The sequence below is a fragment of the Delphinapterus leucas genome, chromosome X, assembly GCF_059928025.1.
Source record: "Delphinapterus leucas isolate spDelLeu-1000000601 "Yukka" chromosome X, BTC_Dleu_Yukka2, whole genome shotgun sequence".
NCBI lineage: Eukaryota > Metazoa > Chordata > Mammalia > Artiodactyla > Monodontidae > Delphinapterus > Delphinapterus leucas.
The window spans coordinates 43,282,868-43,427,046 of NC_143150.1; the positions used below are offsets into that span (position 1 = coordinate 43,282,868).

Here is a 144,179-nt window from a genome sequence, read left to right on the forward strand (position 1 = left end):
TTCTTGGGCACCTGCCATGAAATATACACTAAGCTAGGCCCTTTTACATACCTTATATACACTAAATCAGCACTGTCCCATAAAACTTTCTGATGGTGGGAATGTTCTATATTTGTTGATATCTAATTTGGTACTAACACTAGCCATAAGTAGCTACTGAGCCCTTGAAATGTGGTTAGTGCAACTGAGGAACTAAATTTTTAATTTTACTTAAATTTAACTAATTCAAATTTAAATACCTATGTGTCTAGTGGTTACTGTATTGGATACTGCAGCTCTAAGATTATGAAGCAGGAATATTTGTTCCCATTTACTATATGTTGAAACTGAGGCTCAGAAAAATTAAAGAACTTGCTGAAAGTCACATAAAATAGTAAATAACTAAATCAGATTCAAAACAAGGAGTAGAAAGTTTAGCAGGGCAGTACTGTCAGATACACCAGGAATTACCTAGGCTCTACTACTTACAAGTTACATAACCAAAGAGAAATAATTATAGTCTCTAGAACTCACTTTCATCATCTATAAAATAAGGATAATTATCACCTAATTTATAGGCTTATTGTTGAGATTAATGGGTTAGAGCTGTATAGAGTGTGGCTTTCAACAACTGTCTTTCCTCACCATCCTTTTTCCTCCCCCACACATAGAAGAGGTTTAGACATAAACTAAAAAAGATAACTGTAGGGTAGAGAGCACTTGGGAAATATAAAAGCAAGAAAGGAAACACTTATGAGCTTTCATGTGATATTTTATTATAGAATGGAGATGAGGGAAGGTATGAAATCATCAAAATACTTCCATTTATTTGGTTTGCTTCCCTGCCCTCTTCTTGATGCTCTAGTCAACTTTAGCCAAGGCAGGGAACAAGGTGTCTGTGATGCATTTTGAGGCCCAGAAAGACAAGCTACTGTGGCTGAACAACATAGTACTGTCAAATGCTTGGGCTCAAAGGACAGGTAAAGTTCAATTCTGGTTCCCAAACTTTTGTATGCACTGAGAAAATAAAAGGCACCTCTTCACAATAGTTTTTAATCTGTGAAACGGGACAGATAACACGCAGTGTGTCTCAATAAAACATATACAGCATTTATTATTTTGCTTTACATTCTGTAGTACCCTCTAGTGGAGTGTACAAAAATAAGCATTGTATTTCTGCCCTCCAAAGCAGTGCTTTTAACTTCAGTGTGCATTGGGATCAACGTAACAGTTTGTTATAACAGACAGCCAAACCCTACCTACTCCTAGAATTTCTGATTAATTAGGTTGGAGGTGAGAATCTAAATTTCTGACAACTTCCCAAAAGGTGATAATGATGCTATTGGTGTGTCTGGGAAACACTTTGAGGACTTCTGCTCTAAATCCTGCCCTTTCCGGGTGTGTGCTTGTGTGTGTGTGTGTTCATGAGCACACACATGCATGCATGCACACATGTGTAAGATCTATAACTGAAAGAGGTATAACTTTTGTTGTTTGAGGTTCATTTATTAGTATGCATCTAATAAGGATTTTGTGAAGAATAAAAGAATATCCATGTGAATGATATGACACACCATCTAAAATATAGAAAGCATGAAAAAAACTGAGGATCACAGAACATTAATCCCAGGTTCTCAGAACTAGTAAGTGTGGAATGGGGTTTAAAATTAGGCCTCTGGGCTTCCCTGGTGGCGCAGTGGTTGACAGTCCGCCTGCCGATGCAGGGCACACGGGCTTGTGCCCCGGTCCGGGAGGATCCCACGTGCCGCGGAGTGGCTGGGCCAGTGAGCCATGGCCGCTGAGCCTGCGCGTCCGGAGCCTGTGCTCCGCAACAGGAGAGGCCACAACAGTGAGAGGCCCGCGTACCGCAAAACAAATACAAAAACAAAAACAAAAAAATAAAATTAGGCCTCTGACTCCAAAAACATAATAGTTTAACAGGACCACTACAGAAAATAGGGTGAAAACACACATATCTAATCGTAATTTCAAAAGTAAAAAGATCACTTTTCAATACCAGGGTCCAAGTCCAATAAAGAGAAACATCTTTACTGACAAAACAGCCATCTATATTTTCCCTTTGTTGGGGGGCAGCATTTGAAGAGAAGATCTTAACCCCACAGAAAGGGTTAGAATCTCATCAGCATTAGTGCCTGGGGTCATTTATCACTTCTGATCCCCCCCCACCAACAAAAGGCAAGTAGGAAAGAAGAGAGAGATGGGGGGAGGATTTTTTTAAGGAGGAAAGAAGGAAAGAAATGAGGTAAAACGTTTGAATCAAGGGCCATAGCCCCCTGCCTTGTAGGGCTAGTAACAGAAGTTAATTTGATTTTTCCCTAGCAATGAAAGATATAGACGAGCTCTATAGATTGGAGAGTTCAACAAATCAGAAAAGGGGGGGATCCCATAATTCCAGGGACCAAACAGCCAATCCTTTGCTGGAATTTGGCGGCATCTAGTGGCAAACTCAAAAGGTATAAACCTCACCCAGAGAACTTTCTGGAAAATTAAGAGTGCGTACTTGCCTGAAGAGCACTCTGCGTGGAGAGCAGGACAAAAAGGTAAGAGAACCTCACCCCCACAGAAATTCGGAGTCCCTAGTGGAGGGGAAGTCTGTCGTATATAGATATTCTCAGCAGAAAATTGTGCCAGGAGAATTGGAAGCAACTTGAAGAGGGGAGGGCGGAGGGAGCGGGGGTTGGGGGGAAAGGCTATTAGGGAACAGCAAAGAAGCTGCTTCTTGTAATTGCTAATATGAGAATGGGAGGGTTTGGCTCTTCACCGCTGGAGGGCTACGGTTTAGAACAGGATGTTCACGTGGAGAAAGACGTGGGAAGAAAGTGTATTTTTAGGATCTAAAATTAAATCGACTGGGGACACCGAAATATTTCTAGCTAAGACCCTTTATCTCAGTTACGGTCGCCTTGCCTTAATTACTTAATTCTCCTTTTCCTGAGAATAATTTTCAAACATACACAAAAGTAGAAAACGATCCGTTGAGCGCGCGCACCTACGCGCGCACACACGCACATGCACCCGCTTCGGGACACACACCGGCCCCAACGCTAGGGGCGCACGCCTGCGCACACAAGCTACCTCCAGCGCCACGAGGCCTGGCGTTCACACACACGCCAAGCCCAAGGCCACGTGGGCTCGCCTGCGCGCAGACGCCCTGACACTGCGCGCCCGCAGAGCCCCCCCGCACCCCAACTCGCACACACATCAAAACCCCCACTCTACCTTATTTTTTTTCCTCCAAGAGTTGTGCAACAGGTTCGGGGGCGTGGCCCCAGATTTGACCTAGCGCTTCCCCACTCGCGGGAACCTTAGCTCATTTCCGCCCATCCTGTTTCCGCAGGCCACGTAGACACTTCCTTTCCCAGTGGAAAAAAAAACCCATAATGCCTCCCTGCAGGAAAAAAAAAACAAAAAAAACCCCTCTGGTCTGGGGAACTCTGGGTCGTGAAAGTAGGCCACGTGAACACCCTGCCCTATAGACTTATGACCCAACTCCTGTCGCGCTTTTGGAGGGCGGGCTAAGGACCTAAGAGGGCGAACGTCATTGGCCAGAGTCCGCACTAAAGGAGGAAGGTGACTGGTTTGCTTCAAGCCTTACCCGTGAAGAAGCAGGCTGCTAGCACCCGCCTTTACTGCGGCGAAGTGTCATTGTTGACGTGGTGGGCTTCGTCCAATCATTTGGTTATAGAACATTCTAAAACTTAGACAAGACGATTGTGACTGGCTGGAGGGCATAAACCCGCCTCCAGGGTGACGTGTCTGCCTATGGATATCAGTTGCCAGAGAAACCTGGCTTTACTATGGCGGTTGGAGGGTCGGCAGTGATCACACGTCGGCTGCTGGAAAGAGCTGGATTCTCGTTTCAGGTTTCGGGGTGGGGGTGGGGAGAAAGGGTTGACGATTTCCTCTTATCGTCGCGTATATAGACAAGATTAACTAATGGCTTTACAATCTGGCAGAGCTAGATTCAAATTCCTACTCGCCAACGCCCAGCTTGGGCTGGCTGCTGTTCTTTCTGCGTCTCGGTTTCCATGTTTGTAAAGTGGTGATAATAATAGTATCTACCTCAGAGACGTGTGCCTCCGAGGCGTGTGCTGTATATTAGTGCGTGTAATATACGAAAGCGAGGTAATATAGTACGTATAATAACTTAATACGAAGCCTGGCTCCGGAAGATAGTAGCTATTATTGTGGAGAGAAAAACCCGGGTAATAGAATGAGAAAAAACATAAAATTATGTAAAGTCGTTCATTACAGTGCTTTTCCTGCCCATCACCCCCTTCCCTAGAAGAAATTCGAGATATAAGAGAGACGTATCAATCTTTACCGATGAAATAATTTATTTGGGAATTACCTCAAAATAGCGGGGATTGGAATTTTCCATATTGAAAAGTTTAAAAAAAAAAGCGGCTTGGGGGTGGGGAGAGATGGAGAATGAGAGCGAGCTGGAGGTGAACCGCATGCGAGGAGTAGGCCTTGTTTGGATCCTGATTCGGACACACCAACTATAAAAAAATAAATGTTTAACACGCATCGGGAAATTTTGAAGACGGATTCGATATTTGATGTTTTTTAAGGAATTAATGACGATGTTTTAGACGTTGTAATGGTATTGTGGTTATGTTTTCAAATTGTCTTTAGCTTGTAGAGATAATATACGAAAATATGGATTAAATAATAAAATGTCTCGGATTGGCTTCAAAATACGTTGATATCTAGGATTTGCTTCAAAATAAGATCAGCGGTAGGGGGAAGTGGGGAGGGGTATAGATGAAACAAAATTGGCCCTAAGTTAATCGTTTAAGCTGAGTGATGGCCATATGGGATTCCTTATATTATTCTGTCTACCTTGGTATATGTTTGAAAATTTCCATAATAAAATACAGAAAGTCAGCTCTTCAGTGAGCTTGAAAAAAACGGAGTGGGGGGGAGCAGTGGGTGGGGTTATAGATAAAACAAGATGGCCTTCAGTTGGTAATTGTTGAAGCTGGATTATACATTCGCATAGGTTTATAATATTATTCCCCCTACATTTTTATCCATTTGAAATTATCCTTAATAAAAAGTACTTTAAAAAAGCAAAAACAAATTACTTTATCAAAAATCAGGGTAAATGTACAATAAGGTAAATTTGAAAATGTAACCACAAGAAAGGAAAAAAACACTTGTACATTATTTATCAGCTTTGGTGTCCTTTGTGTGTGATAAAATGCATTGATGGAAAAGAAAACGTTCATCTCATATCTTTTTATTTTATGTCCTTTCCTGTCCCCTTGTTTGACCTTCTAGGCTACCATCAGAAAAACTAAGTTTGCTGAATAGTGAGGATCAGAAGATCTGATCCTGATTGCAGAACATCCCTAATTACAGAGTCTTGGGTAAGTGCCTCCCTTCTCCTGGCCTCAGTTTGCAAACAAGATAATTCCACATAACCTTCCTAACTGTCCAGGAATATTTTGAGGATTAATAAGCGCCTGTCTAGGAAAGCACTCTACATTTATAAGAAGGGAAGGATGGAGCTAAGTCCATTTGTGCTTCCAATATAGAAAGTGCCTAAACAACAGAGGGCTGTATAATTTTACATTCCTTGATAAAAGATACTGTAATTGATCCCCTCTAGTTAGCTCCATACATCTTTTTTTTTTTTTTTTTTTTTTTACTTTGTGGCATCCCATATGCAGCATAATTTAGTGGTTAAGAGCAAATACTGACTTCCTGAATATAAATCCTGTCTCTGCCACTTATTGTGTGATCCTGGGCAAGATACTTACTCACTTTGTCTCTAAATTTCCTCATATGTAAAATAAAGATAATAACAGTTCCTACTTCATTGGATTGTTGAGGGAATTACATGTAAAATTACAGGACATTGTTTGGCACATATAAGTGTTTGATTTAATAATTATGACTCTTAGTCCTTCTGCTTCATCCTGTTTTACACACACGTGCACATGTGCACACACATGTTAATAAAAGCAGTGGATACCTTTTTGGAGTTGTAAAAAATAATAATAATGATATTGTTGGTTTCTCTCCTGATTTTCCAGAAGCAGCAGTTACTACTAGAACTGAATTCTGAAATTATAACTTCTGACTTACCCTAACAATATAGAAAGATATTGAGTATGTTGATCGTATTTATTTATAAGGGAATTTCCAGGAGCTATAATTTTAACTAGCAAATCATAACCATATTCAGTCTGCTAACAACTTTTATATCATTCCTCTTTTGTCTCAGACTCAAAAAATATCTGTTAAACATAAAGGAAGTATTCCAAGATCCAGAATTGATGTAAATGTAACTGACTGGTGTATATGCATTTAAAGGTTTATTCCAACAAACTGTTGGAGATACTGTTCACACTCACTTGTGACACATTCATACACAAAAATGTCAGCATTTGGAGTCTGTATTCCTGAATGGCCCATCACTTGCATGAGGAGATGAAGGAAGGTTTTTCAGTCTCTTGACAGCTTTATTTTCCCATGGAGTCACGATATTTTCCTTTTTACTTTTTGTTCTTCTGAAAGCTAGGTTGCAGAGAAGGGCACTTTCCTGGTGGGAAAGATGCAACAGATGGGTAGGCACAGAACCCCTTTACGGGAGGCCATTTGGAGAATGATTAAAGGTGAAAGGGAGGGAGGTGTACTGTTAGGCCAGTAGCAGCTCAGAGAAGACAAGGGTCAAGGTAGCCTGAAATGGAGAAAGCCTCAAGGAGGAAAAGGACCTTGACCAGGGCCTCTGAGGATGGGCAGAACCTAGAAGGGGGGAAGGAAACCAGTTCAAATGGAATGCCTACAAAGTATACGACATACAATGATAATTAACTGAAAAGTCTAGCTGTGTGTTAGAACCATGGATAAGAATACATCAGAAAATCATTATGAATTTTAAATATGTGTATTTTAGTATAAATCTTTAGTCACATAATTGATCATGTGAATCAGTCTCCTTGTAACGTAAAAAGCTAAAATATTACAGAGTAGGCCCAGGTCTCCTTTTCTCATACCTCCAATTCTGTTACTCTCCCCAGAGTTAACCACTATTATCAGTTCTATTTCCTTCGAGATCTCTAATTATGTACCTGTTTTAAAAATGTATATGGATACATATAAAATATTGTTTTGTGTTTTCTTTTACATAAATATGGTGTCACATTATAGGTATTGTTTTGCAACTTATTTTTATTCAACAAATTGTCTTGGATGTCTTCACGTCCATTCATAGAGTTCTGATTCCATTCACAGTGGCATTCCTTTAACTAGCATTATAGTCCATGTAATGGATAAACCACGTTTTGTTTTGCCAAATCACTATTGATAGTCCTCTAGGTTGACTCCAGTGTTTTGCTGTTTCAAATTATACTGCATCAAACATCCTTGGTACCCATGTACAAGTGTTATTCCAGGGCAATATTTATGTCTTTAAACTATAATGATTAAACCAGTGTTGATACTGGTGTGAGAACAGACATCACTGTGACAGAACAGATGACCTAGAAACAGTGATACCTTTAAAAATTGAATAATCAAAAATCATTGGGAAGAGAGTACCTTAAAAGACCCGTAGAACTCTAGGAATTTAGAATGTTATAAATAAGCAATTCAAATCAGTGGGGAAAGGATAGGCTCTAATAATTAATACTAGGAAAAATTAGCTGTATATTTGGAAGAAACTATAAAAATACTGAGAAATAATATAGGAAATCATTTAGAATACTGATTTGGGAGCATTTTCCCCCGGCATGACATGCCAAAGTTCACAAAGGAAAAGGTTGTTGACACATTTGTGTTTCTTATACACACAGAGAGACCCACTTAGAAGAAAAATGACAGTTTGGAAAAAATATTTCCAACATACCAAAAAACCTTAGTATTTAATTATTAGAAGTCAATAAAAGAGGCAAAACAACCTAGTAGAAATGAGGATAAATATTTACATAAGAAAAAGATACATATGAATGTCTGAAGGTATGCTCCGTATCACACAAATGCAAATAAAAACCTCTTACTACATACTAGATTTGACCCCCCAATTTTTTTCCCAAAAAGATGTTTATCCAGTGTTACTGAAGGTGTGGGTGAATGAACTTTAACGTTTTTGCTGGAAGTACAAATTAAAACATCTCTTTACAAATTAATTTGCCTCTATGTCATCAAAGTTGTAAATAAGCAGATCCTTTGAGCAGTTCCACTGCTGAGAATGTCCTGAATAATTACCTAACATGCTAATATGTCTGTACACTGATGTCTGTTACACCATTTCTATAGTAATGAAGTATTGGAAACAACCTAAATGTTCATTTATATGGGGCTGGTTAAATTACATTATGTGGAGATTATAGAATGATGCAGATATTAAAAAGAATGAGCTAGGTATGTGTGGATATAGATGGCCGTGATAAAGTGAGAAAAGGTGGGGAGCAATATGTATCTCACATTTGTCAAGACAAATCAAGTAAATGCATGATACATATTCACAATATGAACAGACACATTTAGTTTTAAAGGTAGGTTTTTGTGTGAATGTGTACATAAAAAGATTTGAAAGCATACGCACTCATTCTGGGATTGAGGTGGGGAGGGGAGGTGGTAAGGGGAGAATGCCCACATCTTTATATATTCTGGTATTTATAATTACGTAAAGGAACTATTACTCAAATACTACAACAAAATTAATTACTCAGGCAGGAGGAATATAGATTTTCAGTTCACAATTTAAATAATTTCTGGGTGGATTAAGGAATTAAAATATGAACAAATCCATTAAAATGTCATCTTAATCTTTAAGCTTAATGGAAGGAAAAACCACATATTTCATCATACAAATCTTAATCTTATCAGACACTAAACTAGGGGAAATATTTGCCCAATATGACAATTGATAAACAACTGTAAATGTTAAACTCATTAAGAACCAACTCAAAATGAATGGGTAGAGGACAAGTAAAATATAACTGGCCAGGGAACACATTTTTTAAATGTCAAAACCACTAATAAATACAAGCTGAGTAGATGCACCCATTTTCCTTATCAGATTTACAGTGCTGGATAGCCGGTGCCGACCAGAGTTGTGAGGTTGAAAATTGGTACAACTTGTGGGGAAAGTAATTTGGCAACATATTACCTCTTAACCTACTAAATCTGCATCTGGGAATCTTAAAGGAATAATGAGGGCAAAAGATACTTTACTTACAGGATAGATTGAGGGGGAGGGTCACTTTCCAGAAAGGGGGTGGCTAAGTAAGTTAAAGTATGCCCATTTGGTGGATCTCCTACAGCTCTCAAGATGTATGTATATTATAACCTTACTAACGTGGGGAAATGATCCGTTGTAATAGCAAGTTTTTTTAAGTGAAAATCTGATTTAATACCAGGATGAGGTTACCTCGGAGTATTTACACAGAAATTGAAGATAGAAAACTAAGGCAAACATACGGATGTGTTTTCTCAATATCTGGCATACCCTAGAGCTGACCTGTAGGGAACAAGTGGAAAAATATTTGATGACTGTCGTCCCTAATTTGTGCTTCCATTTTCCCCATGTGTTGAATCACCTCCTCACCGATTCACTAATGTATACCATACCCACCAGGGACCTAAGTGCTACTGCAAAAAGCACAAGATACATATTACACAAGGCCTGTGGCAAATGGAGGTTAATGATGTAGTTCCATAAGCAAAACTAACACATGAAACATTTAAATACTAAGCTGTGGAGTACTAACATGATACTGGCGATGGGAGTGAAAGGTGGGCTAGAGTAGTTAGGAAACTTAAAGAGGAAATGGGACTTTCGTGATATTTAGATGAGGGAGATGAAGGGAGGAAGCATGACTGGAGTTAAGAGTGGGTATACAAAGGCAGTAAACGATGTTAATAAAGGCAAAAACTGGCAGATTTGAAGTTTAAAACAGCTCAAAGCAATATATAGTGCTAACGTTTTTAATGAATATGCACAGCACGTCTGCCACCAAGCCATGGAATAATGTAAGCTAGGAAGGGAGGTACAAAGTACAGTGACCTAATGAAACCATAAATTTGTATTACAAGTAGGAGCCAGACATCAAAAGGATGGGTCTTCCCTCCGTTTGATATTTGGCTTCCTACTCCAGGTAGTAATAGTTGCTTGATCTGTAGGATACTCAGATGAAAATAAAGGTACTGAGACAATTCTCAGAAAGGCTGCTTCCCTGGCTTTATTAGGTCTGGGCAAAAATCTTGACTCATGTGGGTATTTTTCTGTACCATGTCAGGTAATTCGTTCAACTTGGGACTTTATATGAAAAATAGAATTTGTAGAGAAAGATGAAACTCCCCCACTTAATGAGAGCCAGGTAGAATTCCTTGTTGTAATTTTCTCGTGCATCAATATATGTAATCAATGCCAAGGATATACAGTAGGTTCAGGGATCATTCTCAAGTTCCTCACTAAGGAATTGCTGATGACCAGTGTGACTTCCAAAAGAGTTCCTATGCAGCCTGGCTCTACTTCTGTGTGTTTTACAGTCTGGCTGGCACTGGGTCATCCTGCTTTCTTTAGTTGCTATTTTAACTATACCCTTGTTTTGTGGAAGGTCTGCCCATTATTAGCCCCCAGGTAGGTTTTCTGGATTTCACCTATATAACTTAACTAAATTCTCTGATATCCTCACATACTGCGTCCCATCTGTCCCAGTCACAAATTTTTTTTTAGAAACACTTTGTAAGCTTGGTAGCTTACAATATAACGCCATGAAACACCAGCCACTCTCTGATCCTTCACAGGATGTGTCTATATATCCCTCTCAGCCAGAAAGTTTCTGATTCCCAGAGGGTCAGTGTCTGTATTCACAGATCTTGATGCTCTCTGAGGAGCACCTTTGCTCTGATTTCTGCTGAGAGCTTTGTGTTCTGTCAGAGGATATCATTTGCTTAGTGATAGAACCCAGGCCTCTCTGCCAATAACTGACTTCCCTGATTCACAGCTCTAGTTTTCTGGCATTTCTCACCTCATCTCTTCAGGGATTCCCTGACACCAGCCCACATAATCTTAGGGGCTAGCAATTGGCAAAAGGGCTTTTTTTCTGTGGGTTAAAATTGTTACCAGAGAAACCTGGTTTAAGGCTTGTCTACCATCATATCTCTTTCTTTCCCCGAGGTTACCCTGGCTTTAATGGTGTGTTTATTCATCTAGTTACTTTCCTGTGTATTTTTTTAATATTTATTTGTTTATTTGGCTGCACTGGGTCTTAGTTGCAGCGTGCGGGATCTTTTTAGTTGCGGCATGCAGGCTCTTAGTTGGGGCATGTGGGATCTAGTTCACTGACCAGGGATCGAACCCGGGCCCCTTGCATTGCAAGCGCGGAGTCTTAACCACTGGACCACCAGGGAATTCCCAACTTTCCTATGTATTTTTATACACATCAGTGTAAAACATAGAAATTGGACCTCACTGTTCATAAAAACTTTCTAAAATATTGTTATTTCTCCACTTGTGCTATCTCTGGGATCCTCTTATACACATTATTATGCAACTTGCCTATTTACCTAATAGTGTATAATTGAACATCTTTCCATGTCAGTACATGGATCTCTGCTTAATTCATTTGAATGTTCTTCCATGGTGTGCATACATAATAATTTCTATTACCATTTCCCTGTTGAAGAATATTTGTTTCCAGTTCTTTAGTATTACAAACACCACTGCAGTGAACATCCTTGTATCCATGTTCACATATGCAGGTACTCCTGCAAGGTACCGTGCTAGCTTTTCAGCCACATCATATTTATGAAATTCTTAACAAGAACCTGTGAAGGCTAGGGGTAATTTGCTACATTCCATAGATGAAAAAACAGGCTAAGAGAGCTTACATATCTTGCCCAGAGCCTCACAACCCATAAATGGCAGAGCCTTACTGAAGTAGAAGTATGTCTAACAGCAGAACTCATGTATTTTCTTTGATATCACAATTGTAAACCACATGTTTTTAAATTAGATTATTTTCCCCAGTATTTCAGAAAAGTTTATCTTCATTGCTGATGTCTGCTTTCCTTTCTAGGTTGTGTCTCCCACCTCATCTCTCCAGACATCCCAGAAGATCTGTAAGATTCCATCTGGGAAAACACTAGGAGTTTTTGGAAGGGAAAGAAGGAAGAGGATTACGTAAGTCAAAGGACTTGTTTAATCTGTCATACCATAAGAATCACAGAACACTGTTTTTCCATCTTTATCTCACTAACCCTCTCTGCTGCATTTTACAGTGTAGATTATCTCTTTTCCTTCTTGAAACTCTCAACTACTTTGGCTTCCAAAATAACATTCTTCTAATTCTCATATGGCTGCTCTGACCTTTTTGTTTTATTTGTTCTCTCTCTCTCTCTCTCTCTCTCCTCACCCCTTAAATACCATTGTTTCTTAGGTTTTTCCAGAATTCTGTACTTGGTTCAGTTTTTCTTCTACTACCAGCTATATGATGATTACTCTCAAATCTCCATTTCTGGTTTTGACCTCTCACCTAAGCTTTAAAGTCATTTGTTTAACTCCATACCTCACACTTAACTGCATCTAGTACTGAACTTCTTTCCTCTCTAATCCATTTCCTCCTCCTCTAGATGCAGTCTCATTTGGTGATAATACTATGACCTAATCACCCATTCTCAAAACCCTGGCAGTCATCACTGACTTTATCCCTCACCAATTTATTATCTCCTCCAACAAGCTATTGGTGAAAGTGGTATTCGGTAGCATTTCTTGTTTGCTCCGAAAATATTCTGTGCCTATAACTATCACTTTAGTAACCTTGTTGTTTTATAATTGTCACTTTAGATATTCGAATCCCTAGCGCCTAGCATAGTACATGTCCAGAAGCAGATAAGCAGTAATGTATGATGACTAACTGAATGGATGAATTACCCTATTTCCTATTATTTTATGGCTGATTCCAAACTAACCATTAAAAATTAGTGCTTTTATTAATTCATTAATTACTCAGGCTTAAAACTGTGGAGGCACCTTTGACTCCTCCCTCTCCTTCATTTACCAAGTTCTATATTCAGTTTCTCTTGACTCTGTCATCGGCTTAGTTCAGGCCTACTGGACTTACAGAAAAACCTTTGCTGTTACTCATTTTGCCTCCAGCCACCTAAGTTAATCTTTCTTGTTTCTTTCATCTTGTCATTTTCCTGTTCAGAAGTCTTGAGTTTCAGTTCCACTGCCTTTTGTAGTTTAATTCATTTTTTTGCTAAAATTATATTCCTGTCTTTTGAGTGGCATTGAAAAGCTAATTTATGGGCAGGTCTGATGAGTAATTGGGTGGGCTGAGAGTAGTGGGTGGGTGGTAGTGAGGATCAAAGAGAGAGAAGAGGTAGTAAGTCACTTACAGTTAATTCGTTGGCCCTGAAATAGGATTTGAAATCCAAATTCCAAGAGAGTAGCGTGTGTTGTGCTTTGATAGGTTTTTAGGAAGTACGGTGTGTTAAAGGTCACCATAGAAAACAACCAAGTAAAATACTTTATATATTACAGTGGTTGGAATAAAAACAGGGTTGAATGAGTTCCAGAAAGCAGGGTTCTCAAACTCGTGGACAACAATCTGCAGACGAAGACAACTTCAAAAAACCAACTAGAAGCAACATGCAGAGAAGTAAGATGAGAGGGGCCTCCTCGGGAAAGAAGACAGCTGGTCCCCAGCAGAAGAATCTGGAAGCAGCACTCCCAGGCAGATGGGGGGGTCGCTCTGCAGAGAACCCCCCTTCAGGGTCCGTGAGGAAGACAAGAAAGAACAAACAGAAGACCCCTGGGAACGGAGATGGTGGCAGCACCAGCGAAGCACCTCAGCCACCTCGGAAGAAAAGGGCCCGGGCAGACCCCACTGTTGAAAGTGAGGAGGCATTTAAGAATAGAATGGAAGTTAAAGTGAAGATTCCAGAAGAATTAAAACCATGGCTTGTGGAGGACTGGGACTTAGTTACCAGGCAGAAGCAGCTGTTTCAACTCCCTGCTAAGAAAAATGTAGATGCCATTCTGGAAGAGTATGCTAATTGCAAGAAATCACAGGGAAATGTTGATAATAAGGAGTATGCAGTTAATGAAGTTGTGGCAGGAATAAAAGAGTATTTCAATGTGATGTTGGGCACTCAGCTGCTCTACAAATTTGAGAGGCCCCAGTATGCCGAAATCCTCTTGGCTCACCCTGATGCACCGATGTCCCAGGTTTATGGGGCGCCACACCTACTGAGATTATTTGTAAGAATTGGAGCGATGTTGGCATACACGCCCCTTGATGAGAAGAGCCTTGCATTATTGTTGGGCTATTTGCATGATTTCCTAAAGTATCTGGCAAAGAATGCTGCGTCTCTCTTTACTGCCAGTGATTATAAAGTGGCTTCTGCTGAGTACCACCGCAAAGCCCTGTGAGGGTCTACTGACCACTCACTGTTATGTCTGGTATCTGTAAACACTCTTTTTGTTCTTAGTCTTTTTCTTGTATAATTGATGTTCTTTAAAATTGTTAATGTATAACAGGGCTTATGTTTCAGTTTGTTTTCTGTTTTGTTCTAAACAGAAAATAAAAGGAGTGCAAGCTCCTTTTCTCATTTCAAAGTTGCTACCAGTGTACGCAGTAATTAGACAAAGAAGAAACATTCAGTAGAACATTTTATTGCCTAGTTGACAACATTGCTTGAATGCTGGTGGTTCTATCCCTTTGACACTACACAGTTTTCTAATATGTGTTAATGCTACGTGAAAAAAATGCCCTGATTCCTAGTGCCAAAGGTTCAACTTAATGTATATACCCGAAAACCCATGCATTTGTGCTCTTTTTTTTATGGTGCTTGAAGTAAAACAGCCCATCCTCTGCAAGTCCATCTATGTTGTTCCTTAGGCATTCTATCTTTGCTCAAATTGTTGAAGGATGGTGGTTTGTTTCATGGTTTTTGTATTTGAGTCTAATGCACGTTCTAACATGATAGAGGCAATGCATTATTGTGTAGCCACGGTTTTCTGGAGAAGTTGATATTTTAGGAATTGTATTTCAGATCTTAAATAAAATTTGTTTCTAAATTTCAAAGCAAGAAATTTGCAGTGTGCCTTTAATGTTACTGAGGCTGAGAAGTCAGCAGGCTCAGGAAAGATCTAGGTGGTATTAAAGGAGAGAGTTCTGACCCCTAGTGAAAGAATTCCTTTTATTGGGTGGGGCAGCCAGGTGTGTACCCTGTCCGGCCAGTCTCCCTCATCTCCCCTCTGTGTGGCTTCTCAGGGTGGGATTGCTTCCTAGTGCTGCTTGTAAGAGCCACTTTTGCTCCCATGCTGCTTGCCTCTGTGAGTTAGGCTGCTATAATAGGATATTTAATGGGTACTATAACAGCCCCTTATACTTATGCAGACCTTTGCTCTTTCCCACCAGGGGGAGCATGGGCAGCCACCTTCAGTATTGTATCAGAAATACTTGTAGATTTGGGGCCAAGGATGGCAGCTTTCCAGGCTCCAGCATTGATGGCATGTTCCCTATGCTTTTATAATCCCTTGGACATAAAGATTGAGAATCCTAGAGTAGGGTGTCTGTGGAGAAGAGCGATGGTGTTGGACGCCTATGATTATAAATCCATCTTACATGAAAATTCCCTAGTCAAACCAAGTTTTGCTTCATGACAGTGTTTTTTTACTTCTTTAGTGAAAAAATATTCCATGGTTACTGCAGAAATTTTGGAAAATACACTAAGAACAAATATGAGCATAAGAATCACATATAATGCCACTGGATCTGTCAGGGTCCCAGCAGGAAATAAATGGGACCCAAAATGGATGATTTGAGGAGTTTAATAGAGAATTTTTTCCCAAGTTGTCAGCAGAGGAGTCACCCACAGACTGGGTGACTTAAACAACAAAAATTTATTTTCTCATAGTTTCGGAGGCCAGAAGTCTTAAGATCAGGGTGTTGGCAGGGTTGGTTTCTTCTGAGGCCTCTCTCCTTGACTTGTAGATGGCTGCCTCCTCCCTGTGACTTCACATGGTCTTTTCCTCTGTACCTATCTGTGTCCTCCTAATCTCCTCTTATAAGACCAGTCATATTGGATTAGGGCCCACCCTAATGATCTCATTTTAACTTAGTTACCTCTATAAAGACTCTATCTCCAGATACAGTCACATTCTGAGGTACTGGGGGGGAGTGGGTAGGACTTTAACATGAATTTAGAGGTGACTCAATTCAGCCTGTAATGGTGTTACTACATCTAGACAAGGAAGAGTAGGAGAGGAGAGAACAGGGTGAGGGAGGGAGCAGGAGGAGGGAGTGTGGGAGACTGTGGAGTAGGAGCTGGGGAGGAGTGGGAGCAGGGGTGAGAGAAGGAGCAGGGTGAGGGGAGAAAATAGGAGCAGTGGGAGGGGGGAGGGGAGGGGGAATTACTAGAATGGTAGACAGCTGTGTGGAAAGGGCCACCTGATAGCAGCTGGAATCTTCAGGGTGCAATTAGCTCATAGAAACCTCAAAGACGGCAGAATCCAGGAAGAGGGGCTGGGGTGGTATACCTGACCTCACTCTTCCCTGCTTTTTATCTCCTGCTGGGTATTTCCCTTTGGCCATATTGGAAACCAAAGGGCAAAGAAGACCTATGATATATCTATATTGGTAAGCTTGGGGGACACAGCAGGGAGGAAAAGTAGATTGGTGGGGGTAGAGCAAATGAGATTTCTAGCACACACATACCTGAAATAACCATTGTTCACACTTTGCCATATATTCTTAGAATTATTATGTCCTCTTTGGGACCTAGGGCCTTGGCCAACTAGCGGGATTCTTAACAAGGCCATTTATCCATTGAACTGGAGGCCTAGTAAACAAATGGATGTTAGCTCACATGCTTGAACATGTTAGAAATATCACATTTTAAAACATCACATTTCTAAAAATCACATTGCCTCTAAATGAACATAAATATGACCCTGAGATCCAACCGTAGCATGTTGGTGGGATAGCCACTTCAGTTATTATTGAGGATCCCCCATCTTTATTACTTACACAAACATTTTATGGTCGCATCAAAGCCTGAAGAGGTTCCCACTGACATCAGATGTCTGTCCACACTGGTTAGGAATGAGGTGCTCCTTTACTGAATTGGCCTGGTATCTTCAGATCCCTTGTCCCTGCTGCTTCCGTCAACCCTCTGGGTAGGGGGATCTTTAGTAAGGCTAGGTGCCCAGCTTCTCTGAGCCCACCACAGAGTCTTCCTTGGGGCCTAATATGGAAAAACATGTCTCTGCTACTGGAAGGACCCATAAACCCTGACCTCTTTTCTCTTGCTGCCTTCAAATGCCCTCCATTCCCATCTAGGGAAACCATGCTTGATTTTGTCAAGGCATATAGTCCTTTTCAAAATATAAAAGGCACTGGCTTCAAGCAGCTTTCACCTCCAGCTCTGCTATAAACCTCCCTCTCATGGATCTCTGCGGAAAATGGGAGGAGAGAAAAAATATAAGAACACAATACACAAGTTAATATCTCAATGACTAATAATCCAGTATTTTCCAGTTAGGTTCGTAGGTAGTTTCTTTTTATTTTAGCTGATTTCTTCTTGTGTCATTTTTTTAAAGCAACACCTTAGGAATATTCAGGAGAGGCCTAAAGTGCTTTATTAGGACCTAAACCAGGCTATCCTACTGATTAAAAAAAAGAAGGCAATTATAATAAGTATATCCAAATTATTACCCAAATCTCTGTTGATTTAGCAAGTTTCTCTATTCTTAAACTACACAGGTGATGTAGTTTCATCTAGCCATCTAAATGACTAAAGGCTTCCCTTCTGAAACTGAAGGGTGGTTTTGAGAATATATTTACCGCATCAGATTCAGCACCTAGCTAACATGGTGGTTCCATAATAAATGCTGTTATAATTGTTATTTATTATTTTCAGCAATATCATTAACAAGAAAAATAAGTCGTTTTCCATTCAGGAGGATGTATGTAGATTTAACAACGGAAGCAGGTTGTGAAATAACTCTCATGACACCCATAAAACACCTAGAAAGTAAAGAAGGTAGCCATTAAATATAAGCCTTATCTTGCCTAAGAAAATTTTATGGTACAGAATAAACTTTCAAAAATGATAATTCTCTCTCCTCTTTCACTTCCCAAAAGAAAAGGGTGAATAATATATTTCTAAGATCCGTGGTTCTCAACCTGAGCTCCCCAGACTTAAGAGTTTTTAAAGATATCATTAAGAATTGAAGAGCTCTTAGGGCTTCCCTGGTGGCACAGTGGTTGAGAGTCCGCCTGCCGATGCAGGGGACACGGGTTCATGCCCCAGTCCAGGAAGATACCACATGCCGCGGAGCGGCTGGGCCTGTGAGCCATGGCCGCTGAGCCTGCGTGTCTGGAGCCTGTGCCTCGCAACAGGAGAGGCCACAACAGTGAGAGGCCCGCGTGCCGCAAAAAAAAAAAAAAGAATTGAAGAGCTCTTTTCTCTTCAGGTGTTTCCTCTTCTTTCTTTTCTTCCTAATTCATTATGAAGTAACATATAGCTGAGCTTTTACTAGAATCAAAGGAGATAATATATTTTAAAACACATCATGAATTGTGAACTATAATAATAATAATAGTTAACAGTTTGCTTGCTTATAGAAATGCCAGTTATCAGAAGCTGTATATATATATATTTTGAAAGACCTTTCAAAATGTAGAAGTCTAAATAAGGAGGAGCATAGAAGTTGGAGACAGTTTAGATTGTTTAAAAATACAAAGTTAGAATTCCCTGGCAGTCCAGTAGTTGGGACTCTGCAGTTTCGCTGCCAAGGGCCTGGGTTCCATCCCTAGTCGGGGAAAAAAGATCCTGCAAGTCGCGCAGCACAGCCAAAATAAATAAATAAAAATTTAAAAAGTTAGATAATCAATTTAGAAAAATCTTAGGACAAGCACTAAAAGATTAAAAATAGAGGGGCTTCCCTGGTATGCAGTGGTTAAGAATCTGCCTGCCAGTGCAGGGGACACAGGTTTGAGCCCTGGTCTGGGGAAGATCCCACATGCCGCGGAGCAACTAAGCCCGTGTGCCACAACTACTGAGCCTGCGCTCTAGAGCCCATGAGCCACAACTACTGAAGCCTGTGCACCTAGAGCCCGTGCTCTGCAACAGAAGCCACCACAATGAGAAGCTCACGCACCGCAAGGAAGAGTAGCCCCAGCTCGCTGCAGCTAGAGAAAGCCCACGCGCAGTGACAAAGACCCAACGCAGCCAAAAATAAATTAATTTAAAAGAACAGAATGTGTAAATACCAAAATTCCAAAGAAAACTCCATTGGTCCAGCAGAAGGCAGGAAAGGAGAGGAGGGGAAGGATGCATAGAACAAACATTATAGGGCTTCCCTGGTGGCGCAGTGGTTGAGAGTCCGCCTGCCGATGCAGGGCACACAGGTTCGTGCCCCGGTCCGGGAAGATCCTACATGCCACGGAGCAGCTGGGCCCGTGAGCCATGGCCGCTGAGCCTGCGCGTCCGGAACCTGCGCGTCCGGAGCCTGTGCTCCGCAACGGGAGAGGCCACAACAGTGAGAGGCCTGCGTACTGCAAAACAAAAACAAAAACAAACAAAAAAGAACAAACATTATAAACAGAAAACACAAAGTAGGAAGGTAGAAATAAGTGTAGCTACAGTATGCCAATAATCAAAATAAAGATACACGGATTAAACTCAACAGGAATAAAACCTCAGATTGGATTTATTTTCCAGGCACAGAATCCAGTTCCATGCTTTTTCTCAGAGATACTCTTAAAATTATCCAGAAAAATTCAAAATAAAAAGATGGAAAAATATATACCAGGCAAATACTAGTCAAAAGAAAGCTAGTGTAGCAAAAGTTTTTCCCAGGCCCCATAGCTTTGTAGCTCACTCCAAAGAGCTCTACAGTCACTTTAAATCACAACTTGAGCCTCATTTCAGTGATTAGAACCCCTAGTCCCAAATAATAAAGGAGCCTTTGAACTCGATTCAGAGTTAAATCTCTCCTCCCTTAGCTAGCACCAACTTCTGGTGGGGCTCCCACTTTGTGGGGAAGGGATGTGCTGGGTTTCTTCTCTTTCCCTATCCTCCCCATTCTCTAGCCCATCAGATTTCTTATGCTGGAGTCAGATCCCATTTCACTGTGCCTCCAAACTCCAGGAGCTACATATCAAGCTTCAAGGGGTCCAGTTAAAGCCTTGGGGTAAAGGGCAAAGCACCAGAACTCTTCCCCCTTGGAAGCCCACTCCAAAGAAATCCTCAAAAAAATTCTTTCTCCATATCTCCTCTCTCTTAAACCTTTTAATCCTTTTAAGTTTTAGAGCTGCTTGGTTATTTCCTTTGAAAACCTGGTTTTAGAATTTCATATCTATTATATCTTGGTTGCTTATGAGAAAACTCAAATTTAACATGCTGTCATGCAAATTTAAACCAATAAATCCCCCAGTCCTGGAAGGTCACCATCTAACGTTTAAAAAATTTTAAAAGGTAGGGTATGGGCTTTGCGGTATAACAAAACCTAGGTTAGAATATAAACTCTATAATTTACTAGATTAAGGGCCTTGGAAAATACACCTAACCTCTCGGAGTTGTTTCTTCTTCATGTAAGGGAAATACTGCTACCTACCTCACAGGACTGTTATGGGGATTAAAGAGAGAATCAACCCAAAACACCAAACACTGCATCTGGCCCTTAGTGAGCACTCATGAAAGTGTTAGTTCCCTTCCCACTCTGCCTCTTCCCTTCCTTGAAAAATATGCCTGTGACACACTCTACCATAAAGAGTATTTGGTAAATGTAACAACAAGAAGAGGGATCACAGTTATGGTCTTCAGTGCCATTTCTGTATTCCAGAATAAGTTGTCTGATGGATACAATATAGGAAAAGGGACAATATTATCATACCATTCTCACTTTGGGAGTTACTCACCCAATGGAGTTGAAGGTAGGAGTCACAATCATCATGCCATTTAACTGGTTCATGTGTTTTCCTAAACCTTAATTTTAGCTTCTAGGTTAAAAATCAATAAAGCATATGTACTTAGAGCTGTAGAACCTTAAGACTGAGAGTTCCAGACCCAAGCTCATCAATAGCTACAGGACCTGGTAAGATCCTTCCCCTCTTCTGCCTTCATCTACCAAAGATGGTAAAATAGCTGATATTATTTAATATATGTGAGATACTAAGTGGTCTGTATAAAAATCATTCATATAAACCTCACAACAATCCTAACAGGAAGTAATGTGATTATCTCAGTTTTAGAAAGGGGGCACAGAGGCCAAGGACACACAGCTAAAAATAATAGACCTGGGACTTGAACCCAGTTAGTCAGGCTCTTAACTACTATACTACCCTGCCTCTCTGAAAAACAGTACAGCTATTGAGAAATGTGAAACGTGAGCTCTCATCTGTGAAAGTACCCTGAGCCTATGTACCAGTTCAGGCCTTCCTAGAAGCAAATGCCAAGACAAGATTAGGCAACATTAGAGATTTATTGGGGGAGCACTTACGAAAAATAAAAGAGGAAGGACCTGGAAGACATGGGGAAAGCCTTCAGACTGTGATGCACATCTCACACCTGTGAAAGAAGAGAGGGAAGGAAGGCAGACTAGGCAGGAAGAGCCTCAGACTGTGGTGCAATAAGAAAGTCTGGGGACTTCCCTGGTGGCGAAGTGGTTAAGAATCTGCCCACCAATGCAGGGGACACGGGTTCGAGCCCTGATCCGGGAAGATCCCACATGCCGCAGAGCAACTAAGCCCATGTGCCACAACTACTGAGCCTGTGCTCTAGAGCCCATGAGCCACAACTACTGAGCCCACATGCCACAACTACTGAAGCCCATGAGCCTAGAGCCCGTGCTCTACAACAAGAGAAGCCACCGCAACAAGAGAAGCTACTACAATGAGAAGCCCACATGCCACAGCAAATAGGCCCCGTTTGCTGCAACTAGAGAAAGCCCGTGTGCAGCAAGGAAGACCCAACGCAACCATAAATAAATAAATAAATTTATTTTTAAAAAAAGAATGTCTGTACCAGGCCAGTGCGGAGGACAGGCAAAGATTAAGGGAATCCAAAGAGTAGAAACGGCCTGGCTCTGGCTGCCCAACTGAGCTCAGTTAGGCTATGGGAGCAATCTGGGTAAAATGGGGCCTTAGTGTGAATGTCAGGGGAGATCCAAAGGTTCTTTTGAGGAAATATCTGAGCTATGTGACTCCATGGCCACCACAGACCCGGTGACTTTTTCCTGGCAGTCATCCACATACCTTCTGGCACCTGAGTGTTTTGCAAGAACCCTGAACCTGATCCCTCTACCCTGCCTCACCAGAGGGGCTCCCACTCCCAGGCACTGTCTCCCAAGGGCTTGGGCATCCTGCTTAGCAGACAGCTCTCTCCAGGGTCCTGGACCCTCAATGCTTTCTGCTCTGGAGTTGGCCAGGCAAGTAGCTTCTTGGGCATGTGATGGGGATATCAGCCTTCTGCGCGGGCAGGGAAGTGGTGAGGGGGCCAGAGAACCAGGCTCTGGATGTTGCTGACCCTCCAACATCAACGCCTCCAAAACATCTTCATACGAATCCACAGTCTGACTACCCTGACCTCCAAGTCGTGGGCTAGGCCTGCAGTGCATAGGGGTGTTCACACAGGAGGTGCCACCCCTTTTCTCCTGAGCTGTGAGACCACATGCCTTTGAAGCTCCCTTTACCTGGGGGCTCCCGTGCCTCTGGGCCTGGGCTGACGCAGGCATCAGAAGCGCCGCACCAGGCACACACACACCTAAAGTCACCACAGAACCACCCAAACAGGCCAGGGAACATCTGAGGCCCTTCTGGGAATCTGAGCAACGTGAGTGGGAGAGGGATGGGTGAGGTCGTGTCTGAGGTCTAACCCCATTTCAGGGGGGCTACTTCACTGGACTCTGACAGAAGGGCCAGCCCCTTCTGCTTCAGCCCCAAGTTACCTGGTCAGGCCCAGCCAGGTCAGACATCTGTTTGCTCAAAGACTGTTCAGACCAATGTTTCCACTTGGGAATCCTTGGGCTTTATCTCCTCCCCTATAAAAGGTTCCCCAAAAGAGACAGGGAAAAGGAAAGAGAGGCAAAGTGCTCTGACCTGCAATGGGACAGTCGTTGTCCTCCTGGTGTGTATGTCCAGGACAGCCTGGCCATCAACCTAGAAGAAGTCTGGTGCCTGCTCAGACTGGAGAAGAGAAACCAAAGTCAGACCACCCTGGAGAGTGTGCCTTGGGGGAGCCTTTCCACATCCTGCCCCAGTGTCATGCCTCAGAGCACCCAGCGGGCTAGATTCATCCTGTCCTATAGAACTGGCAAGTGAGTTGCTGGAACCCTCATCACTCCAGCCAGAATCCAGCCTAATCAGCATCCATTAGGCTACCATAACCTTAAAGAATGATCTGAAGATTCCCCCAAAATAACACCACTGAGAAAACAAAAAGCCAAGGGTACATTCATTCTTACTTTGCTCCATAGAAACTTAATTATACTTGTCACTTTTTCTTTACAATTTTCAATTTTTTGTTTTAGTGCTTTAAAAAGGCACTCCCCCTGGAATTTCTATGAATATTTTCTTTTAGTTTATTTTTCTCACTTTATAGTATATACTGCCTCTGCACACACAAAACCATGCTTCCTAGTCCCATAGCACCCTCAGCCCCTTGCCATTAGGTGAGGCTACGTTACTAGTTTTGGCCAGTCAGCTGTGCAGAGCAGTGACTTATGTTACTTCTAGACTACAGTGACTTTAGAAGAATAAGCGATTTCTATGACACTCTCCCTTTGCCACAGTGACCAGCGATGTTCCAGGCTGTGGAGCCTCTGTCAGCTGGGGTCCCTGACAGATAGGAAGCAGAGCCCCCTCACCCCTGACCTTCACCAACACTTGTTGGGCACTTATTGCGTGCTAAAACTAAACCTTTACTATGTTAAGCTGCTGAACTTTGAGGGTTGTTACCCCAGCATAGGCTTAGCCTAACCTGACAAACAGCGATGGCTCTCAAAGTTTAGGATGCAATAGAATCACCTGTGAAACGTTAAAATACATATTTTGTGACAAAAATATATTGGGGGACAGACATGGATTAGTGATGATAGGAGAGAACTACTCAATTATCAGCTGATTTGACAAATCCTTTTGAATTTTATACTTTTTAATTTTTTTAACCTTATAATAGTATTTGTTACCCAGGTGCTTGGAAAAACAGAAGACGCAAACAAAAAGGAAAAATTAAAAATCCAGAACTCCACACAGATATTGCTAAACTTCTAGTGTGGCATGTTAGGAATTTTCTTTTGAAAAAAGTCCATGTTTTCCCTACAAGACAGGAATGGAAAAAAGAATGCACAGCACTCCTTTCGAGAGCTCCGTCAACTCCCCTAATCACACACACACACACACGCACGCGCACGCACGCACACGCACACGCACACGCACACACACGTGCGCGCGCGGCAGGGCAAGAGTATGGGGAATACAGTCCTGAAAAGGATTCGCTTCCATGTCTGCCCGCCCCCGCCCCTGAGGGCTACAGGCACCAGCCACTCTCACACCCATCTGCAGGTATCCGGGGTGCTTACCTCTCTCCATCTTTCCCTCGACCCGCCCACATCCTCCGCAATAGGATGCTTGCACCCACGCAGGGTTCCCGCCCACCTCCCCAGCATTCCCATTGCCCACCATTTACTGAATCAAAATGGATAGAAGGCGTGGATGTGGGGTGAAAACTGCAATACGGGGTCCGCTTCCCACTCCACCCCCCACACCCCTTTCCTTTCCAGTGGTTTGCAGGTGGCTCCCACCGGCACTTCCACTTCCAGGGAACCCTGGTGTTTTCCTCCTCCTCCTCTTTTTCTGGGCCAGAGGCCAGCCTGCTTTCAATGCAATAGGGAGCTGGTACTCAAACGTGACCGCCGCCCCCTTCCCAGATCCCTCCCCCAAGCCCACCATTTTTTTTGCCCCAAAATGGACCGGAGCAGGGGCGGGAAAGGAGCATAGGCAATGCAGTCCCGGACCCGCAATGGTGTTCGCTGTCGCCTTCGGATAGCCTCTGCTCTTTCAAACCTGCTCAGATCCCCGGCAGGTGGTAGTCACTTCCTCTGGTCTAGTGTCCAGAAGAGCGCTCGCCTGCCTCCAAGGTAAGAGGGAGATGGTGCTCAGGCGGGGGAAAGAGGACTCAGACTACACAGTGACTGAAGTTCACGTCAGCCCTTTGTCCAGCGAGGCCCATGTTAACAGTGAGTTCAGGTCCCCAATTAACTCTCCCAACAGCACTGCAGCAGGAGCCGGGTTGTTCCTCCCCGCCCCACTTGACAATCTTTTCAGCCTTGGCCAGAAACTGGAAAAGTGTATCATCTCCTTGGAATTTCTATGCGCCTTTCTCAGATTATCAGAGAGGATCAGCCCCTGGCGGTTAGTCGATCTGTGTCTCCTTCCCCCGCCCCCCTGCTCCCTAGATTCTCCACCTCCCCTCCCCCAAGACCCGAAGGTCTACCATTTCCCTTGCAGTCCTGTCCAGGCACTGAAATGGGGTTCAGGAAATAAGGATGGGAGTGAGAGAGAGATTTTTACTAGTTCTTTTTAACATTTGTCAGTTCTGTGCCTTGTAGTTATTATTATCATTACCATTATTACTATCAGCCTATGTCCTGTTTACCATTAGAAAATAGAAAAGAGCTATCTATTGTCATTTGGGAAGCAAGAGGTAGATTCAAGTGTGTGGGGGAATAAGCAAACAACCCAGCCACCTGTTTTCCCTGTTCAGTGTTAATACAAATATAGATCCTTTAGGCAGCTACATTTTTGGAAGTTTGAAATGTACAGAGCAGCTGTAGGCTCCTCTTGGGAGGGGCCCCTGTGTGTGTGTTTGGGGGGCTGGTCCATGAAGTCAGCCTCTGAGGTCACATAATTTCATAATACCAACTTGGAATTTCAGATTTTAAAAGCTGGTCACATGTCATGGTCTTCAAGATTATTATTAATTTAACCTCCACAATTGCTCTGTTTCCTAGTTCTCTACCACATCCACATCCCTATTAACCCTTTCCAATTGCAACCAAAATTTCATACTACTTCTTACCATCTCAGGGACAGATCTAGGTTGTGAGGCCTGAAACTTAAGATTCAGGGGACCCTCTTTAAGTAAAAGTACATTAAAAATTTATGGGCAATGCAGGCAATTAGGTGCCAAAGTTAATATTTATTTATAATGAGAAATCACAAGAAATTATGAAATTTGAACAGCTGGCATATACAAAACATCCCAATTTCCATACAAACAATATTTTTATTAATTACTGCCTGGCACACCTCTATGATATTTTCCCTACAATTTTTTTTATTATAAACTCTTTGATTCTCTCTTCATATGTCTGTGTAATATTTTTCCTAGAGAAAATGTAAAGATAATTCAATCTTTCCTTTGCATGGTTAATCAATTTATTATTTTTATTATTGTTGTTGATAAAAGTTTCAGCTTTACAACTTATTATTAGTGATGGGTGAATTTTTAGTATTATCAAATTTGAGTAAACTGCTGTCTAACTCTGTCAAGCTTCTTTCTTATATGGGCTTACGATTTAAGTTTTCTTGTGCAGATTCTTATCTTAAATAGTCTTAATAATGACACTTACAAACCAGTTTGATGTCAGTGTCCCGAAGAGGAGCAGAACTTGCCACCCCAAAATATGCCTCCTGGGCATAAAGGTTATTTTAGGCTGATTATTTTTAAGAAACCCAGACCTAGTGAAACAGGAGGGAAGGGGGCAGGGCACAACCTTTAAAAGAATGACATAGACACGACATAAATGGTTAGAACCAGCTAGGTCCAAGATGGCAGACGAGACTTCCACTAGACCTTGAGCCTCAGTATACGCTTATTGTAGCACATCAGCATGCTAAATGACACACCCACAGGCGCTATGACAATTCCAAGGCCAACCATAAATGTTAAAAAGTGGGCAGTGGCCCAACTCCTGGAAATCCCTACCTCTTCCCCAAAATACCTGGAATACTCCTCCCACTCATTAGCCTATGAAATTACCAACCCCTATAAAAACCAACAACCCCATACTCTGGGGCCGTTTTTGCCTCTGAGATGGCCCACACTGTCTGTGGAGTGTGTTTCTCTCTAAATAAATCCATTTCTTACTTATCACTTTGTCTCTCACTGAATTCTTTCTGCGATGAGACATCAAGAACCTGAGCTTCATTAAGTCCTGAGACCAGGTGTGTGATCTCAGTTAAAAGACCGTGGGTTCAAGTTCCAATCTGGGTTTTGGCTGGGTTCAAGTCCCAATCTGGGGTTTAGCTGGGTTCAAGTCCCAGCACGTGGGTTCAAGTCCCAATCTGAGATGCACGGTTTCACTAGCAGAAACTCAGAAAACTGGTAAATTACGCTTTTGTAAGAGAGATTTACATTTATAAGGGAAATCTCCATTTGTAGGGGTGTCTCCCTCTCAGTGCCTGGAAGAGAAGGATGACTAAATCTCTAGAAACTCTTATCAATGGAGAAGGCAACGACTCAAATTTGCATAACAACCTTACTCTTGTTTACTGTGCTTTTCCTGGTCACCTCCCATAACTGGCCACCCCCCCACCCCCCCAGCAACATCCTTTGTCTTTAGAAGAAGATGATATTTAAAGTGGTGTCTTGGGCTATTTTGGGGAGTTACTCAGTTTTGCTGGGTCTCTCCTCTGTATACATGTTATTTTTTAAAAATATATGTATTTATTTATTTGGCTGCACCCAGTCTTAGTTACAGCACGCGGGATCTAGATCCCTGACCAGGGATCAAACCCAGGCCCCTTGCATTGGGAGTGCAGAGTCTTAACCACTGCACCACAAGGGAAGTCCCTATATGTGTTATTAAATGTGTTTGTTTTTCTCTTATTAATCTGCTCTTTATTACAGGAGGGTCTCAGCCAAGAACCTAGAAGGGTAGAAGGAAAATTATTTGTCCTCCCCCACAGTCCTCATTGTAGTAGTGATTTTGAGTTTTAAGGTAACTTAGTCAATGTCAGTATTTCATGCCACATCACCAAGAAATTAATATGAACCTGTGTGGATGTGATTGGTCAAAACCATACATGTGGTCGGTGTAGCAAAAGACCAGGAGTGCATTTTTGAGAAATCATATCGTACGTACTTATAGGGCAGCAATGGGAGCCAAGACTAAAAGAAGTATCTTGGAATCAGGTAATGAAGTGGGAAATAGCATCAAATGCTGGCAAGTAGCTGGTGTTAAACCACCATGGTATTAATTTGAGCTGTAAAATTTGTTCATGGTTCCCTAAACATATGAAAGGCAATAGAGTGTAGCATTAGTTCATTAGCATTAGAATCAGACAACCCTAGTTTGAATCCTAGAGCTTCTACTCACTACCCTGTGAAATCTTACTAGTAACTACTTAATCGTACATGGAAGTGACTGAGAAACACATGAACAAATGATCCAATTAAACCCAAACTAAATGTAATTCCAAGTCAGCTTCCCCTTAGCTTGATCCCAGACATGCCCACCTCCATCTCACTGTTGCAGGAAGGGGGATGCCTTCCAGGGCCCAAGAGTGGGCTCTTATCTAACACTCGGAAAAGAATTGTCCGAGGAGACACACGTGCTGACAAAGCAAGAGACTTTTATTGGGAAGGGGCGCCTGGGTGGAGAACAGGAGGGTAAGGGAACCCAGGAGGACTTCTCTGCCACATGGCTCCCAGTCTCGGGTTTTATGGTGATGGGATTAGTTTCCCGGTTGTCTCTGGCCAATCATTCTGACTCAGGGTCCTTCCTGGTGGCGTTTGCATCGCTCAGCCAAGATGGATCCCAGTGCGAACGATTCCGGGAGGACATATGGACTGGCGTCTCCTGTCTCCTTTTGACCTTTCCCGAATTCTTCCAGTTGGTGGTGCCTTGTTAATTCCGTGCTCCTTACCAGGACCTCCTGTTTAAGATAACTCATGCAAGTGGTTACTATTGGGCCTGGCCAGAGCAGGCAGTTTCAGTCAGTGGTTCCCCTAACAACTCCCCCCTGAGAGACTTCATACTCAAGATACTTCTTGGGAATCGGGGTGGAGGTCTCTTTCTTCTGTAACTACTTCCTGCTGAGAGTGGGCGTAGTCCTGCCTAGTAGAGTAGAAGTCTCTCTCCACCTGATCTAAATCGAGGTATTCTGTGCCCAAAACCAGTATTCACCCTCATGGTAACAACAATTTAGCCTGAAACTGTTGAACCCTGTCGGAGATGAAACAGACAGGGGCCAAACAGGAGGTCTAACTGGATGGTCATCACTGGACCCAGAAAAGGAAGGCAAAATCTGCAGGATGTGTGACTTTCTTCTGATTGGTTGGTGGCAAAGTAACAGGACATTGCTCCAGGAATCTTGCACTCAGCTTGAAGTTACCATCCTCCACCTGGGTGGGGGCCTTAGTTCCTGCAGAAGAACTCAAAGGTATTGCTATGCATACTCCTTAGGAGGAGCCAGAAGCCTACCCCAAGGCTGTACCACTACTTGACTCCCCTGTTTCTGTATCCCCTCCCTTCTCTGATTAGCAACTGTTTGAATCTGCCCTTTGGAATTCAGGGATGGTGAAGGAGGCTGAATGAAGTCTAAATCCTACAAACAAGAAACAGGAGACACAGAAAGGATTTGTACTCCAGAGCCCCACAGAGTACTGCTCAGTTTCAATTCAGGGAACTGGATGATGATGGCTCTGGCCACTTCCTGCTAAAATGGGGCATAGTCCTGCCTCAATTTGGAAAATAGACACTGAATCAGAAATATTTCTGAGTTCCGAGTTCTGGATCTGAGTCTTGTATGATTAAAATCTCACTCCCTTGGTCTGCCATTTTAGTGTAACAGACCCAATTAGAAGTAGTTGGAGGAGTGACAACTGGAATTTTTTTTTTTTGCGTTACACGGGCCTCTCACTGTTGTGGCCTCTCCCGTTGTGGAGCACAGGCTCTGGACGCGCAGGCTCAGCAGCCATGGCTCACGGGCCCAGCCACTCCGCGGCATGTGGGATCTTCCGGACCGGGAGCACAAACCCGCGTCCCCTGCATCGGCAGGCGGACTCTCAACCACTGCGCCACCAGGGAAGCCCAGACAACTGGAATTTTAATAGGAAAAATAAATCTCATTTCATTTCAGGAAAATAATCCTGAAATCTAATCTGGACCAGCACTTTGGGGAGACTTGTAGCCAGGTAGCCAGTTGTCTAATTTTATCTAAGCAGGTTTTAACTTTTAATGTGGTATTAACACATAGATAACAGGTGCTATTGGTCATCATACATGTCTCTTCTGTTTGTTAATGTATGATCTAAAGCAATTTCATTGTCTAAAAATGTAATAGTTACAAGATGAGACCTTTAAAAAGTAAGGTTGCAGTTATCAGCTGCCCGCTGACATTGTTTTGAGAATGGCTGGTGGCATCCAATTCTGACACAGCTCAGAAAACTCAAGTTCTTAGCAATACAGGGACTTGTCTGAAATCACACCCATAATGTTACCTAGTTATTTCATTGGGTGTCTAAACCATAGCTACTCCATTTTGACTTTTAATATTCAAAGCAGATGTCACCGTTAATGATGTTAGTGTTTCTCTAGGTATGAGAAGATGAAAGAATTTGGGCTCATAAGATCTTCTCCTGAAAACATCTAACTAGCTAAAGGCCTGTTCTGCCAGGTTTTCTCAGAGCACAGAGTGCCTCATCCTGATCTACACCCTGAATTCCTTTCAGGGGATGTTGAAGGTCAGTGGCTGCAGTGGCCATTGATTTAACCCTTGCAGAGGCAGATGGCAATTTTCAGTTGGCAGAGCCCCTTCAGGGTCATAAATTTGACCATGGTTTGGGGGGTATTTCATGACCATTTCGTCCCGCGGTGCTAGGAATACCTATTCCCAGGTTTGGCGAAGATTTCACTGATAGGCCACTCAGTGTCCTGCTATTATTGGACTAGGCTTCATTAACAGTGCCACTAGTCTCCAGACCACCCGTCTCACTAGTTTCTTATGGTCCAGGAAAATATTCCCTCTTGTTTTCCCATATCTAGAATTACACCATTAAATCATTGCTCTTATATGGAACTATATATCATCATTTTATCAGAGGCTCAGTCACACATTTGGTAATGCACGAAACAACAATTTTGTAAAACAGGCAGTATAAAAAAACAATATAGCTAGCAGATTAGTAAGGTCATAAGCAAGAACATAAGTCAAGAACTTCCATTAGGTGCAGCCCAGTATATCCTAGGTCATCTGACTTAGTCTGTTCTGTACCAATGCTTATCTTTAAGGGAAGTTATATATTGGCATTGTCCATAAGGCACCCAGCCCAGTTTCCTAGTGTTACTAGACTGATTATCCTTAGTATGATTTAATTGTTCCCAACATATAGGAGCCTTAATTACCATAGTCTGGTGTTACATAACTACATAAATCCATCCCATAATTGTGGGAGGTCTTATTCCTTGGCTGAAATTTTGCATGTTGCTCTGATTGAGCCTGAGTAATAGATGAAAACTTATATTTATAGCCAGGGTCAGAGCAGGCATTGTTAATTGGCCAGGTGAGGGGATTCCACCTAGTAATATCAGTAGTGACCTGAACATGACTATAATTTTGCTTTTAAAGTAAACTTCCTCAGAGCCAACCAGTTAGAGCCCTTGAAGTGGAGAAATTCACCAAGGTAACCCAGAAGTACTAGATACATGTAATTGGCCACAAACCGAACAATTGGATTGATTTTTAAAACTAGCATAGGATCGTGCTCAGGATAGGAAAACATTTGATTCATATGCAAGGGTCCAAGAAGTCAAAAAAACATTATAAATGATCGTACGAGTCAGGCTGAGGATCTTGAGCAAGCTGTCTACTTCTGATGTGGTCTTCTTCTCACCCTAGCATGAGTGTAGTTTCTTCTCTGTTTGAGCACTGTTTCAAGGTTATTTTGAGATAAACCGTCCTCTCTACAGGCCAGTCCAGTGCGGGGGCGGGGGGGGGGGCCTTTGTGAGTGGAAATTAATCCAAGAGTCAATTCCCTTCAGTTTCACTGTGCTTGAGCTAGTTAAAGAGCACCTGATAAGGGTCCTTCTGCCCAGGGTAGAGAAAGTCCTTTAAATTATTTGTTTTCCAGCATGCATAATCCCCTAGTTGCAGGTCGTGGGGCATCTGATCTTCATCCAAAGATAGATTATTGAGATAAGCTTCAGAAACAAACTTAGCGTGTCCTTCAATTAAACTTTACCTTAATATAACGTAACAGCAAGGAACTATCTGGGAGGTGAGTCTTAGTAAATACAGACCTCCATAAACAAAACTGGAATTTAATATTCACTGAAATGTAATTTTTCTCTCTAAAATTACCCTCGTTTTTACAAAATATAGCCAAATTAAGACTAGTTAGTTTGCAAAATAACTCTGGTCTTAATCAACTTGGCCTGATGACTTATATAACTATAATTGATCATATAGGCATTTTGCTTGCTGAACTTTTTTTTTTTTTTTTTTTGCAGTACGCGGGCCTCTCACTCTTGTGGCCTCTCCCGTTGCGGAGCACAGGCTCTGGACGCGCAGGCTCAGCAGCCATGGCTCACGGGCCTAGCCGTTCCGCGGCATGTGGGATCTTCCCGGACCGGGGCACGAACCCGTGTCCCCTGCATCGGCAGGCGGACTCTCAACCACTGTGCCACCAGGGAAGCCCTGAAACTTTTATAAGGAGTCTCAGACTGGATTTTTAAAAGACCTCTCAGGGCTAGGAAATTCCCACCAAGAGCTTATCACAGATTTTGCCTAATAGATCTAGGTGAATTCCTCCCTTTTCAAGGTTCCCAAAATACCTTGAGATTTCTGTACCTGTTAGTGAGGTAGCCTTCCTAATTTATCTGATAAAGCTGCTGGGAACCTAAGAGTTTTCAATCTCTGGAGGAAGCAGATAGAGAGACAATATAAATGTTTCAATTCTGCTTACAAAGGTATAATTTACCAAATTATTGTAAGTCATAATTAGTTTAAGGGGAAGGTTTTCTTTATACCTGGAAAACACAGATTTAAACCAGTAATTTTTCAGATAGAAACCATAAAAATTATAACCATATTCACCAGTTCACTCAGCCCTATGTAACTAATCCTTTTTGTTGACAGCTTTATGAAGCCATCAGGTTTCCCATTAGAATTCTTCAATTTCTTACCCAGTTCAGCATTATGGTCTGAAACTCAGAAACTTGTATTTATCCAAAAGTCCTTTCTATAAATCTTCTTGAAGAGGAAGCATTTTTGCAAAGGCATCAGAGTGAAATCATAACTGTCTATAATGACAAAAGACTTAAGAAGGCACGTTTAAATCTGATTACAATGCAATTGACAAAGTAACTTGGTTACTGCTGTGACATACAACACTTTCAGATAATAACTAGAGTTATGACTGATAACATTTTACCAGGACATATCAGATTTTTAGGAACTCCATATAACCTCTAGAATATCTATATTAGTAACATTTACCATACAATATAACCTAATGTTTATTACTTATTTGATAATACTTCCCACGTAACTTAACCTACCAAATGAACCTAATTAGTTTAATATCTCTCATTAGGATGTTTCAGGGGCCCTCTGAAGCATCCCAAAGTTAGCTAGAGGTCAAAGGAACTTCATTAGAATTTGATTTAGGAAGTTTTGTCAAAAAATATCAAAAGGGTTTAGAACACTCAATCAGATAGGATCATAGGTCACTGTGAAACAACAGTTATTCACTTAGCCAAAGTAACAATAAAAGATTTCAAAGGCAAATATAGAACAGATCACTTAAAAGGTAAAGAAACTCAAAATCTGTTATCAAAGGCAGTTCAACATCTTAAGAAAACTTGTCCTCTTAACAGAGAGAAAAGCCAAATTCAAGTTTTGTACCAGCTTACCTTTAAAATTCACTTACTTGGGACTTCCCTGGTGGCACAGTGGTTAAGAATCTGCCTGCCAATGCAGAGGACACAGGTTTGAGCCCTGGTCTGGGAAGATCCCACATGCTGCGCAGCAACTAAGCCCGTGCACCACAGCTACTGAGCCTGTGCTTTAGGGCCTGCGAGCCACAACTACTGAGCCCACGTGCCACAACTACTGAAGCCTATGTGTCCTAGGGCCTGTGCTCCTCAACAAGAGAAGCCACCGCAATGAGAAGCCTGCGCACTGCAACAAAGAGTAGCCCCCGCTCACCGCAACTAGAGAAAGCCCGCGTGCAGCAACGAAGACCCAACGCAGCCAAAAAAGAAAAACAGTTCATTTACTCAATCAAATTTATTTTAAACTCAGTCAGTCCTGACCATGCACAAAGCTCTTCTCAGGATCCACTTTCCACAAACCTTTTCATCACTTTCTGTATCCATCACTTTATTTTTCCATTCAGAAACAGCCAGCCCTAAGTCAAACCTACTTCCTTTTCCCTTAATAAAATGCAACTCCATTCCTCATACCTTCTTTACCGAAAACATACATCCTACTTTCCTATTGTATACTGAAATGTTGTCTTATTTCTATTATCTTTTTTTTAGGCACCAAAATTTTTATTAACCCACCTTCTTGCTCTCTTTTAACATTATAAACCAAATTAATCTCTTTTTGACCCAGAGTTGTGATGGGAACATCAACTTACAATGCACTTTTATGTTTCTCTGGCCCCTCTCAACCTCTGGCTGTCACTTCTCTCGTCCTTTCTTGGCTATCCCTTGACAATATATTCCAACCCCTGTAAAATAGGGACTAAAAGTACCAACCTCATTGTTCTGAGGTTTAAGAGTATGCCAAGCACTAAGCCGGGCTCTCAGGAGCATTTAAACTCCAACAGTTCCTCCACACCCTTTGACATAGCTCCTTCTCATCTGTCATGGGCTGAGGAACCAATGAACCTGTAAACCAAGAACATGGGTATAAAGTCCATAGGCCAAGTGAGGGCCTGGATGGTAAAGTGCATGGGCTTTGTGAACACCACTGCCAACTTCCAGCCTAAGGAAGGACTGACTGACTGAGCAGTTCCAAAACTCCTGAGCTCATGGTTCCCTGTGGGTAACTCCCATGTATCTCTATCATGACCAGGGCTTGAGGAGGGACTTCTCAATTCCCCCTGCCACACTTGGAACAGTATGAGGGATGCAGCAGAGGCCAAAGACTGACTAGCCCCAGGGAGTTGATGGGGAACATTATCAAACCAATCTCAAAGGTGGTGCCATTTGCTCTTGGGGAGGAGAGGTGGGACCCAGGCAAGGACAGCAGCTGGAAGGCAAAGGGCAGGCCTGGTTCTCAATAGCGGTAGTGATCAGGTTTGAAGGGGCCATCACAGTACATGCCCAAGTACTGGCCTGCTTCTCAGTCAGCTTGGTCAGCTTCACATTCAGCTTTCCCAGGTGGGCTTCAGCCACTGCTTCATCCAGCTTCTTGGGCAGGAAGTGGACCCCAATGGGATACTTGTCTGGGTGGGTCCACAGCTCAATCTGCGCCAGCACCTGGTTGGTGAAAGAGTTGCTCATCATGAAGCTGGAGTGGCCCATGGCGCAGCCCAGGTTGACCACCCGGCCCTCAGCCAGAATGATGATGCGGTACCCATTCTTCAACAAGTAGCGGTCCACCTGGGGCTTGATGTTCACCTCCACAGTGTTCTCGTTCAGCCACTTGACGTCAATCTCCATGTCAAAGTGTCCGATGTTACACACAATGGCGTCATCTTTCATCTGTTCAAAGTGCCGGCCGAGGATGATGTCAATACAGCCTGTGGTGGTGACAAAGATGTTGCCCTCCTGACAGGCCTCATCCATGATGGTCACCTCATAGCCCTCCATGGCAGCCTGAAGCGCATTGATGGGGTCGATCTCCGTGATGATGACGCAGGCCCCGAAGCCCCTCAGGGCCTGGGCACAGCCCTTGCCCACGTCGCCGTAGCCCACTACCACTGCCACCTTGCCCGCAATCATCATGTCTGTGGCCCGCTGGATGCCATCTATGAGGGACTCCCGTCAGCCATAGAGGTTGTCAAACTTGCTCTTGGTGACGAGTCATTGATGTTGATGGCAGGCACCTTCAGGATCCCGTTGGCCATCATCTTGTACAGGTTGTGGACCCCTGTTGTGGTCTCTTCGGAGATGCCTCGGATGCCTGACAGGAGCTGTGGGTACTTGGTGTGGATGAGGTTGGTGAGGTCACCACCATCGTCCAGAATCATGTTGAGGGGCCCGTCCTTGAAGTACAGCGTCTGCTCAGTGCACCACAGATACTCCTCGTCCGTTTCACCCTTCCAGGCGTACACTGGAATGCCAGCCTTGACAATGGCAGCTGCTGCATGGTCCTGGGTGGAGAAGATACTGCAGCTGGACCACCGCACCTCAGCACCCAGGGCAGTGAGGGTCTCAGTGAGGACAGCTGTCTCCACGGTCATGTGCAGGCAGCCGGCAGTGAGGGCGCCCTTCAGTGGTTTGGAGGCCGAGTACATCTCCCTCATGCGCATCAGGCCCGGCATCTCATTCTCTGCGAGGTCCAGGGCCTTGTGTCCCCAGGCGGCCAGGCTGATGTCAGCGACTTTGTAAGGCAGCTTGTCCGACATGTCGGCGGCGGTTCCGCACGGAGTGATGGACACAGGCAAAGGGTCCCGAGCTGCGGGCTGGGGACAGGCGCGGGGCTGGCAGCGCCGGGGAGGGCTATTTCTATTATCTTTAATTACATGTTTAAATTAGAATCCTCTGCTCTTAAAACCTTAATTTCTTGTGAAAACTAAGAAGTAAGCAATTATGAACTGTCTTTTACATTAGCATTCTGTAGATTGGTGAACATAAATACCAGTGATAATTTCTTTTTTTTTTTTTGGCTGTGTTGGGTCTTCATTGCTGACCAGTGATAATTTCTAAAAACATTTGCTTTCTTATAGAGAACATCTCAGGGTTGCACCAAACATATTCATTAATAGTCCTAAATACATTTAGTTTCTCTGTTTAGTAACTGATGTCTCAGTATCTTACTTTATTTGGGAAATACCCAGCTATTCAACAAACTCCCATCATTTAACTTAATTTAACTCAACTCTAAAATTTCACATTACCAAATATCTGGAGAGATCATCCTCAAGTAGACATTCCTAAAAGTTCACCCAAAACTCTTTTCTCATTTGCATTTTCTTTCCTTAAAAGTTTCTTCACATCGAGTTACTTTCCTTGCTGACAAATTTGTAACAGATATAAAAAAAAATTTTATTTAGCTTATATTAAACCTAGGCACAGTAAAGATATTACACTTAATGTTGGTGACTCTAAAGACATGTTTATATTAATTAGATCAACAAACTTAAACATTAATACCAGGTATTAATTTAATACTGAATATTTCCCTGTTCACGTGAACCTGAAATTCATTTAGCTTAATCTCTCTTGTATTTAGAATTGTTTGATTTGTAAGTGCTTACTTTTCTTTAAGCCAATTAAATAGAGCTCATTTACAAATTAACCTCAGCAATATTATCCAAAGACAAAGACACATACTGAGACATATATATATATATAGACAGACACAACGAGACATGTAGCTTCATTTTCTAAACTTAGTCATGAATCAGATATCACAATATAAAATTCACTAGTTTATAAATAACAGTTGGAATAAGTACAATTTTTAAAGGCTTCTTCCCATTTGTCCCTCAGTCTCAGGAATTAGAGGTAGTCTAGAGAAGTGTTCCTGCGATCCCTGGTCTTGAAGGCACAGGGAGAGAAAATCAAGTTCTCCTAGTAGGACTTGTTCCCGCAGGGTCAGAATTCTGAAAAGACGTTTGATCAAGCTTGCTTTTACTAACTGTATATGCAAAGAGAACCAGTTTTGGAACCAGTTTTCAAGAGTTTTACCTAAACCAGCTTTCTCTGGAGTCTAAACAATATGGTGGCCACACAATGTTATCCCATTTCACAAGGCAGAATGGCCATCACAAATCATAACACAGAACACAAAGTATAAAACACAGGCCTGGCTGTCCTAATCAGACACTCCCTTAAATACAAGACTGCAGTCTCTCAGAAAACCTCCTACAGAGACACAGAACTTCAGATCTGAGTACTAACAGAGTAAGGGGAAATATCTCAGGTCTTCAAAGATTTCAATGGTAAGAAAGGAGGCCAGGAAAGGGGGAACAAAAGGGGTGGCCTTACGGACGTCTCCTGCCAACTGCAGGCACCCAGGCATTATGGGACTTTTCCCTGTGCTTCCAGGATGGGAGGACAGGAACTCAGCCCTAGCAGAAACCAGAGACCAGAACCAGAATTTGAGTTCTCTGCCCACCGTAGGTGATCAGGCTCCGACCCGCAGATCAGGCTGAGGCCCTTAAGCCAGACTCCTGCGTCCAGGACGGGGACAGAAGAAAAAATAGTAGGATAGGAGGGGTTGAAAAGAGGAAAGAGAGAGGAAAGGGGAAAGAGGTCAATAACATCTCTTGTTCCTTACCCGGTCAGGGCACTCTGGCCAGTCATCCGCATCAGGAGGAGACCAGGAACAAAAGGGTCCCAGTTGCAGCTGCTGGGTCTGGTCCATCACCAGGCAAGCCAGTTCCCGAGTACCCCAAGTGGTGAGAATGTCAGTCGTAGTGAAGAAGAGGCCCCACCAGAGTCGCCATTTGTTGCAGGAGGGGGGACCCCTTCCAGGGCCGAGAGTGGGCTCTTGTCTAACGCTCGGAAATGAATTGCCCAAGGAGACACACGTGCTGACAAAGCAAGAGAATTTATTGGGAAGGGGCAGCTGTGTGGAGAGCAGCAGGGTAAGGGAACCCAGGAGGACTGCTGTGCCACATGTCTCGCAGTGTCGAGTTTTATGATGATGGGGTTAGTTTCCAGGTTGTCTCTGGCCAATCACTCTGACCTGGTGGCCTTCCTGAATTCAGACCAGACTGAAAATTTATAAATCTATATTTATAAATACTATATGGACACAATTTTATAAATCTGCTTTTAATCTCATTTACAGATGAAAAAATAGAGACAGAGAAAGATTAAATATATTGCTAAGTTCATCTAGCAAGCCAAGAAAGAGACTGGCCCTGGAACACACATCTGTGGACTTCCGGTTATTCTTACTAGATTCCTTGACTGGCTTATATGATTCAGGAGGGACTTGCTCCCCACATCTCACCTTCTAGAGGTTTTCAGAATATGTTACAGGGATCTTCCCTTAGTGAAAGCTGCTTACAGAGAAATAGGCTCCAGCGACGTTTACATGCAGCCAGGGTGGGCAGCACAGGGCTTTTCAGGGAACAGGAGCCGAAGGTCCCAGAAGGCAGGCAGGGCAGCCATACAGGAAAAGGGGAAGGCAGTCAGCCCTGGCAGCTGCTGCCATGACAACAGTCTTCAGGGGTGTGGCCTTTCTCTGGGGGATCTGAGGAAGCCCAGGGTGGGTTTCTGGTTCAGGGATTCCTGCTCCCTGGTGAGGCTGTACTTCTGTGGCAGATACAGAGTCCCCCTGCCCTCTGAGCGCCTCTCCAGCACCGCCCCCCAGACCCCATGGAGGTCTGGTTTCCCTTTGCAGGGCCCGTCTGTCTGGACTTGGAGTCGCGGGGTTCTGCCCTCTCCAGCCCAGAGGTTGCCCCTGCTGCTACTGCCTCTGCATTCTTTCCTAATGACACCCATGGCAGTACTTTGGTCTCAAGACTTGCTGCCTGGGACTGCAGCAGGCTCTGTCCAGCCTGGGGCTCTCAGGCTCACCTCCCCCAACCCCACCCTGGGGGAAATAGCCAAGTGGGAAATGCAATGACAAGAGCCCCTCTTTTCTGCTTCTGGCCTCATCCTAACTGAGCCTAGACAGACAGACAGACATGCACACACACATACATACACACACACAAATACACACACACCCTGCATATGCCCAGAGAAACAAGCAAGGGACTCTGAAGAAAGGTGGGGTGGCAACTCAGGCTTCTGGGAAACACTCAGGGACAGGGAAGGCTGGTCCAGACCTTGGCTGAAGGGAGGCAGTACCTGGCTCTGGGCTGGGCAGGACTCAGGCTGTCACTGGCTGGAGGGCTCTAGAGGCTGGGAGCCTTCTACTCCTCTCCATGCCTCTCTTTGTGTCCTCCTCCTTCTCCCTAAAAGGTGGGGTCAGGGGCTGTGGTGAACGAGGTCCCTTGCAGCTCTAGGATGCTCTGACTCCACACTGCCCACCGCGGTGAGGTGAGAAGGGGCTTCTCTTAGGAACACCATTTGGCCTGAGTGGGGGCCTCTCCAGACTGGCTGCTGCTGCCTTTCCCAGAATCCAGATGAGTTCAGAGCACAGAACTCTTCCCTCCTGGGCCCCAGCATACTCAGAGCCTTACTCACTCTTGGCCTCAGGGACTCTCAAAAGGGTCCAAAACGACCCTAGTTGTTGAAGTCGGGGTGATAGAGGTTGGAATAGAGGACACAGAGTCACAATCTTGTATATATGGTCCACCGAACTGTTATTTAATGAGTGTTTGTTCTATCCTGTGTCCTATATAGGCCGACAAATAAGACACGAATGTCCCGAAGTAGATCACTGGTTTATATGGGAGATAGACATCTAAACATAGTTTTAACACATGACGATAATAAAGTCTCATCACCTGGTGATTTAGGGACACCGGGAAAGAACACCTAACTCAGCATGCTCTGATGAATGTCAGGGAAGTCTTCCAGGATTAAGTGATACTTCAGTTGAATTTTAATGATTGAATAGGATTTTGCTTAACAGAGAAGGGGAGGGCAGTCTAGACAGAAGGGGCAGCAGGAGAAAGCTTGAGGCAAAGGCATGGAGGTTTGGCCTCAAAGATCTGACTGGACCAGACCAGTCAAAGTCTAGCAAGAATTCAGATGACAGATGTCCATTACAGAGGCCAGTTTAACAGTATACCCCATGACTCCACAATTCCACTTCTAGTCACCAATCCTAGAGAAATATTTACACACATGCACAAGGAAGCAGGCACAAAAAAGGTAATTGCAGCATGTTTGTAATAGCAAAGCATTGGAAACCACCTAAATCTCTATCATCAAGGAATAAACTATAGTGTATTCACACTGCAATATATGCAGCAGTTACATATGAACTAGATATAGATCTAATGTGTGCTTTTTTCAACACACCAAGCAATTAACAACTCTGACACCGAGGGAGTGTCAGATCCCATGGGTTAAGGGCTCAGTCCCATAAAACTGTGCCCTCCCGCTCTTCAGATGCCAACCTTAAGTCCAGGTTGTCACCTGTGCTTCCGACCGACCAGTTATAGATCAGAGGTTCCCATGACCACCCTCCTCCTCGGGTTCAATGCACTTGCTAGACTGGCTCACAGAACTCAGAGAAACATTTACTTAATGTTTTCCAGTCTATTTTAAAGAAATGAGATGAATAGCCAGATGAAGAGGTACAAAGGGCGAAGTCCCGAAGGGTCCTGAATGCATGAGCTTCTGTTCCCAAGGAAGTGGGGTGTGCCACCCTCCCAGCATGGGGATGCATTCACCAGCCTGGAAGCTCATCAAATCTTGTTTCCCTTCCCAGAGGTCCTTGGGGCTGAAAGTTCCAATTTCTGGTGACTAGCCCCATCTTGAGGCTATCTAGGGGCCCCACCCCCTTAAGCATAAGCTCAAAAGTGTCTGTCTCCTTATGAATGACAAAAGACACTCCTATCATTAAGGAAATTCCAAAGCTTTGAAGACCTCTGTGCAAGGAGCTGGGGACAAAGATCAAACATATTGCTTATTATACCACAGAAGGTAATAACCTAGATAGATTTCCAAGACATGCTGGAATGAAAAAAAATAATCTTTTGTTGAATGAAATGTAGGGTATAACGCCACTTGTGTAATGTCATTCAAATTCTATGAATATGTGTGTTTATATGTGTGTGAATTGTTCCTTCTCGTGTGAATTATTTCTCCATATACTTTGCTCATTTTCTATTGGTGAGTGGAGATTTATATTTTTCAAAGATATCTCAAATCTGTAATATATGTTTTAAATATTTCATCCCAGTTTCTCATGTGCCCGTTAATATTCTTTGAGATTTTTCTAACTTTAAAGATTTTAAAAGAGATAATTCTTTATTAATTTTTCTGACTGCAAAAGCATTCTTGTGGTTAAAAAAAATTTCAAACTTAACAAGAGTGGGGCATAAGATTGGGGTAGGTGTTCACAACTTTTCTGAATTCCAAAAGGTGAATGCCCCTAGACTCAGCAGTAAGACAGAAGGTGTGAAATTTTGGAGCAAGCAAGGCATATGGTTAGGAGGCCTGATTTAAGAGTCAGACAAATTTAAGTTCAAATACAGGTTTCTCCACTTATTGGTTGTGTGACCCTATATAAGTCACCCAAACTTTCTGAGTTTCAGTTTCCTCATCTATAATAAGGATGAATGCCTTCCTCAAAAAGTTGTAAGGATTAAAGATCCCACAGTTAAAGTATCTGGCCCAAAGTAGGTTCTTGCTCGTTTTGAATTCTTTCCCCAACTCCAAACAAAGCTAGTGCTCTTATGCTTTTTGGGGGGACCTGTCCATTCAAGTGGCCTTCAGACATAAGCCTCTGAAATCAGAGAACAATTTTATCTTCATTATAGACATTACTGTCAAGGGGTGTGGTTGATGGAATGCCCATGTGGATGAATGTCAAGGCACATGTGCAAAGAAAAATAAAGGAATAAATAAAATATATGCTATATAAGATATAACGACAAACAGGGATTTCTCTGGTGGTGCAGTGGTTAAGAATCTGCGTGCCAATGCAGGGGACACGGGTTCGAGCCCTGGTCGGGGAAGATCCCACATGCCGTGGAGCAACTAAGCCCGTGCGCCACAACTACTGAGCCTGTGCTCTAGAGCCTGCAAGCCAAAACTACTGAGCCCATGTGCCACAACTACTGAAGCCTGCACGCCTAGAGCCCATGCTCCTCAACAAGAGAAGCCACTGCAATGAGAAGCCCGTGCAGCAACGAAGACCTAATGCAGCCATAAATAAATAAATTTAGATATTAAAAAAGATATAACAAACATATAACTGAATACATAAAGGCATCTGAATGTATAAAGTAATATACATATATACTATATAAAAAAGTAAATGGACAAATTATATAAAAGGAGATATATGTACACATACAACGTAAGTACATGCATGTTGTAGGGGAGGAAAAATAATTTTCCCTCTACCCTTCTAGGGCCTTGGCTGAGACACCCCTCTGTCATAAAAGATTAACAGGAGAAAAGCAAACAGAAGTTTGATACCATGTATACCTCCTGTATACATAAGAGATACCCAGGAAAACTGAGTAACTCCCTGAAATGGCCCAAACCACCGCCTTAAATACCATCTTCAGCTAAAGACAAAAGAAAGTGTTTGGGGGGAGGGGCAGTTATGGGAGGCTATCAAGTAGAATACAAAACCTCAAAGACATTAACAGGACTAGAATCTGAAATCCATACAGGTGCATTATAGTTTCCACTGAAAACATAATTTTACTCTCTACAGACACCCCCATTTCTATCAGAGATAATCAACATAAGACTAATTTGTTTGCAAAATAAGTCTAGTAAGGGAAATCTTTGTAAGAGTGTCTCCCTCTTGGTACCAGGAAGAGGAGGATGACAAAATCTCTAGAAATTCATGGAGAAGGAGCAAACAAAGCTACATAACAACCACGCTCTTGTTTACTGTGCTTTGCCTGATAACGCAACCATGCCCCATAGGGTTAACAGAAGCTGGCGCCTTAACAGAAATCCTTGAGTGTGTCTTACAGAACAGCAGATAAGGGAACAGCTTGTTAAAAAACCCTCCGCTTGTAATCTGCCTGTACTGATTAAGCTTGCTTTAGATATTTTTTTCTCTTTTTTTTCCCCTTCTTTAATTGCATACCCACCAAGCTTAGGTAATATATCATAAGACTTCTTAACCACCCCTACAGATAAAGCCTCTGACATATGGGTCACTATAGTAACGAGACTTAAGTTGTTTTCCAGGAACTTGGAGTAGGTCCTGTCCAGTTCAAGCTGGCTAAAACTGGTTGGGACCACCAATCCTAAAACTAGGCCTGCGCCGGTATCTGATGAAGGACCTTTTAACATCAGAGCGCTGAAAACTCCACCCTTAGATCATGCTAAACACCTCCATTTTTTTTTTTCTCATGAGGCATTCCACCAAGCTTTGTTAAAGGAAAAGCAAGGATGAACATCTCTCTCCAGGTACATTTTATTGGTGTTTGATACCCCTGATGCCATGGTCAACTTTCCACTTTAACCCTTCCTTGACCTAGATTTTCTACTCAGTTCATCTATTTTCAGATTTTTGCCTAGAAGGAAAACATTTCTAGTACATACCATCCTCAGTAAGAAGGTAGAATTCGATATACACTGTTTTCCTTTACAAAATCTTTCAGAAACCCACTGACTTTCTAAGTTTTGGGATATTGCTTTAAAAGTACTTAGGCATTTTGTTTTGGTCTTATTCATCACACTCATATAAAGCTATAGAATCATGCTTGTTAGTGTCATCTGATAATATGAAGATTGATAGAAGTCACGAGGGAAGCTACCTGTCATTTTGTACAGGCTTAGATGGACCATGGCCTGTCCTATTCTGACATAAAACATTCCCAGAGGACTGTCTTTCAGGACCCAGAAGAAAAACTATTTACTATTTATTATTACCCACCAAACTGGGAAAAGCCTTGACTTTTATTTTTTACTTATTTATTTATTTTTAACATCTTTATTGGAGTATTGCTTTACAATTGTGTGTTACTTTCTGCTTTATAACAAAGTGAATCAGCTATACATATACATATATCCCCATATCCCCTCCCTCTTGCATCTCCCTCCCTCCCACCCTCCCTATCCCACCCTTCTAGGTGGTAACAAAGCACCAAGCTGATCTCCCTAGCACCTCCATTTTTTAACATACATCCCATGAAGAAGCACATAACTCAGATATGCCTGCGCAGAACACTAATTACCTAACCTTTTCCCTACCTCCAATCACCTTTCCCCATGCCTAAGACCACCCTGCTTCTTTATCCCATAAATATCTCAAGCCCCTCGACATTGGGAAGGTAGATCTGAGACTTGTTCTCCTGTCTCCTCACATGGCCGCCTTGTGAATAATCCTGTCCTCTGCTATAAAACCTCAGCATCTCATCATTTGGCTTGCTGAACATCAGGCAAACGAACCCGGTTCAGTAACAGTAACTGCCCGAGACTGCCCCACCCCCACCAACATCTTTTGTCTTTAGCTGAAGATAGTATTTAAGGTGATGGCTTGGGCCATTTTGGGGAGCTACTCAGTTTTCCTGGGTATCTCCTATTTATACAGGAGGTATACATGGTATTAAACTTCTGCTTGTTTTTCTCCTGTTAATCTGTCTTTTATTAACAGCAGATCTCAGCCAAGGCCTTAGAAGGGTAGAGTGAATTATTTTTCTTCCCCTACACAGTTAAAGCCTTGTTAATATAACCAATGTTTCTAACTGTGTCCTGTTACAAGAACGGATTCTTATTGAACCAATGCGAACAACTACATTGCCATGAAAACTACCCAGTAAAAACAACAAACAAACAAACAAACAAAAAAACTACCCAGTAAGCTTCCGAACTCTGGAGGAATCAGACAGGGAGAAAAAGTAACTGTTTCACCTTTGTTCATAAGGGTATACTTTACCAACTAGCTGTAAATCATAGATTGCTTAAGAGAAAATAAAAAGACGTTTCCTTAACTTTGGCAAACAAAACGTTAGAGAACCAAGATGTTTCAAAGTCATAAAAAATTATAATCATCCTCGTTAGTTGATTCAATCCCACGTAAATTAACTCTTGTTGATCTTGATCTTTTGTTAGCAGTCTTATGAATCCAGTTGTTTTTTTTTCACACACACACACTGTATTTTATTTTTACAAGAGATAAATAAACTGACACCAAGCATTGTAAATGGATGAACACAACAAAAGCAACAATGATTGCAATTACCAGACACAAAACACACTCATACTAGGTCATAATATTGACAATGAATCCAGTTTTTTCATTCGAGTTCTATAGATTCTTACCCAGTTCAGTGGTATGATGTGAAAGTTATCAGAAATCTGTACTTCTCAGAGTCCTTTTCATGAATCTCCTTGAAGTTGAAGCACTTTTGCAAAATCATCAGAATAAAACAGTAACTATCTATAAATGACAAGAGGCTTAAAAATGGCCATCGTTGGGCTTCCCTGGTGGCGCAGTGGTTGAGAGTCCGCCTGCCGATGCAGGGGACACGGGTTCGTGCCCTGGTCCGGGAGGATCCCACATGCCGCGGAGCGGCTGGGCCCGTGAGCCATAGCCGCTGAGCCTGCGCGTCCGGAGCCTGTGCCCCGCAACGAGAGAGGCCACAACTGTGAGCGGCCCGCGTACCATAAAAAAATAAATAAATAAATAAATGGCCATCGTTAAAGATCTGATGAAAGTACATTATAATTCAATTGATAAGGAAATTCGGTTATTTCTGTGGCACAATATTTTAAGACAATAACTAGCATTATGACTTATAACATTATACCCGGACATATCAGAAGTCTAGAATTTTCATGCAATTTCTGGAACACTTATATTAATAACGTATACAAATATAACCCAAAGAAAGTTTAAAATATCAAATAAGCCTAATTAGTTTAATATCTCATTTTTTTTAAAGGAGAGAGAACAAATCTTTTGAGATTTTCCAGGGCCCCTTTAGAAAATTCCAAAATTAGTTTGAGGTCAAAAAGACTTTAGAATTTGATTTTGGGAAGTTAGTCAAAAATAAGAACGTGGACGCTTGACTAAAAAGGATCACAGATCATTATGAAGCTACTTAATTTCCATCTAACCAAAGTGAAAAAAGATTTTAAAGGAAATATTGAGAAGACTTGGTTTTAAGTAATCAAAGACCTGATGATAAAGACAATATGAAGCATAGGAAACTACCTTGGTAAGACACAAAATCTTTGCTTTCCAGGCAGATTATTTAAAAGGTAAAGAAAAACCTTTCACAATCTCTTATCATGAGCAGACTAATAGTCCATAAAACTTTTTCCTTATACCAGAGAAAAAGAAAATTAAGTTTCAGTTTTACATAAGTACACTATTGATACTAAAGCTTATTTTTTTAAAACCCTTATAATAAATTCATTCAATTTTAGCCAGCTTAACTACACAAGGTAAGATTATCTTCTTCACCAAGCAGTGTGGTTGATAGAATGAATACCCATATGAATGTCATGGCACATGTACAAGGAAAAATAAAGGACTAAAAAAATATATGCTATATAAGATATAAGTACAAATATACATATGAATACATAAAAGTATTTAAATGTATAATATATAAATATATAAAGTAATATACATATATACTATATAAAAAGTAAATTGATGAGTATATAAAAGGAGATATATATACACACAGTGTAAGTACATGCATGTTAATATTAATTATTTTCTCTGGGTAGAGAAACTATAAGTAGTTCATATCTTCTTTTATACTTGTCTACATTTGCAGATATTTTCTAGTAGAAACATGTAACTTCCACAATCAGAGAAAAAGTGAAAATAGTGTAAGATCACTCAGTTTAAACACACACACTTGCACAAACACACTTATCTTGACCTGAGACAGAGAAAAACCATCTAACTATAGGTTGCTTCTTGTGCCACCTCACTCCCAGGAAGAGGCTGATGCTGTGTCAGTCCAGTGTGAGTCAGGATTGAGGTCTTCTCCCCTATCACCCAATAGTTTCTCTCCTTCCGTCTCTCGTTAGCTGTTTTCTGCTCGCAGTCCGGCTAAGGCCACCAGATGGCGCGCTTACCTCTAGTTTCTAAATACTCTTCAAAACGTATTATCCTGGCAGAGGTCTAAAGAAAAAGTTCATTTTCTACACACAGACTATGATTCAGTGAATTCAGTAGAATCGCACTTCTGTTTGAAAAATATATATTTATAGGAAAGGACAGAAGGATATACAATTGGATTCTTGCTTACTATGCACCAGGTAGCACCAACCAAAATCCGTATTTCCATGCCAATCTCTTTTCCGAATTCTAGACACATATCTAACTGCCTACTGGATGGTTCCACCTGGAAAAAGATAATAGTGTGGAAGCTCACCCAAATGCACAAACCAACAAGGATACCATACTTAGCAAGTCTAAATCAATTATTCCCTAAGCCCCAGAAAGCTACAATCTAAATTGGAGGCAGTGTGGCACAGTGGGCAGAACACAGAACTTGATTCAGACAAATCTGAGTTAGAACACAGGGTCTACTTCTTATTTATCTGTATAATCTTATTCATTTGTAAAAATAATTGAGTTTATATTTCTGAATGGGAGAGGGAGGAGTCTCTGGGCATTTTGCAAGGACCCTGGACCCAATCCCTCTACCCTGCCTCACCAGAGGGGCTCCCACTCCCAGGCACTGTCTCCCAAGGGCTTGGGCATCCTGCTTAGCAGACAGCTCTATCCAGGGTCCTGGACCCTCAACGCTTTCTGCTCTGGAGTTGGCCAGGCAAGTAGCTTCTTGGACACGTGATGGGGATATCAGCCTTCTGTGCGGGCAGGGAAGTGGTGAGGGGGCCAGAGAACCAGGCTTTGGATGTTGCTGACCCTCCAACATCAATGCCTCCAAAACATCTTCATACCAATCCACAGTCTGACTACCCTGACCTCCAAGTCGTGAGCTAGGCCTGCAGTGCATAGGGGTGTTCACACAGGAGGTGCCACCCCTTTTCTCCTGAGCTGTGAGACCACATGCCTTTGAAGCTCCCTTTACCTGGGGGCTCCCGTGCCTCTGGGCCTGGGCTGACGCAGGCATCAGAAGCGCCGCACCAGGCACACACACACCTAAAGTCACCACAGAACCACCCAAACAGGCCAGGGCACATCTGAGGCCCTTCTGGGAATCTGAGCAACGTGAGTGGGAGAGGGATGCGTGAGGTCGTGTCTGAGGTCTAACCCCATTTCAAGGGGGCTACTTCACTGGACTCTGACAGAAGGGCCAGCCCCTTCTGCTTCAGCCCCAAGTTACCTGGTCAGGCCCAGCCAGGTCAGACATCTGTTTGCTCAAAGACTGTTCAGACCAATGTTTCCACTTGGGAATCCTTGGGCTTTATCTCCTCCCCTATAAAAGGTTCCCCAAAAGAGACAGGGAAAAGGAAAGAGAAGCAAAGTGCTCTGACCTGCAATGGGACAGTTGTTGTCCTCCTGGTGTGTATGTCCAGGACAGCCTGGCCTTTAGCCTAGAAGAGTCTGGTGCCTGCTGCAAGCTGGTGCAGAGAAACCAATGTCAGACGACCCTGGAGAGGAGTGTGGCTTGGGGGAGCCTTTCCACATCCTGCCCCAGCACCACCCCTCAGTGTCAGGGGGCTGGATTCATTCCATCCTATACAGCTGGCAAGTGAGTTGCTGGACCCTCAACTCACTCCAGCCAGAATCCAACCCAATCAGCATCCATCAGGCTACCATAACCTTGAGGAATGGTCTGGAGACATGAAGATCCCCCCTAATGGCATCACACAGTGAAAAAATTAAAGCAAAAGCAAAATTAAGGGCACAGGACTGGCTTACCATTTTGAGATCTGATTACCAAAGGAGAACTTTGAATTTATTTCTGATGTACCTTACTCATATTGTAAGGAAGCAATGCAAGGCATTACATAATGTCAACCATAGAAAATACATCTTGCTGTTTTGTCATCTCTCTTAGGTTTTTATTCTGTGTATGGTCTTGCTTTGTTGCAAAAAAAATCTAAATTTTATGTAGTAAAGTTGATGAAGTTGTTTCTAATTCCTTATTTAAATATATGGTTGGACAAGCCTTTCACCTCTCTAATTCTGATATAATCATCTGTACTTTCTTCTATTTATGTCATAGTTTATTCTTACTAAAACCAGGAGTATATTGTATATAGATAGCAGTGTCTCTCCACCTTGTGTGCTCATATACAGAAAAGCAGATTTAGTGGGTCTGGGGTAGAGCCCAGGTCTCTGCTTACTTTATAGGAGAAACACTGATAACTGAAATGTTTGAATAATTTTAATGTTGAATTTGGGGAAATTCACCCCTAACGTGATCCCTTTGGAATTGCAATTCACGCTTTCTAGAGATGTGAACACACTGAAGCTAACATAGTCCATCAGACAGGCTGGGTTCAGGACTGGATCATAATTCAAAAATTATTAGCCACTATCTGTGTTTCTAGAATTAACATGATCAATAAAACAAAATCTTAGAAATCATAATATCTGATACAGACACATATATATGTATATGCATATATATTAGTACTTTACTTACAAATCTTAGATTTTTAAAAAGGAGTTTAACAGAAATCATAACACCTGATACAGACACACACACACACACACACACACACACACACACATAGCGCTTTAATGACTTTTGCATGTTTCTTGTTGATGTGGGGTGGGGCAGAAGGGAAATGTCCTAGTTTGAGCTTGTCTTTTTTTAAAATATTTGTTTATTTTGGCTGCGCCAAAATAAACACCTGTGTTAGGTGCCGCACGCGGGATCTTTAGTTTTGGCATATGTGCGGGATCTAGTTCCCCAGCCACGGTTCAAACCCAGGCCCCCTGCATTGGGAGCAAGGGGTCTTACCCAGCGGACCACCAGGGAAGTCCCTGAGCTTAGGTCTTAATTTCCTCTTTAACTTATACATATTGAGTAAGTCAGATGAATTGGTAAGGCAAGCCTGCCAAAAGCCCCTGGGAGAGAACTCACCCTAAGCAAATGTTGGGCAATTAAAACCATAGTTATCCTTGGAGATTATTTGGGAGGGGGTTCCAATTCTGAGCACAAAGCATTGTGTCTGGCTCACATATTCATCTCCGAGCCCAGGTCCCAGTGAACTCATGTTTGCGCTCAATGGAGAAAAGGGGAGGCTTTTGGGAAAAAAATAAATAGGAAAGACTATTCTGCTAAGAATTCTTTAAGACATAGAGGTCTAAGCAGTACTGGGATGGTATCCACCTGGACAGGTGTAATATTAAAGCTAGAGGAGGGGCATCCTTCATATATCTGTTAAGAGACACAGTTCAGCTTTGGCCCAGCGGGGACTCCAGAGCAATCAGTAAAGCTTTGCACCTTGAGGACTCTGGCACCTCAGCTGTGATGGGGGCCATGAAAGGAGCAGGACCCAGGAGAAGGGGCAGCGGTACCCAGCAGACATGGTGGTATCTAAGGGAAGAGAATAGCAGGACAGGAATAGCATGTGGCACTCACCTGGAATTGCACAGGATTTGTGAGTGCAAACGAGACCTCCTTTGGGTACTATCCCCAGTATCTGAAGGGAATCTATAGGGGATGGGGTCCAGCATGTGCAAGTAGGGGGAAAAAGTACAGCTCACATGACCTTTACCTCATTTGGTTCCGCAGCAGCCCTGTAAATTCTCCTATTCCTATTTAAATGGGAAAAGAATGACCCTTAAACAAATATGAGTACAGTACCTGGTTTACATCTCTGCCTAAGAGATTCAGAAAAAAACATGGGATTTAAGTTCTGTCAAGTATTTATTAAGTGCCACATTATCTTTATAAGCTGATTGACATTATTTTTAAATTGCTTTACAATTTTTCTATTATATTGGGGTTTTTTGCAACACATGTAAAATGTGTTCATCTTGAAAAAATGAGAAATTCAGATGCAGCAAAAATGAAAAACAAACAAGTCACCTGTTATCTTACCACAGATAGCCACTGTTAAGCCTTTAAAGTATATACTTTCAGTTTTTTCTTTTCATATTAATATATAAATATACATTTTTTACAAAAAGGGGATACTACATATACTTTCTGAAAATTGCTTTTTTCACTTCACAATATATAATGTACATCTTTTCCATGCAAATGGAGAAGACTTATGATTGAAAGAGGGGGACTTGCAGATGGGGGGGCAATTTTATGCCAGTTACAAGCGAAACACCTCAAATAAAGCGACGCAAAGTTAAGATTAGGAAGACAGGGTAAGGTATATGAGAAAAAGCAAACAAAGGTCAGGTGATAATACTCATACCAGGCAAAACAGAATTAAAGGCCGAACACATTAAATAGGATAAGGACGGTTCCGCCTTGCCTTCCAATGCATGATCATCAATTTGTTTCGTACTCGCTTCATCTCTTCCATCTCCTCTGCTACCTTTATCATCTCCTCATTGCTTAAATTTCTGCCGTGTATGTCCCCTCTAAATTGCGGGCGGGAGCGAGCCAGCCTTTCTTTAAAGCTTCCCTCTTCTAGCTTATGTTTGCCCACTCCGCAAGGAGGCTGCTCCATGGGAGGGCGCTCCTCAAAAAGGTCCTTCCTAGACAGGCGTTCCTGAGGAGGGCGCTCCTCGGACACGAGCATCTCAGGAAGGAGCTCAGGAAGGAGTTCCTCAGGAAAGAACTCCTCCTCCGAGGATTGCTCCTCCGAAGACGGCTCCTCCGGAGACGACTTTTCGGGAGAGTGTTCCACAGGAGGCCGCTCCTCCTCCGCCTTGGGCGAGCTCTGTGGCTGCTCCTCAGGCTCTTGGCAGGCTTTTTCCATGTTCAGGATGGTCTTTTTTAAGCACGGTTATTCACAGGAGACAGGAAAGGCAAAGGCGAGTCAGAATACTCGCTGTCTGGACCAAAACCCCGCCCATGGGTTCCAATACCTGCCTCTTCCCGAGTCTGGGCCCGGGTACTCCAACCTACGCTGGCCGAGGGTCTCTTCGGCCCCCGGGACCCCGCGCGTCTGGTCGTTCCCCCCCCGGCCTCCCCACACCTTGTCCCCCTCTCCTTCCGAAAGCCCACCATTTTCCCGGCAGGCCTTGCCACAGAGGCCTCTCCCGCTGGGGCCGGGGCGGGGCGGGCTGGCAGTGCCGCGGACCCGGCTCCCTCAAGCGCCCTCCCTCTCACCCCATCCCGGCCCGCTGCCCAACCCTACCCCGACCTGGACCTCTCCCGGCGGCTGGCTCCTAGGCATCCTCTCCTCCAGGTGCCCCGCTGTGACCTGCGGAGCTGCAGACGGACAAGACAGGGTAGGGGGCGGGGAGCGGGGATGAGGGAGGGACTGACTCACACGTCCCTTTTACAGGCACCAGCTGCCTCACCCCGTGTTCCCCTCCCCCTCGCCCCATCTCAAAGCTTCGTTCTCCCCCTGACCCCCGCCAACCCCGCAATGCTCGCCATTTGTTTCCAGGCGGGAAGTGAAAGCGAAGGACTACTTAGAAGCTGTTTCTAAGTGTCCGTGTTTCCTTCCCGTGGGGGGGGGGCCCACTCACCTCCCCACCCCACCCCCTAGACCACCATTTTCTGCACCGAAATATGGGCGCGGGAGCGGGGCGGGGCGGGGCACAGGGGAAGGCCTGAACTCTGTGCCATCCCAATCCCAGGGGTTACTGGGCAGCACCGACACTTACACCGATTTAAGAGGGCGGAGGGGACTTACTTCCTTCTGTTTTTCCCCTCGACCAAAGGGCAATAGGAAGATGGTGTCTGGACAGGGAAAAAAGACCACGACGAGAGGGACTTGGGCAGACACAGGCTCTGGTCACGTGATGGCCGCGCGTCACCGCCAAGCTCAGATCCCCAGTTACCACTTTGACCGGCGGCGGTGCTGCCGCAACCAGCCGATATTTCCTGACCCCCTAACACACCATACATCGTCGTCACTCACCTCTCTGTTTATATTTGCCTTTTCCTGGTTACTAGAGGCGGTCAGCATCCAGTCTTGAGGGTTATTGCCTCTTCCTCTCTGCCTCTTCCCCTGATAACACCTCTCTCCCTCATTCTCCTGTCATCAGCTACCAAGGCCCATTATTTCCCCTACAGTTCAGATCCTGTACTGAAATTTGACTGTTTCTCCTTAATGAGTCACTATCATATGCCACCTCTTCCAGGTTTAATCCACATCCATAACTCCATCATGTCCGTTTAGGCTCTATCAACATGGTTTTCATCTCTTGTCACTTTCATGGGAGATAAACTTTCACTTTTCCATGACTTAAGGATTTTTTCTTGAGTCTCCAGACCTAAATCACAAGTAGAAAAGCTCCAGCCTAAATTGGTAATCATTCAGTTCTAGAGCTCTAGAAAGAGTAAAGTTTGTGAAGTATCAATACATAAATCTAAAAAGACTGAGTACTTTGATTTTCATAAATCAAAATACACATTTGTGCATCTATGTACAAATAGTTTGAAAACTTATTTACTATCTGAAATGGGAGCACTTTTGGTGGAGAGCATGGCATTATTATATATATATATATATATGTATGTATGTATTTATATTACATATATACCATATATATACTATTGAGTAATTATTATTTATAATAGAAGAAATAGATTTTGCTGGGGGTCTAAATCTTTAACCAGCAACCTACTGGTGTTGCTGGTTGACGAAATTTATATCAATTCATTAAATGTGCAAATATTTGGGTCCTGGGACTGCTATACCCAAAAAGATAGATTCAGCACAGAGGACATTCATATTAAACTATGTAATAATTCTTTGGAGCACACACAAAGTAGCAGGATTAAAATCATGCTAACACAGTTGTTATTACAAGCATGTACTTTTGGATCTAATGGTGTTTTATGATCTTCGACTTCATGCCTGCATCTCACATCAGCCTGGATGCTACTTTATCATGCAGATGGCCTTTCTTCCAGAGAGCAGAGACTATACCTCTCCTTATAATTTACACTTTCAGGGTAGGTGACCATCAGATCTGTGAGGATCCTGGGCTGTCTAGTAAGTTTCCAAACAGAAATTCATATGTGGAATTTCCCATTTTAAGAGCTTTTTGTCACTTTTCTCCAACATCTAGTTTACTTTGTGTTGAGATAGCAGCAAGACAGATAGATATTAGTTCACCTTTATATATTTTCCATAACTGTTTTACCTTTCAATTTTTCAATGATATGTGTCTTTTAAACCAAGTTTCACTCTACCTTCTTTATTCTTTTCACCAAGGGTTGGCTTCATCATTTGTATGGTTTCTTTCCGAGAGGAGCCCCATTTATTCATTCTTCATTTTTATCCTTTTTTTCCTCACATCCTGTGATGGAGGACTCACTACCTTAAGAGATACTCCAGTGAAATTTCAGACAGTTCTAATCATTCAGTGCTTTTTTTCCCCCTTTGAGCTGAAATCTGCCTCCTTGTAGTTTATGCACACTGGTCCTGGTTCTGCCCTCTGGAGTGTTACAAAACAAGTGTAAAATAACAAAAGTGCCTTTTACCCTTGGCAACCTGACACTGCCAAAGTTAATGTTCTTGTTCTTTCCCCTGCCCACCTGTAAGATACACTGGGCAATATACTTGACCTTTCTGTGACTCTACTTCCCATCTGCAAAATTGGAGACAAAATAGTACCTACCTCATAGGATTGGTAAGAAGAATAAATGAGTCAGTATGTGTAAAGGACCTGGAGTAGTGCTAGTAACAATAATAATAGTATGACAGTACTGATAATACTACTAATTATCATTCTTTTATTATTAACATTAATTGAGCCCGTGTGCCAGGCATTGCACTAAGCACTATCTCATATACTATCTCATTTAATCCTTCAACAGTTATGTTCTCACCAAGACTGTTTTTTTTAGGTTTAACCTCCCCAGTTGTTTCAGCTCCTTCTGACGTGATATATTTGTTCAAAGTCACTCACCATCCTACATGCTCCTGAATTTGTAAATGTCTGAAAATACTGGATATTCTTCCTGGTGTAGCATGGAGTGATCTTACCACACCCTTCATTCTAGAATAGCCACGATACATCTACAGATGCATCCTAAGATCTTAGTAGATTTTGTGGATGCCATATAACACAGTTGAATCCACTTTAAGTTGCAGTCAACTGAGATCCCCAAACCCCTGTTAATGCACTTCTGTAAATCAGTTTACTTTTAACCCAAGTGCAGAAGCTTGTATTTTTCTGGGTTAAATGTTGTCAGTTAGATTCACTCCCTCATTCTTTGTATTCAGATTCTGTCATTCAGTACATTAGCTACAAAATATTAATTTACATCACACCATTAGTACTAAATGGGATGATAAATTCAGCAAGCTCAGGAAAGATCTAGAGGAGATCTTCAGCAAAGAGCTCTGACTCCAAATGAAAAAATTCCTTTTCCCTTTGGGTGTGGCAGCCAGGAGTACGCTCTGCCAGGCCAGCTCCCCTCCTTTCCTTTCTCAGGGTGGAATTACCTTCTGCTGCTGCTGATAGAAGACATAGTTGCCTCTGAAAGCTCCCAAACCAGTATAAATTAACCCTTGATGAGCACTTGGTAAACATGGGGGTCAGACAAGGGAGGTATGAGGAACTAGAACCTGAAAGAAGGAATGAAGACAATATCTTCGTATTGGCTCTAAGTCTCTCCCTGACAATAGCTGATTTGAGATTCCCTTGAGAGAAAGGGCTCTCAAGAGATCATAAGGTGAAGGGGGTTCTGCCACGGTGACAACCATTTGGTACAAAGGGAATGTCAGGGAACAGGAGCCGAAGGTCCCAGAAGGCAGGCAGGGCAGCCATACAGGAAAAGGGGAAGGCAGTCAGCCCTGGCAGCTGCTGCCATGACAACAGTCTTCAGGGGTGTGGCCTTTCTCTGGGGGATCTGAGGAAGCCCAGGGTGGGTTTCTGGTTCAGGGATTCCTGCTCCCTGGTGAGGCTGTACTTCTGTGGCAGATACAGAGTCCCCCTGCCCTCTGAGCGCCTCTCCAGCACCGCCCCCCAGACCCCATGGAGGTCTGGTTTCCCTTTGCAGGGCCCGTCTGTCTGGACTTGGAGTCGCGGGGTTCTGCCCTCTCCAGCCCAGAGGTTGCCCCTGCTGCTACTGCCTCTGCATTCTTTCCTAATGACACCCATGGCAGTACTTTGGTCTCAAGACTTGCTGCCTGGGACTGCAGCAGGCTCTGTCCAGCCTGGGGCTCTCAGGCTCACCTCCCCCAACCCCACCCTGGGGGAAATAGCCAAGTGGGAAATGCAATGACAAGAGCCCCTCTTTTCTGCTTCTGGCCTCATCCTAACTGAGCCTAGACAGACAGACAGACATGCACACATACACACACACAAATACACACACACCCTGCATATGCCCAGAGAAACAAGCAAGGGACTCTGAAGAAAGGTGGGGTGGCAACTCAGGCTTCTGGGAAACACTCAGGGACAGGGAAGGCTGGTCCAGACCTTGGCTGAAGGGAGGCAGTACCTGGCTCTGGGCTGGGCAGGACTCAGGCTGTCACTGGCTGGAGGGCTCTGGAGGCTGGGAGCCTTCTACCCCTCTCCATGCCTCTCTTTGTGTCCTCCTCCTTCTCCCTAAAAGGTGGGGTCAGGGGCTGTGGTGAACGAGGTCCCTTGCAGCTCTAGGATGCTCTGACTCCACACTGCCCACCGTGGTGAGGTGAGAAGGGGCTTCTCTTAGGAACACCATTTGGCCTGAGTGGGGGCTTCTCCAGACTGGCTGCTGCTGCCTTTCCCAGAATCCAGATGAGTTCAGAGCACAGAACTCTTCCCTCCTGGGCCCCAGCATACTCAGAGCCTTACTCACTCTTGGCCTCAGGGACTCTCAAAAGGGTCCAAAACAACACTAATCTGAAGTCTGGCTGACAGAGGTAGGGACAGAGGCAGTGTAGGCTACATAATTTGCGGGGCCCAGTGTAAAATGACAATGCAAAGCCCTTTGTTCAAAAAGCAAGGAAAAAAGTGCTATTAAAGGTACTAACATATAAAGCTTTTCTTTTTTCTGTGTTCTCCCTTTTGACTTTTTTTTTTAGTAGACTTCATTTTTTAGAACAGTTTTTGATTTACAAAGAAACTGAGAAGATATTATAGAGGATTCCCATATACTCCGTACCCCGGAGCATCTTATTAGTATGGTACATTTGTTGTAGTTAATGAACCAGCATTGACACATTGTCATTAACTAAAGTCTACTTTATTCAAATTTCCTTTTTTTTACGTAATGCCCTTTTTCTACTCCTGGATCCTATCCAGAATACCACATATTTTTAGTTGTCATTTCTCCTTAGGCTCCTCTTGGCTGTGACAGTTTCTCAGACTTTTACTGATTTTGATGATCTTTATAATTATGAGTACTAGGCAGGTATTTGTAGAATGCCTGTCCACTGAGATTTGTCTGGTCTTTTTCTCTTTGTTAAACTGGGGTTATGGGTGTGGGGGAGGAAGATCACAGGATAAAGTGCAATTTCATCACATCATATCACGGCTGCATGCTATCAATGTGATTTATGACCACTGATGTTGACCTTGACATGGTGCTTTCTATTTATTATTTAATGTTGTTCTAAGTAAAGGACAGTTGAAAATTTTAACTATTAGCATAAATGATATTGTCCGTCTTTATATTGTACAATGTCAGTTTTAAATGCAAATATAAGAGCATTTGACTCATGTGCAGAAGCACCAAAGTTGCATAATTCATATTTTGTATATGTACTCACTTCTTACCAGAACAGTGAAATGCTGCACAAAACTGACTCAACTGTTTTTATTTTACTTCTTGGTACATGCACACATGAACATTCTGCACACATAGAATGGAACTGGAACTGTGGGTTCTATCTTTTCTTCTTTGTCATCATTTTCAACAGTAAGTGGTTGGCAAATTCAAGGAAGTAATACATGTCAATAAGGATATGATTGGGTTTCTTGGTCATTTGGGGTTCTTGGAATGTGACTATGTGTTGGAAGTAAGTTTTTTTTTAATATTTATTTTTGACTGTGTCGGGTCTCAGTTGTGGTGCGCGGGATCTTCGTTGCAGCGCACGGGCTTCTCTCTAGTTGTGGCATGCGGGCTCAGTTGTTGTGGCGTGCAGGCTCCAGAGCATGTGGACTCTGTAGCTGTGGCATGTGGGTTCTCCACTTGTGGCCTGCGTGCTCAGTAGTTGTGGTGCACAGGCTTAGTTGCCCTGTGGCATGTGGGATCTTAGTTCCCCAACCAGGGATTGAATTTGTGTCCCCTTCATTGGAAGGCAGATTCTCAACCACTGGACCACCAGGGAAGTCCCTGTAAGTAAGTTCTGAGTGGAACCAAAAAGGTGGCCTCTCCTGGCTATCAGCAATCATAGAAGTAAGGACATTGCCATTTTCTTGCTTTGAGTCTTGCTAAGCACCCATTCATCAAGGGTCCACTTGAATTTGGTGCTCATGGGGCACGGGAAATGCAACATGCAAACCGGACAGCAAAAATGGCAGGCACACATACTGTGTATCTTCACTCCCATCCTTTTGCCAATGCTATGCTGTCTTGGTTACTACAGCTTTATAGGAAGGCTCAAAGTCAGTTATTGTCAGTCCTCTGATACTCTTTTTAAAGATTGTTTTGACTGCTACAGATTCTGTGCATTTCCTTACAGATTTTAGGATCAGCCTGTAGATTTTCACACACAAATAAAAGCCAGCTGGGATCTTAATTGGAATTATACTGAGTATTCAGATCTGGGGAGAATTGCCACTTTGACAGTATTGAGTCCTCTGATACATGAACATGGTATACTTTGTCATTTTTCAGGTCTTCCATGATTACTCACAGCAAAATACTGTTAGTTTTCAGTGTATAAGTCTTCAGGTATTTCCTATAATTTACCCCTATTTACTTCACTCATTTTGATGCCATTGCAAATGGCATTTAAATTTTTCATTTTCTAATTGTTTATTTCCAGTACATAAGATATATACTTGATTTTTGTTTTTTGTGTTTATTTTTTGTTGTTGTTTTTTAACATCTTTCTTGGAGTATAATTGCTTTACAATGGTGTGTTAGTTTCTGCTTTATAACAAAGTGAATCAGCTATACATACATAGCTGATTACATATATCCCCATATCTCTTCCCTCTTGCATCTCCCTCCCTCCCAGCTCCCTATCCCACCCCTCTAAGTGGTCACAAAGCACCGAGCTGATCTCCCTGTGCTATGCAGCTGCTTCCCACTAGCTATCGATTTTACATTTGGTAGTCCATGCCACTCTCTCACTTTTTCCCAGATTACCCTTCCCCTCCCCGTGTCCTCAAGTCCATTCTCTACGTTTGCATCTTTATTCCTGTCCTTCCCCTAGGTTCTTCAGAACCTTTTTTTTTTTTAGATTCCATATATATGTGTTAGTATACGGTATTTGTTTTTCTCTTTCTGACTTACTTCACTCTGTATGACAGTCTCTAGGTCCATCCACCTCACTACAAATAACTCAATTTTGTTTCTTTTATGGCTGAGTAATATTCCATTGTACATATGTGCCACATCTTCTTTTTTTTTTTTTTTTTTGGTACGTGGGCCTCTTACCACTGTGGCCCCTCCCGTTGCAGAGCACAGGCTCCAGACACGCAGGCCCAGCAGCCATGGCCCACAGAACCAGCCGCTTCGAGGCATGTGGAATCCTCCTGGACCAGGGCATGAACCCGTGTCCCCTGCACTGGCAGGCAGACTCTCAACCACTGCGCCACCAGGGAAGCCCCCACATCTTCTTTATCCATTCATCTGTCGATGGACACTTAGGTTGCTTCCATGTCCTGGCTATTGTAAATAGAGCAGCAATGAACATTGTGGTACATGACTTTTTGAATTATGGTTTTCTCAGGGTATATGCCCAGTAGTGGGATTGCTGTGTTGTATGGTAGTTCTATTTTTAGTTTTTTAAGGAACCTCCATAATGTTCTCCATAGTGCCTGTATCATATACTTGATTTTTTTAATAAATTTATTTCATTTATTTTATTTTTGGCTGCATTGTGTCTTCACAGCTGCACATGGGCTTTCTCTAGTTGCGGCGAGCAGGGGCTACTCTTCGTTGCGGCGAGTAGGGGCTACTCTTCGTTGCGGCGAGTAGGGGCTACTCTTCGTTGCAGTGCGCAGGTTTCTCACTGCGGTGGCCTCTCCTGTTGTGGAGCACAGGCTTCAGGCACGCGGGCCTCAGTAGTTGTGGCACGTGGACTCAGCGTTTGTGGCTCGCGGGCTCCAGAGCGCAGCCCCCAGCAGCCATGGTGCACGGGCTCAGCCGCTCCGCGGCACGTGGGATCCCCCTGGACCAGGGCCCGAACCCGTGTCCCCCGCACTGGCAGGCGGACTCCCAACCACTGCACCACTAGGGAAGCCCCCATATACTTGATTTTTGTATAGTGACATTTTATCCTGAGATCATGCTAAATTCACTTATCAGTTCTAATAACTTTGTATAGATTCTTAGGGCATTCTATGTACATGCTTGTAATATTCCTGCAAATAAAGATAGTTTTACTTCTTTTCCCATCTGCACACTTTTTTCCCCCTTGCCTTACTGCACTAATTAAGATTTCCAGTACATTGTTGGATAGCAGTGGTGACATCCTTGAATTGTTCCTTTCATAGGAGGAAAGTGTTCAGTCTTTCACTATTAAGTATGATGTCAGCTGTAGTTTTTTCATAGATGCCTTATTTCAGGCTGAGGAACTTCCTTTCTATTCATAATTTCCTAAGAAATTTTATCATAAGTAGGTATTGTCTTTTATCAAATGCCTTTTATGTATCTATTAAAATGGTTATAATTTTTCTCCTTTATCATGTTAGTATGATGAATTATGTTGACTTTTTTTTAAACATTTTTATTGGAGTATAATTTGCTTTACAATTGTGTGTTAGTTTCTGCTTTATAACAAAGTGAATCAGTTATACATATACATATGTTGCCATATCTCTTCCCTCTTGCGTCTCCCTCCCTCCCACCCCTCTAGGTGGTCACAAGCCACCGAGCTGATCTCCCTGTGCTATGCGGCTGCTTCCCACTAGCTATCTATTACATTGACTTTTGAGTGCTCAACCAACTTTTCATTCCTAGGATAAACCTCACTTGGTCATGATATATTTATTATACTTCTTACATATAGATGGATTCAATTTCCCAAAATTTTTAAGAGAATTTTTGCTTTTATGTTCATGAAGTATATTGGTCTTAGAATTCTTGTAATGTTTTTGTTTAGTATCAGAGTAATTCTGGCCTCATTATATAAGAGGAGACCTGTTCCTCTACTTTCTGAAAGAGTCTATTTAAAATTGGTATTATTTCATCCTTGAATGTTCGATAGAATTTACTAGTGAAGACATCTGGGCCTGGGGTTTTCCTGGAAGGTTTTTAATAACAAATTAATTTTCTTTTATAGATAACAGACAGTGTCATGCTGGAGCTGGCTTGTACCAGCTAATGAGAGCTGATTGTTTTCATCTCTTAACAAATCTTCATTCAGTGATGTCGCTTCGATAGCTTGAAATTGGCCATGGTTTACACCATGGAAGTTAGATATGCTTACGAATTAGGGTCCTTATTTTCTTCTAGAGACATGATGGTTAAAAACCATTCTTCTGTTCAGGTTTTCAATTTATTTTTTGAGTGAGTTTGGCAATTTGTATCTTTCAGAGAATTTGACAATTTTATCTATGTTATTGAGTTTATTGATATAACGTTACTCATAATATTCCCATTACTATCCTTTAAATGTTTGGAGTATCTATAATGATGGCTTCTTTCATTCTCTTTTTAAACAGTTTTATTGAGATATTGTTCACATATCATACAGTTTACCCATTGAAAGTGTACATTTCAGTGTTTCGTAGTATATCCTCAAATATGTGCAACCATCACCACAGTCAATATTAGAACTTTTTCATCATCTCAGAACAAAAGCCCATACCCTTTAGCTATCACTCATCATCCCCCCTCATTCTCCCCAACCCAGGGAAACCACTCTTCTACTTCCTGTTTCTATGGATTTGCCTATTGTAGACTTTTCATATAAATAGAATCATGTAATATGTGTCTTTTGTGATTGACTTCTTTCACTCAGCAAAATGTTTTCAAGGTCCATAAATGTTGTAACATGTATCAGTACTTTATTTTTTTATAGCCAAATAATATTCCATCATCTAGATATACCATATTTTAAAATCCATTCATCAGTTAATGGACATTTGGATTGTTTCACCTTTTATCTATTATGAATAATTCTGCTATAAACATTCATATTCAAGTTTTTGTGTGGACATATGTTTTTGTTTCTCTTGGGTATATAACCAGGCGTGGAATTACTATGTCCTATGGTAGCTCTATTTCGAATATTTAGTGTGATCCTGTCAGTTTCTACAGAGATGTTCAAATGGATTCTGATAGGGATTGCATTTAATCTGTAGATCAGTTTGGGATTATTGTCATTTTAACAATATTAAGTCTTCTGATCCATGGACATAAGCTGTTTTTCCTTTTTTAGATCTTTAATTTCTTTCAACAACATTCTTAATTTTTTAATGTACAATTCTTACACTTCTTTTGTTAAATTGATCACCAAGTATTTTCTTTTGTTGATGCTATTGTAAATGGAATTTCTTTCTTAATTTCATTTTTTGGATTGTTCATTGCAAGTATATAGAAATACAATTGATTTTTGTATATTGAAATTTTATCCTGCCACCTTGCTGGACACATGTATTAGTTGTAATAGTTTTTTAGTGGATCCTTCAGGATTTTCCATATAAAATCATGGCACCTGTGAATAAACATAATTTTACTTCTATCCTTTCCAATCTGGATGCCTTTTCTTTCTTTTTCTTGCCTAACTGCCGTGGCTAGAACCTCTAGCACAACGATGAATAGAAATGGAAAGAGCAAACATCCTTGTATTGTTCCTAATCTTAAGGGGAAAACATCCAGTCTTTCACCATTAAGTATGTTAGCTGTGCATTTTTCCTAGATGTCATTTGCCAGGTTGAGGAAGTTGTCTTCTATTTATAGTGTGTTGTGTGTTTTTATCATGAAAAGGTGTTCGATTTTTTAAAATGCTTTTTCTGCACCTTTTCAGATTGTCATGTGGTTTTTGTGTTTTATTCTATTGATATGGTGTTTTACATTGATTGAATTTTGGATGTTAAACCAACCTCACACTCCTGGAATAAATCCCACTTGCTCCTGGTGTATAATTCTTTTTATATGTTGCTGGATTCAGTTTTTAGTATTTTTGTGATGGGTTTTTGCATCCATATTTATACAAGATATTAATCTGTAGTTTTCTTTTCATATGATGTCTTTGTATGGTTTTGGTAACAGGATAATACTGACCTTATAGGATGAGTGAGGAAGTATTCTCTCCTCTTGTATTTTTTAGAAAAACTTGTGAAGAAGTAGTATTAATTCTTCTTTATATGTTTGGCAGAATTCACCAGTGAAGCCATCTGGGCCTGGACTTTTCCTTCTTGGTAGCTTTTTGTTTACTAATTAATTCTCTTATTATAGGTATGTTCATATTTGCCATTTTGTCTGGAGTCAGTTTTGGTAGTTTGTGTCTTTCTAGGAATTTGTTCATTTCATCTAAGTTATCTAATGTATTGGCATACAATTATTCTTAGTATTCCTTCATAATTCTTTTATTTCTGTGAAGTCAGTTGTAATGTCCTCTGTTTCATTTCTGGCTCTAGTAGTTTAAGTTTTCTTTCTTTTCAATCTATAGGTTTGTCCATTTTATTGATATTTACAGAGAATCAGCTTTTAGCTTTATTTTCTCTGTTGTTTTTCTATTCTTTGTTTCATTAGCTTCTGTCTAGTCTTTATTACTTCCTTCCTTCTGTTTGCTTTAGGTTTAGTTTGCTCTGTTTTCTGAGGTCTTATGTTAAAAGGTTAGGTTATTGATTTGAGATCTTTCTTCTTTATTAATATAGGTATTTACAGCAATACATGTCCTTCTAAGCCTTGCTTTAGCTGCCTCTCATAAGTTTTTGTATGTTGTATCTTCAATTTCATTCATCTCAATATAGTTTAATTTCCCTTTTGATTTCTTCTTTGATCTATTGGTTATTTAGGAGCATGTTGTTTAATTTCCATGTATTTGTGATTTTCCCAAATTTCTTTCTGTTTTTGTTCTCTACTTTCATTCCATATGATCGGAAAACATAATATTATTTCTAATCTTTCAAATTTATCATGGTTTGTTTTATTACCTAGCATATGGTCTATCCTGGAGAATGTTCCATGTGTACTTGAGAATAATCCTGTTATTATTGGGTGGAGTATTCTATAGATGTCTATTAGGTCTAGTTGGTTTATAGTGTTGTTCAAGTCTTCTATTCTAACAGACTCAGCAGCCATGGCTCACGGGCCTAGCCGCTTCGCGGCATGTGGGATCTTCCCGGACCAGGGTACGAACCCGTGTCCCCTGCATCGGCAGGCAGACTCTCAACCACTGTGCCACCAGGGAAGCCCCAAGTCTTCTATTTTCTTGTTGATCTTCTGCTTAGTTGTTCTATCCATTATTAATATTGAAAATCTCCAACTATTGTTGTTGAATTGTCTACTTTTCCCTTTATTTTTGTCAATTTTTCTTCATGTATTTTGATGCTTTCTTAGTAGGTGCATATATGTTTATAACTGTTATATCTTCCTGATAGATTGACCCTTTTATCATTATAAAATGTCTATCTTTGTCTTTACTAACATTTTTGTTTTAAAGTCTATTTTGTCTGATATTACTATAGCCACTTCACCTTTCTTGTGGTTGCTGTTTGTATATCTTTTTTATCCTCTTACTTTAAATATATTTGTATCTTTGAATTTGAAGTGTGTCTCTTGTAGATAGCATGTTACTAGACTTTACAACTCTGCCTTTTATTGGATAGTTTAATCTATTCACACTTTCTGTTAATACTGATACAGTTGGATTTACTTCTGCCATTTTACTTTTTGTTTTCTATGTCTCATATATTTTTTGTTCCTCTATTCTTTTGCATTAAATGAATATTTTCTAATGTTGCATTCTAATTTCATTAATGTTTTTGCTATATTTTTAGTTACCATATACATATTAACTTACCAGAGTCAGCTTCAGGTTTATAACTAACTTAATTCTAATGAGATACAGAAAAATTACTCCTGTGTAACTCTATTCCCTTTCCCCCTTTCTGTGATCTTATTGTTATAGTGGGTTGGCCAAAAAGTTTGTTTGGGTCTTTCCATAAGATGTTATGGAAAGACCCGAACAAAACTTTTGGCCAACCCAATATATATATATGACACCCATACATCTTCAAACCCAACAATACACTGTTATAATTATTACTTTATGTAACTTCGGAGAGAAGAAAGGAAAGCTAGTATATGTTCATAGCTTTTGTTATATTAACCTTCTAATGTATCATTTTGTTCCCAGTGAATTTAAGGTTCTTTCTTCATCACGAAGAATTCAGAGATGAAGCAGAGAGGTTAAGAAAGTAAAGTGAGGGCTTCCCTGATGGCGCAGTGGTTGAGAGTCCGCCTGCTGATGCGGGGGACGCGGGTTCATGCCCCGGTCCGGGGGGAATCCCACATGCCGCGGAGTGGCTGGGCCCGTGAGCCATGGCCACTGAGCCCGTACGGAGCCTGTGCTCCGCAGCGGGAGAGGTCACAACAGTGAGGGGCCCGTGTACCGCAAGAAAAAAAAAAAAGAAAGTAAAGTGAGAGTTTATTTAAGCAAGGATAGGCCCTCATAGGGAGAGTGGGCAGACAGGTGAGGAGCTGCTGCCCTGGATTTCTTTGGCAAGCCAGTTATGAGGGGCATACAAATGAAGGGGTGGAATATTCACTGGAGAAGGAGGAGTTTGGAGGTTGTATTCCCTGATTTTTCATCCCAGCTCCATCTTCCCGAGGGGAGGAGGGATTATTGTACTTCTTTAGCTTAGATCAGGAGCATCATGGCGTCGGTGCATGATGGGTACTTCTTAACTGTAAGGCTAATTTTATTGTAATGAGAGCATAATGAGCAACAGGTTACATTCTGATGTAGGAGATTCCCTTCTTTCCTCACCTTTCTTTGTCTGCTACCCGAACACTTATCACCTGAAATGTGTGGTTTCCTGTCAGTCTGGAGGTTCCTGCTTTCCTTTGTCTGCCTATGGACCCCCACTGTTTACAAGGTGCATGATTTCCTGCCACCTGGCCCCTGCCCCCATTTCTCTGCTCATACCTAGCTACTTGCCTGCTGTAATAATTTCTGGATCTCTTCACTTGGCTCCTCTGGATTCGAATTACCATTGGGAGTCATTTCCTTAACCAATACAGCACTTAATAGTGTCGCACATTTCTCTGAGGCTCTGTACATTTTTCTTCAGCCTTCTTTCTCTCTGTTATTCAGATTGATTAATAGCTATCAGTTTATTTTCAAGTTCACTAATTAGTCTGCCAGTTTAAATCCACTGTTGAATTTCTCATTTCAGTCACTGTACTTTTCAATTCCTGAATTTCCATTTGTTCTTTTTTTTTTTTTTCGTTACGCGGGCCTCTCACTGTTGTGGCCTCTCCCATTGTGGAGCACAGGCTCCGGACGTGCAGGCTCAGCGGCCATGGCTCACGGGCCCAGCCGCTCCGCAGCATGCGGGATCTTCCCGGACCGGGGCACGAACCCGTGTCCCCTGCATCGGCAGGTGGACTCTCAACCACTGCGCCACCAGGGAAGCCCTCCATTTGTTCTTTTTTTAAAAAATAATTTCTCTTTATTGGTTTCACATTGTCATCATATCTTCCTTTACCTCTTTAATCATGGTTCCTTTTAGTTCTGTGATTACATGTATAGCAGCTACTTTGAAGTCTTTGTTAAATCTGACATCTGTTCATTCTCATAGGCAATTTCTGTTGCCTGCTTTTACTCTGATATATGTCATACTTTCCTGTTTCTTTGCATGTCTCATAATTTTTTGTTGGAAACTGGACATTTTAGGTAATATATTGTAGCAACTCCCCCTCCCCATCTGGGGCTTGTTATTGTTATTTTCATGTTTATTTGTTTAGTGACTAGCTAGATAATTTTACAGAATTTAGATTATTTTTGATGATCCATCTGGTTTCTAAATAAATAATGCCTGGGCCCACATGCATGAGGTGTGAAACCTCTTGTGTTACTCCTCAGTGGGCACAGCTTTAGGTATGCCCACAGTCACCTTGGAATGACGGTGGTTTTGACAGGGCTCTCTACGTCCCTGACCATACACAGCTGTAAAACGCCACTAATTGCCTGCTGACTGCTCTCTTGTTTTCAACAAGGCCCTGAGGCATAAATTGTTCTGCAGACTGAGATTAATTCTGCCCCCAGGTCTCCTGCTAGCTCTCTCTTTCCCAGTTTCTCTCTGTTAAATGAGCTGACCTACAGTTTAGTCTGTACCTCCAGTGAATCTACCAATGTCCTCTCAATTGCTTTTCACCATGTGTGGTGTTGTCTGACACCATTTCTGTTACCAAAGGCAGTGTGTTTTTCAACACCAACCAATTTTCTGATTCTTCAACTGGGTGTCCTGCAATTCAATTCAGTTCTGACACTAACTCATCACAGGTTAAAGGCTCAGTCCTACAAGAATATCCCCACTTCATACACCAGCCACCAATGGGGCGCCCTGGCTACCTACACTTCTGCCTAGCTGACTACAAATTTGGGGGTTCCCATGACCTCCTCCTCAGTTTCAATAATTTACCGGAACAACTCACAAAACTCAGGAAAATGCTTTAGTTACTAGTATTGGTTTATTTTAAATAATACAACTCAGGAACAGCTAAATGGAAGAGAGGCATAGGGCAAGGTATTGGGGGGAAGTAGAAATGCAGGGTTTCCTTGTCCTCTTTAGGCACACCACTTTCCCAGCACATTCATGTGTTCTCCAACCCAGAAGCTCCCCAAACCCTGTCATTTAGGGTGGTTTATGGATGTTTCATTACATAGGAATGATTGATTAAATCATTGACCAACAGTGATTGAACTCAATCTCCAGCCCTTCTTCCCTCTCCAGAGGTCAGGGAAGAGGGGCAGGGTGTTGACTGAACGTTTTAGCTGTTGATTGAAAAACAATGCACAACCTAAAAGCTGAGAATTGTGTTTTATTCAGTGGCCTTATGGAGGTCTATAGCCCGGGATACAGCCTCTCAGATAGCTCTGAGGAACTGTTCCAAAGAGATAAGGGAGGAGGCAGGATATCTAGGAGTTTCTGCTGAAAAAAACCAAAAATAAACCCATGTACTCGAGCGTCAAAAAGTTATTGCTAATCACAAAAACAGACATCTCAAGTTAATGATTTTAGTGCTTTTCTATATATGGGAAGATGCAAGAGTCTTGGCTCATTGAAATTTTTCCTTTGATATGAATCTTAACTACCTAGGGCCAATGTCCTGTTTTTCTTCATCCTGAATTCCCCTCAGGGTGCACTGTTGGGGGTGGCTGCAGTGGCTGATGGCTTGATAGTGGGCAACATCTTGTTTACCAGAATGGCAAGAAACTTGTTTTCTGTCCACACACCCCTCTAATAATTTATTTGGTCTTTGTGGTGGCCAGCCCCCATCCTGAAACTATCTGGGGCCCCACCATGAGTCACCTAATTAGTATAAACTCAGATGTAATTAAAAGGGGCTCATTATGAATAAAAAAAGACACTCCTATAAGTTAGAGTATCCCAAGAGTTTTAGGAGCTCTATGCCAGGAACTGGAGACAAAGACCCAATGTATATTTTTATTATACCACACAATACAACCTCCACTGTTTTCAGGAGCTCCTTTAGGCTTGATCTTCTTCACACTGTTAAACGAAGTCATTTCCTTTGGGATGAGATTTAGAGCTCTCTGTTTTACAGTCTGCTTCTCCCTCCAGGTAAAATATCTGAGCCATGCCTCTGGAGTTTGCAGTATTTATTTTATATTATTGTAACAGGGAAGAACAAAATCTGACTCCATGTTGGATCTGTTTCTTTTACTTTGACCTTAGCTTTCCATTGCTTTTGTTCTGTCTATAGCTATAGGCATACATGATGGCCTGCCTCGGGGAACCCTGCCCCTCTGCCTGAATGTTAAACTAAAGTACCTTTGTTCAGCTTACAGGGAAACAGCCTAACCCTGCCCACCTGTGAATGGCTGCAGAAAAGAACAAACTAACACATCCCCTCCCTGAGACTGGCCAAAACCAGGAAATATTTTGCAAGACTTATGGCCTTTTTACTTTACTTCCTCACCTCCTCCCCATCTCTGTTCTATAAAAGAAACTAGCATCCAAACCCCGATAAGGACACTAGTCCACCGTCTTCTTGGATACCCAGCTTTCCAAATAAAGTCATATTCGTTGCCTCAACACCTAGTCTCCCGATTTATTGGCCTGTCATGTGGCGAGCAGACCGAGCTTGGACTCAGTAACATTATCACATGGTATCTTCAAATAATATTATATGACTTTGTGGATAATGGAAGAACTTTACACCTGTGTATCCCCCTTCTGATCCTTTTTTCTATTGTTGTCTTACATTTTACTTCTACATGTGTTATAAACCCACAGTGCATTACTATATTTATTATATAATAATTTCTCTTCAACAGTGTTATTGAGTTATAATTTATATTCCATAAAATTCACCCATGTACAGTGTACAAATCAATGGTTTTTAGTATATCCATAGGGTTGGGCAACCATCACACAATCTAATTTTAGAACATTTTTCATAATCCCGAAAAGAGACCTGGTATCCATTACCAATCATACCCACCCTGCTGCCAGCCCCAAGCAACCACTAATCAAATTTCTGTCTCTATAGCTTTCCTGATATGACAATATCTTATAAATTAAGTAATAAAATATGGAGTCTTTTGTGACTTCTTTCACTTAGCATATTGCTTTCAAGGTTCATCCATGTTCTAGCATATATCAGTACTTCTTCCTTTTTATTGCCAAATATATTCTATTATGTGATATACCACATATTATTTATTTGGTTGATAGACATTTGGGGTTTTCTTCCACTTCTTTATTGGCTATTATAAACAATGCTGCTATGACATTTTCCCTCAGGTATATACCAAGGAATGGAATTGCTGGGTCATATGAGAAGTCTATGTTTAACATTTTGAAGTACTGCCAATCTATTTTCCAAGTTGGGTTCAACATTTTAGATTCCCACCAGTAATGTTTGAGGGCTCCAGTTTCTCATTCTCCTCACCAAAACGTGTTATTTTCCATCCTTTTCATTTTAACCATCATACTGTATATGAAGAGTTTTCTCCTTTTGGTTCTGATTTGCATTTCCCCAACAACTAATGATGTTGAGCTTCTTTTCATGTGTCTATTGGTTATCTATATGTCTTTCATAAATACCTATTTAAATCATTTGCCCATTTTTAATTGGGCTATTTGTCTTTTTATAGTTGAATTTCCAGAGTTCTTTATATATTCTGGAAATTAGTTCCTTATTTAATAAACGATTCACAAGTATTTTTTCCCACTCTGTGGGTTGTCTTTTCACTTTCTTTTCTTTCTTTCTTTCTTTATTTTGGCTGTGTTGGGTCTTCATTGCTGCGTGCGGGCTTTCTCTAGTTGCAGCAAGTGGGGGCTACTCTTCATTGCAGTGTGCAGGCTTCTCATTGCGGTGGCTTCTCTTGTGGAGCACAGGTTCTAGGCACGTGGGCTTCAGTAGTTGCAGCACACAGGCTCAGTAGTTGTGGTGCACAGGCTTAGTTGCTCTGCAGCATGTGGGATCTTCCTGGACAAGGAATTGAACCCATGTCTCCTGCACTGGCAGGCAGATTCCTAACCACTGTGCCACCAGTGGTATCATTTGATGCACAAAATTTTTTTATTTTGATAACTTCTAATATATCTTACCTTTTGTCACATATGCTTTCGTTGTCATATCTAAGAAAACATTGTGAAACCTAAGGTCAGGAAGATTTACTCCTATGTTTTCTTCTAAGAGTTTTTATAATTTTAGCTCTTGCATTAATACTTATAATCCATGTTGAGCTAATTTTGGTGTATGGTATGATGTAGTGGTCTAAATGAAATCTTTGGCATCTGGATATCCAATTGTTCTGTCACTATTAGTTTTAAAACAACTCTTTCCCCCTTTGAATTGTCTTGTTACATTTGTCAAAAATTCATTGACCCTAAATGTGAGGGTTTACTTTTGGACTCTTAATTCTTTTCCATTGATCTATATATCTACCCTTATGGCAGTACCACCCTGTCTTTTTTAAATTTATTTTTTATTGAAGTATAGTTGAATTACAATGTTGTGTTAATTACTGCTGTACAGCACAGTGACTCAGTTATACATATATAAATATATTCTTTTTCATATTCTTTTCCGTTATGGTTTATCACAGGATACTGAATATAGTTCCCTCTGCTATACAGTAAGACCTTGTTGTTTATCCATTCTATATATACCAGTTTACATCTGCTAATCCCAAACTCCCAATCCAACGCTCTCCCACCCCCCTCCCCATTGGCAACCACCAGTCTAATCTCTATGTCCCTGATTCTATTTCTTTTTCACAGATAGGTTCATTTGTGTCATATTTTAGATTCCACATATAAGTGATATCATATGGTATTTGTCTTTCTCTTTCTGACTTACTTTGCTTAGTATGATAATCTCTAGTTGCATCCATGTTGCTGCAAATGGCATTATTTCATTCCTTTTTATGGTCGAGTAGTATTCCATTGTATATATGTGCCACATCTTCTTTATCCATTCATCTGTCAGTGGACATTTAGGTTGTTTCCATGTCTTGGCTATTGTGATTAGTGCTGCTATGAACATAGGGGTGCATGTATCTTTTTGAATTATAGTTTTGTTTCCAATGTCTTGATCTTTTACAATATCTGTAAGCATTTTTGAGATGAATAGAGCAGGTTTAGGATTTGGTAAAAAGGATTGGTGAACTTTAAATTGCTTCTAGAGTCACACTTCTGTTCTCTGAAAAACTCAATCTGTAAGACAAGTACAGTTGTTATTAATTCGTCAGAGAATTGGGTTGAAACCTGAGTGATATCAAGAGGCTAACCCACCAATCCAACTACAATACAATTTGCTTCTTTATATCAGGGAGAAGATATCCAACTAAGACGGAAATCAAAAGAGTCCTGTGTCCTAGATTTAGAGCTGTGTATCTTTGGAATGTTTTTTTTTTAATAAATAAATTTATTTATTTATTTATTTATTTATTTATTTATATTTTGTTTTTGGCTGCACTGGGTCTTTGCTGCTGTGCATGGGCTTTCTCTAGTTGTGGCGAGCGGGGGCTACTCTTCGTTGCGGTACGTGGGCTTCTCATTGCAGTGGCTTCTCTTGTTGTGGAGCACAGGCTCTAGGTGCATGGGCTTCAGTAGTTGTGGCACATGGGCTTAGTTGCTCCACTGCATGTGGGATCTTCCTGGACAACCAGGGCTCGAACCCACATGTCCCCTGCATTGGCAGGAGGATTCTTTTATTTATTTATTTATTTTTGGCTGCATTGTGTCTTCGGTGCTGCACACAGGCTTTCTATAGTTGCAGCGAGCAGGGGCTACTCTTTGTTGCAGTACGCAGGCTTCTCATTGTGGTGGCTTCTCTTGTTGCGAAGCATGGGCTCTAGGCATGCGGGCTTCAGTAGTTGCAGCATGCAGGCTCAGTAGTTGTTGTTTGCAGGCTCTAGAGCGCAGGCTCAGCCGTTGTGGCGCATGGGCTTAGTTGCTCTGCAGAATGTGGGATCTTCCCAGACCAGGGCTCGAACCCGTGTCCCCTACATTGGTGGGTGGAAGGGAAGTCCTGGTGTTTTAATAAATCTTTTACTAAATCTGTCTGTTTTAGTAAATCTTTCCACAAAGACTTCAGAATGTTTCATTTTGTTTTTTCCACTCTGGGTACATAGTTCCATTTTAGCTTAGGGGAGAAGGCCTAAAAATGTTCCTGTCAGGCTGTGAATATCAGCTTCCAATTTGGCAAACTTCTGACCAGAGTTCCTTTTAAAGAAAAATTTTCTCAAATATCTTGTAAGGTTTTTAGAAACAGTAAATATTCCTGGCAGTATTGAACTCTTTTTAAATTTATTTTTTCCTTATACCTTTAAGCCAAGTGTATTCCTATCTAGTTACTTCCAACCAAAATCAGTAAGCCTTTTATGGCTTAACTGTGGACACATGAAGCTTCCCCAAAGATGGTGAAAAGATATAGTTCTCCCATGGTCCAGGCCCACTTGCAAAGATAACCAAAAGAAAGAAAGACTTGGACAAGTCCCCTGAGAGCTGGCAACAGTCAGTAGGACACTAGCCATAAATAGAGTGCAACCCACATTTCTGTCTGGTCATATTCTTCGGGGCCCAAACCTGACGGTTGAGCTGCCTGTACATGTAAGCAATGACTTGTGTACCCTAACAGGAAGAAAGCCAAGCCAAGTCCTCAGTACACAAAATGAGAGACAGACAGGAAAGTAATAGTTGTTCCTGGGATGGAAAGGATTGATAACAAATGGGTACCCCAAAACCAAACTCACAGGAGTCCAAATTTAGAAAAAAGGGACACCATGAAATTTTACCTTCCTCTCTTACCTGGACACTACAGACTGAGATCCAGGAGAGCTGACTTTGGTCAGAATTCTTACCTTTCACTGGCTTCTGTCAGTTTTCCTGCGGTCCCATCTATAGGCTCCAGAGCAAGTGAGGTGTCCCAGAGGGTCCCATCTGTGTTATCAGAAATTGTAGGGGAGGAAAAATAATTTTCTCTCTACTCTTCTGAGTACTTGGCTGAGAATCCTTTTTCTTTAGGGCACCTTGTAAATGGATGAGCTCATCTAGGTTAAAAGTTTCTCACTGTGGCCACTGTAATTAAAGATTATCTTTGGTAAGGTTAAACCATTTTTTCAGACAAACACAGGTTCTGGGCCCATAATTTTTATACATATAGTTAGCTGGAATCCCAGATGGAGTAGTCCCTGACTCCTTGGACTCGAATGAACCAATTTTTTCTTTTTTCCTCTTAAAACAAAATTTATTTACCTGAGGCCTCACACTGGCGCAGTCCAGTTTAAGTCAGACCAGTCCAACTGCAGACCCAGTCTGGAAAAATAAATGCTCAAGTAAAGTCAGATCCTCATGATGCAAAAGCTGTAGAGCTTGGATATCCGTGAGGGACTTCTTCACGACCTCCAGACACAGAAAGAAAGCAATGAGCACAATGGGATCAGCAGGTATCTACTCTTGCTCATTTCTCCTTAGGGCCATTGGCGATCTATTTTGGATCCCACTTCTGACACCAGGACAATTAAAAGATCTGAAGAATATTAAAAATTTTAAGAGTTTATCTGAGCAAACATTGATTCAAATTGGGCTATAAACAACCAGAAGTTGTTAAAAGCACTCCACCAACAGGACCTAGGGGCAAGGATTTTATAGAGAAGACACAGAAGCAAAGCAAAAAAGTTATCTGATTTGCTATAGCTTAAGTGGTTTCATTACTTGGGAAAGCCTAGTTGGCTGCTTGTGATTAGTTCTTATTTTAATTTTTGAATTTTATTTTATTTATTTTTTTACACAGCAGGTTCTTATTAGTCATCAGTTTTATACACATCAGTGTATACATGTCAATCCCAATCGCCTAATTCATCACACCACCACCACCACCACCCCGCCGCTTCCTGCTTGGTGTCCATATGTTTGTTCTCTACATCTGTGTTCTTCTTAACCTTGAGAAACTTATAGAAACTGACTCTGCCTTAGGTTTTTATTTGCTTACATAGACTACCAAGTCATTAGAGCCACCTCAGCTTAATGGTCTTGTTTCATTACCATAACAGTATAGATGAGGAAAACTTCCCAATTGATTCTATGAAAGCAGTATCACTCTGATATCATAACAAGACTAGGTACAACAACAACAAAAATACAGACCAATATTTTTTCATGAATATAAATGCAATCCTCAATAAATTACCATCAAGTTGAATCCAGCAATATATAAAAAGGATTATACACAATGACCAAGTAGAATTTACCCCATGAATGCAAGTTTGGTATAACAAAAAATCAGTCAATATAAACAACCATATTAACATAATGAAGGCCCCAAACCACATGAGCATCTCAACAGATACAGAAAAAACATTTGACAAGAATCAGCACTTTTTCATGATAAAAATATTCAACAAACTAGGAATACAAGGAACTTCCTCAACTTGATAGAGGAAACCTACAAAAACATGCAACTGACATCATACATAAGGGTGAAACACTAAAAAATTTCCTTCTAAGAACTGAAACAAGACAAGGATGTCTTCTATTGCCATTTCTAGAGGTTGTACTAGAGGTTCTGGCCAAGGTAATTAGGCAAAAATAAATAAATAAATAGGCATCCAGATAACAAAGGAAGAAGTAAAATGATCTCAATTTGAAGATAACATAACCTTGTACATAGCAAATCCTAAGGAATCCATTATAAAACTATGAGAACTAATACATGAGTGGAACATTGTGGCAGGATACAGTATCAATATACAAAAATCAATTGTATTTCTTTATAATAGAAATTAACAATCTGAAAATGAACTGAAGAAAATGATTCCATTTATGATGACATCAAAAAGAAAAATATTTTTAGGGATATGTTTAACAAAAGAAAGTCCAAGCTTATAAATTGAAAATACAGAATGTTGTTGAAAAAAAATTAAAGAAGACCTAAATAAATGGAAATAAATCCCATGTTCATGGATTGAAAGACAGTATTGTTCTAATGGTAATATTACCTAATTGGTGTACAGATTCAACGCAATCCCTATTAAAATCACATCTGGCTTTTATGTAGAAAATGACAAGGTGATTTCAAAATCAAAGGATCCAGAATAGAGAAAACAATCTTAGTATAGAAAGAATAAAATAGGATGTCCTGTACTTCTTAATTTCAAAACTTACTACAAAACAACAGTAATCAAGGCAGGGTGGTACAGCAACTAGAGATTATCATACTAAGTGAAGTAAGTCAGAAAAAGAAAGACAAATACCATGTGATATCACTTATATGTGGAATCTAAAATATGACACAAATGAACCTATCTATGAAAAAGAAACAGAATCAAGGACATAGAGAATAGACTGGTGGTTGCCAAGGGGGAGGGGGGTGGGAGAGGGTTGGATTGGGAATTTGGGATTAGCAGATACAAACTGGTATATATAGAATGGATAAACAACAAGGTCTTACTGTATAGCAGAGGGAACTATATTCAGTATCCTGTGATAAACCATAATGGAAAAAGAATATGAAAAAGAATGTATATATATGTATAACTGAGTCACTGCTGTACAGCAGTCATTAACACATTGTAACTCAACTATACTTCAATACAAAATAAATTTTAAAAATTTAGTTATAGAATTTCTATTTCATGTTTTTTATAATTTCCAGTTACCTGCTGAAATTTTCAATCATGTCTTTTATCTCCTATTTAGTAAGAAAAATTATTATTATTATTATTTAATTTTTTTGTTTGGCTGTTCCGCAGAGCGTGTGGGATCTTAGTTCCCCAACCAGGGATGGAACCTGCACCCCCTGCAGTGGAAGTGTTGAGTGTTAACCTCTGGACTGCCAGGGAAGTCCCAGAAAATTTATTTTTAAATTGAGTCTTATAATTCCAGTGTCTGGAACTCCTATAGATCTGTATTTGTTGTGTGTTGTTTCTGCTGAGTTTTTTTTTTCATGTTATTTGGGCTCATTTTGTACCTGTCTACCTTTTACTGTGTAGACAGACTGTTGATCAAATTGACTGTAGACTTAGGATGATGTAAACTTGTTGCAGAGAAAATTTACTCTTGTTTATGCCAGATGCCTGTAATCATGGAATTCAGAATCCCCTGAATCTTAATATAGGAATTTGGATAATTAAAAGTTGAGCTGTTGAGCTGTTGATCCAGTTAAAAAAAAAAAAAAAAAAAGGATTCTCTCAGAAATATAGAAACTAGCCCAAAAGTTTTTCAAGTTCATGTGGTCTAGGATAATCTTTGGTAAATAAAAGCTAGTTTAACTTTGTTGGTTTAATTAAAACAGGCATGTCTTCAGAGTTATCAGCCTTAAATATAATGCAGACATACAGCTTTTATTCTAGCCAGGTTTACTAAAAGTCATGTTATTTCTGTTACAGGATTTGTTAGCAAGAAAAATAACTTAAGTTGATGGTTAGCTGTTTAATGCCTCATGAAATTTTCATGAGTAACCTAAACAGATGAATTACATAGCTGTAATTAAAAGTTTATATGTGAATTTTTCAACAGTAATTATATTTTATGGTATGTCTACTTAAAAATAGTTTCAAAAATCTTTTTGATAACTTGAAACCTTTAAGTTACACTAACTAATGATGGATATGCATTGAATATCTAGATCATTTTCAAATAAAATAAAATACTGAAACTACTGAGCATAGGTTTATCTACTTTGGCATCTTTTTATAAAGGAACTGAAGATATTTCTATCTATCAGCAAACATGTGTTGTGCCATACTGGAAATTTTACTATCAGGAAGGATATACTTTTAGAAATTATGAAATATATTTTTAACTTTACTGATCTGTAGAATGGTTGTGTAACAGGCAGTCCACAATTGCTTACTTTTTAGTTTCACTAGAAATTAAGGTTTCTAAGGGTTAAGAAAGCTAATCAATATATGTAATTAAAAATACTAGAAATAATAAGGGTGAAAGGAAACAACTGTGTATGAAAAGTAGGTAAGGAAAATAGGATGTGTGTTTTGGATAAGAAGAGGTATGAAAGACATGTTTTTGTTAAGGGAAAAAGAGTAATTTTGTTCTAAAGTAGAATTACTGGGTGTTCCAGAATGAGAAAGAGGAAAATACAGGGAAGAAAACCTGAGTGGGTAGAACGTTTGAGGAAAAGGAATCTTGGGAAAGGAATTTTATGTGTGGTCAAGCTGTCTAAGATTAGAATGAATTTATTTGTAAATTTTTAAAGAATGAGCCTTAATATCAAAAGTACACTTGTGCAGGGACTTCCCTGGAGGTCCAGTGGTTAAGACTCCGCACTTTCACTGCAGGGGGCACAGGTTCGATCCCTGGTTGGGGAATTAAGATCGCACATGCCACGCAGCGCAGCCAAAAAAGAAAAAAAAAAAAAGGACACTGGTGCAAAATTAGAGTTTGGTTTTCTCTCTGTTAAAAAGAAAAAGTGTTTGGACTATTGGTCTTCTCTTGATAAGAGATTGTGAAATGCTTCTCTTTACCTTTTGGGTAATCTGCCTGGAAGGCAACGATTTTGTCTTACCAAAATAATTTTTTGTGTTTCATATTATCTTTATCAGGTCTTTGATTACATGGGAGAATTGAGTCTTCTCAATGTGAAAAGAGCTATATTTTTTCACAGTTTTGTAACCTTCTGTATTTACCTTAAAAATATTTTATTGTCACTTTGGTTAAATGGTTAAATAGATAATTAAGTATTGTTTCATATTGATCTGTGATACTGTTTAATCAAATGTTCAAACTTTTGGAATTTTTGACAACTTCCCAAAATCAGATTCTAAATGGAGTCTTTTTGACCTCAAGCTATTTTTGAGATTTCCCAGTGGGTACTTAGAAAATCTAAAAAAAATAGTCTCTCACCTTATAAAAGAGATATTAAAACAATTAGGTTTATTTGGTATGTTAAGTTACATGGAAAACATTGTCAAATAAGTATTAAGCCATCTTAGATTATATATGTATGGTTATATGTTATTAGTATAGATATTCCAGACTTATTTGAAGTTCACAGAAATTTGTCAATACCCTCATTGCCCCGTTATTATCTTAAATTGTCATATGGCACAGATTCATGTCATATGCTAATCCAGGATTACCCTTTTTTCCCTAATTTTTTAATGATATCTTAAATTTTATTGTCCACATGTAAATGTTTTATCATTAGCATTTGCCTTTTCCCCTTTCTTAGTAGGAGAAACCTCTGGAGCCTATTAAGTAGATAGTGGCAGAAAGTTAATTTCAAAAATCTTTAAACCACTTCAGAATTAATAAGCAATAATATTTTACTCTGAACCTACAAACTATTCCATATTTTTTTTTTTTTTTTTTTTTTTGCAGTACGCGGGCCTCTCACGGTTGCGGCCTCTCCTGCTGCGGAGCACAGGCTCCGGACGCGCAGGCCCAGCGGCTGTGGCTCACGGACCCAGCCGATCCGCGGCATGCGGGATCCTCCCAGACTGGGGCATGAACCCACGTCCCCTGCATCGGCAGGTGGACTCCCAACCACTGCACCACCAGGGAAGCCCTATTTTTCCTATTTTTAAATGAAGTTTTTATTTTTATTTTATTTTATTTTTCTGGCCACACCACATGGCTTATGGGATTTTAGTTCCCCTGACCAGGGATCAAACCTGGGCCCTTGGCAGTGAGAATGCAGAGTTCTAACCACTAGACCGCCAGGGAATTCGCTAAATGAAGTTTTTATAATTTTGGGTTTCACATTTTGTTCTGTAAGCCATTTTGAATTCATGTTTTGTATTTGGTGTGAGGTAAGGGTACTTTTTTTGTATATTGATGTCTGCTGTAGACTGAATGTTTGTGTAACCCTGAAATTCATCCAATTGGATGGTATTTGGAATTACCAAATAATTGGATGGTAATTGGCAATTAGGCCATGAAGGTGGAGCCCTCATGAATGGGATTAGTTTCATTATAAAAGAGGCCCAGAGAGCTTCCTTGCCCCTTCTGCCATGTGAAGACATCTGGTTATGAACCAGGAATCTGACCCTCACTAGACACCAGATCTGTCAGCATCCTGATCGTGGGCTTCCCAGACTCCAGAACTATGAGAAATTCCAGTCTGTGGTATTTTTGTTATAGCAGCCCAAACTGACCAAGACAACGTTCAATTGTTCCAGCATCATCTCTTGAAAAGTCTCCACTGAATTCCTTTGGGTCCTTTTTAAAAAATGAATTGACCATATATATGTGGGTCTACTTTTGGACTGTGTTTTATTCCATCAATCTATATGTTTGTCCTTATGCAAATACTACATAGTCTTGATTAATGTAGATTTATAGTTAGCCCTGAAATCAGGTAGTGAGTCCTCTAACTTTGTTCCTTTGCTTTTCCATAGAACCTTTAGAATCGCAGTTTGCTGAGATTTCTATTGGGATGGCATTGAATTTATAGATCACTTTTGGAGAGAATTACCATATTAACACATTGAGTTTTCTGATCCATGAACAGTGTATCTTTTTTAACTCAGGGCTCCTGATTCAATCATAATTTATTAAGTATATGTGTCAAGTACAGTGTAAGGGATGTTAGGATGAAAAAAAAGTCTTTGGGGGCTTCCCTGGTGGCGCAGTGGTTGAGAGTCCGCCTGCCGATGCGGGGGACACGGGTTCGTGCCCCGGTCCGGGAGGATCCCACATGCCGCGGAGCGGCTGGGCCCGTGGGCCATGGCTGCTGAGCCTGCGCGTCCGGAGCCTGTGCTCCGCAAACGGGAGAGGCCACAACAGTGAGAGGCCCACATACCGCAAAAAAAAAAAAAAAAAAGTCTTTGGAAAAAGCAACATAGTAGTGGGTTAAATAAAAATGCCTAACACTGACAGTTTTTAATATTTTTAAGAGCACTGTTACACTTCTCAGTTGGAATTGGTTTGGAATGGGAAGGGATATTTTCAGCTTGAAACTCACTTGTGTAACCCTCTCTGATTACAAGTCCTTTGATTTTGTGTAGGAAGCCAACCAGGAGACTTTTTAGAGCGAAAACTCACACTAAGAAAGGTATGTAAATTTACATGTGGCTTCCCTGAGGTACTGTGGTGTGTAGTTCAAATAATCATCCACTGTCTCGTCCACAGATTTGTCTCAGGATACAACCCCTGGTGGACCCAAAATATATGAGTCAAGAGATAAGAAACTACTGTAAGCAAATATAAAATGAACTAAAAATATTAATGACTACTTTAAGAACTATGCAATATAGTGGAACCCAAACAGCCCTGGGGCACTACCACCAGGGTAGGTAGAACTCTGAAGTTGGAAGAGGGGGTTAACCTACATTCCTATAGGAGTCAAATAGGGGCTTTGGCCCTTTGGGAACTATAGGGAATCAGAGGGGCTTTGTCACCATGAGGACTCCATCATATCAGTAGCTGTCAGCAGAGGGTACAGGGCACAACAGGAGTGCCCAACAGATATGGTAGTATCCAGAGAAGAGTGGCAGTCTCTTCTCAGCTACTTGGACTTGTTCCTGGGCATAGATGAGACCTACTCTCAGCCCTCCCCTGAGTGTCTGACAAGGTCCAGGGTCCTACTGCTACAAAGGAGCCCACCCAACACAGGCAAGTTTTATTCCCATTTCACAGATGACAAGACTGACCTTTAGAGCACTGGATCTGTTACAACTGTCAGGTTGATTCCTCTAGCTGAGTCCCAGAGGCAATGTTTTACTTATCATTTTACATTCTGACAACAGGAATTTTAAGTGTCTTCATTGCTCTCATAAGCTCACTGAACATTTCAATTGTTTATCATGTGTTGATTTCTAGATTTTTTATTATGACAAACATAATCCATATCATTTAAGAAAAAGTGGAGATGAGTGAGCAAAGAAAAAAAGAATCATACATGTTGGGAGCCATAGGACGGTAGAGGACCCAGGAGAAGGTGTAGCAGTGCCCACTGACATGGTTACAACTAGGCAAAGACAGGGGATGGGCACACCTTCAGGCGAATGGCATGGAGGTACCATCAGGCGATTGGATTCATTTTTGAGTGCAGGTGAGACCTATTTTCTGGCTACCATGCAGGAAAAAACCATTGCCTCCTTTTTAGTGCAAACATTTTCAGAGTTTTCTCTGTGCACAAATGTATTGTGCAAATGTTTATATTTTTACAAAATTGGGCTGATACTATATATTCGGTTCTGAAAACTGTTTTTTCTTTATTGTTGTTTTACAGTGTACCATGAACATCTCCTCCATGCACGTGGGTGAAAATCCCCTACTGAAACACAGAGAGCACTGTAGTTGGATCAAAAGGCTGCTGGTAACGAGAGTGACACCTAAAGCAAAGAATCAGCTTAAGGTTAAAGCACATAGCCTGGCAAATGCCTGCCAGGGAAAGCAGGGTCAGCGATATTCTCATCAGAGGAGTCAGAATTGAAGGCCAAAGGCATTAAAGATATGGGATATCATGTAAGCGCCTCTGGCCCCTACCTCCGCCCCTCATTCCCCTGACACCCCGTTGGCCCCTTGGGGTGAATGGATCCTGTACATCTCTTTGCATCCAATGAAAGTCACCCATTTTCTGTCTTTTCCTTAGCTCTTCCTGAGCCCTTGACATATCTGCACATTCTGTCATCATCTCCTCACTGCCCAGATGCCTTTCCTGTAAGTTGTTCTGATAGTCCTTGGGGGAATCGTCCGTCCCCCTGTCCGTTTTTCTTTTTGCTTTCCGGGGCACATAGTCTTCAGCGGTGAGCTTTTCGGCAGCCCGCGGCTGACTCTCTGGCTTTGCCTGGGATTCCAGCTTGCCCTCACTGTGTGGTTTTCCCTCAGCTTCGGACTTGTCCTGCTTTTCTCTCTTCCTCTCATCTTCTGGTTGTCCCTGGTCTTCTGGCCGTCCCTCATTCTGGAGCTCTCCCTCGTGTTCTGACTTCCCCTCCACTTCTGGCTTTTCTTCCTCATCTGACTTTCCTTGATTTTCAGGCTTTACTTCATTTTCTGGCTTTCCTTCGCTTTCCAGCTTTCCTTCATTTTCATTGCAGAGTTTTTCCATGTTGAGATGTCCCCTCGTTTTCCTGTCCTGGAGGATGGGATGCGGTGGGGTGGGGAGAGAGAGACAAGAGGAAACAAGGGAGACTGAGGCCTTGGGGGTGGAATGCAGGTCCGGATAGTACTGGCATCTCACCCTTGTCAGCGTTCCCCTGACCTGGCCCAGCCTAGTGTGCCTTCTGGCCACCCTTTACCCCACCATTCCTCCTGCACTGAGAGCCAACCATTTCCCTGGCAGGCCCTGCCACCTTGTACCATCCTTCAGCATGGCAAAAAGTGTGTATATTATATATGGGGGGGATGGGCAGTGGGGCCCTCAAATTCTGCCCAAGCTGTGCCCTCCACACCCGGCCCCCAGCTCTGTGCCTGTCCAGTGCCTCTCCCTCCTTCCGCTGACCTGCAGGGATTCTGGAAAGGTTCCTCCTGCTTTTCTAGCCTTGCAGAGTGCTGAGAACAGACACGCAGACCTGCAGACAGACAGGAGACAGAGAGGGGCTGCACGGTCAGTGGACTGAAGTCACTTTCCTGAATTTGGGCCCTCCTTGTCCAACGTTTCCTCCCCCACCTCCCCTGCATCCAAGCCGCCATTACTTTTCAGGCCTCAGGCACCAGACCAGGATGCTTTCCAAACTATTTTGGATCTCTGGGTCTTCCTCCCGTGCAAGCAACCTGCCCCACCCCCAACCCTTTACGCTGAGGTCAATATTTCCTCCTGGGTGGAGAGTGTGAAAGGGAGTTATTTTCAGAATTTGTCTACGTTTCCCTGTCGCACTGCGGGGGCGCACTCCCCCCCCCATTTCAGGCTAGAAAATGGATGGAGGGCGCAGAGGAGGGGCGTCGAAGAGGCGGCAGGGCCAGTTGAAGGGTCCTTCCTCCCCACCTGCCCACGCCACGCCCCGTGCCCCTCCTCACCCATCTCGGGACCCCTTCCCCTCTCCCCGCTGCTCCCGGATCCTAGTCCCATCCGCTTCCATCCCGACCCCGGGCCGCCAGCAGCACCCACCTTCACACTGACCTGCAGCGCCCGGGTCGGGCCTGCGCCTACTCTGGCTCGCCTAAGCCCGCTTGCCCTTCGCTCGCCACCCGGGCAGCTCCGGAAGCTGGTTCCGCGCGGGCGACAGGACCAGACCTCGGGGCTGTGGGGGTGGGACGCGGGGGCTGCTGCCCACGTTGGCGCCCTGCCGGTCACGTGAGCGTCGCGTCACCCGAGCCCGGTTTCCCCCCGCCCCGCCCCCTCACCTACATCCCGCAGGGACCGGACAGCTGCGGACGGGCTGCGGGGTGGTGTGTGTGGAAAAGGGGGAGTTACCAACAGAGCAGGTGGGGGGAGGCTTCCTGACTGCAGGTGCTTTACCTGGTGCCTCTCAGGTCCTCGCTCAGCATCCCTCTGAGATGCCCTTTATCCCCAGTTATGACAGCTGATCGCAGAGAGGGTACCCGACTTCTCCAGGAGCGCTCCACACAGAGCCCCACAACCCGTTTTCAAGACCAGCTCCGTCTGACTCCAGAGCCCTGGTGGTGGTGCCCGCCAGGTAGCTGCGCTGCCTCCTTGAGTAGCAGCTATGTCCAGAGCCTCTGCTCTCCTCAGTCCATGTGTCCTCGCTCCCTGGCTGGTCTCTGTTCATTTCCCTCTAAACACAGATGATTTCCTAATCTACATATCCAGGTTATTCCCTCCCTTGAGTCTCAGACCCATTTTGCTTTCCCACCAGCAATATAGGAGAGTGCTTATTTCCCCACACCCTTTTCAACATAGTGTGTGACATACTTTTCACTAATATGATAGGTGAGAAGTATTATATCGATGGCATTTCTGTTTAACAACAGTTTAAATATCATTGTGAATTGTCTGTTCATGTCTTTTCCACATTTTTCTATTGGGTTGTTGGTCCTTCACACTTTTCAAGTGTTCTTTACACATTAACTATATTAGGCCTTTATCTGTTATATAAGTTGCAAATATTTACTTCCAGTTTGTTAGTTGCCTTTTGACTTTATGATGTATTTCTGCCATGCATTAAAAAAGTAGTCACATTTAATAGACTTTTCTTTTATTGCATCTAGATTTTGATTCATAGTTAAGAACTTTTTTCCTATATGAGGTGAAAGAATTCACCATGTCTTCTTTTAATACTCATAAGGTTAGCTGTATTTGTCTTGAGGTCATCTGTGGTTAAGGAATAAAGGTTAAGGAATAAACCAGTGTCAAAGTGAGTTGAATATTCAGCAGACTCAAAGCACTAGAGTAACAAAAATCAAAGCCCAAGGCTTATTAAAAGGGGAGGGGTTTCTTAGGAACTTCAAATGTTTCACTTTAAGGGTAACTGTAAACTGAAAATAAACTAGCCCTTACAAAGTTTTTTCGCTTGGCTTTGCAACATCTAGGTGGACTAGTAAAGTTTAAGTTTTGAGTATAGATTGAGGTGGTTTTAGACAGGAAGCATCCTTACAGACCTGACCAATGCAAACAAAATCTCTGGAGGAAGATTCCATCATCCTAGGCCTCAAATTATTTCAACAAACAGTTGTTTAAATACAATGCCCATACACAAAGATAAGCAGCAACACGAAGATAAAACCCATCATAGGTAAAAAGCACCAGAGAGAATAGACAACACAAACAGATCCATTAGCTTTGAATTATTTGAGTTATCAGGTACAGACTACTAAACCACAATGCTTACTGTATTCAGATAAATAAAATCCAATCTTGAAAATTTCAACAGGGAACAAGAAATCAGAAAAAGTAGGAAAAAAAAACCCTCCAAAACTAAAAAGTAACTAAGCTGAAATTAGAAACTCAGTGGATGCCCTTAACAGCATATTAGATGCAGCCCAAGAGAGAATTAAAGAACTAGAAATTCTATTCAGATGAAATTATCCATAAGGCTGCATGGGTAGTCAAAAAGACGGAAAATACAGACAGGAGGGTATGATAAGGTCTGATGCATGTTTAATTGGAGTTCCAGAAGGAAAAGAGAAATGGAATTGTTCAGAGGCAATCTAAAGAATTAATGGCTGAGGATTATTCAAAATTGATGAAAGACATTGATCCATAGGATCCAAGGAGTCCAACAAATCCCAAACAGCATAAATAAAAAGAAACCCACATATAGAATGCATAATAGTGAACTTACAGAGAATTCAAGACAAAGAGAAAAATCAAAAAGGTAGCCAAAAAAAAATAGAGTATGCCTCAAAAGGAACAAAAGTTAGGCTAATTACTAGCTTTGCAACAGCAATGATGAAAGCATGAATATGGTGAAATGACATCTTTAGTATCTTGAAAGAAAATCAATGCCAACCAAGAAATTAATAACCAGCAAAAATACCCTTCAAAAATGAAGGTGAAATAAAAGCTTTACAAATAAAAACAGAGAAGAGTTTCCAGCAGCAGGCATAAACCAAAGTAAGTACTGAATTCTACAGGGCATTTTTCAGATAACAGGAAAATGATCTCAGATGGAAGACTGGGGATGAAGAAAGGAATAAAAAGCAATTAAAAGGCTAAATATCTATATAAATTTAAATCAATATTATATAAAATAATATTATCTTGTTAATTTATATTGACAACATAAGAGTCAAGAGAGCTAGAGTAAAAGTATTTAAAGTTCGGGCATTATCTAGGGAGTGTGTAGAAGTATAAATTAATATTGGTCAAGACTTTAATAAGTCAAGACTGTATGTTATAATTGCCAAATAACTATTAAGGAAGAGTAAGAGTGTAAAACTTCTAAGCTAATAGAGGGGTAAAAATAAGAAAATAACCAATCCTAAAGAAGAAAAAACTAACATAAATCAGGTGGGACATAGAGACAGAACTTGGTACAATGGTTATATCCAGTATTAATATCAGTAAGTATATTAAATGTAAATGGTGTACTTGAAACAATTAAAAAACAAGATTTTCAGACAGGAAAAAACCCAACTATGTACTATTTACAAAAGACTATCTGAAATATAAAGATACATAAGGACTGAAAGTAAAAGTACAGAAAAAAAAACATGAAAACACTAACCAAAAGAAAGACATTATAGTTAAATTAATAACAAAATAGACTTTAAAGCAAAAAGCATTACAAGACATAAGGAGTGTCACCTCATGATATTTAAAATTTGCATGCATTTATTAAATTGACCTCAAAATAAATAAAAGTTGACAGAAATACAGGAGAATAAATAAATCCTCCATTTCAGTGTTAACACTCCTATCTCTCTGTGTAAATAAAGTGTTGAAAGAAAAAAACACTAACTTAAAATTCTATACCCAGTGAAATAATCCTTCAAATGTGGAGGAGAAATAAAATACTTTCTCAGACAACAAAAAGTGATGGGATTCAGCATCAGCAAACCTTTCCTTCAGGAAATGTTAAAAGATTTTCTTCAGGCAGCAGAAAAATGATACAGGCCAACAACTCAGATCTACATAAAGGAAGAGCAATGGAAACACAATAAATGAAAGTAAAATGAATTTTTTTTTCTTTTTTCCCTCTCTTTTTTTTTTTTTGTGGTACGCGGGCCTCTCACTGTTGTGGCCTCTCCCGTTGCGGAGCACAGGCTCCAGGTGTGCAGGTTCAGCGGCCACGGCCCACGGGCCCAGCCGCTCCGCAGCATGTGGGATCTTCCCGGACCAGGGCACGAACCCGTGTCCCCTGCATCGGCAGGCGGACTCTCAACCACTGCGCCACCAGGGAAGCCCTTGTCTTATTCTTAATTGATATAAAAATAACTCTTTATCTAAAGTAATAATGTATTAAGTGACTGTAGCAAATGGATGAATGAAATGAATGAACATTCTGTAATAAGGTATCTGTACTACATATAAGTGAAGCAAAAGAGTGTTATTTGAAAGTGATCTTAGTTAAAAATGTAAACTCGAGGAAAATCATTGAAAATTCTTTTAAAGACATATAACTGATACACTAATAAGACAAGTGGAATCATGTAAAATACTCAATTAAAACTAGAGAAGGCAGGGGGGCTTCACTGGTGGTGTAATGGTTGAGAATCCGCCTACCAATTCAGGGGACACGGGTTTGAGCCCTGGTCCGGAAGATCCCACATGCCGCAGAGCAACTAAGCCCATGCGCCACAACTACTGTGCCTGACCTCTAGAGCCTGCAAGCCACAGCTATTGAAGCCCATGCACCTAGAGCCCGTGCTCCTCAACAAGAGAAGCCACCGTAATGAGAAGCCCATGCACCGCAATGAAGAGTAGCCCCGACTCACCGCAACTAGAGAAAGCCCACGTGCAGCAATGAAGACTCAATGCAGTCAAAGATAAAAATTTAAAAAAAAATGTATTAAAAAAAAAAACTAGAGAAGGCAGAAGAAGCCTCTGGCAACAAACAGAAAACAGTTATAAACATGGTTGATATTAAATCCAAATATATCAAGAATCATTTTAAATGTGAATGGTCTAAATACACCAATTAAAGATAGAAATTATCAGAGTGTATTAAAAAAACCCAACTATATATTGTCTACAAGAAGCCCACTTTAAATTTAAAGAGTGAGAGGTTAAAAGTAAAGCAACAGAGAAAGATCTTCACTAATCAGAAGAAACCTGGACAAAAAAAGAAAGCTGGAGTAGTTACATACATTCAGACAAAGCAGAACAAGGAAAATTATCAGAAATCAGAAGAGGCACTACATAATGATAAAGGGATAAATTCTGAGAAAAACACATAATAATCCTAAACATGTATATGCACCTAACAAAAGTGTCGTAATATATGAGGCAAAAACTGATAGAACTGAAAGGAGAAACTGACAAATCCATTACTAGAGTTGAAGACTTCAATGCCACCATCCAGTAATTGACAGATTAAGCAGGCAGAATATCAATAAGGATATAGTCGAACAGTATTATCAATCAACTTGATTTAATTGACATTTATAGAACATTCCATCCAACATCAGAACATATTTATTTTCAAGCTCATATAGAACATTCACCAAGAGAGGCCTATTCTAGGTCATAAAACACACCTTAACAAATTTAAAAGAATAGAAATCATAAAAGTATGCTCTCAGTAGAATTAAACTAGAAATCAATAGCAGGATAGATGGAAAACCCAAATATTTGGAAATTAAACAACACACTTCTAAATAACACATGAATCCAAGAAGAATTCTCAAGAAAAATGTAAAAATGCTTTGAACTAAATGAAAATACAACATATCAAAATCTTTGGGATGAAGCAACAGTAGTGCTTAAAGGGAAATTTCTAGCTTAAATGCATATATGGAAAAGAAGAAGGTTCTAACATCAATAACCTACACCTTCTCTTCAGGAGACTAAAGAAAGAAGAGTAATTTAAGCCTAGAGCAAACAGGAAAAAAGAAATATTAGAGACAAAATCAAGGAAAGTGGAAACAGGAAAACAACAGAGGAAATCAACAAAACCAAAAGCTGGTTCTTTGAAAAAATAAATAAAACTGTTAAATCTCTTACCAGGGTAACCAAGAAAAAAAGAAAGAAGGCTCATATTAAAATATCAGAAGTGAAAGTGGGGTTATCACTCCTAATTCCATGGACATTATCTTCTTAATGAAGGATACTATTAACAACTCTATGCCTACAAATTTGATAACTTAGATGAAATGGACTAATTACTCAAAAGGTACAAACTACTAAAACTCACACAAGGGGAAAAAGATAACCTGAATAGTTCTGTACCTACTAAAGAAATTGAATCAATAATTAATAACCTTCCAAAGACAGAAATCACTAGGACCAAATTCTACCAAACATTTAAGGATCACCAGTAAACATTTAGAAATTACCAGTGAATTTTACCAAACATTTAAGTTAGAAATAATACCAATTCTCCACAATCCCTTCCATAAAATTGAAGTAGAGAACACTTGACTCATTCTGTGAAACCAATTATTACCCTAATTCCAAAACCAGATAAAATATACTACAAGAAAGCAAAACTAAAGACCAATATTTCTAATGAACGCAGACAGAAAATCCTCAACAAAATATTATGAAATTGAATCCAATAATGTATAAAAAGTTAGGCACCAAACAAGTGAAATTTATTCTAGGTATTCAAGGCTGACTGAACATTTGAAAATCAATCAATATAATCCACCACATATTAACAGACTAAAGAAGAAAAATCATATGATCTTTATTATTTGATGCAGAAAAAGCATTTGACAGAATCCAACACCCAATCATGATAAAAGCTCTCAAACTAGGATTAGAGGGGAACTTCCTCAACTTGATAAAGAATACAAGAAACTAACATTATACTTAGTGGTGAGAAAGTAGACACTTAACCCTAAGGTCAGGAACAGGCCAAGGGTGTCCTTTCTCATTGTTCCTATTAAACATCATACTGGAAGTCCTAGCTAGTGCAGTAAGACAAAAAAGGAAATAAAAAGTATAGATTGGAATGGAGGAAATAAAACTATATTTTCAGATGACATGATGGTCTATGTAGAAAATGCCAAAGCATTGACAAACTCCTGGCCACAAGATCACAGGATGTAAGTTAATATATAAAAGTTACTTGCTGGGACTTCCCTGGTGGCGCAGTGGTTGAGAGTCCGCCTGCCGATGCAGGGGACACGGGTTCGTGCCCCAGTCCGGGAAGATCCCACATGCCGCGGAGCGGCTGGGCCCGTGAGCCATGGCTGCTGAACCTGCGTGTCCGGAGCCTGTGCTCCGCAACAGGAGAGGCCACAACAGTGAGAGGCCCGCGTACCGCAAAAAAAAAAAAAAAGTTACTTGCTTTCCTATATACCAGTAATGAACAATTGGAATTCGATTATTTAAAAGTGCCATTTATAATAGCATTCCCACAACACAGGATGTGACAAAAGACTCTAAGTGTATCACAAATGCATGAAACAACTTCACTGAAAGGGATGGAAAAATTAGGCACTGGCATAGGTAACTTTGGAAATGAGTGGAGTCTGTAAGACTAAAGACAAAATTTTCTCTCTATATATTTTAAAATATATAAAGACACATATATATACACATACATACATATATATGGAGAGAGACAGATGCATATATATGCATGGGTTATTATATACCCATATATCTTCTTTCTCTGTCTACCGAGAGGGCCTATAAACAATGATATCCCAATAGTAACGAGTACACCTAACACCCAAATCTTGGTTTTTAATACCATTCTCCAACCAAAGGTACCAGGGCTCCTTGGAGAAATGGCTGATTCTAGGACTTGGGCAGGAAATATGCAAGGTAAGACTAGAGCATCTTGTAGTGCCAGAAAGAGTTTTTTTAAAAAAGCACACACATACACAATGATGGAAGTATGTCAAATAGATCCAAGAGCCAACTGAAAGAGCTTCCAATGGCCAAAAGTGGAACAATTTGAGCAATGAAAGTATATAAAAGAGTATTAGATTATAGTCCAAAGAATAAAATTAATGAGCCCATACTTATATAAATAAATTGAATACATTAATAAACGGGGGAGAAATCAAATATCCTATGCAGAATTCCAAATAAATGTTGGAGATACTCCATCCTCAAGGCGGTAACTTTGGAAATGAGGTAACTTTGAAATAACACCACATTCTTTAAGTGTGGACTGTGCAGAGTGACTTTCTTCCAGAGTACAGTCTGGAAAGGGAGAAATAAAAGGGTAACTTTACCATGGAGAATCCTGACAAACACTACCTCAGCCAGGTGATCAACGTTAACATCAACAGGAATAATATTGATAGCATATACCCTTTATATGATGCCACTTTACCTGTGTGATCTTCTTCCCAAAAGCACTTAACACCTGTCTAACCACAAGAAAAAAATCAAGCAAACTGATATTGTGGTACATTATACAAAGTACCTGACCAGTACTTCTCAAGAATGTCAAAGCATAAGAAACAGGGCAAGTGTGAGAAACTGTCACAGCCAAGAGGAGCCTAAGGAGACATAATGACTAAATGTAAGGTGGTAACCTGGATAGGATCTTGGAACAGTAAAAGGACATTAGGGAAAAACTGAGGAAATATGAATAAAGTATATACTTTGGTAAATAATAATGTATCAACATTGGTTCATCGTGACAAACACTTCAAACTAAAGTAAGCTGTTAATAATAGGCGATATTAGGTATGGGGTAAACGGAATCTATATATCTTTGCAATAATTCTGTAAATTTACAACTGTCCTAAAATAAAAGTTTATTTAAAGAAACACTATAAGCAAATAAAAGGCTAATGAAGAGCCAGAGGAAAAAAATCACATAGGTAGATGGGTCTGCTGAAATGATAAGCCAGGGCTTAACAGGAATTTCCTAGGGGACAGCTCCTTCTAAGAAGAAAATGTCAGCAGACAAGAGATTAACAGGTGAGAATAGCACAGCATCTGGTCACTCAGATTTTTCTCCTGGCTCAATCTCCTGTATCTAAATCCAGTGGAGAGGGTTGTATGCAAAAACACACACAAACCAACAAAAAACTTGGAAAGGTGTGTTTTATAAGAACTTCATAAATATCAAGGCCCAAGCGACAATTGGGTGCTACCCACCGGAGTTAGGGAAACTCTACTGTAGGTAGAGAATTCTCCACCCTTCTGTTGTGACACTGTGTTGCTTTAGTCCATCATGATCTCCAGCACATCAGCAGCAGTGGGGCCTTAGGAGGGTACAGGACAAACTAGAAGAGGCACAGCACCCAAGAGTCATGGCATTACACAGGGGAGAGTGACACCCACCTCTCAGCTGTCTGGATTTATTCATGGACACATGTGAGAGCTCCCTCAGCCCTCTCCCAAACATTTCATGGGGTTCTGGTCCTGCTAGTGCAGGAGAGAGGGTAGGAGCCAGCCTAACACAGTTCACACACTCAACATCTCATCGGATATTCTCCACAGGCCCGGAAGGCAAGTTTTATCCCCAATTCACTGATGCTAAGACTCTCCCTTACAATAATGGATCTATAATAATTGCCAGGTTGATTCTTCCAGCTTTGAGTCCCAGAGGTAATGTGACTTTTACTTACCATTTCATGTCCTGACAACAGAAATTTTATGTGTCTCCACTGCCTTCGTAAGCCGAACAGTACTTTTGATTGCTTGGTATTGCTTTCCTATATTTTTTATCTTTCATTATTGTTATGATAAAAGTAATGTGTTTTTTAAAGAGAATATAAACAGATGAACAAAAAACAGAAAAAAATCACCCATAGATAACCACTGTTAATCTTTTAGTAGACACAGCTTTCCGAGTTTTTTCTGTACATGAATCACTAGGTATCTTTGTAGTTTTACAAAAATGGACTGATGCCATATATATGGTTCTGAAAACTGGTTTTTTAAACATTTTACAATGCACCATAAACATTTTTCCATGCAATGGATGAAAATCTGCTACTGAAACACACAGGGCTGCAGTTGGATAAAGAGAGTGACACCTAAAGCATAGTATTAGCATAAGGTTAAATAAAGCATAGGGCCTTGCAAATGCCTGCCAGGGGCACTACACAAAAGGAATGTCTTCAAAGCCCCTTTGTGGGGCCCTGCAGCCACCCCTGAGTTCCCTTGGGCCCCTCGGGTGGAAGGGGTCCTGTAAACTTTTTTGCATCCACATAAACCCCCCCAATTTCTGTCTGGTTTTCTTCACCTCATCCTCCACCCTGGCCATCTCGTCAAATTCTCTTATCATCTCTTCATTGCTCAAATGCATATCGTGTATGGCCTCCTTGTATTCCTTGAGACACTGAGCCAGCCCCTTGTTGGTTTTTCTTTTGGCCTTCCTGGGTACATCATCCCCAGCTGGGCGCTTTCCTGCAGCCCTTGGTTCGCTGGCTGGCTTTTCTTCTTTTGGCTTTCCCTCGCTCACTGGCTTTCCCTCACTCTCTGGTTTTCCTTCTTTTGGTTTTCCCTCACTCACTGGCCTTCCTTCTTTTGGCTTTGCCTCACTGTCTGGCTTTTCTTTATCCTTTAGTACTTCCTCATCTTCTGTCTTTCCCTTGAGATCTATCCTTCCCTTGTTTTCTAACTTTTCCTTGTCTTCCACAGTACAAGCTACTCCCGGCTTTCCCGCATCCGGTGGCTGTCCTTCGTTTTCCATCTTGCCTTGGTTCTCAGGCTTTCCTTCATTTTCACTGCAGAGTTTTTCCATGTTGAGTGTCCCTTCCTTTTCCTGTCCTGGGGATGGGGCAGGGGGAAGAGAAAACAAAGAGGAAACAAGGGAGACTGAGGGCTTGGGGATGGAATGCAGGTCCGGATAGTAGCAGTCGCTTCTCGCCCCTTGTCAGGGGTCCCCTGATCTGGCCCGGCCTTCCTAGTGTGCCTTCTGCCCACCCTTTACCCCACCATTCCTCGTGCCCACATGAGCCAACCATTTCCCAGACAGACCCTGCCATTTTTCCCTACGCTTGCTCAGCATGGCAGATTGTGTGTAAATGTGTTGGGAAGTGGGCAGTGGGGCCCCCAATTCTGCCCGAGCCGTGCCCTGCACACTTCCCACCCCTCTGGGTCCCTGTCCAGTGCCCTCCTCCTTCACTGACCTGCGGGTATTCTGGACAGGCTCCTCCTCCTTCTCTAGCCCAGTAGAGCACTGGGAACAACAGACACGTACACCTGAAGACAGACAGGAGACCGGGAATGAGGCATCGGTGGATGCACAGGGACTCGGGTCCTTTTTCCGAATCCCGGTCCTCCTCACCCAACGTTTCCCTCCCCCACCTCCTCCGCCCCCACAGCACCCCAGCCGCCATTTCTGTTCACTCCTCCGGCGCCAGACCAGGATGTTTTCCAAACTAATTTTGGATCTCTGCGTCCTTCTCCCCCAGAGGAAACTCGCCCCCCCACCCTTGAGGTCAACTTTTACTCTGCGCACAGAGTGCCAGAAGGGGTTTATTTCCACTGTCTCACTGCTGGGGCACCCCCCAACTCATCATCTCCGGCTCCAAAATGGACGGAGGGTAGAGAAGAAGTGTGCAGAAAGGCGAATGGGTACTTGGGGTGTCCGCCTTCCCCACCCTCTGCCCAATGGCCGCTTGCTCCCCCTTAGCCGTTTTTCCCGCCGCCATCTCTATCTACACTCTGGCCAGCTCCCCTCGACCCGGACCCCATCCCCAACCTTTTTCCTTTCCGCGCCCGCTCCTCCTCCCCCATTCCGATGTCCCGCAGGCAGCGACGAGAGCTCTCACACTGACCTGAAAGAACCTGGAGCAACAATTAGGGGCGCCCAGATGGCTCCGGGTCCGACAGCAGGGAGGGAGAGCTGGCACCCGCACCGGTGCCCACTTCGGAGCCCGGCGGTCACGTGAGCGCTGCGTCACCCGAGCTCCGCCCTCGCACCCCGCCCACCAGCCGGAGTCTGCAAGCCGCCCACCGCCTCCCTCCGGCAGGTCCCCCAGCCAACCTCTCCCGGCCCTTTTGTCCTTTTCCTCTTCTTGAGAAGTTGGTCACAGAAAGAATTTTAATGAAAAACACAGAAGCTTTTATTAATGGACTGGGCAGTCCGGGGGAGGAGTCTATAACGTTGCTCTTAAATTCCGTTGAGAGAACGTAGACTCACCAATGAAATCTTACGCATGTGAACTTTAATATTGTACAAAGGGTAGAATATTGCACTTTAGAAAAAAATTAAGAAAAATGTTCCCGTCAAAATGAAGCTGTCCCTTTTTCCTGGTATGCTCAAACATAAATGTTCTAATGAATTAAATATTTAGATCTGAAAATGAAATTATATTTGAAGCAGAATGAAAGAATGAGTTTTTTAAGTGAGAGACTGAATACACAACGGACGATGACCAGACCATATATAACAATAGAATTGTGACCCACAACCTCTGTAGCAAGCAGCCCCGCAAGCCAAACCACAGCCTCTACAGCAATCTTCAGGACTTGATCAATGACTGCCAGCCTCCCTATTTTTGCCCTGCCCCAATTAGAGAACCTAAATATGCTCCCCAAACCAGTAACAAAATGCCGCTGCTTCTAGTTACCTGGCTTCCAGCTTTTCCCTGACAACTTCCAATTAGAGAAAACCTGGTCTTCCTTTTTTTCACTCTAAAGCTTTCCCATTCCCTTGCCTGTCTTTAAGTCTCTGCCAAACACAAGTTAGGGGAGCTAACTCCCTTGTTATAACACGCTGTGAATAACTAGCCTCTGCTTTTACATAAGCTTTCTGTGTAGAAGGTCTTTAAAAATATAATAACTGAAAGTTAAACAATTAAGAACAGCGTTGATGGATTTGATTACATTAAAATGTGTAACAGATTTGTTAAGGGATTGGGGACACATGCATTTCTCCCTGCTCTTGTTTTTTTTTTAATTTATTTTTTATTGAAATATACTTGAATTACAATGTTGTGTTAATTACTGCTGTACAGCAAAGTGACTCAGTTATACATATATATATATATATACATTCTTTTTCATATTCTTTTCCATTATGGTTTATCAAAACATATTGAATATAGTTCCCTGTGCTCTACAGTAGGACATTGTTGTTTATCCATTCTATAAATACCAGTTTGCATCTGCTAATCCCAAACTCCTGCTCCTACCCTCTCCCACCCCCCTACCCTGCCTGCTCTTGTTGAGTGTACTGGGAAAATTTTCTGAAGGGCAACTTTGTAAATTGTTTAAAAATAAAAATATTTTATATTTTGGCCCAGCAATTCCACCTCTAATATTTATCCATGGAGATAATTAGTAAGGTGCTAAAATAGAATCTTATGTTTTAAAACGTTTTATGGTTTTAAATTCCCATAACAATTATTTGTTATGCATTTATCCTTTGCTGGAACTGGGGCTCCAGTAGTGATTCTGTAGGCTTTGTTTATAAAGGGAAAAAAATGGAGCATCACAATTGTCCATCGGTACAGATTTAGTTACATAATCTTCTTAGTACATTTGTTTACCCTAGTTATCTTTGGACATTTGGTTAGAAAAATAATCCTTTTATGTTGGGTGCTCAATATGCAGTAAAATTAATTATTAACTATCCATAACCCCAAATTACTGTGGATGGTGGGACACAAAGGATAACCAGAGGATGTGGTTTTGACCTCTAGAGAATACCACCTATCTGCCAGGCATTATGCTAGCTACCTTATCTGGTGTAGATTTCATTTATATCTGATTGAAGAACTCATACTTCAATGAAGCGGAATGATTTATAAAGCTACAGTCTTAACTCACTGTAGTACTGGAATAAAGATAGAAAGAGGAATAAAACAGAGAGCCCACTAACATCTCCAGGTATAAAAGTTTTTAGTATATGATAAGGAAGCATTTCTGATCAGTAGTAAGATATAGGTTATTATGGAAATTAAACTTGTATAATTACTTTAATAGTTAAAGGAAAATGAAGAGCCATATTTTCTGACATACACTTAAATGCTTTTCAGAGTAGGCAAGAAAAATGAAACAAAAAGTATCCAGAATGGAAGGAAAGAAGTAAAACTATCTCTGTTTGCAAATGACATGATCATGCATATAGAAAATCCCAAGGAATCCACTAAAGAACTATGAGAAAGAAAGAGTTCAGCAATGTGGTAGAATACAAGATCAACATACGAAAATCAACTGTGTTTCTATATGCTAGCAAAAACCAATTCAAAGAGGAAAGTAAGGAAACACTTCCATTCAAAATATCATCAAAAAGAGGGGACTTCCCTGGTGTCCAGTGGTTAAGACTCCACACTCCCAATGCAGGGGGCCTGGGCTCAATCCCTGCTCAGGGAACTAGATCCCACATGCATGCCACAACTAAGAGTCCACATGCTGCAACTAAGAGTCTGCATACTACAACTAAAAGATCCTGCACACAGCGATGAAGATTCCACGTGCCGCAACTAAGACCCAGGACAGCCAAATAAATAAATAAAAATTTAAAAACTTGCTTAGATTTCAAAAAAAAATCATCAAAAAGGATAAACCATTTAGAAATAAATTTATTTTGAAAATCCAAGACTTGTATACTGAAAACTATAAAGTATTGTTGAACAAAATTAAAGAACACCTAAATAAATGGAAAGATAGCTGATGTTCATAGATTGGAAGACTTCATATTGTTAAGATGGGCAATACTTCCTAAGCTGATCTACAGACTCGACACAACCTCTATCAAAATATCAGATGGTTTCTTTGCAGATTTTGATAAGCTGATCCCAAAATTCATATGGAAATGCAAGGAACTCAGAATAGACAAAAACAATCTTGAAAGGGAAGGATAAAGTTTGAGATCTCATACTTCCGTATTTCAAAACTTATTATATAGCTACAGGAATAAAGACAATGTGGTACTGGCATAAGGACATATAGACCAATGGAATAGAATTGAGAGTACAAAAATAAACCCTCAGATTTACAGTCAGTTGATTTTCAACCAGAGTGCCAAGAAAATTTAGTGGTGAAAGAAGAGTCTTTTCAACAAATGATGGTGAGACAACTAGATATCCACATGCAAAAAATGAATTTGGACTCCCACGTCACACCACATACAGAACTTAACTCAAAAAAAATAAAGTCCTAAATATAAGAGCTAAAACCATTAAACTCTTAGAAGAAAATAAAGGTGTAATTCTTCATGATCTTGGATTAGGCAATGGTTTCTTAGATATGACACTAAAAGCTTAAGCAATAAAAGAAATATAAAAAAATGGGACTTCACCAAAATGTAAAACTTTTCATTTAAACAACACAATTAAGAAAGTGAAAAGACAACTCACAGAAAGGGAGAAAATTTTTGAAAGTAATATGTCTGATAAGGGACTTATATCTAGAATATACAAAGAACACTTACAACTCAATAAAAAAATAAACAATTTAAAAATGGGCAGGGAATTCCCTGGCAGTTCAGTGGTTAGGACTCTGCCCATCACGGCCAAGGGTGTGGGTTCAATCCCTGGTCGGGGAACTCAGATCCTGCAAGCCAAGCAGTGTGGCCAATAAATAAATAAAATAAAAATGGGCAAAGGATCTGAATAGATATTTCAGCAAAGGAAATATACAAATGACCTATAAGCACGATGTTCAACATCATTAGCTGTCAGGGAAATGCAAATTAAAACCACATTGAGATACCACTTCATACCCACTAGAATGGATCTAATAAAAAAAGGCAGATAATAACAAGTGTTTGCAAATATGTAGAGAAATTAGAACCATCACACAGTGATGGTGGGAATGGGAAATGATGCAGCCACTGTGGAAAACAGGCTGTCTGGCAGTTTCTCAACATGTTAAACCTTAAGTTATCATGTGACTTGACAATTTCACTTCTAAGTAAAGATCCAAGAGAAATGAAAAACTACGTTCACATAAAAACTTGTATGCAAAAGTCCTTGGCATCATTATTCATAATAATTAAAAAGTGGAAATATCCCTAATGTCCATCATCTGATGAATGGATAAATAAAGTGTGGTATAATAATGGAATACTATTTTTCAATAAAAATGGAATGAAGAGCTGATACATGCCAACAGGCACATGAAAAAATGCTCAACATCGCTAATCATCAGAGAAATGCAAATCAAAACCACAATGAGATATCACCTCACACCTGTCAGAATGGCTATTATTGAAAACATAACAAATAACAAGTGTTGACGAGGATGTGGAGAAAAGGGAGCCCTCATGCACTGTTGGTGGGAATGTAAATTGGTGCAGCCACTATGGAAAACAGTATGGAGTTTCCTTAAAAAACTAAAAATAGAACTACCATATGATTCAGCAGTTCCACTCCTGGGTATTTATCTGAAGAAAACAAAAACACTAATTACAAAAGATGTGTACCCTTATGTTCACTGCAGCATTATTTACAATAGCCCAGATATAGAAGCAACCGAAGTGCCCATCAATAGATGAATGGATAAAGAAGATGTGATATATAATGGAATATTACTCAGCCATAAAAAAGAATGAAATATTGCCATTTATGACAACATGAATGAACCTAGATGGTATTATGCTAAATTAAATGTCAGACAAAGACAAATACTGTATGATTTCACTTATATGTGGATTCTAAAGATCAAAACAATATAACAAAACAGAAACAGTTATAGATACAGAGGACAAACAGGTGGTTGCCAGAGAAGAGGGTGTTGGGGGGAGGAAAGAAAGAGATGAGAGAGATTAAGAAGTACAAACTTCCTGTTGCAAAATAAATGAGTCACAGGTATGAAATGTGCAGTGCAGAATATAGTCAATAGCGATGTAATATATTGGTATGGTGACATATTGTGACTTGACTTATTGTAGTGATCATTTTGAAATGTATAGAAATTCCAAATCACTATGTTGTGTAACAGGAGCTAACTTAGTGTTGTAGGTCAATTATACTTCAAAAACAAATAAGCAAACTGATAGAAAAAGAGATCAGATTTGTAGTTGCTAGAGTGGGGGGAGGGGGGAATTGGATGAAGGCAGACAAAAGGTACAAAGTTCCAAACATAAGATAAATAATTTTTAAAAAAAGATAAATAATTACTAGGGATGTAATGTACAACATAAATATAATTAACACTGCTGTATGTTATATATGAAAAAGAGTAAATCCTGAGTTCTCATCACAAAAAAATTTTTTTTCTATTTCTTTAATTTTGTATGTACATAAGATGATGGATGTCCACTAAACTTATTGTGATAATCATTTCATGATGTATGTAAACCATCAAATCATTATGCTGTACACCTTAAATTTATACAGTGCTGTATGTCAATTATATCTCAAGAAAACTGGAAGAAAATAGTGGTAATAATAATGATAATAAAGAACCTAGCAGCTGAATACTTCCTGAATATAAGTGATCATTTTAAGCTGCTAATTTTTGGAGTAATTTGTTATGCAGGAATAGTAACCAGAACAACCTAAAGAAAGGATATGATAATACCAAATATGATAATAGATAGTGCACATAGCGTAAAATATTTACTATCTGGTCCTTTACAGAAAATTTTATCAGTCCATGTCTTAGACCAAAGGGAACAACTAAACCTCCACCACCACCACAACCATCATCATTAAGATATGATGCTGAGTAAGTACTAATATAGATGCATATCAGGGTACAGGTAACATTTCATTCTTTTAAGGGGAGTAACTTTATTTAATACAATTTTAAACTTAGAAAAAATTATTCTGTGTATTTTTGAAACAACTAATTCTTGAGTACTGGAAACCCATAAAGTAAAAGTTGATGGCCTAATGGAAAGAGTCTAGAATTCAGACTTTGCACTTTAAAAAAAGTATTTAACCTCTTTTAGGCCCAGTTGGTTTGCCCATCTATGAAATGGGAGAATGGATAACTATCAAAAGACTGACAGTATTGAGTGTTGGCAAGGATATAGAGTAACTGGAACCCACATACCTACTCTAGGAAGTGTAAATTGATAGCCACTTTGGAAAACTGTCAATATCTACTAAGGCTAAACACTCAAATACGTTTTGACTCAGCAGTTGCACTCTTGGTATATTTCAACAGAAATATGTCCTTGTGTACACCAAAAGACATGAACAAGACTGATTATTAAGCTCAAAACTTAAAGCAATGCAAATGTCCATTAACAGAAAAAGAGTGTTATAGTCCTATAATGCATTACAATACAGACATGAAAATGAACAAACTACAACCACAAACAACAACATGGGATAAATATCACAAATATAACACTGATACTTCCATTGTAATCCCTCCATCTCTCTCCTCCCTACAAAAACACATACCTGTGGAGTCACAAATGGGGGCAGATTTGAGGCCACAAGAAAGAATTTAGGGAGAGGGAAAAGCAGAACAGCCCCTAGAACTCAAACTGATGTCTGACATCCCCAGCTGTTGGAGTTTAAGGGAAAAACATTATGCATTTTATGCTTATGAATTTTAATTTGAATTAATTCTCCAAATGGAGATTAAGATGGGTCAAACAAATTAACACTGTATTAGCTTTTATTTTAAAGTATTTCCTGTCAAGCAGATTGATGCAGAGAAGCACAGTTTCTATACACTTCTAATAGGTTCAAACACTCAAAGGCTAATACCATGTCTGATAGACCAGACAGTAAAGTGAGATTCAGGAGATCACCTGGGTCCTGGTGTCAGTTCTGACCCAATAGCTGTGTGACCTTGGGTAATGCCCTTCACCTCTCTGTGAAGATCCCATCTGGGAAAAGACACTGTGTTCCTAGAAGGGATAGAATTCACTATGCCAGTCCAATTATTTTAACAAGAACAATAACTATGAACCTTACGCTTTCTTAAAACAAAATTCCCAGTTGTGTACGAAAAAATACCTGGTCAAACATCATGTCCACCCAAAGTCATACGGTCACCACCTAGCTTTAACTCCCAAGAGCTGACGTTGTTCACACATACCTCTGTATAAGGAACCTTTTGAAGGAATACTTAGTGACATCATGGTCAGGTTTCAGGATTTCACAAGAATTTTAGGGCAACAGCAGATCAGTGAGGGGCAGGACTGAGCATGTCACAACCCCCAGATGGACGCTAGGAAACATGACAAGGACTGGATTGACAACCTGCTAGAGGGGAGTACAGAGCTCCCACGCTCCACTCATGCCCACAAGTAAACCTAGATTTGCTTTTAAACTCCCTCATATTAAGGAGAAAGCACAAATGGCCATTTTTTCAAACTTCCTCCTCCCCAACACCACACTCATTCCATTCTCTTCTTATACAGGAGTAACCAGTCATAATCAAAGAGGAGGAGGGCAATGATGGGTTAGGAATCACGACCAACACCATTTTGTTGGCCCCTGTCCTGGAGAAAAATTTAGTGAGATTTTTCATCCTGCCAAGTTAATGTGGTGGGTTTTATTTTGTCAGGCATATATGCTGGAAGGTGAAAAAATAAAATCAACTTAATATTCAGATAGCTTGAGGAAAAATATAGTGGGGGAGAGTCAATTTTCTCTTGACCTATTACTATAGTTCATTTTTTTACATCTTTATTGGAGTATAATTGCTTTACAATGGTGTGTTAGTTTCTGCTTTATAACAAAGTGAACCAACTATACATATACATATGTTCCCATATCTCCTCCCTCTTGCATTTCCCTCCGTCCCACCCTCCCTATCCCACCCATCCAGGTGGTCACAAAGCACCGAGCTGATCTCCCTGTGCTATGCGGCTGCTTCCCACTAGCTATCTATTTTACGTTTGGTAGTGTATATATGTCCATGCCACTCTCTCACTTTGTCACAGCATACCCTTCCCCCTCCCCGTATCCTCAAGTCCATTCTCCAGTAGGTCTGTGTCTTTATTCCTGTCTTACTCCTAAGTTCTTCATGACATTTTTTTTTCTTAGATTCTATATATATGTGTTACCATATGGTATTTGTCTTTCTCTTTCTGACTTACTTCACTCTGTATGACAGACTCTAGGTCTATCCACCTCACTACAAATAACTCAATTTCGTTTCTTTTTATGGCTGAGTAATATTCCATTGTATATATGTGCCACATCTTCTTTACCCATTCATCTGATGATGGACACTTAGGTTGCTTCCATCTCTGGGCTATTGTAAATAGAGCTGCAATGAACATTTTGGTACATGACTCTTTTTGGATTATGGTTTTCTCAGGGTATATGCCCAGTAGTGGGATTGCTGGGTCATATGGTAGTTCTATCTGTAGTTTTTTAAGGAACCTCCATACTGTTCTCCATAGTGGCTGTACCAATTCACATTCCCACCAGCAGTGCAAGAGTGTTCCCTTTTCTCCACACCCTCTCCAGCATTTATTGTTTCTAGATTTTTTGATGATGGCCATTCTGACTGGTGTGAGATGATATCTCATTGTAGTTTTGATTTGCATTTCTCTAATGATTAATGATGTTGAGCATTCTTTCATGTGTTTGTTGGCAGTCTGTATATCTTCTTTGGAGAAATGTCTGTTTAGGTCTTCTGCCCATTTTTGGATTGGGTTGTTTGTTTTTCTGATAATGAGCTGCAGGAGCTGCTTGTAAATTTTGAAGATTAATCCTTTGTCAGTTGCTTCATTTGCAAATACTTTCTCCCATTCTGAGGGTTGTCTTTTGGTCTTGTTTATGGTTTCCTTTGCTGTGCAAACGCTTTGAAGTTTCATTAGGTCCCATTTGTTCATTTTTGTTTTTATGTCCATTTCTCTAGGAGGTGGGTCAAAAAGGATCTTGCTGTGATTTATGTCATAGAGTGTTCTGCCTATGTTTTCCTCTAAGAGTTTGATAGTTTCTGGGCTTACATTTAGGTCTTTAATCCATTTTGAGCTTATTGTTGTGTATGTTGTTAGGGAGTGTTCTAATCTCATACTTTTACATGTACGTGTCCAGTTTTCCCAGCACCACTTATTGAAGAGGCTGTCCTTTCTCCACTGTACATTCCTGCCTCCTTTATCAAAGATAAGGTGACCGTATGTGTGTGGGTTTATCTCTGGGCTTTCTATCCTGTTCCATTGATCTATCTTTCTGTTTTTGTGCCAGTACCATACTGTCTTGATTACTGTAGCTTTGTAGTATAGTCTGAAGTCAGGGAGCCTGATTCATCCAGCTCCATTTTTCGTTCTCAAGATTGCTTTGGCTATTCGGGGTCTTTTGTGTTTTCATACAAATTGTGAAATTTTTTGTTCTAGCTCTGTGAAAAATGCAAGTGGTAGTTTGATAGGGATTGCATTGAATCTGTAGATTGCTTTGGGTAGTTAGAATCATTTTCACAATGTTGATTCTTCCAATCCAAGAACATGGTATATTTCTCCATCTATTTGTATCATCTTTAATTTCTTTCATCAGTGTCTTATAATTTTCTGCATACAGGTCTTTTGTCTCCTTAGGTAGGTTTATTCCTAGATATTTTATTCTTTTTGTTGCAATGGTAAATGGGAGTGTTTTCTTGATTTCACTTTCAGATTTTTCATCATTAGTGTATAGCAATGCCAGAGATTTCTGTGCATTTATTTTGTATCCTGCAACTTTACCAGATTCATTGATTAGCTCTAGTAGTTTTCTGGTATCATCTTTAGGATTCTCTAGGTATAATATCATTTTATCTGCAAACAGTGACAGCTTTACTTCTTCTTTTCCGATTTGGATTCCTTTTATTTCCTTTTCTTCTCTGATGGCTGTGGCTAAAACTTCCAAAGCTATGTTGAATAAGAGTGGTGAGAGTGGGCAACCTTGTCTTGTTCCTGATCTTAGTGGAAATGCTTTCAGTTTTTCACCATTGAGGATGATGTTTGCTGTGGGTTTGTCATATATACCATGGTTCATTTAATATGATTAAGAGGCAGGTCCTTCATTGGCTGAGCCAGTGGAGAATGGGGCATGAACTGCTCTCATTGGAATCTCCCATCATCAGAATGATGCATAACTGCAGGTCATTAAGTTTAGGTTTTTTAAAATGAAAGATTACAGTTCAGAAAGGAATAAAACCAAATAAATCTGAATGTAATAGAATAGTAATTTCAGAGTCTTGGAAGCTGGACAAAGATACTGTTTTTTTGAAAATTTTGATTTATCTACTTCTAGGCTTTTAGTTTGTTTCTTTTATTTATTAAAATCAATTCAAAAGAAGTTTGTGGTATTTTTATTCTATTAACACTCTTTCTCCCTGATTCATGCTTACAGTATGTTATTTACTGTACTTAAAGCCATTTCTCTTATTTAGCCTTTTTCAAAAAACAGAGCATTAGAGCATGATTGCTCCTCATTCGCCTACCAGGTAAAAAATCAGATGTACTTTTCTACAACTTAGGTGCTGTAGATGGCGCCTGTAAAGAGGTTTCTCAGTGGAGGCTACAGGAAGCTTTTAGATAGTCGGGTTATTCGATGCCTTCTAATTGGCTTTTGCCAGGTAGAACTACCCAATCACATTTAACCACGTGGGGGCTCATTGATAGGGTTTCCTGCATTACATTTCATCTAGTCAGATGTTGCCGGTACTCAATACCTCATCTGCATACACGGTATATAAATAGCTCGCGGTCACTACCACATTTCTCTTTCATTCTAAGGTATTGGAAAACTATGTCCATCATGGCTGAGCATTCTTCTAAATCTATCTTTGCCAAGAAGGGCTTCAATAAAGCCACTTCCAAAACAGAGAAGGGGGAGATGGATAGAGATACTCTAGTAGCTATTACTCCACCCCTGTCTACAAGGCTCTGAAGCAGGTCCACTCTAACATTGGTATTTCATTAAATGTCATGCACAGCATGAATTATTTTCTTAACAATATCACTTGGGAGTATTTCAGACTATGCCTCCCTCCTGGCCCGCTCCACCAAGTGCTCCATCATCACCTCCAGAGAGATCCTCATCTCCTTGTGCCTGCTGCTGCCTGGGAATATCGGAAAGCATGTCATGTCTGAGGCCACAAGGTAGTCATCAGAAACACCACCCGCAAATGAGCTGCCTCCAGACCAGCTGAGCATCGCAAACCAAAGGCTCTTTTCAGGGCCACCTCAGTTTTCTTAATAAGAACTGTATTCTAATAAAGTTTGATCTACTTTATTTTTTAAAGTGTGGCATCCTGCTAATTTTTAAACATCTTTTTTACAAAGAACTAAATATTATCAGCTACATTTTAATATACCTATGGTCTAATTTGCTCAAAATGAAATAGTGAGTTTTGTTCAATAATGTTGCATTATACCACTTTACTAAAGAGTCAGTTCTTTTATTTTTCTAGGTCAACCTTTCACAGGGTCTGTAAGGTAAAGTTATTTACCTTTTTCACTCTCATTTTCTCATGAATGTATGGCAAAATTTTCCAGAGATTCATTATGTACCATAATGACAACAAATTAAATGCAGGAACATGTATAAGAATTCAACAGACATACTAGAACAGATATTAAGGAGATTTTATTTTTCTTTTTTTAAATTGAAGTATAGTTGATTTACAATGTTGTATTAGTTTCTGGTGTACAGCAAAGTGATTCAGTCATACATATATATAATCTTTTTCATATTCTTTTTCATTACAGTTATTACAAGATATTGAATATAGTTCCCTGTGCTATATAGTAGGACCTTGTTGTTTATCTGTTTTATACATAGTAGTTTGTGTCTGCTAATCCCAAACTCTTAATTTACTCCTTCCCCCTCCTTTCCCCTTTGGTAACCATAAGTGTGTTTTCTATGTTTGTGAGTCTGTTTGTTTTGTAAATAAGTACATTTGTATCATATTTTAGATTCCACATATAAGTGATATCATATGGTATTCATCTTTCTTTGACTTACTTCACTTAGTATGATGATCTCTTGGTCCATCCAAGTTGCTGTAAATGGCGTTATTTTATTCTTTTTCATGGCTGAGTAGTATTCCATTGTATATATTCCACATCTTTATCCATTCGTGTCAATGGACATTTAGGTTGCTTCCATGTCTTGGCTATTGTAAATAGTGCTGCTATGAACATTGGGGTGCATGTATCTTTTCACATTAGAGTTCTCTCCAGTTATATGCTGAGGAGTGGGATTGCTGGATCACATGGTAACTTTATTTTTATTTATTTATTTATTTGTGGTACGTGGGGCTCTCACTGCTTTGGCTTCTCCCATTGCAGAGCAGAGGCTCCAGATGCGCAGGCTCAGTGGCCATGGCTCACGGGCCCAGCCGCTCTGCAGCACGTGGGATCTTCCCGGACCGGGGCTTGAACCCGTGTCGCCTGCATCGGCAGGCGGACTCTCAACCACTGCATCACCAGGGAAGCCCTATTTTTATTGTTTTAAAGAACTTCCATACTGCTTTCCATAGTGGCTGCACCAATTTACATTCCCACCAACTGCGTAGGAGGGTTCCCTTTTCTCTACACACTTTCCTGCATTTATTATTTGTAGACTTTTTGATGATGGCCATTCTGACTAGTGTGAGGTGATACCTCATTGTAGTTTTTGAAACCATGCACCTCAGATTGGGACTTGAACCCAATCTTACCTCAGATGAGACTTGAACCCACCTGACTTGCACCTCAGATGGGACTTGAACCCACAATCTCTGGCTTAGGAAGGTACTCAAATCCACAGTCTCCCAGCTAAAACTGTACACCTGGTCTCAGGACTTAATGAAGTTCAGGTTCTTTATGTCTCACTGCAGAAGGAATTCAGTGAGAGGAAAAGTGATAGGTAAGAAGTAGATTTATTGAGAGAGATACACACTCCACAGACAGAGTGGGGGCCATCTCAGATGGTGAGAACGGGCCCCCAAATATGGAGTGGTTGGTTTTTTATGTGCTGGGTAATTTCACAGGCTAGTAAGTGGGAGGATTATTCCAACTATTTTGGAGAAGAGGTGGGGATTCCAGGACTTGGGCCACTGCCCACTTTTTGGCCTTTTATGGCCTGGGATCTGTCATGGTGCAGGTGGCTGTGTCATTTGGCATATGCTAATATATTACAATGAGCATATAATGAGGCTCAAGGTCTACTGGAAGTCAAACCTTCCACCATCTTGGGCCTAGCCTAGTAGATTCTAACTGAGACAGGAAGGAAGGAGGCAGGGCACAACCATTAAAAGAATGACAGGCATTGGGAAGAACAGGATACCAAAAAAACTGGTTAGAACCTACCTGGAAATTGTTCATGACAAGAGGCCCATATTCCCCTATAACATTTTCCCTATTATAATCATACCCAGTCACAGTTCCTGATCATTTGTTCTTAAAAGATACCATTATTATTCACCAAGGGCATAACATCTTCCCTTAATGAACTATAATTCTGAAGGAACATAGTTCACATTTATTTAAATTTTTAGCTGTATCCACTGAACTTGATTTTATTTTTTGCATTTTTAGATCATAAACCATATGGAGCTAATTATCGTTCCTGCATTAATTTTAGTGAAAAGAAGAGTTAGACAAATGTGTTTTAAGTGTATAATGAATATTATTTTTATTCTCCTCAGTACCCTCACCGTCTATCAGAATATCTCCCATATATATTGTTTCATAATGGATTATAAATATAAATAATTTATGTGTGGTTTAAAATGCCTCACAGCTGGACAAAGTGAAAGTCTCTTTTCTAATTAATATTCCTGCATCCCACTCCCCAAAGGTAACCACTGCTATTGTTTGATTTGTATTTGGCATGCATTTTTCTGTGCATATTTAAATGCACATACATAAATAGATACAGTGGTTTACACATCAACTGATTTATTTGTTAGATATGAAATTAGAATCACAGAATAACACTGATCTGCTGCTTATGTTCTTCATTTAACAAGATGTGTGCTTTTTAAATTGTTTTCATTAAGGTATGATTTAGAGAAAATAAAATTCACTCCTTTCAGTGTCCAGTTCTATGTCTTGAAAAGTACATACACTTGTATATGTACACTTGTATACAGTTGTATAACCACACCACGATCAGGATATACGAGTTCCATTATGCCAAAAAATTCTCCTGTGCCTTTTTGTAGTCAGCCCATTCTCCCCACCTCAACCCTGACAACCACCTATTTGTTTTCTGACTCTCAAATTTTGATAGCTGTAGGTTTTCAGTTTTATTTTCATTTTAATTCTGTTCTATGTATTTTTAATTGAAGTATAGTTGATTTCTGTTCTACATATTTTTGATTTCCCTTGAGACTTCCTCTTTATGGATGAATTAATTTCATATGTTTTTCTCAGTTTCCAAGTTCTTAGAGATTTTCCTGTTATCTTTCTATTATTAATTTCTAGAATTTTATTCCATTATTGTCAGATAACACATTCTGTTTGGTTTCAATTTTTTTAATTTGTTAAGGTTTGTTTTATGGCTCAGGATATACTCTATCTTGCTGAATGTTCCATGTGCATTTGAAAAGAGTGTGTATTCTGCTGTTTTTGGGTGGACTGTTCTATAAATGTCAGTTAGATCTATTTGGTTGATGGTGGTGTTCAGTTCATCTATAACCTTGCTGATTTTTTGTCTACTAATTCTATTACTGAGAGAGGCGTATTGAAGACCCCAATTATAATTGTGGATTTGTCTATTCCCCTTTCAGTTCTGTCAGTTTTGCCTCTTGTATTTTAAGACTCCATTGTTAGATATAATACATATTTTAAATTGTTGTATCTTCTGGGTGAATTGACTGACTCTCTTTATCCCTGGTAATTGTGTTTGCTTTCAAGTCGACATTGTCTGATAATGTAAAGAATCTATAGTTTCTCCTGCTTTCTTCTGATCAGTGTTTGTATGGTGTATTTTTATTCATTGTTTTACTCTTAAGCTACCTGTATCATTATATTTGAAGGGAGTTTCTTGTAGACAACATATAGCTGGGCCATTTTTTGTTTTTTGTTGTTTTATAAATCCATTCTGATGATCTAAGTCATTTAGTTATGTATTTAGACCATTGACAATTAATTATTGATATATTTCTATTTAGATCTACCACTTTATTTTTCATGTTTTGTTTGTCCTCTCTGTTTTTCAGTACCCTGTTTCCCATTTCTTTGGCTTATCTGAATGCCTTTTAGTATTTCATTTTAATTTTCTATTCTGAATTTGAATATATCTCTTTGTATAATATTTTTGTGGTTGCTCTGTGGATTACAAACTACCTACTTAACTTTTCACAGTCTATTCAGAATCAATACTCAGAATCATTATGTTACCACTTCAATTGATATGTAGAAACCTCACCTTAATAGATCCCCTTAACCCCTCCCCTTTACATTACATTTGCCTTATGCATTATATCTATACTGAAATCTACATAGATAACTACTATAGCTACTTTATTGAAAACTCCATCTGTCAATGTTATATTTTGCTGTGATTTTCCACTATTTACCATGCTTTTGGAAACCCATTCAGCTGCATCTTCATATTCACTTTCTCCCTAGATCTCCATGAATCCTAAATTGGTGGAAATGTAAATTGGTACAACCACTATGAAAAACAGTATGGAGGTTCCTTAAAAAACTAAAAATAGAGTTGCCGTATGATCTAGCAATCCCACTCTCTGGGCATATATCCAGAGAAAACTCTAATTCAAGATACATGCACTCCACTGTTCGTAACAACATTCTTTACAACATCCAAGACATGGAAACAATCTAAATGTCCATCGACAGATGAGTGGATAAAGAAGATGTGGCATGTATATACAATGGAATACTACTCAGCCACAAAAAAAGAATGAAATAATGCCATTTGCAGCAACATGGATGGACCTAGAGATTATCATACTACGTGAACACAGAAAGAGAAAGACAAATACCATATGATATCACTTATATGTGGAATCTAAAATATGAAACAAATGAACTTATTTACAAAACAGAAACAGACTCACAGACATAGAAAACAAACTTATGGTAACCAAAGAGGAAGGGGTGGGGAGGGAGTGATTAATTAGGAGTTTGGGATTAACATATACACACTACTATATGTAAAACAAACAACAAGAACCTACTGTACAGCACAGGGAACTATATTCAATATCCTGTAATAAACTATAATGGAAAAGAACATGAAAAAGAATATATGTATATATATATCTATAACTGAATCACTTTTCTGTACACCAGAAATTAATACAACATTGGAAATCAACTATACTTCAGTAAAAAAAAAAGTAATATAGGTCATTATTAATAAATTAAGCAATACCTTGGACAACATTGAATGCCAATGTCCAGAGAAATTAGAGCATTTAGAGCCCTGGTGGCTTCAGGATACAATGGGAAAAGCTTTAGAGTAATTTCAAGCTCACGTACTGAGCAGGTGTCCAAAGCAGTTCCCCTGATTTACTTCACCTCTCTTAACTTCTTACCCTTATCTAAATTATAGGATTAAATAAGGACTTCCCTGGTGGTGCAGTGGTTAGGAATCTGCCTGCTAGTGCAGGGGACATGGGTTTGAGCCCTGGCCCAGGAAGATCCCACATGCCTTGGAACAGCTAAGCCTGTTAGCCACAACTACTGAGCCTGCATGCCACAACTACTGAAGCCCACGTGCCTAGAGCCAGTGCTCCACAACAAGAGAAGCCATTGCAATGAGAAGCCCACACACCACAACGAAGAGTAGCCCCCACTCACCGCAACTAGAGAAAGCCCGCGTGCAGCAATGAAGACCCAATACAGCCAAAAATTAAATAAATAAATACATAAATAAATAAATTAAAAGAAATGTTTAAATTATAGGATTAAATAGGTAACTGAATAAGTGTTAAGAGTAAAGGAGATACAATTTAGAGTACCACTTGTTTACATTAATTTCCTACCCTCCATATCATCTTTCTCAGAGGAAACATCTGTTCTGACTGATCCCTTTTTACCCACCATCTTAGAAAGCAGTCATTCACATAATCCCCATACTTAATTCTCATCATCATCAATCATCATCACCAACACCAACATCTACATAAGAGATCACTGTGTATATGAAGAGTTTGTCAGTCTTCTTTCATTATCACCCTCCAGGAGCCCTTTCAGACATTTTTTGCCTAATTACCCCCAACCCCACTCCCCAGTGGAATGTGAAATTTTTAATACTCCAGATGTAGTTTATCTGTTTATGTACTGTGGTCCTTTGGAAGCTCACAGACCGTTGTAATATCTATGAAAACCCTAACCTCAAGAACCAATCTCTGACCTCTTGGGGATGATGTCATCTGTTGAGAATGCATGGTATATTGTGATTAGGGCAAAATCTGGAATCCCATTCCTGCTCCATACATCCCTAGATCCACACTAGAAAATCTGTCATGATTAGATGCCCAGGCTTGATAGACTATCCATGGAACCACCCTCATCCCTCTCTGGGAGAAATCTCACTTCCCTCTCTGTGTCCTCAGATGCCCTTTCCTCCCTACCAGGTACAAGCAGCCTAATCATTTCCATAAGTTTTCACAAAGGACAGAAGAAACACTGGCTTCAGACAGCTTCTGCTTACAGCCTGGCCACAAACCTCCCATGCAGCAGGGGGAAGGAACACCAGGCTTGGCTTCCTGCTGCAGGGAGGGTTAACACAGGGAGAACAGAGATTAACCACCTCAGCAGTACATGTCCTGATACCTTTTCTAAAGCTCTGCCACCAGCAACTAAAGGTGACCAGGCTGCCAGGTCCCACCCATGGCTCTGGCAGTTGGCGTGGGGAACAACCTCTTTGCCATTTGTCTCTGTGCTTAAGAGCACTTGCTTTGGAGTCACACACATCCATGAAGAGAGGATAGTGATACATCACTAGTGGGGCTGTTGCGAGATTAAATCCAGTCACTAACGTGAAGAACCTAGATCTGCGCCCCTCTAAACAACCTGCTTCATAAATAGTAGCTCTTTCCTCCATCAATCAGAGAGCTCATGTGGTCCTCACCCACCCCTTCAGTTGGGGCCCCTTAACCAGATTGCAGGTCAGAATCACCTTGGGGATCTTTTTCTAAACCCTCATATGAATTTCCCTTGTTGGTGGAAAGAGGGTTTCTGTATCAAAAGCCATTCAAGTTATTCAGCCATGATACTATGGGCCTTAAAAAACAGATATGCCCATTTGGCACCAATAGTGTGTGGCAGTGTCCATTTCTCCTTCATTCCACCAGCATCAGTTATTAACAGCTTTTGTCTTTATTGCCATATATGAACTCTTCTTTTTTCCAGACCAGTCCCAGTGGAAGGGTCACCTCAGAAGGTCTGTCCTTAATGTTATAGATTCACAGTCTCCTCCCCTAAGGTTGCCAGATTTAGCAAATAAACATACTGGATGCCCAGCTGAACTTAAATTTCAGATGAACAAAGTAATATTACATGTGACAAATTTACACAAAAAAGGATTTTTTGTTTATTTTAAATTCAAATTTAAATGGTTTAAATATAATCTGGTAACCCTACACATGGAGGGATCTGGAGGGGAAACAAGGTGCTCCAGTCAACAACCGCAGCTGAGCCCCTAGCAGAAGCCAGAACCAATGCTCATCCATGTGAGTGAGCTCTCTCAGATGTACCAGCCTAATGGAGCCTCCAGCTGATGGCAGTCCCAGGTGAGACTCCACATGGAGCAGAAAACCATCCAGCTGAACCCAGTCAACCCACATTATCCTGAGAAATTTAAAAATTGCTATTGTTTTGGTGGTGTTTGTTAAACAGAAATGGATATCTGAACCATGTAGTTTTGGTGAACTCTCTCTATTTTTTTTTTTTTTTGCGGTACACGGGCCTCTCACTGTTGTGGCCTCTCCCTCAGCGGCCATGGCTCATGGGCCCAGCCACTCCGTGGCATGTGGGATCTTCCTGGACTGGGGCACGAACCCGTGTCCCCTGCATCGACAGGTGGACTCTCAACAACTGCACCACCAGGGAAGCCCGAACCCTCTTTTTCTATAGTCTGTAATCTTTGGATAGGATAGGGATTTGCTGATCTTTGAAGGTTTGATAGGATGTCATTATAATTTTGGCTATAGTCTGTGTTTATATGTGAGTATAGTTTTTGAAATTTCCTCAATTCCTTCTTGGATTCCCAAGATAAATTTTCATGATGTATGATTTTCATCATACTCTTGGAATTTTAGAAATCTATTCCTAAATTCCTTTCCACAGATGAGGCTCCACTGCAGTCATCCTTGTGAAGGGATGGAGAGGTATTGCTACAAACTGCTCCCTGAGACACGTGGAAAACCGTATCCTCAGAAGGTGCCTTGGTGAGTACGCTGTCAGAACAAGGGGTGTTTACTCATTTTAAGAAGTGTTTCTCAAAGAAGCTGTCCTGAAACACTTTCTCCTGCTACAAGGATAGACTTGCAAGGAAGCCACTCTTCTTGAGCGCACATAGGATGCCTTCACCAGACCGCAGAGACATATGCATTGCAGTCCTGGTCCTTTCTGACTGTCCCAATGCAGCAGTGCTGGGTGGATAAGTCTGTGCAGTTCTGGGGTTCATTAATACGAAAACCACTTCCCTTGTGGAAATCTGAGCCACATTCTACAATATCACCTTTAGAAGGAATAAAGTTGATGTATTTTCACCTTATTTTTCATATTTCTTAGTTGGTTTAGAGTCAAGATATGGAGAACAGGTGTATTTTCAAGGCCCCTTAAAGACTCAATCATTCTAGAGCAAGACCATAGGAATAGTTTGGGACCCAGCAAGACACAGAAAAGGGAAAGGAGCTGTGGATCTATTTGTAGACCCACTCCTGAGGGCAGAGTAAACATGTGCTCCATAAGGGCAGGTTGGTTCAAGAACTTTGAAGGGAGAGGGCCTGGGCTGTGCAACCTGTTTGTTCATCCAACCTCACTAATCAGGTAAGTGATTCTCTAGATAGAGGAATGAGTGTATAGAGAGGTTACATGTGTTTGGTCGTGGCTGTTCCTCCACATGGAAGAAAATATTGGGAATGGAGGATAAGAATTCCCCAGGAAAAAAACCATGTATCGTTCAATTGACTTAGGTTTCTGCCTTCTAAATGACTGATGCTTTAGGTTTGCCTCCATGAAATCACTCTGAGATTTCTTCAATGACATTTTTGTACATGTATCTAAATCATTCAGTCACATGACTATAGACAGTCTTTTATTTCTCTGCAGATGGCTAACTGCTTAGCATAGACTGTGATAATACACATTCACCCTTAGAGGGAGGGCTAACTCATCTCCAAGAGTCCTACCATACTTCCCTGGGTTTCTGTGTTCTGATAATACACCCCTACTGTCTCTTTAAAGCAAACACAATTCCTGACGACAAGCACATGTTTTGTCCGACGAAACTGGACAGAGATTTTTGCCAGTTGCCGGGGTCCCAGTCTAGTGCTTCTAATTAGTATGTTTTCCAAGTGGCAGCCTGAAGAGCTAAGGTGTTTTGCTTTCAGCTAAGGACAAGGGGGTGGAGGAGGGTGGGGAGGTACTTAAGGTGGTGGAAGATCTGCCTGCACCTGGCGGTTACTATATAAACGTGACGTCAATAAGGCGACCTTGACGACTTTTTAATGGAGACAGAAGCGGCCTGGCAAGGAGAGTAGGTTTCTCCTTCAGGTGTTTGGAACTGAGTTGGGAGAGTGGGTACCCGCGGTGGGGGCTGGACCATGCTGCAGTGTGGGGAGACAAAGGGATCCACATCCAGGTCACTTCTTTCCCGCTTTGGGGGCTCGGTGCCCGGGCTGTCTCGTAGGCAAAGCCATTGGGGTCCTGCCCGGCCCCAGTGGGTGCGGTGTCCTGCTCCAGGGGTGTCCTCTTGCCACTTTCCTTCTAAAGGCAGGGGCGCGGGAGGTGAAACAGGTAACGACTCTCTCTGAGCCTCAGCTTTCCCCTCTGTAAAATGGGAATAAGGATGCTTTCCCTAAAGGGTCTCTGTGAACATTCAGTGATAACACATGAATAAGCCAGCGGCCCTGTGGTTGTTGCAGGATCATGAGTGCGGGTATGAATTCAGGCCACTCCTTATTCCTTTTCAATATTTTTTTGTTTTTTGTTTTTAAGTAGTAGATAGAGGAATAACTGAGAAAAAAAAAAGCCCTGATGAGAGGCCCATTGTAACATTGGGTTGTTACAATCACTACCCAGTTGTTTCAGTGTCCTTGTCTCTAACGCAGTGCCTAGCACGGTGCGGGGCACACAGTTACACCAGTAAAGCACGGTGATTGCTGGATCTGTCTCTCCCTGTGCAGCTCCTCATGCCGGTGGCCTTGCGCATATCAGGTGTCTGAAGGGGGCAGGTTCCGAGGATCTGTGTCCTGATGGCTGCTGGAGCTTCTACTCCAGGTTCAAGGGCAGGAGAGCCCAACACTTGACATCTTTCTTTGGATATGCTGCCTGGCTCAAGTGAGTTCACAGATCTGATAAAAGCATGCTGTGGAATAGCTCCTGTGAGGTTCACAAAATGTACAGAAGCTATTTTGATTTAATCATGGGAAAGAGGTTTGGCACGTGGGATTTCCATCAGCAGCTACATGCTTTGTAGTAGCCCTTGTTTCCCTAACAGAATGATACTCAGCTACATTCCCTGAAATAACCAGTTCCTCTTTAATATCATTATGATTTTCCTGAGATATAATATTTTTATTTCTGTACTTCAGAAGGAAATGAACATCAACTCTCCCTAAATATTTGGGTATACTTTATTGCATATGATTATTTTGGTTATTTGATGACATAGTATGGATCTGTTAATGTATAAGAGCATAACTTTAAGAATTTTTCACCTGATTAATTTAATTGCATCAGAGAATTATGAATATATACATATATTTCAAATACTATATTGTGGTATGGTTAACATACAAGGTACTGAGCATATTTAAAGTATATGCTCTAAGGACTTCCCCGGTGGTCCAGTGGCTAAGACTCTGCACTCCCAATGCAGGGGGCCGGGGTTTGATCCCTGGTTGGGGAACTAGATCCCACATGCCGTAACTAAGAGTTCGCATGCCACAACTAAAGATCTCGCACACTGAAACTAAAGATCCCACATGCCACAGCGAAGATTCCACACACTGCAGCGAAGATTCTGCATGCAGTAACGAAAATCCTGTGTGCTGCAACTAAGACCCGGCACAGCCAAATAAATAAAATAAAATAAAAAAGTATATGCTCTAAGTTTTGATATATGTATGCACCTGTCTAATACTACACTCAAGATAATGAACATATCCATCACCTCAAAAAGCTTCCTTGTGCTCCTTGGTAATCTGCCCACCTAGCTCTCTCCTGCCTCTGTCTCTACTTCAACCTACCTCATTCGCATATAACTACTGACTTTTGTCACTTTAGATTAGTTTTCCTTTCCTATAATGTGGAAACATTCCATTATATGGATATACCACAATTTGTTCTATCCATTCACCTGTTAATGGATATTTGGGTTGTTTCCAGCTTGGGGCTCTTGTAAATAAACTTTCTATGAATATTTGTATATAATTCTTTGCTGGGACATATGTTTTCTCTTTCTAAGTAAATACTTAGAAGAGCAACACCTGGGTCATATAGTAGTTATAAAATTAACTTTGTTAGAAACTGCTAAATTTTTTTCCTAAGTAGTCAAATCATTTTTCATTGTCACTAGCAGTGTATGAGATATGAGAGTTTCATCCTCCACAGCCTTGCCAATACTTGGTATGGTCAGTCTTTTTAATTTTGGACTTTCTCAGGGGGGTGTAGTGTTTTCTCATCGTTTTCATTTTCGTAATGACTAATGATGGTGAACATCTTTTCATGTGCTTATTTGACATTTGTATATCTTAGTTGAAGTATCTGTTCAAATCTTTTGTCCACTTATTTATTGGAGTATCTGTTTTCCTCTTATTGACCTTTGTGAGATTTTTAATTCTGGATAGCAGATCTATGAACTGCAAACATTTTCTCTCATTCATTCAATGGCTTGTCTTTTTATTCTCTCAACAGTGTTTTTGGAAGAACAGAAGTTTTAATTTTGTGGAAATTTAGTGCATCGATTTATTCATTTATGGTTTAGATTTTGCTTTTGATTTCATATCTAAGAAATCTTCACCAAACCTAAGGTCACAAGAATTTTCTACTGTAATTTTTCTAGAATTTTTAAATAGTTTTAGCTTTTATGTTTACATCAGTGATTCTTTTTGAGTTAACTTTTGTATGTGGTGCATTATATGGATCACAGTTTATGTTTGTGCATATGGCTATCCACTTGTTACAGTACTATTTGTTGAAAAGACTCCTTTTTCCACTGAATTGCCTTTGTGGCTTTGTTGAAAATCAGTTGTCCATATATGTGTGGGTCTATTTCTGGACTTTTTAATTTTGATATACATTTCTACCTTCATCCCAATACCACATTGCCTTGATTACTGTAAATTTATGAGTTTCGAAAAAGTGCTTAACCTGCAACTTTTTTCTTTTCAAAGTTGTTTTTTGTAGACTAGACCCTTTACATTTTCACATGAGTTTTTGAATAATTCTGTCAATTAAAAAAAAATATGCACACTAGGATTTTTTTTTTTTTTTGCCTGCATTGGGTCTTCGTTGCTGCATGCAGGCTTTCTGTAGTTGCGGCGAGTGGGGGCTACTCTTCATTGCGGTGCGCGGGCTTCTCATTGCATGGCTTCTCTTGTTGCGGAGCATGGGCTCTAGGTGCATGAGCTTTAGTAGTTGCAGCACACAGGCTCAGTAGTTGCGGTATGCGGGCCCTAGAGCACGTGGGCTCAGTAGTTGTGGCTCGTGGGCTCTAGAGCGCAGGCTCAGTAGTTGTAGCACACAGGTTTAGTTGCTCTGCAGCACATGGGATCTTCCCGGACCAGGGATCGAACCCATGTCCCCTGCATTGGCAGGTGGATTCTTAACCATTGCACCACCAGGGAAGTCCCACACTAGGATTTTTTTTTTTTTTTGCAGTACGCGGGCCTCTCACTGTTGTGGCCTCTCCCGTTGCGGAGCACAGGCTCCAGACACGCAGGCTCAGCGGCCATAGCTCACAGGCCTAGCTGCTCCACGGCATGTGGGATCCTCCCGGACCGGGGCGTGAACCCATGTGGCCTGCATCGGCAGGCAGACTCTCAACCACTGTGCCACCAGGGAAGCCCCCACACTAGGATTTTTATTGGGATTGGAAGGAATCTATAGATCAGTTTGGGGAGAATAGACATCTTAACAATACTGAGTCTTCTGACCTAGGAGGATGGTATATCCCTTCATTTATTTAGTCCTGATTTAATTTTTCTCAGCAATGTTTTGCAGCGTTCAGAGTTTAGGCCTTGCACATTTGTGGACATGGATGTGCAACATAGGTTATCTCTAGGTAGTTCGTACTTTTTGATGTTATTGTCATGGGAATATTTTTATTACAGTTTCTAGGTATTATATTTTCACTGAACTGTCAGTAGCCAAATGTTGCTGGGGAATCTTTTTGGTTGAAAGCACAGGTTACTCTAAGATGGAAAAGATACTTGATTCTTAATACCTGTATTAGTCAGGGCTCTCAAAGAGAACCAGTAGGATGTTTAGGAATTGACTCATTAATTTGTGGAGGCTTTGTGGAGTCTGATGGGGAAAGCCGGCAGGCTGGAGACTCAGGAAAGAATATTAGTTGTAGTCTGAAGGTAGTGTGCTGGTGAGTCACGAGGAGCTGATGTTGTAGATAAAGTCCAAAGGAGGGAATTCCCTGGCGGTTCAGTGGTTAGGACTCTGCACTTTCACTGCCGAGGGCCTGGGTTCAATCCCTGGTCGGGGGAACTAAGATCCCACAAGCCACATGGCATGGCCAAAAAAAAATCCAAAGGAGCTTAATTGTGATCCCCTGTGGGAAAGCAATGTGTGGTTGTAGGTGGGAGGGGAGGACCAGTGCACTTTTGTGTAAATTACATTAGCAGAGACACACCAGCTATCACAGAACTTTGTATGATAGACATTAAATTAATAGTACACCAACGTCAGATGTGTAGGTCAGGATTTTTCCAAGTGTGGTCGATGGACAACTTCATCAAAATTGTCCAGGGCTGCTTGTTGAAACAGCAGATTCCTGGGCTCATCCTAGGTCTGCTGTATCTAAAATAGGGAGGTGGTTTGGGAGGTGTGTACGTGTTGAATAATTTCTCTTGTTGGTTGTGCTATCATCCAAGTTTGAAAAGCACTGCTGTGGATTTGCAAGAAGGTGGTGTTAAAATTTTGAATCCTTTAATGCGTCATTTTGGTGTCAATTTCTCCTGCAACTCAGCTTTAAGTACCTGCATTTGATCCAGTAGGTAAAAAAGGGAACAATTCTTTCTTTTCAGTAATACTTATTCAGTGTTTTATATGGGAGAGACTACAGTAGTTTCCTAAGGCTGCCATGGCAAAGTACCACAAGCTGGGTGGCTTAAACAATAGAAATGTATTGCCTCACAGTTCTGGAGGCAAGAAGCCTGAAATCAAGGTATCACCAGGGCCATGCTCCCTCTGAAACCAGTTGGGGAATCTATCTGTGCTTCTAGCTTCTGGTGGTTTGCTGGCAATCTTTGCATTTCTTGGCTTGGCCCTGCATAACTCCAACCTCTGCCTGTATCATCACATGGTGTTATCCCTGTTCTTCTGTCTTCATGTGGCTGTCTTCTTATCAGGACACCAGTCACATTGGTTTAGGGGCCACTCTACTCCAGTATGACCTCATCTTAACTAACTACATCTGCAACACCCATAGTTCCAAGTAAGGTTATGTTCTGAGGTACTGGGGGTTAAGACTTCAACATATCTTTTTTGGGGTGACATATTTCAACCCATAACACTCACTGAGCTAGTCCCTGGGGATGCAACACAGTGAACAAGACAGGACAGTATCCCTGGAGCTTTTATTCTAGTTTAGGGAAACTGTCAATAAGCAGGGAAACAAATCAGTAAGCAGGACCATTTTATATGGGAGTAAATGCTTGCAACAAAATAAAATCCATTCAGTAGAAAATGACGAGGACAGGGATTATTGTAGACAGGGTTGTCAGTGAAGCTCTTTCTCAGGAAGTTTTATTTGAGCTGAGTCCCAAATGACAAGCTTTATTAAAGACACATGAAAACTTTTTATAAAACTATCAAAACTTGCATGTACTTATGAAAATTCTAGCATTTATTGAACTGATATTGTGTGCCTCACACAGTTCAAAGAGTTTGCATGTATTAACTCAATTAATTCTCAAAACAACAACCCATGAGGTAAGGACAGTTGTTTTCCTCATCTTACAGAAGATGAAACTGAGGCACATAGAGGTTCTTTCATTCTCCCAGGGTTCAGAGAGAGCCAGCTATCCCAGTGTCTCTGCAGTAGAATTTTAAAAATTGTGCGATTCCTGATCATTTATCCTTGTAGAAACCAAAACACAAGGCAATATTTTTGCTTTGAACTTCTTTCTTCTATGGTCAGTACTGTATAATTGCTGTTTTGCAGATGAGGCAATTGAGTGACTATGAGGTGAATTAAAAGTGCTCAAATTCATACCATTTATAAATGGTAGAACAATGGTTTGGACGTGGTCTGTCTTCATAGCCCACACTCCTAGTTAATATACTTAGGAAGAAGAAAGAGACATTTGTTGAACTATGTCAGCCTATGTTGGGTGATGTTAGGTGGAAACTATGCTTTAGTAGGCATTTTCGCATATACAGACCATATTTATTTAACAAAAATGTGAAGATACTAATTATAAAAATTAAAAGATAATCATCACAGTTACTATGCATTAGACAATTTGATATTTTTCATCTTTCTCATTTTTGTTGTTCTTATATGCATGTGGTAGTATCTCATTGCGGTTTTAAGTTTAATTTCTCTGAAATCTTAGTCTCTTTTCATCCAAATGTCCTCTTTTTTTAATCTCCATTTATTTACTTAACAAACTGGATCTTTTTCCTGTGAAGTTTGCATTCTGGCTTATGCTGATTGTATCTCTATTGTGCTGTTTGTTCTATTCCTCTGACCCATCCTATTTCTTTTAAATTGGTAATTACTGTATATATAGAGGCTTGCTCAGATTCAGATTTGTGGAAAGAGTACCTGAGATGTGGAGTTGTACTTCCTGTAGCCCTACATCAGGAGCCTCATCATATCTGGTTGTCTCTCCTACTGTGTCTTTGAGACTGACCACTGGGTCCAGGTGTTGTCAGTCTGATCCACCCATTATGAAATTTCCCATAGATCTTTTAACTCATGTTTTTTTAGCCTCTTAAAGATTATGGCCTAGATCTATATTTCATTAATGGCTGCAAATGGTAATGTTTTAATTCTTTTTTTTTTTTTTTTTGGCCACACCACACGGTTTATGGGATCTTAGTTCCCTGACTGGGGATTGAACCCATGCCCTCAGTAGTGAAAGTGTGGAGTTCTAACCACTGGACTGCCAGGGAATTCCCAGTAATGCTTTAATTCTATAATTTCTTTTGTGTTTATTAGTTGGAATTCTTCTATAAAACAAACTTCCGGGGGCTTCCCTGGTGGCGCAGTGGTTGAGAGTCCGCCTGCCGATGCAGGGGACATGGGTTTGTGCCCCGGTCCGGGAAGATCCCACATGCCGCGGAGCAGCTAGGCCTGTGAGCCATGGCCGCTGAGCCTGCGTGTCCAGAGCCTGTGCTCTGCAACAGGAGAGGCCACAAGAGTGAGAGGCCTGTGTACCACAAAACAAACAAACAAACAAACAAACAAAAACTTCCCCTTATCAGCTATGAGGTTACACTGAGGTCTGGTTGACACAGAAGATAAGGATTAATGCTTAATTCTTTTGCAGTATTTCTACTTTTCAAAATAGTGAGTTGTTGGGAGTTCCCTGGTGGCCTAGTGATTAGGATTCTGGGCTTTCACTGCCATGGCCCAGGTTCAATCCCTGGTAAGGGAACTGAGATCCTGTAAGCTGCACAGTGCAGCCAAAAAAAAAAAAAAGTTGTTTCCCTGGGATCCTCCAAAGGCGGAGGTTTTGTTTGTTTGGGTTTTCTTTTAGAGGGTCATCATAGGCTCTAGACGTTTATATACTTGATGTTTTAATCTGTTGCAGTCATTGATATTTTCGATGTTCAAATTGTTCTATTATTGGACCATGTGAGAGCTTTTGGGTTGGCCTCTGAGTCTTTGGGTTGGCTGTTGTGTCTTTGACATGTGTGCTGGTATGAGAGTTTGGTTGAGACTCATCTGCTACAATCCCTGCTTAGTCCCAGAATCAGCCTTTTCTCCAAGGAAGCCTGGTTCCTTTTAGTGGGAAATGTGTTTAATTCAATCTGAGCAACTAGATTTGCTCATTGCTACTGGATTGGTCACTGTTTCTTGTCCTTTTCAGTACCTGGAGTCAGTAATTATGTATTATATATATATATATATATATATATTAACATCTTTATTGGAGTATAATTGCTTTACATTGGTGTGTTAGTTTCTGCTTTCTAACAAAGTGAATCAGTTATACGTATACATATATCCCCATATCTCTTCCCTCTTGTGTCTCCCTCTCTCCCACCCTCCCTATCCCACCCCTCTAGGTGGTCACAAAGCACCGAGCTGATCTCCCTGTGCTATGCGGCTGCTTCCCACTAGCTATCTATTTTACGTTTGGTAGTGTATATACGTCCATACCACTCTCTCACTTCGTCCCAGCTTACCCTTCCCCCTCCCTGTATCCTCAAGTCCATTCTCTAGTAGGTCTGTGTCTTTATTCCCATCTTGCCCCTAGGTTATTCATGACCATTTTTTCTAAAAATAGAACTACCATATGACCCAGCAATCCCACTACTGGGCATAAACCCTGAGAAAAACATAATTCAAAAAGGGTCATGTACCAAAATGTTCATTGCAGCTCTATTTACAATAGCCAGGACATGGAAGCAACCTAAGTGTCCATCAACAGATGAATGGATAAAGAAGATGGGAAGCAACCTAAGTGTCCATCAACAGATGAATGGATAAAGAAGATGTGGCACATATATACAATGGAATATTACTCAGCCTTAAAAAGAAACGAAATTGAGTTATTTGTAGTGAGGTGGATGGACCTAGAGTCTGTCATACAGAGTGAAGTAAGTCAGAAAGAGAAAAACAAATACCGTATGCTAACACATATATATGGAATCAAAAGAAAAAAGAAAAAATGTATTATATTTTTAATGAGAATATCTATCACCTTCCATCCTGAGCTGCTCCTCTGTCATCTTATAGGTAATCATTTTTGTTAGTTTGAGTTTTAACCTTCCATTTAAAAAAATATAATCAATTACAATACATATATTAGTTTTCTCCCCTGTTCATAGCTAAAAGGTGTCATATTCTACACCAGTGCTGTGCAATAGAAGTTTCTGCAGAAACAAAAATGCTATGTATCTGTCTGTTCAGCATGGTAGCCACAGGTTACCTGCGGGTGTTGAGCACCTAAATTGTGGCTGTTGTGACTAAGGAACCGAATTTTTAATTTCATTAATATAACTAATATAAATTCAAATAGCCATGTGTGTCTAGTTGCTACTGTATTGGACAGAAGCTCTACACATTTCTCTGCACCGGGCTTTTTAAACTGAACAATATATCCTGGAGATGACTCCACAGAGTCACATCACAGAGAGGGAGTCCTCATTGCTTCCATAGCTGCATAGTCTGCTAGGATGTAGATGGACCATTGGTGATCATCCAGCTCCCTGCTGGTGGACTCTGTCTTGTTTCTAATTTTTTCCTGTTACAAATTTTTCTGAAAGGAATGACCTTGTGCTTATGCCCTTTTATCTTTTGCATTGTTTCTTTGGGATAGTTACTTAGAAGAGTGATTACTGGTTCCAAGGGGAAACACATTTTACTAGTAATTTTACTAGATAGCATTAAACCCTATCCATGGGAGTTGGACTATTTCACATAAGCTCCAGTAATGCCTGGGAAGCCTGTTTCCTCACAGACTATATATTTAGTGAGAAGAGGTAGTTATTTTTTTTCCTTGTGTCTCTTATCATGAGTTAGATTGAACAATTTTTACATGTTTAAGGACTTTTTTTTGGTGACATACCTGTTAGTATCTATTGCCCCTTTTTCTTTCTTGGTGTTTTTCATGTTTTTTGGTTACCCCCCCCTCACTTTTTCATGAGTTCTCTATGTATTACGGATATAACCCTTTGTTGTATGCAAGTTCTAGATATTTTTCCCAATTTGTAATTTTTCATTTTGCTTTGCTTATGTGTTTTTCTTTTGCAATGTATTTTTTTAACGAATATATAATCTTTTCCCTAATTCCTCCTGGATATTTAGTCATAGTTGGAAATGGTTTCTCACCAGCAAGTTTATAGAGGAACTTCACTGTGGGTGTACTTCTGTGGACAGGCGAGGGAAGAAAGAACGATGGATCATAAGGGGTGTTGGGCATTACAGGAACGCTGAGGGGAGGTCTCATCTTGGGAGAAATCTGTGAAAACTATCCACTAAATCAGGAGACTTAGATGTGCAGATCAGGGTCCCGGTCTGGGCTTGTCTTTGAGAACGTGGTCTCTGTGCTTTCTGTCTCCTGTGGATCTGGGTCCAGGCCCCCACCACTGGGAGACAAGGCCCTAAATGAAGCAGAAACTCCATGTCACCTCTGATGGACCCCTCAGATAACTAAATGGGAGGGACCACACTCCTAGGGATAAGACAGACACAAAATCACTCTCGAAATCTATCACACAACCCAGCCAAGAACTAAGAGAAAGTAACGCTCTAGCTCGCACCCATGACAGAACCAAGACTGAAACCACACAGTGTTATTACCTTGACATTCACTGTCCTTCTGGGAGGGAAATCTTGTCAGGAGAAAGTAGTAGCCTCTTAGGGCTCTTCAAGAGAACAAAGGTGTGGGTTATGAGTTGCCTCGGTTTCCCAAGTACAACCTCTCCCCTCTCAACAGCATTATTTCCTGTTTAGATGCCAGGTTTCCTGGACTCAGGGTGAAGCTTGGACTAAACTTGTTTGGAATGGAGTCCCTTTGAGGTCATACCTCACCACCCCATGGTGTGCGCACTAGCATCCACCTTGCTGCCTGTGGATGTCTCCAGTTACCCAGGTCTACTGATCAGGAGGGGGAAGGTATGGGATGCAGATGTGGAATTGGACTGACCATGCCTGGTACACAGTAGACACCTAATTCACATTTAATAAAGAAATGAGATGCAGATGCAGGAGTAAGCAGGAAGTGAAAGCTACCTATATGTCCTTTCATTCTTTTTATACACATGAATTCTTTAACGGGCATTGGGATCATACAACAGTTAATTTTCGTAATCTGCTTTAAAGGAAACTTTTTGTTTCTATTCCTAAAAATTATATCTTTTCATTGGGAAAAAAATAACCCATGGAAAATGAAGAAAGATGCCTCTAAGTAGGTGTGTGTGACGGTATAGTGGGTCATCTATGAAATGGCATGTTGATACCTACCTCAGATCTGTTGTGAGGAAAAATGAACAAACCGATAGAAGATATCTGATCTATAATATCATAAAACTTCAATAAATATATGTATGGTTTCTCCTCTGTTCTCCCCTAAGAAAACAGATGACTTAAATAAAGAGAGCTCATAGAGATCATTTGGATTTGAAGGAGCAGAAAGGAAATGTATATGTTATGAATGTTATGCCATATATATTCTCTTTCAGAGCTTCTAAAATGGACACACCTGTTTTCTCAGTTTCTTTGCTAACGGAATCAGCAGACACTATTTTTAGTCGCTTTTTATCTGCTGTGTTCAAAGTCTTAGAGTTGCCATGTCTCAGCTAGCTCTAAACAGTGTCTCAGTGCCTCCTGAATATAACACTTCTTCCCTTTGTCCAGGCCTAATTTTTCTGTCTTTCATTCACACTGTTGCTCAGTTAGGTCTGTACATCCGAAACCTAATCTGGGTCATCCTGGTGAAAGAAAATGTGATTGCAGTCAGTTAGTTTTCCTGTGTTCAGACTAACACCCAAATCCTTCAGTTGGTTTGGGCATGTATCCCATTTTGAGCTTGAGCTGATATTGTATTGCAACTGATGGGCATGTGTGTATTTTCCTTTTCTTATTTTTAGTTGCATAAGGAAGGTACTTTAAAGTTGATTTCATTCTCACATGTTGATTGTTCCTGGGGACTTTGTCTGATTTATCCTGTGACTAAACTTTTCCTCTGAATCCTGCTGTTTAAGCATTCTCCCCTCTGGATGCTGTAGGGCTGGGTGCTAGGTGATCTCATGCAGACCCTCACCCTTTCCCTTCCCTGTGGAGTTCACTGCTTGGCTAACTGGTGGTTAAATACATGGCTTGCTCTTAGCTCAAGGGGCTTTATTTGGGAGAGAACAGAAAGAAGCATGTTGTGAAACTACTTTCATCTCATGACCTTCACTAAAATCCTGGGAAGTGGAGATGTCGTCTGACTGCTGAATGTAAGGTTTATTAGAGAGAAATGCTTGCTGGCATCTCTGATTTTCTCCTAGCCCAACTAGGAATGTCATGTGGTAGATTCATGAATTAGTTCTGAGACCACCCATTACTTAATTCCCGTGGCTTAAGGATTCCCCATGTTGATGCTGACCTACTTTCCTATGGGAAGGGCTAGGGATATTTATTCTTATTATATTTTACACTTCCAAAACCAAGACACTTTTGTTGTAGATAAAAATGGATAGACAATGCATGAAAGGAAAAAAAATCATTAAAAGTCTATTTCCCGTAGATAAGAACTACATATGTAGTCATAAAAATATGACTACATATTTTTTTCAGAAATTGTACTATGCAAGTATAATTATGCATTTTGAAGAATAGCAATGAGGTGAAATCCTACTTACAGTTTTATAAACTACTTTTTATGATAAACACCATATTTTGAAAGTCAAGCCAGTCAATATAAGCTCACATACTAATAAAAATGATCCTATAATTTCTAATGATCCATTTAGGTATGATAATAATAAGAATCATTAATATTTGTTCCTGATCTCTTCACTGCCCAGCACTGATGTAGGTGTTAACCCTATGCTTACTCATTTTATCCTCCTCACAGCCTGTGAGGAGGAGCTACTGTTGCCCCACTTTAACCATCAGTCACCGTGAGAGCAGGGCTAGCCAGTCACAAGACTAAGATGTGAACAGATTCTGTGTGGCTGCTAAGCCCCACAGCTATTCCTGTGTATGCTAACTAGTGCTTCTCATCTGATAAGACCCTCAGCCTCACTTTTTATTAGGGCACAATGAAACAAAACAAACCGAGGTACAACATTTTCCCCCAGTTTAATAACAGTGAATTTAAAATATTGATAGTAAGCAATATGGTTTGGAATTGGGGGAATTGTGTCCTGTTACACTGTGGAATGGGCTCCCCAACATCTTGTTCTCCCTTCCAGTGCCTCAGGCATGTTCCTCTTCTAAATTTATGGCTCTCCTGTAGGTGAGCAGAGATTGCTTATGTTTCCCAGTGATTTTATTATTTTGTGTATTTACAAGAGTAATACATATTTGTTATAGGTAAAAATACAACACATAGAAAAGGAAATAATACAATAATACCCTAAACACAGCACTCAAAGGTAATCCCTGCTAATGTTTTCATCTGGGTTATGTTTTCCCCAAAGTTTTCTTATATGGGAATTTGGGTATTTATGCATGTACTGATGCATTCATATGCTTCTGTACAAAAGGTAAGATCTCATTTTAGTTTTTTAACCTGCTTATATCACTGTAGTGGGTTGAATTATATCCCCCAACAAGGTATGTCCAAGCCTTAACCCATACCTGTGAATGCGACCTTATTCAGAAGTATGGTCTGAGCACATGTAATTAATCGTGAGATGAGTTCATATTGAATTTAAGGTGACCCCTAAGCTCAACGACTGGTGTCCTTATAAGAGAAAGGAAAGGGGGATCTCACACACACAAGGAAGGAGGCCACGTAAAGATGGAGGCAGAGACTGGAGTTTGCTGCTCTAGTATGGCCCTGCCAACACCCTGCTTTTGGACTTTGGTCTCCAGAAGTGAGAGAGAAAAAAAAATTCTGTTGTTTTAAGCCATGAATTTCATGGTTTTTTGTTTTTTGTTTTTTATGGCAACCTTAAGAAACTGATACACTCAGTAAAAACATCCCCCAAACGTCACTGACTGTGAATAAGCATCAGTTTAAGTCCTATTTTTTCATAACAGCTGGGATAGTAATATCAATAAAGATATAGAGAAAACGAAATAAAAAATTGGCTAAAATGTATTATGTACCAAGTGCTTTTGATGTATGAGTTTATCAGTGCTACCAGCACCTCTATGAGGTGGATACTGTTGCTAATCCTCATTTTATAGATGAAAAACTGAGGAACAGGGAGAACAAGGACTTGGCCCAGGGCTGCACAGTTAGGGAGCAGGACGGCTTGGATTTGTACCCAGCACCTCCTGCTCCAGAGCTTGGGAAACTGTCAAAGATTTGATATTAAGTGACAGGAGCAGTCTGCACAAAGATGCATCTTTTAAGTGGTTATTAAAAGTAACACTCAGTATGTTAACATATTTATACAAAGTATCTGAACCTAGTGACAAAAAGGAAGCTTGTGACCTTGGTGGGAGCACGTTCATTGCAATTATGGGGACAGAAGCTACAGTGCAGTGAGATAAGGAGACAGTGGGAAGTGAAGAGTGTTAAAAGGGAATGCAGAAAATGCTTTCTGGAACTTTGATTTTGAAGGGTGGGAGAGAAAGGGAAAAAGAGAGACAGAGGCCTGTGACTGTATGGGGATGAGAGGTACAAAGAGGGATTAAAACAAAATCTTCAGTCCCTTGAAAGTATAAAAGTTAATGTGCAGGAGCCATGTCATCTCAGATTTAACCATTGACTTTTCCCACATTTTCCTCTTCCCTCCACATTAGAGGCAAAGAGACAACTCTAATGGAATACTATGGGTTTTGAGCTCAATATATATTTAGTTATTAGTGAATGAAAGAGTGAAACAAAGAAATGTTAGTAACCCTCGGAATTTTGCCTCTCAGGGAGACAGCAGATGGCTGGAGTCCTGGTGTGATGTGGCTGGATGATGCATAATCTCAGGACCCCTGCACTGTTGAATGGGAGACAGGTCTAGAATTTTCCTATAAACGTATTAACAGGTGGAGCACTCCAGGAGCAGCAGTTAGGCAAACACTACGGCTTGCTGCCCTGGTGCCATCTCTCACTGAGCTCACCAGGTGAATCAAAGGCAAGCCTGTCTTCCCAGCATGGGGAACTGGGTTAGGATCAGTACACAGGAATGATATGGAGCAGCTCTTAGGAGATTCTGTAACATCAGAGAATGAAGAGAACCTACTATCTCAAACCCTTCAAGTCAACACATGTCAGAGAGATATTTGCTCCCTTCCTCTAGATGTATGTAATCTCTGTAGGAGAAACAGTGAGAAATGACTTTTCATAATTCCTGCCTTAGTCCCGAGGCTCAGGCAGCCCTTACTGTTGGATCCCAACATTTAAAAGGCACTGAAGTCCCACTACGTGCCATATACTCTGGGCAGGTTTCCTCGTTCACCCCTCAGGACAGCTCTGAGACACAGATATCGTGAGTCCCACATCACAGATGCCCAAGCTCAGGTTGACAGAGCCTAGGTCACCTCTCCAGGTAAGTGGTAGGATGGGATGAGTTTCCATCCCTCACCTTCTCTAGAGGACACAGAGCAGTCTCCCTTTCAGAAGATGGGCTTCCAGGGCTGGAGAAATGGTCGATCACACTCCCTGCTATTGTGCCCTGTGGGTACTCACTCACCAACCCTTCTGGGTGAGGAAGGTGACAGAGGAGATGAAATCCCGCACCTTGTATCAAGAGACCTGGGTGTTGGCCATATCCATTGGCTCATCCCTGAAGTGCTGAATTGGACTGGTGCAGAAGCATAGATGGGACAGGTAACCCAGAGGGGAGGAAAGTGGTATGTACAGAGCTACTTTAAGCAGATGCATTTTATATTTCATCTCCTTTGATCATAACCAGCTATTCTCTCCCTCTCTTTCTCTCTCTCTCTCTCTCTCTCTCTCTCTCTCTCTCTCTCTATATATATATATATATATATATATATATATACACATACATACATACATATATATATATATATATATATGTATACAGGGCAACAACTTTATTTTATCAGGATCAACAGCTAACTGTGGGATTATTCTAAAGTTTTTCATTTTTCATCTTGACTCTTCTTGGGCTCTGAATAATTTAAACTCTAGGGGCTGCCTTATTTGCTCTTGGAGTGTTGTTCACTGTATTTTTAGAATTGTGAACTACATAATTTTTAAGTTGCAATATTATTGAGATTTAAAACACATTCTAAATGGAGAATATACTAAGAATTGTTTGAAAACAGGGGAGAAAGCATATGCAAACTACTACTCAGCTACTGGGTTAGTATCCCTGGTTTGTGATACATGCTTAATAACAAACAAAGAGATTGGCTCATAATTTAAACAGCAAATTCGTGTAAAATTATAAATGAACAATAAACATGTCAAAATCTGCCCAAACCACAAGCATTAATAAGATGCAGATATAAATCCTAAGAATTCACATTGAGTGGAAAAGACAAGATGCAAAAGATGAGTGAGGTGACTCTTTTTTCTTTTTTTTTTTAACACCTTTATTGGAGTATAATTGCTTTAAAATGGTGTGTTAGTTTCTGCTTTATGACAAAGAGAATCAGTTATACATATACATATCTTCCCATATCTCTTCCCTCTTGCGTCTCCCTCCCTCCCACCCTCCCTATCCCACCTACCTAGGTGGTCACAAAGCACCCAGCTGATGTCCCTGTGCCATGCGGCTGCTTCCCACTAGCTATCTACCTTACGTTTGGTAGTGTATATATGTCCATGCCACTCTCTCACAGTGTCACAGCTTACCGTTCCCCCTCTCCATATCCTCAAGTCTGTTCTCTAGTAGGTCTGTGTCTTTATTCCTGTCTTACCCCTAGGTTCTTCATGACATTTTTTTTCTTAAATTCCATATATATGTGTTAGCATACGGTATTTGTCTTTTTCTTTCTGACTTACTTCACTCTGTATGACAGACTCTAGGTCTATCCACCTCATTAGAAATAGCTCAATTTCGTTTCATCTTATGGCTGAGTAATATTCCATTGTATATATGTGCCACATCTTCTTTATCCATTCATCCGATGATGGGCACTTAGGTTGTTTCCATCTCCGGGCTATTGTAAATAGAGCTGCAGTGAACATTTTGGTACATGACTCTTTTTGAATTATGGTTTTCTCAGGGTATATGCCCAGTAGTGGGATTGCTGGGTCATATGGTAGTTCTATCTGTAGTTTTTTAAGGAACCTCCATACTGTTCTCCATAGTGGCTGTACCAATTCACATTCCCACCAGCAGTGCAAGAGTGTTCCCTTTTCTCCACACCCTCTCCAGCATTTATTGTTTCTAGATATTTTTTTTTGTTGTTTCTAGATTTTTTGATGATGGCCATTCTGACTGGTGTGAGATGATATCTCTTTGTAGTTTTGATTTGCATTTCTCTAATGATTAATAATGTTGAGCATTCTTTCATGTGTTTGTTGGCAGTCTATATACCTTCTTTGGAGAAATGTCTATTTAGGTCTTCTGCCCATTTTTGGATTGGGTTGTTTGTTTTTTTGTTATTGAGCTGCATGAGCTGCTTGTAAATTTTGGAGATTAATCCTTTGTCAGTTGCTTCATTTGGAAATATTTTCTCCCATTCTGAGGGTTGTCTTTTTGTCTTGTTTATGGTTTCCTTTGCTGTGCAAAAGCTTTGAAGTTTCATTAGGTCCCATTTGTTTATTTTTGTTTTTATTTCCATTTCTCTAGGGTGTGGGTCAAAAAGGATCTTGCTGTGATTTATGTCATAGCATGTTCTGCCTATGTTTTCCTCTAAGAGTTTGATAGTTTCTGGTCTTACATTTAGGTCTTTAATCCATTTTGAGCTTATTTTTGTATACGGTGTTAAGGAGTGATCTAATCTCATACTTTTATATGTACGTGTCCAGTTTTCCCAGCACCACTTATTGAAGAGGCTGTCCTTTCTCCACTGTACATTCCTGCCTCCTTTATCAAAGATAAGGTGATCATATGTGCGTGGGTTTATCTCTGGGCTTTCTATCCTGTTCCATTGATCTATCTTTTTTTTTACTTTTTTTTTTTAACATCTTTATTGGTGTATATTTGCTTTACAATGGTGTGTTAGTTTCTGCTTTATAAAAAAGTGAATCAGTTATACATATACATATGTTCCCATATGTCTTCCCTCTTGCGTCTCCCTCCCTCCCACTCTCCCTATCCCACCCCTCCAGGCTGTCACAAAGCACCGAGCTAATATCCCTGTGCCATGCGGCTGCTTCCCACTAGCTATCTACCTTACTACGTTTGTTAGTGTGTATATGTCCATAACTCTCTCTCTCCCTGTCAAAGCTCACCCTTCCCCCTCTCCATATCCTCAAGTCCGTTCTCCAGTAGGTCTGCGTCTTTATTCCTGTCTTACCCCTAGGTTCTTCATGACATTTTTTTCTTAAATTTCATATATATGTGTTAGCATACGGTATTTGTCTTTTTCTTTCTGACTTACTTCACTCTGTATGACAGACTCTAGGTCTATCCATCTCAATACAAATAGCTCAGTTTCATTTCTTTTTAAGGCTGAGTAATATTCCATTGTATATATGTGCCACATCTTCTTTATCCATTCATCCGATGATGGGCACTTAGGTTGTTTCCATCTCCAGGCTATTGTAAATAGAGCTGCAATGAACATTTTGGTACATGACTCTTTTTGAATTTTGGTTTTCTCAGGGTATATGCCCAGTAGTGGGATTGCTGGGCCATATGGTAATTCTATCTGTAGTTTTTTAAGGAACCTCCATACTGTTCTCCATAGTGGCTGTACCAATTCACATTCCCACCAGCAGTGCAAGAGGGTTCCCTTTTCTCCACACCCTCTCCAGCATTTATTGTTTCTAGATTTTTTGATGATGGCCATTCTGACTGGTGTGAGATGATATCTCATTGTAGTTTTGATTTGCATTTCTCTAATGATTAATGATGTTGAGCATTCTTTCATGTGTTTGTTGGCATTCTGTATATCTTCTTTGGAGAAATGTCTATTTAGGTCTTCTGCCCATTTTTGGATTGGGTTTTTTTTGTTGTTGTTATTGAGCTGCAGGAGCTGCTTGTAAATTTTGGAGATTAATCCTTTGTCAGTTGCTTCATTTGCAAATATTTTCTCCCATCCTGAGGGTTGTCTTTTGGTCTTGTTTATGGTTTCCTTTGCTGTCCAAAAGCTTTGAAGTTTCATTAGGTCCCATTTGTTTATTTTTGTTTTTATTTCCATTACTCTAGGAGGTGGGTCAGAAAGGGTCTTGCTGTGATTTATGTCATAGCATGTTCTGCCTATGTTTTCCTCTAAGAGTTTGATAGTTTCTGGCCTTACATTTAGGTCTTTAATCCATTTTGAGCTTGTTTTTGTGTATGGTGTTAGGGAGTGATCTAATCTCATACTTTTACATGTACCTGTCCAGTTTTCCCAGCACCATTTATTGAAGAGGCTGTCCTTTCTCCACTGTACTTTCCTGTCACCTTTATCAAAGATAAGGTGTCCATATGTGCGTGGGTTTATCTCTGGATTTTCTATCCTGTTCCATTGATCTATCTTTCTGTTTTTGTGCCAGTACCATATTGTCTTGATTACTGTAGCTTTGTAGTATAGTCTGAAGTCAGGGAGCCTGATTCCTCCAGCTCCATTTTTCGTTCTCAAGATTGCTTTGTCTATTCGGGGTCTTATGTGTTTCCATACAAATTGTGAAATTTTTTGTTCTAGCTCTGTGAAAAATGCCAGTGGGAGTTTGATAGGGATTGCATTGAATCTGTAGATTGCTTTGGGTAGTAGAGTCATTTTCAGCATGTTGATTCTTCCAATCCAAGAACATGGTATATCTCTCCATCTATTTGTATCATCTTTAATTTCTTTCATCAGTGTCTTATAATTTTCTGCATACAGGTCTTTTGTCTCCTTACGTAGGTTTATTCCTAGATATTTTATTCTTTTTGTTGCAATGGTAAATGGGAGTGTTTTCTTGATTTCACCTTCAGATTTTTCATCATTAGTGCATAGGAATGCCAGAGATTTCTGTGCATTAATTTTGTATCCTGCTACTTTACCAAATTCATTGATTAGCTCTAGTAGTTTTCTGGTAGCATCTTTAGGATACTCTATGTATAGTATCACGCCATCTGCAAACAGTGACAGCTTTACTTCTTTTCCGATTTGGATTTTTTTATTTCCTTTTCTTCTCTGATGGCTGTGGCTAAAACTTGCAAAACTATGTTGAATAAGAGTGGTGAGAGTGGGCAACCTTGTTTTGTTCCTGATCTTAGTGGAAATGCTTTCAGTTTTCCACCATTGAGGCCGATATTGGCTGCTGGTCTGTCATATATGGCCTTTATTATGTTGAGGAAAGTTCCCTCTATGCTTACTTTCTGCAGGGTTTTTATCATAAATGGGTGTTGAATTTTGTCGAAAGCTTTCTCTGCAGCTATTGAGATGATCATATGGTTTTTCTCCTTCAATTTGTTAATATGGTGTATCATGTTGATTGATTTGCGTATATTGAAGAATCCTTGCATTCCTGGGATAAACCCCACTTGATCATGGTGTATGATCCTTTTAATGTGCTGATGGATTCTGTTTGCTAGTATTTTGTTGAGGATTTTTGCATCTATGTTCATCAGTGATATTGGCCTGTAGTTTTCTTTCTTTGTGACATTCTTGTATGGTTTTAGTATCAGGGTGATGGTGGCCTCGTAGAATGAGTTTGGGAGCGTTCCTCCCTCTGCTATATTTTGGAAGAGTTTAAGAAGGATACGTGTTAGCTCTTCTCTAAATGTTTGACAGAATTCGCCTGTGAAGCCATGTGGTCTTGGGCTTTTGTTTGTTGGAAGATTTTAAATTACAGTTTCAATTTCAGTGCTTGTGATTGGTCTGTTCATATTTTCTATGTCTTCCTGATTCAGTCTTGGCAAGTTGTGCATTTCTAAGAATTTGTCCATTTCTTCCAGGTTGTCCATTTTATTGGCATAGAGTTGCTTTTAGTAATCTCTCATGATCTTTTGTATTTCTGCAGTGTCAGTTGTTACTTCTTTTTCATTTCTAATTCTATTGATTTGAGTCTTCCCCCTTTTTTTGTTGATGAGTCTGGTTAATGGTTTATCAATTTTGTTTATCTTCTCAAAGAACCAGCTTTTAGTTTTATTGATCTTTGCTATCGTTTCCTTCATTTCTTTTTCATTTATTTCTGATCTGATTTTTATGATTTCTTTCCTTCTGCTAACTTTGGGTTTTTTTTGTTCTTCTTTGTCTAATTGCTTTAGGTGCAAGGTTAGGTTGTTTATTCGAGGTATTTCCTGTTTCTTAAGGTAGGATTTTATTGCTATAAACTGATTTGCTGCATCCCATAGGTTTTGGGTCGTTGTGTCTCCATTGTCATTTGTTTCTACGTATTTTTTGATTTCCTCTTTGAGTTCTTCAGTGATCACTTCGTTATTAAGTAGTGAGTTGTTTAGCCTCCATGTGTTTGTATTTTTTACAGATCTTTTTCTGTAATTGATATCTAGTCTCATAGCATTGTTTTCGGAAAAGATACTTGATACAATTTCAATTTTCTTAAATTTACCAAGGCTTGATTTGTGACCCATGATATGATCTATCCTGGAGAATGTTCCATGAGCACTTAAGAAAAATGTGTATTCTGTTGTTTTTGGATGGAATATCCTATAAATATCAATTAAGTCCATCTTGTTTAATGTATCATTTAAAGCTTGTGTTTCCTTATTTATTTTCATTTTGGATGATCTGTCCATTGATGAAAGTGGGGTGTTAAAGTCCCTTACTATGAATGTGTTACTTTTGATTTCCCCTTTTATGGCTGTTAGTATTTGCCTTATGTATTGAGGTGCTCGTATGTTAGGTGCATAAATATTTACAATTGTTATATCTTCTTCTTGCATTGATCCCTTGATCATTATGTAGTGTCCTTCTTTGTCTCTTCTAATAGTCTTTATTTTAAAGTCTATTTTGTCTGATATGAGTATTGCTACTCCAGCTTTCTTTTGGTTTCCATTTGCATGGAATATCTTTATCCATCCCCTCACTTTCACTCTGTATGTGTCTCTAGGTCTAAAGTGGGTCTCTTGTAGACAGCAAATATATGGGTCTTGTTTTTGTATCCATTAAGCCAGTCTGTGTATTTTGGTGGGAGCATTTAATCCATTTACATTTAAGGTAATTATCGATATGTATGTTTCTGTTCCCATTTTCTTAATTTTTTTGGGTTTGTTATTATAGGTCTTTTCCTTCTCTTGTGTTTCTTGCCTAGAGAAGTTCCTTTAGCATTTGTTGTAAAGCTGGTTTGGTGGTGCTGAACTCTCTCAGCTTTTGCTTGTCTGTAAAGGTTTTAATTTCTCCATCAAATCTGAATGAGATCCTTGCTGGGTAGAGTAATCTTGGTTGTAGGTTTCTCTCCTTCATCACTTTAAATATGTCCTGCCAGTCCCTTCTGGCTTGCAGAGTTTCTGCTGAAAGATCAGCTGTGAACCTTATGGGGATTCCCTTGTGTGTTATTTGTTGTTTTCCCCTTGCTGCTTTTAATGTATTTTCTTTGTATTTATTTTGACAGCTTGATTAATATGTGTCTTGGTGTGTTTCTCCTTGGATTTATCCTTTATGGGACTCTCTGTGCTTCCTGGACTTGATTAAATATTTCCTTTCCCATATTAGGGAAGTTTTCAACTATAATCTCTTCAAATATTTTCTCTGTCCCTTTCTTTTTCTCTTCTTCTCCTGGAACCCCTATAATTCAAATGTTGGTGCATTTAATGTTGTCCCAGAGGTCTCTGAGACTGTCCTCAGTTCTTTTCATTCTTTTTTCTTTATTCTGCTGTGCATTAATTATTTCCACTATTTTATCTTCCAGGTCACTTATCTGTTCTTCTGCCTCAGTTATTCTGCTATTGATCCCATCTATAGTGTTTTTAATATCATTTATTGTGTTGTTCATCATTGCTTGTTTCATCTTTAGTTCTTCTAGGTCCTTGTTAAATGTTTCTTGTATTTTGTCTATTGTATTTCCAAGATTTTGGATCACCTTTACTATCATTATTCTGAATTCTTTTTCAGGTAGACTGCCTATTTCCTCTTCATTTGTTAGGTCTGATGGGTTTTTATCTTGCTCCTTCATCTGCTGTGTGCTTTTCTGTCTTCTCATTTTGCTTATCTTACTGTGTTTGGGATCTCCTTTTTGCAGGCTGCAGGTTTGTTGTTCCCACTGTTTTTGCTGTCTGTCCCCAGTGGCTAAAGTTGTTTCAGTGGGTTGTGTAGGCTTCCTGGTGGAGGGGACTAGTGCCTGTGTTCTGGTGGATGAGGCTGGCTCTTGTCTTTCTGGTGGGCAGGTCCACGTCTGGTGGTGTGATTTGGGGTATCTGTGGACTTATTATGATTTTAGGCAGCCTCTCTGCTAATGGGTAGGGTTGTATTCCTGTCTTGCTAGTTGTTTGGCATAGGGTATCCAGCAACGTAGCTTGCTGGTCGTTGAGTGAAGCTGGGTGTTGGTGTTGAGATGGAGATCTCTGGGAGATTTTCGCTGTTTGATATTACGTGGAGCTGGGAGGTCTCTTGTGGACCAGTGTCCTGAAGTTGGCTCTCCCACCTCAGAGGCACAGCACCTACTCCTGGCTGGAGCACCAAGAGCCTTTCATCCACATGGCTCAGAATAAAAGGGAGAAAAAGTAGAAAGAAAGAAAGAAAGAGTATAAAAGAAAATAAAATAAAGTAAGGTAAAATAAAACAAAGTTATTAAAATAAAAAAATAATTATTAAGAAAAAAAAATTTTTTCAGTAAAAAAAACACACAAAAAACGGACGGATAGAACCCTAGGACAAATGGTGAAAGCAAAGTTATACAGACAAAACCTCACGCAGAAGCATACACATACTCACTCACAAAAAGAGGAAAAGGGGAAAAAATAATAAATCTTGCTCTCAAAGTCCACCTCCTCAATTTGGGATTATTCGTTGTGTATTCATGTATTCCACAGATGCAGGCTACATCAAGTTGATTGTGTAGATTTAATCCGCTGCTCCTGAGGCTGGTGGGAGAGATTTCCCTTTCTCTTCTTTGTTCTCACAGCTCCCGGGTTCCAGCTTTGGATTTGTCCCCGCCTCTGCATGTAGGTCGCTGGAGTGTGTCTGTTCTTTGCTCAGACAGGACGGGGTTGAAGGAGCCGCTGATTCGGGGATTCTGGCTCACTCAGGCCGGGGGTAGGGAGGGGTACGGATGCGGGGTTAGCCTGTGGCGGCAGAGGCCAGCGTGACGTTGCACCAGCCTGAGGCGTGCCATGTGTTCTCCCGGGGAAGTTGTCCCTGGATCCCAGGACCTTGGCAGTGGCAGGCTGCACAGGCTCCCCGGAAGCGGGGTGTGGAGAGTGACCTGTGCTCGCACACAGGCTTCTTGGTGGCAGCAACAGCAGCCTTAACGTCTCATGCCCATCTCTGGGGTGCGCACTCTTCGCCACCACTCGCGCCCGTCTCTGGGGCTCCTTTAAGCAGCGCTCTTAATCCCCTCTCCTCACGCACCAGGAAACAAAGAGGGAAGAAAAAGTCTCTTGCCTCTTTGGCAGGTCCAGACATTTCCCCGGACTCCCTCCCGGCTAGCCGTGGTGCACTAACCCCCTGCAGGCTGTGTTCACGCCGCCAACCCCAGTCCTCTCCCTACACTCCTGACCAAAGCCCGAGCCTCAGCTCCCAGCCCCGCCCGCCCCGGCGCGTGAGCAGACTAGCCTCTCGGGCTGGTTAGTGCTGGTCGGCACTGATCCTCTGTGTGGGAATCTCTCTGCTTTGCCCTCTGCACCCCTGTGGCTGTGCTCTCCTCCACGGCTCCGAAGCTCCCCACCTCTGCCACCCTCAGTCTCTGCCCACGAAGGGGCTTCTTAGCGTGTGGAAACCTTTCCTCCTTCACGGCTCCCTCCCACTGGTGCAAGTCCCGTCCCTATTCTTTTGTCTCTTTGTTCTTTTTTCTTTTGCCCTACCCAGGTACGTGGGGAATTTCTTGCCTTTTGGGAGGTCTGAGGTCTTCTGCCAGCGTTCAGTAGGTGTTCTGTAGGAGTTGTTCCACGTGTAGATGTATTTCTGGTGTATCTGTGGGGAGGAAGGTGATCTCCGCGTCTTACTCTTCCGTCATCTTCCCCCTTTCTCAGTAATGTGACTCTTATTTTGGAAAAGACCCTGTGGGTGTGCAGGGTGTCATGTGCCTTCTGCACAGGCACACGTCTGGAAGGGAGGCATCATTCAATGATTACAGACCCCTTTGGGTCAGGGGGTAGGGTCACGCTACTGAGAGATACCAGATAATTTCATTTTATAGATGTACTTTCATATATTTGAAATATTGTATTCAGGGAAAAAGTATTTTGACAAAAATTTGAAAGCAGTTTATACTTGTAAACAGATTCAGAAAAGTAATGTACACAGGCATTCATTACTTTCGAAAAGCCTTTATTTTTTCAGTTTCATGTAAAAACAAAGCAGGAAAAAAATAGAATTGAAAGTGTCTCTGTCTGCACATGTGTGTGCTTCAATGTCTCCTCCAGCTCTATCACCCTAAGTACTCACACTCTCACAGCTGCAGCTTTATCTTCAGTTCAAACCAAAGCTGGACTTCCAATTTCAGGTTTAGATTTCCTAGAAAATGATGGAAACAGGTAGGTGGCTGCCAGTAGATTTAAAAATTCCATAAAACTTTGGCTGAAACCATCAGACCAATATCTGGACCTCCATCACTCCCTCCCTCTTGCTGAGCCTCTGAGACTCTCAGAGCTAGCATCCTAGATCCACCTGCAGACAGCCATCTCCATTTTTATTTTTTTTTTTTAAGGAAAATGAGTACATGTAGCAAAACGGAATAAATGTCATCGAACAGTTTGTTTACTACGATACCAATTCTGTTTGGAAAATTCATATTTCTCTTAAAGCAGTTCCATTAGCTGTTGATCACAAATCTTCATCGTGTTCATTGATTTCTCTCTTGTAAGTTGATGGTTCCACACTGTAGAGGGGTCCCTTTCAGAGAGCAGGGTGTTCATCCTCCATTACTCCACCCTTGTACAGGCTGCCTAGTCCTTCTCATACCCCCTGTCTGCCCTGTCGGTCATCCTCTGTCCAGGACACTGGACACAGCTGTTCAGATCCCACTTGGATGCCCCATCCTCTCTCCCCTGCTCCCCACACCCAGTGCTGCCCTTTGCCCACCCACCACCCACTGCCAAGGCGCTATTGTCACCTGGTGTTTCATCATATGCAGCCCCCAGCGTATATGTTTTTACAGTCTTATTTTATGCCTATCTTTTTTTTTTTTTTAGACAGAATTAGAATCATTTTGTACATAGATTCAAAAGCTGTGTTTTGAAGGAGGGTATTTTTCCCTCCAAGCTGACTCTTTTTTGTCAGGAAGTTTGATGATGGCGGTACATTGATGCCACCTCGTGACAGAAACCTGAACTGCAGTTTGAACATCGTGAAGCAGAAAGGTGGGAGGGAGGGGCTGTGACCCACACCCAGCTGGCAGAGCTTTCTGGAAGACTGCGTGGAAAGGGGGGCATTCCCAGGATACAGGGACATTGAGATATCCAGACAGAAAGTGCAGCCTCCTTCTATGGTGAAGAAAAAGTTTTATGTGAGTGGAAATAAAAGATCATTTAAACATTTTACTCTTTGAGATCTCTGGATGAATAGCTCGAAATCTTACTAGCCAAAGTGGATCAAGGCCACTTAAAATCTCTGTGATCTTCTTTTGTACTTTTATGGCCATCTTTTCACATAAATACATTTCTATGATATATTTTAAATATTTTTATAATTTCAATTTTTAATATTGATTGAGCATTGCATCATATGATGCTCCAAACTATTTCACCAGTACCCAAGTAGTGAAAATTTAGTGCCCTTACCATATTTCCTGTTACAAACAACAGTATACTTAACACCCTTGCTCATATATACATATATATCTTTGAAATGTTTCTTTATATAATTTCTTGAAAATGTTCTTTATAAACAAGGAAATATGTAATATTTTATATTTACACAACATTGGAAATAATATTACTAATTTATATTCCTAACATCACTGTAAGAAAGTGCCTGTTTCCCCACACATTAGAAATAATGTGAATCTTTGCTTTTCCTATAGGCAGCAAATCATCTCTCCTCATTGTTTTGATTATCACTTGTTTTTGCTGCTTTTCTAGAATTCCGTCATAATGTTGATGAAAATAAACAATTAACAATCTATAATAGGAATAGAAAAGAGTTTTATTTGAGCCAAACTGCAGACTATAGCCCAGAGGCCAGCTTCTCAGATAGCTCTGAGGAACTGCTCCAGAGCAGCATGGTTTTTAGCACAGTTTTATATCTTGTCAGAACAAAGAACATTAAACAAGTCAGGGATACATTTCTTCAATGTTTCAAAAAAACAGAGCAGCACATACACGTACAGCACATATAGCATGTACAGTGTGGCCTTGGCAGCTAGGAAGGGAGTCTTATCATCAAAGGAGTACCAGCATTAGCATCCCAGAAAGTGGGGCATTTAATCTTTACTTTTAACATGGACATTCTTTATTTCTGGTCAGTGTGCACTTTTCTTTAGTAATTAAAGCAGATGTACAATGTATGTTTGAAAGGCCACAAAGAGGCCGTTTTAGTTAGCACAAAATTCAAGTTAACTCATGTATGAGCTAGAATGACTTCCCCATACCTCAATATGTGAAAATTTCTTTTATCACTGTGGATGTGACAATTAATTCTCACAACCTTGTGTTACAGAGTGTTTCTGATATTCCCTGCTAACACTGTGGATGGCATCTGAAAGTGTCTGTATACTGCTAAAGGACACATTCCTCATGGCTATTTGCTATTGAGCTGACTGTGTCCTCTTTGAGTCTAGAAAACTGTCTTGGGAGAATTCTAGTATTATGATAACAGAATCTGTTTGGTGTATGAGTGTGTGTGTGTATGTGTGTGTGTGCGTGTGTGCGTGCGTGTGTGCGCGCGTGCGCGTGAGCGTGTGTGCACGCACTGACAGCCACATTTCCTTCTGCTTCCTTCTGTGCCTTCATGGCGTTGCTTCCCATTTGGTCTCCCTTCCTAAATTCAGACCCAGAAGTGAAGCTAGGGAATTACCAGGATGGCAGTCTTTATAACCAAATCCTAATCACCACCCTTAACTGCATCCTGAATGTAAACTTCTAAAAGGGAAATTGTTGGTACAAAGGGTGTGCAACTATATGGCCCTTTGAGAAGTCCTGC

General features: G+C 40.9%; 4 protein-coding genes, 1 long non-coding RNA gene and 1 pseudogene across 14 annotated transcripts; 2 read left to right on the forward strand and 4 right to left on the reverse strand.

The window, feature by feature from the left end:
* Window positions 1-2,487: 2,487 nt before the first annotated feature.
* On the forward strand, window positions 2,488-15,073 carry MORF4L2 (mortality factor 4 like 2). Of its 4 annotated transcripts, none has more exons than XM_022563869.3 (4): window positions 2,488-2,540; window positions 5,287-5,375; window positions 12,039-12,142; window positions 13,505-15,073. In XM_022563869.3, exon 4 carries the CDS (start codon window positions 13,529-13,531, stop codon window positions 14,393-14,395), a length of 867 nt encoding a protein of 288 aa, XP_022419577.1. In that variant the 5' UTR covers window positions 2,488-2,540; window positions 5,287-5,375; window positions 12,039-12,142; window positions 13,505-13,528; the 3' UTR covers window positions 14,396-15,073. The 4 variants fall into 4 exon arrangements, with proteins under 4 accessions (XP_022419577.1, XP_022419578.1, XP_089760371.1 ...); XM_022563870.3 differs by lacking the exon at window positions 2,488-2,540 and adding an exon at window positions 3,742-3,863; XM_089904245.1 differs by lacking the exon at window positions 2,488-2,540 and adding an exon at window positions 3,874-4,125.
* Window positions 15,074-35,267: 20,194 nt separating this feature from the next.
* LOC111169541 (adenosylhomocysteinase pseudogene) lies at window positions 35,268-37,104 on the reverse strand (annotated as a pseudogene).
* Window positions 37,105-51,503: 14,399 nt separating this feature from the next.
* On the reverse strand, window positions 51,504-53,807 carry TCEAL1 (transcription elongation factor A like 1). 4 transcript variants are annotated; one of them, XM_022563850.3, is made up of 3 exons: window positions 53,420-53,807; window positions 52,922-52,989; window positions 51,504-52,546 (listed from the first exon to the last, which is right to left on the reverse strand). In XM_022563850.3, exons 2-3 carry the CDS (start codon window positions 52,952-52,954, stop codon window positions 52,055-52,057), a joined length of 525 nt encoding a protein of 174 aa, XP_022419558.1. In that variant the 5' UTR covers window positions 52,955-52,989; window positions 53,420-53,807; the 3' UTR covers window positions 51,504-52,054. The 4 variants fall into 4 exon arrangements, with proteins under 4 accessions (XP_022419558.1, XP_022419554.1, XP_022419555.1 ...); XM_022563846.3 differs by having other exon boundaries at window positions 52,916-52,989; window positions 53,420-53,798; XM_022563847.3 differs by having other exon boundaries at window positions 52,916-52,989; window positions 53,391-53,445.
* On the forward strand, window positions 52,769-87,772 carry LOC111169540 (uncharacterized). Of its 3 annotated transcripts, none has more exons than XR_016391312.1 (5): window positions 52,769-53,009; window positions 81,464-81,510; window positions 81,588-81,651; window positions 82,690-83,120; window positions 84,914-87,772. It is a non-coding gene; the product is annotated as an uncharacterized LOC111169540 (long non-coding RNA). The 3 variants fall into 3 exon arrangements; XR_016391311.1 differs by having other exon boundaries at window positions 82,690-82,925; window positions 83,053-87,772; XR_016391310.1 differs by lacking the exon at window positions 52,769-53,009 and having other exon boundaries at window positions 76,883-81,510; window positions 82,690-87,772.
* TCEAL3 (transcription elongation factor A like 3) lies at window positions 82,646-84,331 on the reverse strand. Its single transcript, XM_022563840.3, is given in 3 exon segments — window positions 82,646-82,985; window positions 82,987-83,535; window positions 83,902-84,331. Coding segments are annotated over 2 exon segments (552 nt in total). The 5' UTR covers window positions 83,509-83,535; window positions 83,902-84,331; the 3' UTR covers window positions 82,646-82,955.
* A 5,920-nt stretch (window positions 87,773-93,692) lies between the features above and the next one.
* Window positions 93,693-95,774, reverse strand: TCEAL4 (transcription elongation factor A like 4). 2 transcript variants are annotated; one of them, XM_022563839.2, is made up of 3 exons: window positions 95,664-95,774; window positions 95,013-95,085; window positions 93,693-94,645 (listed from the first exon to the last, which is right to left on the reverse strand). In XM_022563839.2, exon 3 carries the CDS (start codon window positions 94,622-94,624, stop codon window positions 93,980-93,982), a length of 645 nt encoding a protein of 214 aa, XP_022419547.1. In that variant the 5' UTR covers window positions 94,625-94,645; window positions 95,013-95,085; window positions 95,664-95,774; the 3' UTR covers window positions 93,693-93,979. The 2 variants fall into 2 exon arrangements, with proteins under 2 accessions (XP_022419547.1, XP_022419546.1); XM_022563838.2 differs by having other exon boundaries at window positions 93,693-94,650; window positions 95,664-95,703.
* Between the last annotated feature and the right edge of the window lie 48,405 nt (window positions 95,775-144,179).

Excerpts from the sequence above, each read along its gene's own strand:
- TCEAL1 (XM_022563846.3), bottom strand. The coding sequence starts at position 52,954 with ATGCCTAGGAGCCAGCCGCCGGGAGAGGTCCAGGTCGGG. Across the intron at positions 52,547-52,915 it reads CGGGAGAGGTCCAGGTCGGG|ACCATCCTGAACATGGAAAA; the intron begins GTAGGGTTGGGC and ends TGCTTAAAAAAG.
- MORF4L2 (XM_022563869.3), top strand. The coding sequence starts at position 13,529 with ATGAGTTCCAGAAAGCAGGGTTCTCAAACTCGTGGACAACAATCTGCA.
- TCEAL4 (XM_022563839.2), bottom strand. The coding sequence starts at position 94,624 with ATGGAAAAACTCTGCAGTGAAAATGAAGGAAAGCCTGAGAACCAAGGC.